General features: G+C 39.4%; 1 protein-coding gene and 1 long non-coding RNA gene across 4 annotated transcripts; one reads left to right on the forward strand and one right to left on the reverse strand.

The window, feature by feature from the left end:
- Positions 1-3,287: 3,287 nt before the first annotated feature.
- LOC130424283 (uncharacterized) lies at positions 3,288-20,670 on the forward strand. Its single transcript, XR_008906923.1, has 3 exons — positions 3,288-4,011; positions 4,542-4,735; positions 20,225-20,670. It is a non-coding gene; the product is annotated as an uncharacterized LOC130424283 (long non-coding RNA).
- Positions 20,671-20,766: 96 nt separating this feature from the next.
- tp63 (tumor protein p63) lies at positions 20,767-89,373 on the reverse strand. 3 transcript variants are annotated; one of them, XM_056749810.1, is made up of 12 exons: positions 89,217-89,373; positions 72,161-72,409; positions 60,023-60,209; positions 59,804-59,919; positions 59,539-59,648; positions 59,326-59,450; positions 58,828-58,910; positions 54,069-54,193; positions 23,476-23,618; positions 23,190-23,340; positions 23,004-23,097; positions 20,767-22,756 (listed from the first exon to the last, which is right to left on the reverse strand). In XM_056749810.1, exons 1-12 carry the CDS (start codon positions 89,256-89,258, stop codon positions 22,454-22,456), a joined length of 1,728 nt encoding a protein of 575 aa, XP_056605788.1. In that variant the 5' UTR covers positions 89,259-89,373; the 3' UTR covers positions 20,767-22,453. The 3 variants fall into 3 exon arrangements, with proteins under 3 accessions (XP_056605788.1, XP_056605786.1, XP_056605789.1); XM_056749808.1 differs by having other exon boundaries at positions 59,314-59,450; XM_056749811.1 differs by having other exon boundaries at positions 22,492-22,745; positions 59,314-59,450.
- Positions 89,374-144,179: the final 54,806 nt, after the last annotated feature.

Here is a 144,179-nt window from a genome sequence, read left to right on the forward strand (position 1 = left end):
TGACGAGGCTTTTTGTGGAAGGTGGGAGTAGGTGGCTGCAGCACACCTCATCTTCCAAACAGCCCCAAAAGAGCTCATGTGACACCCCTTTTCATCTCTCTCCACTGGCTACCGGTTGAAGCCCATATCAGATTCAAGGCACTAATGTTTGCCTACATGACGATCACTGTATGCACCGGCATACTTTCACACACTTCTACATCCCATCAAGAACCCTGCGTTCATCAAACAAGCTGCGTCTTGTATTGCCTTCTCATAAGGGCAGTAAATCGCTTTCTCGCTCTTTCTCCTTACCTCTTCACAAAAAAAACATTCTCTCTTTCTCTAAACAGGAAGGTTGTCTACCTTTTGTTTAAACTAGCAACTTTGTATTTGCAAATGTTGTATTGTTGCTCCTATATGACTTATTGCTCCCTGAACTCTCTGTAAGTAGCTTTGGATAAAAGCGTCTTCTAAATGTAAATGTAATGTGACTCTACTGGATTTACCTGTCGATGGAACGATCTGTTGTCTCCAGTGGGCACGTGGACTAGTGTTCATTAGGTCAGCTATTATTTATTTTAATCTTAGTTTTAGTCCCAAGACGAATACACTTTTTAGTTTATATCTAATTTAGTCATCCTTGTCCTATTTTTGTTTAGTCAAGTTTAGTTGACTAAATATCTATGCATTTTCATGTTGTTTTAGTCAATACAAAATTACCGTCTTGCTATATAATGGTAAAAATGATAAAAATATAAAAATATATATTTTGCTAAAAATTATAATCACCATGATTGTTGTCGTTTGAGAAATTAGTTTTTATTTTATTGATATATTATATCTTAATCTATGAAGTATTTCCAAAGAGGATTAATAAGTGCATTGGCCTATTCATAGACATCCAACCTTTCAAAATCTTGTGCAAATTTCTAGCATCTTCCTGATGCCCGGAAAATATTTACAATTCCCCAGAAACAACGAGACTGACCGCGAAGGAAAACCCTTGTAACGTAGTCGCGAACGGGCTCACAGTTTTCGCAAGGTGGGATGTCTTTATTCAGAAAAAAAACTTTTTTAAATGTATAAATAAATAAATACATTAAAAACTGTTAATTTATGTTTTAAAATGTAGAAAAATAAAACAATAACAAGTTCATTAATAAAACATTTTAAATGCACAGGTTTAAAAAAAGCATTTGCCAAATGCTTTTCACTACCTATTTGTAAATCGAGCTGAAAAATGCCATTGGACAGTACACACGTGGGGGCAACCAATCAGATTTCAGATTCTCTTCCACATTTCATACAAAGTAAATGTAACTTAGTGATAAATTCATTATAACATGACAGGAGGCAACACATTAAAGATAAAAAAAAAAATTCACGTTTATAATATAAGAAAAAAGAGATATATCACTAAGCTGCTTGCCAATTTCCCCGTAGCCCTTTCCAGCCCTCTGGAGGTGTACAATTTTGTCTCTAGTGTCTTTGGACAGCTCTTTGGTCATGGCCATGTTAGTAGTTGGATTCTTACTGATTGTATGGGGTGTCTTCATGCAGCTAACGACCTCAAACAGATGAATCTAATTTAGGATAATAAATGGAGTGGAAACGTTGTTCATTAAAACGTTGTTCATTAAAAAATGTGAACCTGCTTTTGAAACCCAGCAAATGTCCTTCATAAAGTCATCCTACAGAATAGTCTGTGAAAAATAACAATATCTCCAATATTGACTGAATAATACTAAACTCTTATTGAAATTAATGCTCAAAATTAATCTTTGATTCTTGTTAGGTGCCTTGCTCAAGGGCACGTTGGTCGCTATCTGTTGGCCCTGAGAATCAAACCAGTGACCTTCTGGTTTTGAGTTCGACTCTCTAACCACTAGGCCACAACTGCCCACCTGGGGGGGTTCTGACATCAATAAAGTTGAGTTAAGTCAATAATAAGCCAGCAGGATAGTAATTATGATGCTTTGCATTCTTCAATCACCACTAAAAAATAACAAATTCAATTGGTTTCTACGCCTGACCCCTAATAATAGGGAAGAACACTAACAGATATCTTCGAGCTTGATCCCCTAATAAAATTCCTATCGAAAACAAAAGGGTTTCAGGGCTCTGTGCTTGAACCCCTAATAATAATTATAATAATATTACATTTACGCATTTGGCAGACGCTTTTATCCAAAGCGACTTACATTGCATTATCCTATACATTTATACTTGGGTATCTGCAATCCCCTGGGATCGAACCCTCAACCATGCGTTGTTAACGCAGGGCTCTTACAACTGAACAACAGTAAAGCTAAAAATTAGTGGTGGGCATATATATATTTTTTTTGAAATCTAGATTAATCTATATTAATCTTGGAATTAATCTAGATTAAAATTGCTCTTTTGAATTCTGCCGAAGGCATTCAGAATATGTGTGCTACCCAAATAATGACTAAAAGTAAGTATTTGAGAACGGGTTTCTCAAGCCAGGTGGCGCATTAGACCAGGGGCTCATCTCCTGTTTCCAAAATGCATCACAAACTGCTTAAACTGTTCTACTATGGTAATTGGTGATGAAAATAAATTATGTTCAATAAGATGTACTTGTGTTTACTTCCGCATTAGCTAAGGGATACTTTGCGTTTAGGTGGTACTTGAGACTGGAAGAGCTCCAACAGTACATTTACATTTGGTCATTTAGCAGACGCTTTTATCCAAAGCAATTTACAAAGAGTTAGGGAGCAACAAGCGATATGTCATACAGGAGCCATAATACATTAGGTGCCAATACAAATTTACTGGTTTCAACTAAAGCTAGACCACTACCTGTTGAGAGAAAGTTTTTTTTTAAAACCAATTCCGCATTGCACAAGGTGCAAACAACCTTAGTCTTGTCGATGTTTCCATTGGGAAGCTTCTTAAAAATAAATTTTCACTGAAGCAAACCCGCCGGCTTCAAAGCTGCATCCATGTTAGCACGTCACGTTTGATGTTGTAATTTCACAGTAACGTTATGTTGTGTTCAAACCAAACGCAAATGGTGCTTCAAGCACGAGTGATTTACATGTTAATTCAATGCAAAGAGGCGATAACCTACTTGCGGCGCGAATGAAGCCCTGGTTATGAATGACGCAAACGACGCGAATTGCGCGAATGAGGCGAGTTGAAACATCTCGTCCGGTACAGTGCAAGTAAGCTAGGTATACATCCGCGCTAAAATATCAAGGTGAAAGTCATCATAGCTTGCCTAGTTGTCATGAATCTCAGTGACTGGTTGAACCCAATTGCAGATAGAGGTAGGACAAGACGGTAGAGGGTTCAACAGGGTTTTATTTATACAAATAACACTAACAAAACAGGCAAAACAAAAACCCACGAGGGGGAAAACAAGACAGGATAAATAATAAACGTTGATGAGGAAACAGACTGACTAAACTAACAAAACAAACACTGGATTAGAACACTAAACTAAACTAAGGGAATCAGGGAACAGGGATCAGGAACAAGGAACAAGGAACAAGGACTCAGATATAAACAGGATAATTGCAAACAGCAAACAGGCAAGGTAAGACTTACTCGGACGAGGGACATCATACAATGAACGCGCACAGGACAATGAAACATGAGGACTCTTTATAGGGACAAACTAAAGAGGGAACAGGTGCAGTGGATGAACACTCAAGAAAAACTAATTAACACAAACTAGGAAACAGGAGGGTAGGAACGATGACGCAGACCAGAGAGAGATGAAATTGTCTCTCTCCAACATGAAACAGAGGATCCTGTATGATTCCACCTCTAGACCAAGAAATACCTGACAAGGTGAGGTGGAATCATGACAGTAGTATAGACCCATCTCTTATTTAATTTCTTTGTTTTCTTTTCCTGTTTTTTAGATGATGTTGACAGTACATCAGTACCAGATGATGACAGGAAAGAGATTGTCAATATTCAGACTTGGATAAACAAACCAGATGTAAAGCATCACATTCCATGCAACGAGGTTAAGGAGACTGGACACATGTTCCCAAGGTGAGAGTGCTTGTCTAAACACGATACATAAAACTGATGCAGCTTCCCAGCTTTTAATAAATTAAAAATATTAACAAAGTTGATGTTTATGCTTAAAATGTTCTCATTCATTTCAGTTTCAATATTCATTGATATAATATATTGGCAATATAACATGAGAGAAGCATGTTACCAAATATAACAATATGGCCATTATTCTGTTGTATGAATTATAAATGTATATGTTTGCATGTAGAAAGAAGCCCTAAAACAAACCTAAAGTGATATTGTCTGTAATTCACTGCCTCAAAAGAAACGGCTACCCACAAATGACTCATTAGAACAATGTTGTTTAAACATTTTTTTGTTACATACATAAAGCAACCCAGGTAGTCAAAGCATAATCAAATTACGAGTAATAGAGTTACATTTAATTTAAGTGAGAAAAAACATTCTTATGATGTTCTTTTTACCCATTAAGATTTGCTAAAGCTTACATCGGATAGTCGTTTGTATTTTTGTGTGTTAATTAACTGTTCTGTCTTCCACAGTCATCTCCTGATCACTGCAACACACATATACTGTTTGAGAGAGGTTGCGTCCGCAAAGGCTTTGCTTACATTCAGTCCAGACAGGCCTTAAACTCTGTGGTGAAGATCACATCTAAGAAGAAGCACCCAGAACTTATCACGTTTAAGTTTGGCAAAAACAATGCTGCAGGGGTGGGGATAGTGGCTGTGGAGAGGTATGTTTGTAACAACAAAACACCAAGTGACCTTTGTATAAATCAAGTGTATAAAGGGATGCCCAGATAGCAAACTGACGTAGAATCAATGTAAAATCAACATCTCCCATGATATCGAAATGACGTCGATCTCCGTGGTCGATCGGCATTGTTTTGCTCATCGGGGGAATGTTGAAACAACGTCAGTCACGCCATTCAAAAGTAACCGAAAATTTTGGCAAATTGGTTCACTTATCGAACATTGAATTGATGTTGATTTCAGTTGGGTGAAACGATGTCAGAAAATCAACTCATATTCACCACGAAATCAACGTAATTGGTTCACTTGCCTAACATTGATTCGATAATGATTTCAGCACGGTGAACTGACGTTAGAGATCAACACATTTTCAAGATGGATGCAATTGGTTTGCTTACATACCATTGAATAGTTGTTGATTTCAGCTCGGTGAATTACTTAACAATTAACATAATAACAATAAAATTAACATTTAACATCTTAACATAAAACTAATAGATAAATGCTTGTATATGTAATAATTCATTAAACATCACAGTATTTTACATTATATACAGTGTTGGGTGTAACTAGTTACGAAGTAATTAGTTACTGTATTTTCATTACTTTTCCCTTAAAAAGTAAAGTAAGGATTACTCATATGTTTTCTGTAATTTAATTACAGTTACTTTTGATGTACTTAAACTAAATACTTTGTGAAATATATGCGTGTGCAATAGTGTACTTGACATCAAAATTCAAAGTCTTACTGTGCTCACATTTGTAACACTTTGGTCAGTTAATAATATTATTTATTGAATTAATTAATAAGCTATCATGTCTACTCTTGAATCACTCAACTAATCAAGTAGTAATTAATTACTTTTTCAGAGTAACTACGCAACACTGATTATATATTATTATAATTTATACTACATTGACATAGACACACGCAAACACACTCACACACGCACAGTGAAAGCACACATTTGAGATAAAGGAGAGAGAACCACAGGTCAAATATTAAATGGACTATAAATTCTTATATGCAATATTAATATGTCTAACTTCTGAATTCTAAAGCAGCCCACCCAGCCAGGCAAATAGTGCAAAACAGTATGCAAACGGTGGCAAGGAACCCATAACTCCAATCGAGAAAAAAACCTCCAACCAACCAGGGGATTCCAGTTCCCCTCTTGCAAAAGCTGCTGCCTCTGCACAAGCTCAACAGTGCTTGCACAACAAGGCTAAATAAAAAATAAATAAACTTACTAATAAGGTCAATTATAGATTCATGATTATCATTAACAATCTGATAGCATTTGAAATGTTGTAGTGAAATCATGTCAAGTCTTTATCCAGCTCTATCATCTCAGCTCTTGTCAGGTCACCGCTTCCCATTCTCAGCTCTGCCATCAGACCTGAGCATGAACTACATCCTAAGGTAACCTTAGAACAAAGAGACAAGACTGGCTGAGTGTAGAGTACTGTTCTGCACTCTTTGATGCAACAAGTACATCATTTGTTGTTGAATGTGTTCCTGGTTCCGGTTGATCTAAATAATGCAGCCTAAATCCTCTGAGGATTAATATTATGGAAGTGTAGTGTATTCGAGATTAAAAAGATGCGTCTTTAGTCTAGATTTAAACTGACATAGTGTGTCTGCCTCCCGGACAGTGCAGGGAAGAATATTCCAAAGTTTAAGCTCTAGATAAGAAAAGGAGCTACCACCTGCACTTTTGAAATTCTAGGTATTACCAACTGACAGGACGCCTGAGAGCATAATGCACATGGAGGACTGTAATACAATAGAAGTTCACTCAATACTGCGGCGCTAGACCATGTAGGGCTTTATAGGTTATAAGCAAGATCTTAAAGTTAATGCGATGCTTTATAGGTAACCAGTGCAAGGTTGACAGAACCGGGGTTATATGCTCATACTTTTTTGTACGTGTAAGAACTCGAGCTGCCGCGTTTTGAACCAGTTGGAGTTTTTGTAATAGGCCTGCAGGGCAACCAACTAAAAGTGCATTACAGTAATCTAGTCTTGATGTCATGAATCCATGAATTAATTTCTCTGCATCTGACAGTGACAGCATATGACGTAGTTTAGATATATTCTTAAGATGGAAAATACAATTTTACATGTGTTGGGGACAGGGCTCTCAAATGACGGAGTACTATTGAATACAACGCCATGATTCTTAGCTGACGACGAGGATATACAAAAATATATTTGCTAAAATAACAGAATTTATGCTTTTAGGTTAACTTATTCATTTAATATTGCTAATTCAATGTCACTCATGTTTGGATGGCAAACCCTTAAAATAACTGTAAAAAAATTCAAAGGAAAAAAAAGTGTGGTAAATAGATACATGGTCAAATGTTGTAAAAAGTACATGAGGTGATTAAATGATTGTAGCTTTCTCAACTCACCTTAATTTATTCCTCTCTGTATCCCCTTTCAGAAATGCTGAAATCTCTGTTTACGATAAAACATCAAAACACGCTTGAAATAATTGCAGCACATTTATGTGCTCCATGTAAGTTGCAGAAGGTTACATCGCACATAAATACATCCAATAATACATTGACAACATGTACAAAACTATCAAAACCTCTCATCTACAAAATAAAGACGTTATTAGAAGCCCAAACTTTAATAGTCTAGCGCTAGAGCTATAGAGTTAACGTTAGCCTCTTCTTAAAACGCTAACAGACTTTTTCCTTGGAGACATTAAACCCTTTCTAAGTACAAAAATAAGTAAATATTCAAAAGATACGTGTCAATTACAAGTAATTAAAGTGTCAACAATAGTTGTGTGTATTATTTGTGTGATTTTAGTGACTATACTTACCTGAAAACACTGAAGAAAACCATCAGAAACAAAGCTTGCTGCTTGTCAGTTCCTGGTGCCGCCCCGTTTCCATGGTAACTCCCTCCGCTACAGTGTTTGAATGCCACACGAATGTCCAGCTCGCAACGCACACCCATTAATCATGCAGCATTTAGGCTACATACGGTATTAATATACTACATAAACTATTAAATCTCATTAAATTATCAATGTGCAAATTAATAGCCTTTTGATTTAACTGAAAAAAAAAGTTTTTATACTAAAGTTTGCTTTTATTTAATAATTATTAGCCTACTATCATATTAAATTAAACTTTTTAGCTAATATATCCATCCTTAAGATTACTTTGACTGTAAAAATAAATAAATAAAACATGTCTTGAAAGTCTGCCACGGCTGTACCGACAGAGGTCCAATGGCAGCAAGCTGTTTCACCCCAAAAAAGCTATCAGACCGACAGCATTTTTACATTGGTCGGCAGGCCGACAGCATTTTTGCATTGATCGGCTTGTCGACAGTATGTCGACAGTGTGCCGACGGTGGTAAGCTGCTGAATCGGTGTCACCCAAAAAACGCCGTAGACCGCCAGCTCATTGTTTGCTGGATATATTCCATCCTTAAGATTACTTCCTGTAAGAATAAATAAATAAAACATGTCTTGTAATTTGGCCACTGCTGTACCAACAGCATGAATAGTCCCTGTGGTGGCCCGTCTGTGTCAGGGCCGCTTAATCTGTGCCCCCCAGTTTGCCACTGCTGTACCAACATAAGCCGCTGGGGGCATGCCACCCAAGAAAACCTGACAGACCGACAGCATTTTTCCATTGATCGGCGTGTCGACAGTGTGCTGACGGTGGTCAGGTTGTGGTAAGCCGATGAATCTGTGCTGGCCAAAATCCGCTGGTGGAACGCCAGGTCATTGTTAGTGGGAAATGAAGTGCCATATTTTATCAAGAATAATACTGGTCATTTTGTACCAACTGTGTATGTCTAGTATATTCGGTGAGGCAGAAAGGGGGATGTAAGGCAGCACATTAAGAGATTGACATCCTCATACATGGTTCACTATTATTATTGCTTCTTTACTGTAAAATAAACTAAACAAACTGGACTATGTGATGCTCCCTTTCGTTCCACAAAAACAAACTATTTATTTAGGTGACTTTTAGGGGACCAGCACCAGATCAAGTCAAGGACCTGTCAGAGTTGGAGATTAATTTCAAATTTAAAAATTTACAGTCAGATTCTGGAACATAAATTCTTCAAACAGTGTTACAAGTGAAAGTAGTGCTGGTCTCTCTGGAATCACTCTCAACCTATCTGTCTTCCTATTAAAGATCCTGTTAACATGCTTAATACTAATGCACATCGGAATAAAAGGCATGACTTTATACCCGTTACAACTACAAACTCCACAAACTGTCACAGGTGCTTAGTTTTACTTAATAACATGGTAGTAGTCAGTCATTTAGGGAACAGCATTGAAGTCACTGTGGTGTACTGTAGGCCAACATCTGTAGGCCAACATCTGGTAACATACAAAAGCTTTGAATAGTTTGAAATCCAATAGTTACACATTTGTTTTCAGTGGTCATGTTAAAAGATAAGAGTATTTACATGTGAGCAGCTCATGCTCGTGTCGCAGGATCAAAGCCGAAGCAGAAGGCAGCAATCGTTACACTGCTCACACTCAATTAATATGAAAGTGCATTAACTGCCCTGCAAAAATGCATATGGGTTGACAAGAGAAGTTACAATTTATTATAATGTGTTAGTGAATGGGTCTATGCCAGGGTACTGGAGAGGAGAATCCGTCCTGATTCAGATTCAGGATGAACAGTGTGGTTTTCGTCCCGGTCATGGAATGCTGGACCAGCTCTATCCTCTCCAGGGTGCTGGAGGGTTCGTGGGAGTTTGCACATCCAATCCTCATGTGTTTTGTGGATTTGGAGAAGGCATTCGACTGTGTCCCTTGCGGCACCTTGTGGAGGCTACTCCGGGAGTATGGGATTCGGGACCCTTTGCTAAGAGCTATCCGGTCCCTGTACGACCGGAGCAGGAGCTTGGTTCGCATTGCCGGCAGTAAGTCAGACTTGTTTCCGGTGCATGTTGGACTCCGGCAGGGCTGCCCTTTGTCGCCGGTTCCGTTCATAATTTTTATGGACAGAATTTCTAGGCGCAGCCAGGGGCCGGAGGGCGTCGGGTTTGGGACCACATGATTTCATCTCTGCTCTTTGCGGATGATGTCGTCATGCTGGGATGAGAATCAGCACCTCCAAATCTGAGGCCATTGTTCTCAGTCGGAAAAGGGTGGCTTGCACACTTCAGGTAGGTGGAGAGTTCCTGCATCAATTGAAGGAGTTCAAGTATCTGGGGGTCTTGTTCACGAGTGAGGGAAGGACGGAACGGGAGATTGACAGACGGATCGGTGCAGCTTCTTTAGTAATGCGGTCGCTGTACCAGTCTGTCGTGGTGAAGAAGGAGCTGAGCCGCAAGGCGAAGCTCTCGATTTACCGGTCAATCTACGTTCCTACTCTCACCTATGGTCATGAGCTGTGGGTCATGACCAAAAGGACAAGATCCCGGATACAGGCGGCCGAAATGAGCTTTCTCTGCAGGGTGGCTGGGCGATCCCTTAGAGATAGGCTGAGAAGCTCGGTCACTCGGGAGGAGCTCAGAGTAGATCCGCTGCTCCTCCACATTGCTGAGGTGGCTCGGGCATCTTTTCCGGATGCCCCCTGGAAGCCTTCCCGAGAAGGTGTTCCGGGCATGTCCCACCGGGAGGAGACCCCGGGGAAGACCTAGGACACGCTGGAGGGACTATGTCTCCCGGCTGGCCTGGGAACGCCTCGGTGTCCCCCCGGAAGAGCTGGAGGAAGTGTCTAGGGAGAGGGAACTCTGGGCATCCCTGCCTAGAGGGCTTCCCCCCCGACCCGGACCCAGATAAACGGAAGAAAATGGATGGATGGATGGGTGTTAGTGATTTCAAATCTGTTTTAAAAAGTTGCAGGCAAAATGCTTCGAGAATAATTTAATTAATTTAATTAATTTAGTTTGTAAAACATGGATTTACGAAATACATTCATGTGTTTGGAGGAGGCGTGGCTTTGGACGGCGAATTGCAGTGAGGGTTGGATTATAATTCCAGTGCTAGCAGGCTAAAGTTAGCACCTTTCCAAATCAGCCACCCCACCTTAAACTCAATCAGTCTGCGAAGCACCGAATTAATTGCTTGATTACTCTTTTTCAGGTGTGTCTTATTTGGGTCAGGGCTAAATTCGGCAAGAATGTGGATCCCGCAAGTCACATTAGAGTAACACTGCACTAACATTCTAAACATAAAATGAAGTATAACTATAACAATGAACTCTTTAAAAATTCAGATCTAACCGAACTGAGTATTCGATAGATTTTAGTATTACAGTGTTCAAATAATCATGATTTTAAACTGTAAATGCAGCCCAATAAACCTGCTGCATTAAAAAAAAATGTTAGACAAAGTGAAAACCACTCACTTCTTTTGACAGATTATTTGATACTACATTAGTGTATTTTGGTTTGTTTGTCGCACTGCGTTCAGTAATAGAGAATGTAATCACTGCTTCAATTTCAGAGCGTTTTAGAACAGCTCATAGTTGCCTGCCATAGTCACCCCACATCGCTCCCTGTCGCCCTCAACTAATGAACATGCTATGATTAGCTGAAATCATCAAGTGGTATGTGCATGTTTCTGGTCAAAAACATTCACAGCTTCATTTAAACCACAATTCACACCCTTTCAGGTAAATTTTTAATGTTGTCTTGCCTGGATATTTGGAGTAAGATTGCGAATGTCCTTAAAGAACACCTGAATGCCCCCCTTTCAAGAATCTTGCTTCCATCCCCTTGAAGTTATCTGAATGCACGTAACCCCCCCCCCCGTTGATTTGGATATTTTAATAAGTTTAATTAAATCTTTCTGACTTATAGGAGAAATACACTGTAGCTTTTCTTTTTGGGTGATGGTCGATACTAATTCTTTAGATACACTTGGAGGTTTGGTTTTAGCTATGTTGTCTCGTACTTTTTCGATTTTCTCTGCAAAAAAAATCATGAATTCATTGCTACCAAGGTGCGGCGGAATAGCCAGGTCAGGTGAAGTCTGTTTGTTTGTTAATTTAGCAATTGTACTAAATAAAAACCTTGGATTGTTTTTTCTTATTTTCTATGAGGTTACAGAGGTGCTCAGCTTTTGCTGCTTTCCGTGCCTTTTTGTAGCAGTTTGCACTCTCTTTCCATGCAATTTTAAAGACCTCTATTTGGGTTTGATCCATTTGCGCTCCAGTTTACGGGTTTCTCTTTTTAGGGTGCGAGTGGTGCTATTGTACCATGGTGCTATGATCTTTTCATTAATCTTTTTTGACTTCATAGGTGTGACCGCTTCTTAATGTATTAGAGAAAATAGTGCCCATGTTGCTGGTCATGTCATCGAGCTATTCTATATTTGTTGGCAAGGTTATTAAAGGAGTCACATCTGGCAGGTTCCTTATGGCAAGGCAAGGCAAGGCAATTTTATTTATATAGCACATTTCATACACAGTGGCAATTCAAAGTGCTTTACATAGAAGATATTAAAATAATAAAAAGAAATAAGAGTAATTAAAGTTTATAAAAGTAAAATACAGTACAGTACAGACAGTCGGACGAACAATGGCACAGTGCTCATTCATTAAATGCATAGCTAAACAGATGCGTTTTGAGTCTGGATTTGAAAGTGACTATTGTAGGAGCACATCTGATCTCCTCTGGAAGCTGGTTCCAGCTGCGGCTGGCATAATAGCTAAAAGCAGATTCGCCATGCTTTGAGTGAACCCTTGGTATTTCTAGCTGATATGATCCTAGTGATCTGAGTGATCTGTTGGGTTTATATTCATTGAGCATATCTGCAATGTATTGAGGGCCATTGAATGATTTATATACCAGTAATAATACTTTAAAATCAATCCTAAATTTAACTGGGAGCCAGTGTAAAGACCTGAGGACTTGTGTGATATGTTCATATTTTCTAGTTCTGCTCAGAATCCTGGCGGCAGCGTTCTGTATGAGCTGCAACTGTCTAATGGTCTTTTTGGGAAGGCCAGTGAGGAGTCCGTTACAGTAATCCACCCTGCTGGTGATGAAAGCATGAACAAGTTTCTCTAAGTCTTGTCTGGAAACAAAGCATCTAATTCTTGCAATATTTTTCAGATGGTAGTATGCTGATTTGGTTATTGCTTTGACATGACTACTGAAACTAAGCTCTGACTCTAGTGTCACACCAAGATTCCTGACTTGATTTTTAATTGTTTGACCCCTAGAGTGAAGGTATGCGTTCACCTTGAGAACTTCATCTTTGTTTCCAAATGCAATTGCTTCAGTTTTGTCTTTGTTTAATTGAAGAAAGTTTTGACACATCCAATTGTTGACTTCATCGATGCATTGGCACAGGGAGTCAATGGGGCTGTAATCGTTAGGCGATAGAGCTAAGTAGATCTGTGTGTCGTCTGCATAGCTGTGGTAAGCAATTTTGTTCTTTCTCATTATTTGGCTCATTGGGAGCATATACAGGTTGAACAGGATTGGCGCAAGAATTGAGCCTTGAGGGACTCCGCATGTCATGGATGTCCACTCAGACTTATGATCTCCTATACTCACATAATAACCTCTCCCATCTAAGTATGACCTGAACCATTTTAGGACTATCCCAGAAAGCCCCACCCAGTTTTCCAGCCTGTCAAGAAGTATGTTATGATCGACAGTGTCAAATGCAGCACTGAGGTCGAGTAGTATCAGCACTGATAATTTGCCTGAATCAGTATTTAAGCGAATATCGTTTATTATCTTTATGAGCGCTGTCTCTGTGCTGTGATGTGGTCGGAAACCAGATTGAAAATTGTCAAAGTATCCATTCGCGCATAAGAATTTATTCAGCTGATTGAAGACAACTTTTTCAATGATCTTGCCTATGAAAGGAAGATTTGAGATCGGTCTATAGCTGCTTAATATGGTCTTATCCAGATTGTTCTTTTTCAGGAGGGGCTTTACAACTGCAGTTTTCAGGGAGTTTGGAAAACTCCCAGAGAGAAGTGAGGCATTTACCACTTCTAGAAGATCTGCTTCTAAGCTGTTTAACACACTTTTGAAAAATGATGTGGGAAGTGTGTCAAGAGAACAGGTTGATGTTTTAAGGTGTTGTACGGTTTCTTCCAAAATTGTGCCATCAATTTCTTTGAAGTCAGACATAGTAACAACTTTCTCAGGTGGTTTGATTATCTGTCTAACCCCAGGGCAACTCAAGGATGTGCTGATCACCTTTCTGATATTATTGATTTTCTCACAGAAGAAAGAGGCAAACTCACTGCACTTGTTGTCTGAGAGCATTTCACTGGGAATCTGGTTTGGCGGGTTTGTCAGTCTCTCTACAGTAGCAAAAAGAGTGCGTGTGTTGTTTAAATTACTGTTTATAATATTTGAGAAGAAAGTCTGTCTAGCTTTGCCTAGTTCCATATTAAAAGCATGTAGGCTGTCTTTGTAGATGTTATAATGGACTACAAGTTTTGTCTTCCGCCATATGCGTTCTGCTTTTTCTGCATTGTCTTTTCATATTTTGCACTGCTGTTGAGTTTCATCGGCTCATCGGAAGTTTATGAAACTATCTTTAATAGTTTATTAGGTGATTGTTCTACCCTGTCGATAACGAGATATACAACTGATTTCTGCAGTGCGCAGTGTACATGTTATAAGATGGTGATCGGAAACATTGTCGCTTTGAGGTATAATATCGATATTAAGTTTCTATAGAGATACGTTTATGTAAAGGATAAATTGATGGCTAGCACCGAAATTCCATTGCAGCGCATTGTGAGCGCGATTGTCCCGTGTCTTCATTTGAAACAAAATACTTGAGCTTGAGAAAGCCAGTGGCAACTCCGTTTGGAGAAGTAAAGCCCTCAAAATTGTGGCCTTAACAATCACATGAATTGCAAGTGTCCAGTTTCGTCAAGTGATTTGCGTCATCGGATTTTAATCTCGAAAATGTTTCGCAGGGTATTTACACCTAGTCGCATGTGTCTGTAAAGTCTGTGAGTTAATGGTTGGCATGTTTTTCTTTCACCATACAGAAAACTAAAAACGTACAACTTAATAGTTATTTAAAAATAGACTATTACATTATTTTTATTATAAAAAAGATTATTAATATTAAAGCTGCAAGCAGCATTTTCCGGGTTCCAGCACTTAAACGGCTCTTAGGTACGTCAGCTATCGTCGGGTACGCTCGTGGCCGACGAACAGTCATCTACTACCATCTTGTGGTTAGACGTGTTTGAATAAGCCATTTGAATGAGTGATATTTCACCTTTTCGACTGTTACGAAGGCGTACTTCTTCCGATGAGCGTCATATTTCGCATGCTTGTTTTGTGCCATAAGATGTATTATAGTACGTAACGGCAAATTGGTCGGATTATTTATTAAGGAGTAGCGACCTTTAACGTGCACTGTTTCATGTTAATATTATAAAGGACCCTGTTACGTTCACACAACTAAAACACACTCAACATGTTTTTGATAATTATTGATTTATTACCTTCTTTTGTAGGTGACCTCGGAGTGATGGTTTACACATATCATACGAGCCCCATGATGATATGTTAAGCCGCCCATTTTAAGTTTTGGCGTCCCTAAGCAACGGTGAAAGGAAATTTCCACTTTTTTTCAATGATTATTTACATTCACACTCCACAGAAGTCATCTGCATTTGTTTGGTTCCGATCAGTGGAAAAACCAAGGACTAGTTCGCGAAAGAAGGTTTTTGACATCATCAGCTATAACTCACGAACCGTTTGATCGACAGAAGTGTGTCCAGAGGGAAAGTTGTTCAGAATGAGAAGAGCTATCATATGATACCAATAGTTTCTGTATATGTCAAATGTCACGTGATACAGAATTGTATATGCACTTCAAAAGCGTTATTTCACCCCTCGGTGGCCGAATGAGTTCATATTTTGTACAGACCTTCAGGACCACGAGTCGAACAAGCCCCGCGAGTGTCGTTTTGATCGGCCTCAGTTAACCCTGTCTAACGAGTGCTCAAACTTCATTGGCCGATGGCAGACATGTTTTTTGAGAAACGCCAAAGTCCTATACAGTCAAGGTGCATGACACAAAGACACACCATACCAAATAATAAGTCGATCGGGCAAACGGTTGCGTAGTTATAGCCCTTTTCGAGTTCTTTGCTATTATAGCGCCACCTAGTGGTCAAACACCGAATCTTTTTTATTGCGACCCCGTACTGAGGGTCTACACATATGGTCAAAGCCACATGAAGATATCTTAAACCGTTCTCTGGGTATTGCCTTTTAGTGAAATAGGCTACTTCCGGTTTGGTGTTTTGATGCCCCCTAGCAACCCTGAATCGAAATTTCAATTTTTTTTCAATTAATAATTAAATTCACACTCCACAGAATTCATCACGTTGGTTTGGTTCCGATCGGGCAGAAATCCAGGGACTAGTTCATTTTTTTTTTTATAAAATGCTAATTAGCAGGAAAATTATGGGATGACTTCTCCCATAAAAATTATTTAAAATGTTTGAATTTTGTAGTGAAATGTGAAATAGTTAAATCTATCAACTTTTTGATGATATTCTAATGATAGCACCAGCACCTATGGTTTCCGTAAGCCTGCCATCTAGTGGTAGTTCTTATTTTTTGCACGGTTGCGCATGGATCTGCAGTTGCGTGTGTGTGGATTGTCCAATGCAAAACCGCGTAAAGAAAGTCTCAAAATCCAAATGAACCGAACACGATAAATGGACGCAGGATACACAAATGCACAACTTCTCATTGGTATGCGCAAAATCTACATATATACAAATATACATGAACACAAAATAAAAACATTGCAATCACAAATTTGCCTCTATTTGTACAAATCGCTTCGTGTTTATTCAAATCTAAATTTCACAGAATCAAATCATAAGGCATTTGTTTGTGGATCGTAAAATGCAAATGTAACGTGTATCACATTCACGGATGACTGTGCATGCATTTGTTAATCATTTTGAGTCGGAATTCATCCCATAGAAAATTTGCATTCCAGAAATGAAATCGGAGATATACGGTTTTTAAGTTTTGAGCCAATGATGACAATGATATAAAACACTTGGGTGGGCGACAAACAGTTTAGGAGTAAGGAGCGCAAACGCGATTTTCATCGCTGTAGCGCAACCTATGGGCCGATTTGGCTGGGTCACTGTATCTGAGTAACCTGCACAGATACAACCAACTGACCAAGTCTCAAGTTTCTACGACTTACGGTTTGGGCTGGGCGACGCGTTTTAAGGCGGAAAAATAATAAGAAGAAGTAGAATAGAAAATCACTACAAAAACAATAGGTTTTCAGCACTTCGTGCTCGAAACCCTAATAATAATAAGAAGAAGATTAAAAATCACTACAAAAACAATAGGTTTCTAGCCCTTCGGCCTGGAACCTTAAAAAAAAGAAGAAGAAAATCTACAAATACAATAGGTTTCTAGCCCTTTGGGCTCGAACCCTAATTATTAAATTTAAAATAAATATACATTTTAAATAGTTTAACTGACAGTATTAACCGGTCAATTTTTTTACGATCGGTTAACGGTTAAACGGTCAATATGAGCATCCCTAAATTGGACCTGTCACGATAATCAATGTATCGGCTTAAACCGATGATATATAGATATATCAACATAACCTCTGGGATTTGGCTGATGAATATATTGTGTTTTTGATGCATGTTTGCTTTAAAAAACTAAAGCCACATAATGTAAGAATGTACTACTTGTTGATTTCCTGAGTTTTAGCAAAAGTTCAATTAATTATTATTATTTATTTACTTTCAATCCAGTTCTTCTTACAATTAAGTTATTTAAGGCCACTACTGGTCAAGTATGGGGTCACTAGTTTACTCTTACTCTATAGCTTCACCAGCACTTCACTTTTCAAACTGCTATAACTTTTGAACCACTTGATTTACATAAATTCTCGTTGCACTCACCATGCTCATCGTATTTCATGTCTCACATCAAGACTTCTCCCAATACAGTAGTGGCCATTTTGAAAAACTACAGCATTGTGTTTTTTTACTATTCCTCCTAGAAATATGGATCAATTGTTATTAAAATCAGCTAAGGTGACCTTTTGAAGTGAGTGGCACAGAATTTAGATTTTCGCCTTGGTTCAAAGGTTATGATGTTCCAAACTTAACAACGTTGATCCAAAATTGGATCTGAGGCTATATCTTATAGATACGAAACTTTCAATGATTACTTTGCAAAGACAACGCGGTCATGCCGATTTGCCTTATTTAACATTATAAAGGTAAGACCCTATCACTGAGCATGTGGCACAACTCCTTATCAAGGCCCTTATAATCTCAAGGTTGGACTACTGCAATGCTCTCCGAGCTGGTCTTCTGCAAAGGCTATCAAACCCCTCCAGCTGGTTCAGAATACAGCAGAACACCTCACAGATAAGTGAAGAAGTACAACACTCACATTTTAGTAAATATTTTATTATATCTTTTCATGTGACAACACTGAAGAAATTACTCTTTGCTACAATGTAAAGTAGTGAGTGCACAGCTTATATAACAGTGTAAATTTGCTGTGCCCTCATAACTCAACAATCAGCCATTAATGTCTAAACCGTTGGCAACAAAAGTGAGCACACCCCTAAGTGAAATGTCCAAATTGGGGCCAAAGTGTTAATATTTTGTGTTGCCAGGGCTGGACTGCGAAGAGAAATTTAGAAATAGATTTATTTGGGCAACGTTGGCCCTCCACTATTTTTGTTGATGGGGTGCGGTGTGCGCATGGTACTTGTTGACCCGGGAGCGGGGGAGTGTGCATGGTACATTTTGAGCGGGTGAGTAGCGCATGGTACCGTGTCTTTTGCATTCGCCGTTAGCTCCCCAGTGCCGGCAGCCCTCATACAGGCCCAGACCATGACACTCACACCACCATGCTTGACTGTGTTGTCTTTGTACTCCTTACCTGGTTGCCGCCACACACGCTTGACACTATCTGATCCAAATAAGTTTATCTTGGTCTCAACAGACCACAGGACATGGTTCCATTGATCGATGTCCTTAGTCTGCTATTCTTCAGCCAACTGTTTGCAGGCTTTCTTGTGCATCATCTTTAGAAGAGACTTCCTTCTGGGACATCTGAGCACCGATAGGCTTACCCCCAAACCCCCCACCCCTTCAACCTCTGCAGCAATACTGGCAGCACTCATACGTCTATTCCCCAAAGACAACCTCTAGATATGACACTGAGCATGTGCACTCAACTACTTTGGTTGACCATGGTGAGGCCTCTTCTGAGTTGAACCTGTGCTGTTAAACCGCTGTATGGTCTTGACCACCATGCTGTATCTCAGTTTCAGGGTCTTTGCAATCTTCTTATAGCCTAGGCCATCTTTATGTAGAGCAATAATTGTTTTTTCAGATCCTTTGCCATGAGGTGCCATGAGGTGTATGAGAGAGTGAGAGCGATAATACCAAATTTAACACAACTGCTCCCCATTCACACCTGAGACCTTGTAACACTAAAGAATCACATGTCATCGTGGAGGGAAAATGGCTACAATGGGCACAATTTGGACATTTTCACTTAGGGGTCTAATCACTTTTGTTGCCAGTGGTTAAGACATTAATGGCTGTGTGTTGAGTTATTTTGAGGGCACAGCAAATTTAAACTGTTATACAAGCTGTGCACTCACTACTTTACATTGTAGCAAAGTGTTGTCAAATGAAAATATATATGAAAATATTTACAAAAATGTGAGAGGTGTACTCACTTCTGTGAGATACTGTATATTTCCACATTTCTGATTCCCTTGCTATACGCTGTCTTTCTCAACACTGATCTCTTATTTAAACCTGTATTTATTGTAAGTGAACAATCTTTCAACTTCATAGTATGTAAATGCATTGTTTTTATATATTCTCTACATATATTGTCTATATTCTCCTCTAAATGCACGGTCTTTGGAGTATACCAGATTAACATTTCACTGCAAGTTTTAGATAATTACAAAGTGTATGTGACAAATAAAATATTAAACCTTGAATCAATCTTTCAAGCTCCTCCTAGAAAATTTGTGCGATTTGGATAACATTTGGAACAGTATTTTGTAACTGTAGACAGCACTGACAAAAACGTATTAAGCTTTTGATGATGAAATGGTTCTTGTGTACAGCGAAAACAAATTCTAAGGCTAGCATGCCAAAGGGCCACATGGTTGCGGTATGTATCATCACTGGCACATCTTGTTTGCCTCATAAAAATTGTACCGCCACCTAGTGTTCAAACTGTATAAACAATTTTAATGTGCCTTTCCCTTTTTTCTTAATCTGATTATCTGACATTACAAAAATGGCCCAATGGGAAATATTTTGGACGCTATATTTAGATAAAATGTTATTGTTAAGAGAAATCTGAACCATAGTTTTTCGGATCCTTGGGAAGCAACATCACCACATTGTGTAATCAATAATTATTAATAAAATGTATTGATCATTTATTTTGTTTTCCAGTGTTCTGACATTTTCCATCTCTTTTGCAGGTATTTAATCCCCAATGCAGGTGATGCCACTAAGGCCATTAAACAACAAATTATGAAAGTCTTGGATGCTATGGAGAGCTCTTAGTAAGGCAACATCAGAGAGGCTTAAATCTGTTCCTCCTGGCCATAACCACAGCTCTACCAAAATCAACCTGAAAGGAAAGAAGAAAGCAGAGCAATCCAACAACTCCTCCCTGGCTAACCCTTGAGGCCTGTTGCTATGACATTTGACAGGATGACGACTTTGGACTTGAAGATGTCAAAACAAATTTTTGTCTAATTTGCTTTTGTTTTCTCTATTTTGGGAAACTGAACCTAATTTAGATTTATTATTTTTCTGTATCATGCCTTAATGACAAGCTGTAGCTTTTTTATATAAGATTCAGAACTCCTTATCTAATGTCAACTATTATTATTTCTTTAGCCATTAAAAGATGTTATCGATATTGGTGCATTTTTTGTAACTGGATAGAGTTTCTTATTTATCAGAGCAGTTATCCAGCAGAGCTCATTTAAATGGAGACCGATCAGAGGCATCAGAGTAAAAGGAACAAATTATCTTTATTATTGAGACAGAATGCTTTTCTACATGTTGCTTGGAGACTAGATGCAGTACTATTATGACAAATACTTCCAAACAACAGTTGTTGTATGTACAGATTTGTGACTGTCTCTTTTAACATTCTTATTTAACAAATATTTCTACCAAGTCTTCTAAAGAAAGTACAGAGTTGTTAAATGTGTCAGAAGTGTACCAAAAAGGATTGATACTGATGAGACTAGATTCATACACCAGGTTTACATTGAAAACAAAAATGTGTACACAGACCATTTACCATAATAAATGATTACAGTATGAAATGTCAACACATGTCAAATGAATGTCAGGAAAACTATGGGTAACGTTAGGCACATGCTACATACTTTGAGTGCAAGAAATAAATCTTTAATTTTGTCCCACTATGCAAATTCTGAACATTATATTTGAAGGCCAGCACAGTCCCTTATAAAAATGTTTCTAGTAATCTTAGGCCTAATGCTTTTGATACTTAAATGCATATTTTCAAGTGACTATTTGATTTGTCTCTACAAACACAGAAACAATGCAACTTTTTTTGGTTTATATCAAAACAAGCAATATATACAAAATAATCCTTGTCAAATTAATGTGAAATTAAAGAATGTAAAAAAACTGTACAATAATGCCACGATGCTAACAAGTATCATGTGATTTGAAAACGTGGTAAAAACAAATACTGTAGGAATGGCCAATGTAAATAACTTTTAGACTTTGGGCAATAAACAAAATTTATTTTTATTGACACTGTCCTTCCAAACCATCCGATGTCCAAATTTTCAGGAAATTCAAAACAACAGTACTTTTTACATGATTAAATTCATGTAAAAACGTTGGCAATCACTTGTTAATACTTTTAATTGGTTAGATATTTGCAAACCCTATTGATAAACATAAAGGGTGACTAATTGTAATGTTTTATAGCAAGAAATAAAATCACTAAATATAGAGGTTTCTGAAGGACAGCAGCAATATGCATTTTAACAACCATTAGGAGCAATTTAATACACTGCGATTTACTACTAATAGATACAAGAAAGGGTTTACAATATTACATGACCACAGTCTTTCACCACAAATAAAAAGGATGAATAACACTTTCTGTAAGTATAAAGGTCCATGTGCTTTGAAATGTATATAATCAAAACTGACAAATGTCAACGTTTACAGTTGGCTATTGTTAATCTGCCTGAATGATCAAAACAAGATTACAAATATTTAACACTAAAGTTCATACTGGAGGGAAATATTTGAAAAAAAAAACATAAAAAAGCTTTCCCAAAAGCTCAGTGTTTAATTTTGCAAGAAGTAACAGTTATTTCTTAAGTGCTTTGTCTTAAGAAAGAGTAAAAATGAATTAGCAAAGCACCATTTCCCACAGCCACAGCTGCTAACATTTATTATAAAGGCTTGAAACAACAAGAAGAGCTAAATCCACCAGAGGAAAAATGAAACTAAGAATTTTAAGTGCATTTTATCTGCATATTTAATTTTATGTGAACTACAGCACTATAAAGCTCACAGTTTTTTTATCACTTGCAGAGGAAAACTGTGAAACGATTTGGACCAACACCAAAGTGTGTTTAAATGAAAGGAATGTGTAAAATAAGCATTCGCATACAACATAGTATATTGCAATGATTGCGTCACGTTCATTCACCCTCTTCTTTGATGCGCTGTTGCTTGTTACGGCGAGAATCAGGAGCTAGGTCAAAGGAGAAATCTGTCCAGTCATCTCGAGGGGGGAAGGAAATGGTCTGACGGAGGGTGAAACGCACAGCATCAATTACACGCTCACCTCGCGCTTCAGTGGAGCCAACACTGACAGTGGATGTTCCACTAGAGGTGCGCAAGACGTGGGGAGGTGGAGAGAATTCCATGGTCTGTCGGAACTCCATGATGCCTTTCCAGATGATGTGCTGGAATTCTGTGGGAATTTTCAGCCTGCACAAGTCCTGTGGATAGGTATACCACAGAGCTCATTAAAACAGCAGCCACTGTTCTGATCCCTCCATCAACAATGAGAGACAATGCCTAACTGGAATTGTGGTCTACAGAACTGGACAATGACTAACTTTATTTTTATACATTCTTGGTCAGTTTCTTTCAGACAGACATTGGCCTAAAGCTACAAGCTAAACCGGATCTGTAGGTTTTCAAACATGCATTCTATAAGGCTAAGGGAAAAGGCAAATCCCTCACCTCCAAGTTGTAGTTCTCAATCTGGTAGATATTGGTCAGACCCTGAGCAGTGAAATAGTCCAAGCAAGCTGAGCAGCCCAGCCTCAACAAGAAGCTACAAGATTTTAAATATGGGGTAAGAATTATTTTTTTATATTGGACTATTTTACTGTGATTTAAATAAGTGAACATATTACATGCGTTTACCTGGAAATGCTGTTGTCCATTGGGTAGGGTGGCGGAGGTGTACAGTGAGATGAGGGCACCATTTGTAACTGAGGCTGCAAAGGGTTGGTTGGGCTGAGGACACTCATGTCTGTGTTCATAGGAACAGGGCCACCCATCATAGTGGGAGTCACTGAAGGGAGGGGAAAGTGTTGAGACTGTATAACAACCTTCATTTATTTTTTTACAAATCCGCAAAAAAACTAATAGTAATGGTCAAAACATTTATAGGCAGTGGTAAGTATTAATGATTAAAAAGAGCTCTTACTATCACCCAGTCCTCCAGCCATGTTTGATGGGGTGAGTGTGTTACGTTGCTGGGGGTTAATAAGTTGACTGACTGATGGGAGCTTGTTTTTGCAGAGTGTAGGTGAGCTGGAACCGAAAGTAGGTTGAGATGGCAGAGAGCTCCTGAGGGAGAGAGGAAGATACAGATTGTGATACCTAGATACTAAATGATGTTTTATAAACAACGTTCGGGAGGAGAAAGTCAGAAAATCAAACTAATTACAGGGGAGGAGCACATCAATAAACCATCCTTTTAATCTCTGTTGTCTGTTCCTCGACAGCTTTCTAGCATTTCTAATCATTCTTACTCAATCCGGGGGGGATACTTTGGGTTCAGGCCAGGTCCTGAGCTAAGGGAAAAATCCCAGACTCGGAGCCCTCCCCTCAGACAAGCACGCCCAATACACATAAGCTTTTCTCAATTCATTTTATGTTAATGGTAACTCAGGAAAACTTTGTTAAACCATGGATAAGGACCAGAATTTTACTAACATAAATATGGCAGCCAGAGCTCAGGTACAGGTGCTAACCCTGTGCACAGATAATCAACACATAATAGTTGGACATGACATGATATTGAACTATTTAAAAAACTAAACTAAAAGTCTGGGACATTTTGCAAAAGGTGTAACTATGTCTAAGAATGTAAAAAATTGTAACTGTCAGGTAAAATAAAATGAATGGAATAATAATATACCTGTATATGCATATATCTGTAATAACATATCTTTAATTTTCTGCATAGATGTTTAACAGATATGAAAAAAATGGGAGAAGAAAAATATATGGTGTAAAAGTTAACAACAAAAATGAAAAAGAAAACGGCAGCTTTTGTGTTTACAATATCATCAGTAGTTTTAGTTTGTTTAGTTTTAGAATTAATGCATACATGTAATGTAATGTAATGTAAACTGACAATATTAAAATAAAAAAAACAAGCATTGTAAGCTAAATTCCCCTCCTAAAATCTTCTGCTTCTAATGAAATTTCCTGTGCAGTCAAATACTTTTTAGAATTAATTGGTGTCTGAAACAAGGCATGTCCATGTACACATAGCAGTAGAATATATATTTTTTTTTTTTACAATTTTATCTGAATCCTTAATACGCCTGCATTCAATCGCAGTTTGCTTGTTTCAGACACAGATCTGTGTCCTGTATGACGACGTCAGATGGGATATTGCGTCCTCCTCAAAAGGGCGCTAATCGGCTTTATAGTTTATAAATCTAATTATTTTCCTCATTCCAGCTGGATACTGCGTCTACATAAATGTATACAATGTTTGGGTTTTAATACATTTACATTTTAGTCAAACATCATGTTAGAAAACTAATAAATACTGGTAACTTTTTTATCATCAGTTTATGTCTTGTAATATAGGTATATAGTTGCTGATACCTTTTGGGTATCTCTTATCAGAAAAAAAGTTCATTCAAATGTACTATTAGTATATTTATTTTAAACTTAAAATAGAAAAGCAGACTTCCAGTCTACTTCTTATGTATTTCTCAAAAATATACAAATTTCTCAGGTAACACGCGCAGTTTCTGTCAATCTCATATTAATCTTGAGTACCTATAGAGTAGAAGAGGTTGCATGAAGAAGTCAGTTGACATTAATGCTCTGATGCAACATTTAAAGCTTGATGTCGAGTAGTCGATATTTTTACACTGTTCCTTTAACAAGACAGCTGACTGTTCCAAGAGACCTGGGCGTGGGACAGATATCATGCCCACACACTTCAGCAGGGTTCTGTCACTGTCCCAACAATAATATATGTTATCTTGTCACGCTTCTGCACTCATCATTCAGAATGTATCCTCTTTTGGTCCGCAACATTCACGATTTGTTCTGACGGCGCAGGTACATTAAACCGTAACGTTTTAGTAACCAGAACGAACTGCACCGCTCCAAGCGGGCCTCTATCCGGGTTGGTCCAGCATGGGAGTCAGGCGCTCTAACGAGGAGGCTAAAGACCGCAGTCCGCTATGATAAAGCATCTGCTGCATTAGTCTAAATAATATACAGTTGAAAGAAAAAGTATGTGAACCCCTTTGGGCTTACTTGGATTTCTTCATAAATTGGTCATAAAATGTGTTCTGATCTTCATCTAAGTCACAACAATAGAGAAACACAGTCTTCTTAAACTAATACCGCACAAACATTATACGTCTTCATGTTTTTATTGAACACAACATGTAAACATTCATAGTGCAGGGTTGAAAAAGTATGTGAACCTTTGGGTTGAATAACTGGTTGACCCTCCTTTGGCAGCAATTAACCTCAACCAAACGTTTCCTATAGTTGCAGATCAGACCTGCACAACGGTCAGGAGAAATTTTGGACCATTCCTCTTTACATAAGTGTTTCAGTTCAGCAATATTCTTGGGATTTCTGGTGTGAATCGCTCTCTTGAGGTCATGCCAGAGCATCTCAATCGGGTTGAGGTCAGGACTCTGACTGGGCCACTCCAGAAGGCGTATTTTCTTCTGTTGAAGCCATTCTGTTGTTGATTTACTTCTATGCTTTGGGTCGTTGTCCTGTTGCATCGTCCATCCTCTGTTAAGCTTCAGTTGGCAGACAGATGGTCTTAAGTTTTCCTGCAAAACGTCTTGATAAACTTTGGAATTCATTTTTCCATCGATGACAGTAATCCGTCCAGGGCCTGAGGCAGCAAAGCAGCCCCAAACCATGATGCCCCCTCCACCATATTTCACAGTTGGGATGAGGTTTTCATGTTGGTGTGCTGTGCCTTTTGTTCTCCACACATAGCGTTGTGTGTTCTTTCCAAACAACTCAATTTTGGTTTCATCTGTCCACAGAATGTTTTGCCAGTAGTGCTGTGGAACATCCGGGTGCTCTTTTTCAAACTTCAAACGTGCTTTTGGACAGCAGTGGCTTCCTCCGTGGTGTCCTCCCATGAAGTCCATTCTTGTTTAATGTTTTCCTTATTGTAGATTTGTCAACAAAAATGTTAGCATGTGCCAGAGATTTCTGTAAGTGTTTAGCTGACACTCTAGGATTCTTCTTCACCTCATTAAGCATTCTGCGCTGTGCTCTTGCAGTCTTCTTTAAAGGACGACCACGCCTAGGGAGTGTAGCAACAGTGCTGAACTTTCTCCATTTGTAGACAATCTGTCTTACCATGGACACATGTACATCAAGGCTTTTAGATATACTTTTGTAGCCCTTTCCAGCTTTATGTAAGTCAACAATTCTTGATCGTAGGTCTTCTGAGAGCTCTTTTGTGCGAGGCATGGTTCACATCAGACAACGCTTCTTCAGCACAGCAAACTCAAAACTGGTGTGTGTTTTTTATTGGACAGGCCAGCTTTAATCAACACATCCAATCTCATCACATTGATTGGACCCCAGGTTGGCTGACTCCTGGCTCCAATTAGCTCTTGGAGAAGTCATTAGCCTAGGGTTTCACATACTTTTTCCACCCTGCACTATGAATGTTTACATGTTGTGTTCAATAAAAACATGAAAACGTATAATGTTTGTGCGGTATTAGTTTAAGCAGACTGTGTTTCTCTATTGTTGTGACTAAGATGAAGATCAGAACACATTTTATGACCAATTTATGAAGAAATCCATGTAAGCCGAAAGGGTTCACATACTTTTTCTTTCAAATGTATTCACATTTTTTCTAAAGTCATTGGCCGTCACAAACAAATTCAACACATTTTTCTGTTATTTTGTCTGTTTCATGCACATGACACGTTAGTTTACTTGTTGTAAATGCAAGGGAAGCTTGGTCTGTACACACTTAAGGGAATTTTGGGTTGTACACACGCTTCAGATCTGAAGTAATGTTAGGCTGCTGTAGGAACCACCTGCTTCTCTTTTACTGCATAGACCTGCTACCACTGACCTTGCACTTAAAAATATTTTTTATTTTATTTTAATTGTTGTTGCTCTTGCTCAAAAAATGAACTACAGTTTATTTGTATTTAGATACCATATATTTAGTGGCTATTTTGTGGGAGTCCCGCCCAGTGTTCGAATTGTGTCGATGGGGGTCCCCTATCCAGCCCTTAAAAAATGCTATCGATCTTACGACATCAATGAAAAGTTTAGTCTGGCTTCAGACCGCATCATAGCACTGAAACTGCACTTGTTAGAATTACAAATGACCTTCTTATTGCATCAGATAAAGGTAACATCTCACTCTTAGTCCTGACTGACCTTATTGCTTTCGATAGTGTAGACCATAAAATACTATTAGATTGTTTACACAATTATACCGGTATTCAGGGACAGGCACTAGAATGCTTCAGATCTTAATTAACAGACAGATATTAATATGTCCATTTAAATGGGAAATCGTCAAATCTCACGCAAGTAAATTATGGATTACCTCAGTGATTGGTTTTAGGACCCTTGCTTTTCTCCATATACATGCTGCCCCTTGGCAACATTATTAGAAATCATGGAATTAGCTTCCACTGTTATGCAGATGATACTCAGCTATATATCTCATCAAGACCAGATGATTCCTTCAAACTATCCAAACTTGCATCGAGGACATAAAACATTGGATGACTAGTAATTTCCTTCTTTTAAACTCTAGCAAATGGAAATATTACTTATAGCACCAAAAACACGTAAACAGAATATCTCAGATTACAGCATGCAAATTGAAGGCTGTACAGGTACTCCAACAAATACAGTGTAAGACCTAGGTGTTATATTAGACGGCAACCTGTCATTTAAAAATCACATCTCAAATATCACAAAGACAGCCTTCTTCCACCTTGGAAATGTTGCCAAATTACGAAATATTTTATGTGTTGCTGACGCAGAAAAGCTTATTCATGCATTTGTGACCTCAAGACTTGACTATTGTAATGATCTACTTAGTGGTTGTCCTGTATCATCAATAAACAAACTACAGTTTGTTCAGAATGCAGCTGCCAGAGTTCTTACCAGGTCAAGAAAATACGACCAGGTTCGGTTTGGCCTTGTTTTGTGGTCGATGTCGGGCAACAGAGGAATAAAGTTAAAACATGCCATTACTATTTTCCCTGGTTGTTCCTCTGTTTTCTGGTGCCGATCGTGGAGTGGGTCCGTGTTGAACCTATACGGTTTTCGATGAGTGAGACTTCTGGGTTGCAGATGGTGGGCTCTCCCTCTTCCTTGTGGATATTTGCTCGGTGGCTTTTGGTCGGGGTCACTGAGTGCAGCTATGACACGTCAGAGGGGATCTGGCCCTCCCGGCTGAGCCTGGTTTCTCCCAAGGTTTTTTTCTCCATTAATCAATCGTTGGTGTTTGGGTTCCTCGCACAGCAGGGCAGTGTTGGCTTGCTCATCGGGAGACTGCATTTATTTATTTTAGTGGTGGGCCGTTAACTGCGTTTAACGTGCTGCGTTAACGTGAGACTCATATTGCGCGATAAAAAAAAAAGTCGCCGTTAATCTATTCTCAAAGTTGGGTTGGGAGCTGGGTCTATACTACGCAAGCTATGATGACTTTCACCTTGATATTTTAGCGCGGATGTATACCTATCTTAATTGCACTGTACCGGGAATGTACTGTAGGAGCTCTTCCAGTCTTAAGTACCACCTAAACGCAAAGCATCCCTTAGCTAATGCGGAAGTAAACACAAGTACATCTTATTGAACATAATTTATTTTCATCACCAATTATCATAGTAGAACAGCTTTCTGAAGCAGTCTGTGATGCCTTTTGGAAACAGGAGATGAGCCCCTGGTCTAATGCGCCACCTGGCTTGAGAAACCTGTTCTCAAAGACTTACTTTTAATCATTATTTGGGTAGCACACATATTCTGAATGCCTTCGGCAGAATTTAAATGAGCCATTTTAATCTAGATTAATCTAGATTAAAAAAAAAAATCTATGCCAACCACTAATTTATTTATTAATTAGATATTATTTATTAGAATGATCTTGCTTGTTCTATAAACACCATGCACTAGGCTGTGTTTTACCTTTTCTCATTTTCCTGTTTGCCCCTGTAAAGCTGCTTTGAACAATGCACATTGTGAAAAGCGCTATATAAATAAACTTGAATTGAATTGAATTACTGTTATTTTTCTATTTAGCATTGTACGCTTTTTATTCACAAAAACAAATTTCTTAAGATTTAGCCTGTTTAATGTCTGTCTGGCTGAGATTTTGCTTTTTGCAAAATCTCTTAAAGACTAAGAAGCATTAGATCATGAAAATTACATTTCATCCAGTGTGTTATGTTGCCGTGTTTGAAAGTAAGCAGTCTGCCAAGATGTTAGCCCGAAGGTGAATAAATAACAAAGTTATTGGCTTGTAAAAAAGGGACTCGATTTGTATCACGCAAATGAGACGTGAACTAGTACCGCCGCGTATCTACATCACTAGACATAGTACTCGCCTACGTTTCCTGAGACTGCTGCGAAAACTTCACTCTCCTCCCCCAAATCACCGTCGCTCATTCGTGATGCATGTGCCGTCTAAAACCTGTGTTCTACTTTGTGTAACTAAGTGCGTCTTATTTAAACTACCAAAGGAGGAACTTCTCAGGAAACAATGGTTACAATTCATTTTCAAATGACACCAAAGGAGTATAACCCCAGGGTTTTACTGTGCGCCCGTCATTTCACCAGAGATTGCTTCAATAATCTTGGAACATTCACCGCAGGACGTGTTAAAAGACTATCATTGAAACAGGGGGAAATAGCAACGTTATTAGAAATCTCTGCCATCTCTATCTATACACTGTATATAATATATAACCTGTAAACCGTAATCCAGCAATGATGGTAGGAGTTCAATTTGCGACACATGATGAACGCTGTAACAAATTCAAGGAATGGGAATGAGGCGGTCACCAGCGAACGTTCAACAACTTTTAATAAAAATTAAACAAACCACAAAACGAAAGTAAAATTCCTGCATTTTACTCTTTAAATTTATTGATAACAGTAAGATTAACAATATTTTCAAAATGTATGATTTTCCTTTATTTATTTATTTATTTTCTTGTCCTTTGATTCTTGTTCTTTATATTTGTCATGATCCTGCCTCTCCTTGTCATGATTTGCAGGTCTTGTTGCAGGATCATGACAGAGGGCATGGCATTGTTTTGATTTTGTAATGCCATGCTCTCTCTCCGGTGTCGCGTCCTTTAGCCCCACCTCATCCTCCCCCCTGTTAAGGCACCCCTGAACGTACGTGCCAATTGCCAACAAAACAAAGACATTTGATTCAGTTTCATAACCGGTTCATGAGGAGCATCTTCCTGAGACTGCTCCATTTAGCAGTTTCAAACGATCTGCAAATCCAGAGTTATATCCACCGTTTATCACCGAAATGGTATTGGGGGAATGTATCGAGCATGTAATAAAACAGCAATTCTGAATAAAACATCAGTTTTTTTAACTGTTTTGCCATAGTTCATTTTTACATACCTCGGAATCTTCACATTTTCTTCTAGTTATTCCACCTTGTCTTTTAATTTACATCTTCAAGTTTACATAGTCTGATTTGGGTTGGAATAAAATTACTTAATAAAAAATAAATTTCCTTATTTTAACTAAGCAGTGGCAACTCTGAATTATAGAATATGATTAAATGAAAAAAACATATTAATTTATGTTTACTTACTACTTGCAACTGAGACACCTAGCAACTGCTAATTGTTTTGATTTTTAGATGAGTTCATGTTGTTATGTATATAATATAGACTAATATAGAGATTAAAACAAGAAGTCCAAAACTAGTGATTTGCATTGGTAAAGTAAATTAGAGCTGTATTGTAAATGTTCATAAATAGCTTTTAGTGTTAATCCATAACCCATGGATTATAGTGACTAATTCTTTCTTTCATTTGCAGAAGTTTGGTTCTGAAACAAGTGGAAGTATACATAGTAAGGATTGTGTCAGTTTCCTTCTTTCAAGTCAGACAATGCATTAAAGTTACTGTGCCACAAAAAATGATTATAATATAATTTTTCTTACACAACGTTGCAGTGAAAATTAGAAATGATTTATCCATGCACATCATTATTTTTGTAAATTTAATTTGCAGTTTTAATCTTTAATCAAAAACCTTAAGCTCCACTCCCCCTCTAAACAACAACACTTCTCTTCATGATGTAATGCCTGAAAAAGAGGTATATATACTGACTGTCCAATGGGTACCGGTGGTGTATTAGGCCAATTTACAATGATCCAATCAATTAGGGGAGGGTAACATAAAGTCCTGGCCTTCTTTTTTTTAGAAGCCATTTTACTCAGATGTACGTCACGATGTGGACAATCACAACTTCTGTTTCAGAAGATTCTAAGATCATAACAAATTTTATTCATTCTGAGATGTAATGCCTTTCAAATGCTAAAAAGACCCACAGACATTGCTTTGAGAATTCTTCTTTATATAAACCCTATAAATACACAATATTTCCATATAAACCCCTATTTTTCTCTGTTATTTGTACAAAAAGAAGATGCTTCTGATTGTTTAAATGTAATCTAAGTATGATTGTAATATTGTTTGTTCTTCTTACAGAACTGTGATTGTGATAAACCCAATCACCTTTAGAGATTGTTTCTGCGTCAAGCACTGCTAAGTCAGAGATGGTGAAGTGACTGAAGGGTTAAAGCTGAATGTAATGGTCATTTCAGAGCATCTGAGAAATCTAGAAAAGCCAGAGTGAACATGGCGTCGAGCGGATTGCGTGGAGTGGTAGCCTCTGCGGAGGGTAGAAATCCATTTGGTCAATATATCCAAAGTTAGAGGTTTTCTTGTGTCCTGGCGGGCGGGTTGAGCTCTTTGGATTCCTTTGATGAGCATGAAGCTTGAGAACTGGCTATAGCGGGGCAGGTTGAGTTGAACTTTTTTTGGCGAAAAATTGGAATCCGCTTAGGTATCCTTTAATTGAGCTGGTTTGAAGGTTTTTGTTGATATTCAGGAAGGATATGAATGAGGTGATAGTAAGCAGAGAGAAATCGGGAAAGGGAATGTTGTATGTATGGTGGATTGACTTAACTCTTCCACACGGTTAGGTAAGACTGAAGGGTCCTAAGGGAGACGGCTTGGATAATAGAATTGAGGGAAGAGTCTAGGAGAGTTTTAAGTGGGTGATTTACGGGAATATTTGTTCTGAATAACGAGGTACTGGTGTTGGTAGGGGCGCCAGCAGCTTGAACTTCTGCCAGAATTTGTGATCTGATGGTTCCTGAGACGGGAGGCAGTTCCACAGCCGGTGTGTTGACATCGCTGATAGAAGAGATAGAAGTGAGGGAATGGCATCCACTTGAGCAGCTAGCGGAGGCATGTTCGCGCTAGCAGCGGCTTCTAAAGTGGCTATGTAAGGTCTGGGTACCAGCGCCTGAGATGCTAGTGGAGGCTGCCTCACTCAACTCAACTTTATTTATATAGCGCTTTTTACAATTTTCATTGTTACAAAGCAGCTGATCATGAGACACATTGAATACAAGTATGAATTCTAAAGCAACCCCCCGGCCAGGCAGATAGTGCAAAACAATATGCAAACGGTGGTGAGGAACCCAAAACTCCCATCGAGAAAAAAAACCTCAGGGGAACCCAGGCCCAACCAGGGGATTCCAGTTCCCCTCTGACAAAAGCTGCCTCTGCACAAGCTAAACAGTGCTTGCACAACAAGGCTTAGTAAAAATATAAAAATTAAGGATTTAAGATTATCATTAACAATCTAATAACATTTGAAATGTTGTAGGAAAAACAAAGTTATCGCGTCCTTTATCCAGCTCTATCCTCTTAGCTCTTGTCAGGTCACCGCTTCCCATTCTCAGCTCTGCCATCAGGTCTGGGCATGCACTGCATCGTGTGGTAACCTTGGAACAAAGAGACAAGGCTGGCTGAGAGTAGAGTACTGTTCTGCACTCTTTGATGCAACAAGTACATCATTTGTTGTTGGATGTGTTCCTGGTTCCGGTTGATCTAAATAATGCAGCCTAAATCCTCTGAGGATTAACATTATGGAGGTGTAGTGTATGCAAGATTAAAAAGATGAGTCTTTAGTCTAGATTTAAACTGACAGAGTGTGTCTGCTTCCCGGACTGTGCAGGGAAGAATATTCCAAAGTTTAGGTGCTAGATAAGAAAAGGATCTACCACCTGCACTTGATTTTGAAATTCTAGGTATTACCAACTGACAGGACGCCTGAGAGCGTAATGTACGTGGAGGTCTGTAATACAATAGAAGTTCATTCAAATACTGCGGTGCTAGACCATGTAGGGCTTTATAGGTAATAAGCAAGGTCTTAAAGTTAATGCAATGCTTTATAGGTAACCAGTGCAAGGTTGACAGAACCGGGGTTATATGCTCATACTTTTTAGTACGTATAAGAACTCGAGCTGCCGCGTTTTGAACCAGTTGCAGTTTTTGTAATAGGCTCGCAGGGCAACCACCTAGAAGTGCATTACAGTAATCTAGTCTTGATGTCATGAATGCATGAATTAATTTCTCTGCATCTGACAGTGACAGCATATGACGTAATTTGGATATATTCTTAAAATGGAAAAATGCAATTTTACAGGTGTTGGCGACATGGCTTTCAAATGACAGAGTACTGTCGAATACAACGCCAAGATTCTTAGCTGATGACGAGGATTTTATGGGGCATCCTTCAATCGTTAAGCAGTATTCTTGGTTGTTACGCATAGCAGTTTTCGTTCCAGTAAGTAACACTTCTGTTTTGTCCGAGTTTAGTAGTAAAAAATTGTTACTCATCCACATTTTTAAGTCAACTATGCAATCCTTTATTCGATGGAACTGCTGGGTTTCATGAGGCTTCGAGGAAATGTAAAGTTGAGTATCATCAGCATAACAGTGAAAGCTAATTCTGTGTCGCTTTATTATATCTCCTAGAGGTAGCATGTATAATGCGAAGAGCAGAGGCCCCAAGACTGAGCCCTGTGGTACACTGTACTGGACTTGTGATTTGCAGGACACCTCATTGTTTATTGCTACAAATTGAAAACGGTCGGATAAATAAGACTTAAACCATTTCAATGCTATTCCGTTAATGCCGACATAATTTTTGAGTCTATGTAGAAGTATGCTGTGGTCAATGGTGTCAAATGCAGCACTGAGGTCTAGCAGCACCAATAATGAAATACAGCCACGGTCAGACGCTAAAAGCAGATAATTTGTAACTCTGATCAAAACAGTCTCTGTACTGTGACATGCTCGAAATCCAGACTGGAATTCGTCATTAATGTCATTCCTTTGGAGGAAGGAGCATAATTGAGTTGAAACTACTTTTTCCAGAACTTTAGATATAAAAGGTAAATTCGATATAGGCCTGTAATTCCCTAGTTCTTTACGGTTGAGTTTTTTTTTTTTTAAAAGAGGCCTTATAACAGCCACCTTAAATGCTTTAGGCACATGTCCTAATGTCAGAGATGAGTTAATAATACTGAGAAGAGGATCTATAATTTCTGGGAGCATTTCTTTCAGTAGTTTTGTAGGTATAGGGTCTAGCATGCATGTTGTTGATTTAGATGATCTAATGATTTTAGACAGTTCATCGTGATCTACTGTAGAAAATAATTGCAATTTCTCCTTAGGGCTGCTGTAGTTAGTTTGTTCAGCGGATTTCAGTACAGGTTGCATTGTTATAATTTTTTCTCTTATATTTTGGATTTTACTCGTGAAGTAGTTCATAAATTCATCACTGTTATGCTGATAATCAGAATCTTACGTCAATGACGACTTATTTTTTATTAATTTAGCCACGGTGTTAAATAAAAACCTAGGGTTGTGATGGTTTTCCTCTATTAGTGTTGAAAAGTAGGTGGATCGAGACGTTTTTATGGCATTCCTGTAATTTCGAGTACTATACTTCCATGCTGCCTCATGTTAGTGGGCGACGGAAGCACCGCTGGCCAAGAGCCAAGGGTGGGAAAGGGGTATGAATGAGCCCAGGCTCTGGGTGGTAGCAAGCTAGCGTATCTTGGGTGGCTAGATGTGTCAGCTGATGGCAGGGCATTGGCGGGAGACGTGCTCTGGAATGTGGCTGCAGGGATGAGCTGCAGGAATCTCTCGACTGGGTTGTCAATGACATCCTGGGAATCCGTGGTGCTACCCATGCAGGCTGATGGCTTGCTTGCAATGCTGAGGTGGCTTGAGGTGACCTGCTGCTGCAACCTGACGATCTTAGGCTCTTTCTCGTGAGGGCAGGGGTTCGATCCGGACATGTTGTGGTCGATAGTCGTCTAGTGTTGCCGGAAACTGAAAAGTCTGGGGACTTGATCGCTTCTGGCCGGGGACTGCCAGAGAGCCCTGATGTCTGGCAGGTATGCGATGATGTTTAGTTTGTCATGGTGAGATTTTGAGCGAATAATTGTTACTGACACCTGAGTGTCAGTCGGCGTTTAGCAGTGAGCAAGCGTACCGGCAGCAAGTGCACCTGAGAATGAACGAGGTCACAGTCGCGACGTAAATCAGCGGGGATCACTTCCCGAATCTGGGGGGAAAATGTAAGTGGAAATGTTGCTTTACGGATCGGGCCTGCTGCTTGGCTGCAGCACTTTCAAAATCCGTAGGATCCCTTGAATATTTTACGTCTTTTCTGAGTTGATAAAATCATTTTAGAGTTTGTAATTTATGCAAACAAGCTGCTTTTTTGCATGTGCGTCTATGAGCAACGTTGTTGTGAAACGTCCGAAACGTGATTATCCATGGACATAGCATCGAACTGAACTTGAGACTGAAGAGAGAGTGAAGGTGAGAAGTCTTGACTATTTATATAGGCTCTCTCTCTCTTGAACTGATAGGTCAGGTGCTGTGGTTGCTGATAGCGGTCCAGCCGAGATAATTATCTGCTCCTTCTCCTCCCGAACTTTGTTAATAAAACATCATGTATAGTATTCTTATCTGTATAGAGGAAAGTCTGAACTATTTTGTTCCACTGCATTGTTCCTCTAATTCCTTGCCTCATGTGGATTAGAGTAATGCAAACTCCTCACCTTTCTGTGACAATTAACCTTTTTATGAGATTTAAAATGTCAAGAAATCAGACCATTGTGTGTTTTGCCAGTTCTGACTGTCACAGTCTAGCGCGGTCTAGTACTGTTAAGTTTATGTCTAAGTCAAAGTTACCTAGCTGTAGTCTTGTTAGCTTCTGCTATTTGCTACAGTGCCTTTGCCCCTCTGTTATTTTCCTTTGTGCCCTTCAGCACCCACTGTGTGATAAGAGGGACCTTCCCTCTCATCACATCCCGGCATGTCTCCATCAGTGATCACTGCTGTCGTTTTGGAATCAGCCAGCGGGTCTATGCTTCTCCCGCTAAGCATGCACCCCGTGTTGGTCAGGATGTCCTGTTCGGATTCTACAACTGATTCTTGCTGTGAGTACTGTTGAGTTAAGACCTCTCCACACGGACTCACGTGGTTCCTGTGCTCGAGGGTTGGTCTTTTGGTCTTTTGGACTGTACTTTAATAAAGACTAAAAAAGTGATTATACCCGTTTTTGAGTCTTCGAATTCTCTGTATTTTTCAGCGTCATGACAATCATGATAATACAAATAAACATGAGTTTAGAAAATGTCAGAATGTTTTCATGCCTTCCATTTAACTAGAAAATAGTCTGACTGGTCATGACTTCTATGTTTACAGTATTAAGAAAACATATTATCAAGTTTTATACAGGAATTGCAATTATTTTCTACCGTAGATAACGATGAACTGTCTAAAATCATTAGATCATCTAAATCAACAACATGCATGCTAGACCCTATACATACAAACCTACTGAAAGAAACGCTCCCAGAAATTATAGATCCTCTTCTTAGTATTATTAATTATTATTATTATTAGAACATGTGCCTAAAGCATTTAAGGTGGCTATTATAAGGCCCCTTGTCGAAAAAACCCAAACTCAACCCTAGAGAACTAGGGAATTACAAGCCTATATCGAATTTACCTTTTACACCTAAAGTTCTGGAAAAAGTAGTTTCAACTCAATTATGCTCCTTCCTCCAAAGGAATGACATTAATGAAGAATTCCAGTCTGGATTTCGAGCATGTCACAGTATAGAGACTGTTTTGATCAGAGTTACAAATGATCTGCTTTTTGCGTCTGACCGTGGCTGTATTTCGTTATTGGTGCTGCTAGACCTTAGTGTTGCATTTGACACCATTGACCACAGCATACTCCTACACAGACTTGAAAAGTAGGTCGGCATTAATGGAATAGCATTGAAATGGTTTAAGTCTTATTTATCTGACTGTTTTCAATTTGTAGCAATAAACAATGAGGTGTCCTGCAAATCGCAAGTCCAGTATGGTGTACCACAGGGCTCAGTCTTAGGGCCTCTACTCTTCGCATTATATATGCTACCTTTAGGAGATATAATAAAACGACACGGAATTAGCTTTCACTGTTATGCTGATGATACTCAACTTTATATTTCCTCGAAGCCTCATGAAACACAGCAGTTCCATCGAATAATGGAATGCATAGTCGATTTAAAAAACTTGATGAGTAACAATTTTTTACTACTGAACTCGGACAAAACAGAAGTGTTACTTACTGGACCGAAAACCGCCATACGTAACAACCAAGAATACTGCTTAATTATTGACGGATGCTCCATAAAATCCTCGTCGTCAGCTAAGAATCTTGGCGTTGTATTCGATAGTAATTTGAGAGCCATGTCGCCAACACCTGTAAAAGTTTTTCCATCTTAAGAATATATCTAAACTACGTCATATGCTGTCACTGTCAGATGCAGAGAAATTAATTCATGCATTCATGACATCAAGACTAGATTACTGTAATGCACTTTTAGGTGGTTGCCCTGCAGGCCTATTACAAAAACTCCAACTGGTTCAAAATGCGGCAGCTCGAGTTCTTACACGTACTAAAAAGTATGAGCATATAACCCCGGTTCTGTCAACCTTGCACTGGTTACCTATAACGCATCGCATTAACTTTAAGACCTTGCTTATTACCTATAAAGCCCTACATGGTCTAGCGCCGCAGTATTTGAACTTGCAGAGTGAACTTCTATTTTTTTACAGTCCTCCACATGCATTACGCTCTCAGGCGTCTTGTCTGTTGGTAATACCTAGAATTTCAAAATCAAGTGCAGGTGGTAGTTCCTTTTCTTATCTAGCGCAAAAACTTTGGAATATTCTTCCCTAAACTGTCCGGGAGGCAGACACACTCTGTCAGTTTAAATCTAGACTAAAGACGCATCTTTTCAATCTTGCATAAACTACACTCCCATAATATTAATCCTCAGAGGATTTAGGCTGCATTATATTAAGATCAACCGGAACCAGGAATTCATCCAACAACAAATGATGTTCTTGTTGCATCAACAAGTTCAGAACAGTACTCTACTCTCAACCAGTCTTATCTCTTTGTTCAAAGGTTACTGCAGGATGCAGTTCATGCCAAGACCTGATGGCAGAGCTGAGAATGGGCATCGACCTGACAAGAGCTGAAATGATAGTGCTGGATAAAAATTTCAAATGCTATTAGATTGTTAGTGATAATCTTAAATCTATAATTTACCTTATTAGTAAGTTTATTTATTTTTTATTTAGCCTTGTTGTGCAAGCACTGTTGAGCTTGTGCAGAGGCAGCAGCCTTTGCCAGAGGGTAACTGGAATACCCTGGTTGGGCCTGGGTTCTCCTGAGGGTTTTTTTCTCGATTGGAGTTTTGGGTTCCTCGCCACCATTTGCATGCTGTTTTGCACCATTTGCCTGGCCGGGGGGGCTGCCTTAGAATTCAGAAGTTTTACATAATTAATATTGCATATAGGAATTTATAGTCTGTTTAACATTTGACCTGTGGTTCTCTCTGCTTTATCTCAAATGTGTGGTTTCATTGTGCGAGTGTGTTTGCGTGTGTGCGTTGATGTGTGTTAGTATGTATACATATTGTGTGTGTGGAGTATTTGTATGTTTGTCTTTTGTGTTTTCACCATTTTCTTGTTTTTACAGATGTATAACTTAAGTTGTTTTACTTGTAGTCAATGTGTCTCGTGTACAGCTGCTTTTTAACAATGAAAATTGTAAAAAGCGCTATTTAAATAAAGTTGAGTTGAGTTGAGGTGTTGTTAATCCGATGTTTAACTAAAGGAAACATAAATAAACACGTATAAGCACTAATAAGCACAAATAATAAAGAGACATTTTAGTAGTATTAGATGCTTCCTTGTTCAGGACACCCATGTGCGACTCTTGCGCATTTGTGCTGGAGAGTTTGCAGTCAGTTTCCAGAGCTTTTTAGCCACTGTGTGGCCTGCTTGTGTAACTGCAGCGGCTCCAGCAGCGTTATGTAAAACTCAAATCTAATTGGACAGCGTGTTTCATCGCATGGCGGCGGAGGGAAAAAACTGGACAAAAAAAACCCAATTGTTCTCTTGTGGCACAATTGATCACGCGCACTTCAAAAAGACTTCAAAGGGATCTATTTGTGTCATCGCGTCTCACAATCGTGTCACTCTATCGCGTGCACTGAAAAGTCTATTACACCTAAAATGGGGGGCCAAACAGGAAATAATTATAAAAAGCATGAATATATAGTAATAAGTATTAATATATAAATGTTAATCCGAATATATGGTTATAAATCTGAATATATACATGTAAACCTGAATATATAGTTATACGTTTGACTCTGTAAATATAAACGTGTAAATATAAACGTGAATATATAGTTATTATTCTGAATAAATAAATCTGAATATATGATTATAAATCTGAATACATAGTTATACATCCTAAATAGATAAATGTAAATCCCCAAAATATAATTATAAATCCTGAATATATATAAATGTAAATCTGAATATATTGTTGTAAGTCTGAATATATTGTAATAATTCCTAACTGAAAACATGCTATGATCTAAAGAAATCCAAGAACCAATGAAAAACACATTAATTGCCATGTGTCATGGTTGCAAAGCCATTTCTAAGCAATTAACCACAAATAGAGTAAACTTGGAACACTGGTTAACCTTCCAGGAGTGGCCTGCCTTCCAAAATGACTCCAAGAGTGCATCAATGACTCATCCAGGAGGTCAGAATAGAACCCAGAACAACATCTAAAGAAATGCATTTCTCAGATCTAAATTCAGTTAAGGTCAATGTTCATGATTCGATAATAAGAAAGAGCCAAAATGTCATCCATGGTAGAGTTCAAAAACAGTGATGACCAAAAAGAACACAATGGTTCAGCTTAAATTTGCCAAAAAAAACATTTTGATTATCCCCAACAGCTCTGGGCAAATATTTTACTGACTGATGAGACAAAATTTAAAATTTTTGGAATCTTTTTATTAAAGAACACCATAACAACAGTCAAACATAGTGATGGTAGTGTGATCGTCTGTGCATTGTTTGCAGCTCCAGAACCGGGACAACTTGCCATAATTGCGGAATCATAAATTCTACCCTCTACAAGAAAATCCAGCCATAATGTCCAGTGAGTGAGTGAGTGAGTGAGTGAGCGAGGGAGAAAGAGATTATTGAAGGAAGCACGTTGGACGAGAACGGTTCAGCAGATGGCAGCTTACGAGCACCCCGGACATCGTCTTTATGTATTAAGTATTGTTTACTTTATAATAAATTCCCCACTGGGGTTGCTCGAATCAGCGCTGTGTGAGTGTCGTGTCTCTTACCCCGTCACAATGATGAATATGCAAAAAAAGAAAACACCGGAAGGAGAAATTCTTTTTATATTGCTGTGAAAAAGTATTTCCCCCTTGAGGATTTTTTGAATAATTTTCTGACCGCTCATAAAATTATAATTGTATCTTTCCTCTCCCTGTATAAATTATATAATAAAATAGTCTTCCTGACTGTTTTTGGTTGCCTGTGTCTATTTTTTAGCATTTGTTGTGGTTCATTTGCTTGTAATTATTAATTATTTATTGATAAATTACTTATGTTTTATGTGTCTTAACAGAATTTAACATCGAGATGTACCAATCATCATAGAAACATGAGAAACATATGATTGCATGAAAACTGTTACTGTATTACACATTGTGCATTCTTCCTATTCAAATGTAACACACAAAACTGATAAATACAGTACTTTCTCTCTAACACTCATAGAAAATGTCACTATAAATGTATCAACATTTTAATCAGTGCATATAATGTGTTAGTATTTAGCAGGGCTGGATTGGTAATCGGGCATACTCACGGTGGGCCGATGCCCAGTGGGCCAAAAACAGAGGGGGACCCTATGGAACATGAAATGCAGTAGCAAAGGGGCCGTAGAACTGAACGCGAACATGCACAGACGGAATCGAAGGTCCACTTGGCAGAGAATGGAAAATTGCTGACAATGCAGCTGATTCCTACTTAAACTTATTCAAACAAGATGAACTATCACCTAATTTGAAACTATTGAGATTTCATGAGTAGAGCTCATGATGGATGTTAAGCCTAAAGACGAACAATATAATTTTAGAATGAAAATAACTCAGAATTCAGGACATATAATGTTCTTTAATGTTCTCAAAGAACAGCATATTGTTAACTACATAAAGCAATGTTTCCCAATCCTGATCATGGAGTACCCCAACACTGCAAATTTTTTATGTCACTCACTTTAATCTGACAATGTTAAGTGTTCACATTAGTTTCTGTGGACTTTTAGTTTTGTTCCTTTAATGAGTTCCTGTTTTCTGTCCTATCTTGTAGTCCTCTGTAGTTCTCTTTTTCATTGGGCCTTTCTTGATTATCCTCCCGGGTGTTTCTTGATAATTTGTTTACCCCTATGAATTTAAAACCCAGTGTGCCTTTGTCTATTGTCACTTGTTGAATGTTTTGTCATGTTCCCAGTGTTTGCTTGCCGTTTAGTGGATTACCTTTTTTGTTTTCATTAACTTTTAAACTGCATATGGATCCACTTCTTGCCTGGTTTCTCATAAAATCTTAAACTGCATATGGATCTGCGTTTTGCCTTTTTTCTCCTCCCGCTGTTAAAGAACGACTGACCACAAAATGAATCCAGCAGAACACCTCATCCGTCTCTGTCAAGGTAACCTCACCATGGAGGACTTTTTTAAAATTGCACAACTTACTATTGACCCTGATTGTGCCCCACTGACTTCTATTTATATCGCATAAATTAATCACTCAAAGTCACCTGATCCGAAATGGTATTTGAGGGTCGCTCGTACAATTCTTGGACTATGCATTAGCGTGCATTGGGTCGGCCTTCACAGTGGGAGTTGTGGGGGATGAGCCTGCATGCCCCGTGTTTGTGGCGGTAACCATTTCAGAGCCAGTTCCCAAAATGGCTGCCTTACCAGAGCCCGTTGACAAGATGGCCGCCGGCCAAGAGCCTGTTCACATGTTGGCCACCATCCCAGAGACTTTAGTTATCATGGCCACCACGCCAATGGTCCCAAGTCCGATGGTCCAAGATGCGTCGGGAGTTATATCCCCTGTCTACTGTGTTTCCAATGGTGGCTACAGCTCGTGGTTTGTTTGGCTGCATAGTGTAGTCATGCTCCTGAGCTTACTCCAGACCTTGACTACACTCCTGAGCCAAGTCTAATCCACGAATCGGTCACTGAGCCAAATCCAAGAGTCTGCTCCTGAATCTAGTCAAACCGAAGAGTCACTTTCTCAGCCAAGTCGAGTCCACAAGTTTGTTCCTGAGTCAAGTCCATTCATACCAGCCCAAAAACCCCCATGGGCTCCATCTATTCTGCCCAGACCACCATCTGTACCACCTGCTGGTCTTTCAACTCCACTAATTCTGCCTACTCTGCTCTGGCCCCCGCACTTGACTCTGTTGCCACAACCATGGCCGCTGCCTTCAGCTCAGTCTTGGGTACTGCTCTGGTCCCCACCTACTAAGTTGCTGACTCCACCCTGGCCACTTCATCCAGTTGCATCAGCTCTGCCTCTGGCATTGCTCTTGTTCTCGCCTTCAGCTCAGCTGACTGCCCTGTGGCAGCAGTTTTCAACTCTGATGGCTCCGCCCTGGACTCCGCCTTCAGACCATCCGGCTCCACCCCCTGCTCTGCCAGCTCTACCTCCAGTTCCGGCCAGGCCTCCACCGTCAGCTTTGGCAGCTCCGTCGCAAGTTCCACCTTGGACCCCAGGCCAACTGCCACTGCACAGGCCTGGCTCTCTGTCCCCTCTCCGTTAATTTCTGTGTTCCTTTTATGAGTTCATGTCCTGTGTTGTAGACTTTAGTAGTTCCATTGTTGACTATCTTCCCAGGGGTTTCTTGTTACTTCACTTTACCCCAGTGTTTCCTTTGTCTAGTATCTGTCGTTGAATGTTTTATCATGTTCCCTTGACTTAAGCTTGTTTTGTTTTCATTAAATCTTAAACTGCATGTGGATCTGCTTACCTTGTTTCTCCTCCCGCTATTACAGACACGAGTTGTGTCCCAAATAACATACTATACACCATGCACTTAAACTGTGTGCTATGCATTAAATCATGTAGTGTATAATTTTGAGAAGGGTAGTATCGTCCTAAATTGAATACTTAACGCTTTTATATTAACCAGAAGTAAACTAAGCAAAAAAAGAAACGTCCTCTGACTTTCAACTGTTTTTACTTTCAGTAAACTTAATATGTGTAAATATTTGTATGAACACTTAAAGAGTCAACACCATAAGACATAAACTAAAAATGTTTCACAGACATGTGACTAACAGAAATAGAATAATGTGTCCCTGAATGAAGGTAGGCTCAAAATCAAAAGTACCAGTCAGTATCTGGTGTGGCCACCAGCTGCTTGAAGTACTGCAGTGCATCTTCTCCTCATGGACTGGACCAGATTTGTCAGTTCTTGCTGTGAGATGTTACCCCACTCTTCCACCAAGGCACTTGCAAGTTCCTGGACATTTCTGGGGGGAATGGCCCTAGCCTTCACCCTGCGATCCAACAGGTCCCAGACGTGCTCAATGGGATTGAGATCCTGGCTCTTCGCTGGCCATGGCAGAACACTGACATTGCTGTCATGCAGAAACTCACACACAGAACTTACTCTCTGTAAGCTGTCAAGGTCTTAACGACCATTCCACAGGTGCATGTTAATTAATTGATTATGGTTAATTGAACATGCATGGAAAACATTGTTTAAACCCTTTACATTGAAGATCTGTAAAGTTATTTGGATTTTTACAACATTATTGTTGAAATACACAGTCCTGAAAAAGGGACGTTTCTTTTTTTTCAGAGTTTATATGTGGTTTCCCAGACAAGGGCAAATTACGTTAATCGCACAACACGATATGTGTCAATAAAAATGTATTTGTACATTATAAATTGAATGTAATTTCCATCTGTTTTGTCCAACATGACTTCAGTCACTGTGAGATTTAAGGGTATTACAAGTGTCCGAGGGAATATTGGGTTCAATGGAGAAGGTAGGCGAATGTCTGTTTACTTTGCTAGCGGCTGGCTAGTTAATTTTACTTTTTTATAAAGCTGTCATTTGCCTTGCTAGGAGTAAATATTTTGCAATCTTCCTTACATGTCTTTGGATATTTTCGTTTTAACACGAGTTCAACCATCATTTGATTGCTGGATTGTACCATCGTAGGCTAGTTGGTTGGCTTGTTGGAACTGTGTGAGTGTTATGGCTACCAAGGCAGACTGCAGTATCTGCGGTGTCAAAGCTAGGAAAACGAAACCAGAATTCAGTAACTTCACTTACTGCAGTTTGCCTTGGTAATCGCATAGATTTTGTAGTTACTGAAATTTTAACTCTCTCGTTTTTCAGAAACGGGATAAGATTGAACCAGGAGACTTTGTCACAAGACAGAGCAGATGTCACAAAGCCTGTTGTAGACCGTTGTAGACCTTAACGCTTTGCCTTTGGACGGCAGTATTAATTGCCGTCAGTATTAATTGCAGTATTAATTGCATTTGCTAATGGTACACTGAATAAAAAATTATAAAAATAGTGAAGTAAACATTTAATTGAAAACGTTTAGTGTGCATTACTTATACAATTCAACATTATACAGTAGCTGTTCAAATGTTATATACTTTTCTTGTGTATATGCTCAGCTGAAAAGTAAGTAATAGACAAGATGAATTGTTCGTAGTGAGCATGATTTAAAAAAATATCTCAGATCTTCAGGTCCTAAAACGGAGCTGTATAAAATCGAGATTTTATACACCTAAGGCTATAATTTAGATAGAAACCCATTTTAAATTCAACTCTACATAAATAACATTCATCAGTTAGTTATAGTACAACGGGTATCACTTTATAAAACTGTTTCATACTTAATAGCTAATTATGCAGGAACTAATTTAGAACAAATGGTTAGTGCTACATTAACACTGTAGTCATTACCCATTTCTAATATGGAAGAAAGATGAACTAATCAGTAAGTAACAGCATACTGATGTCTAAGGTAAGTAACAATTAGTTACTTATTACTTATTTAATAGTCATTAATAACAACTAAATGCTGTATGTCTCCTACAGATCTGTATAATAACCAAGACCAATTTAAAATAACTATCCATTAACTACTCATTAACGGTTGCAAAAAAAATTGGTCACACTTCCGTATAAGGGGCAATTCTCGCTATTGGATGAATGAAATGATAGAAAGAGTACTGGAAATTTGTACTTAAGTACAAGTACTGTTACATTGCTGAAATTATACTCAATTACAAGTAAAAGTAATGGTGTTAAAAGAGTAATTGAGTAAAAGTGAAATTCACTCATCTCAAAAATTACTCTGATTACTAGTTACTCGTTACTTTTTAGGCGGTATCATTTAATGAATTAAGAATAATTATTAATAATCAAATTTGGAGACTTATATAAAAAATAGCTACTTTTAACAAAACACCTCTTTACCTTACTGATAAAGCATAGAACTGGATACAACTTAACCATTCAATGTTTTGTTCTGTCTGCCTGTCTGTCTATTATGAGCTCAGTTTTCCAGTTAAAACCATTTATGCACTTCCAACACCATTCAATCTACTGTACTTGTGAACGCCGAAATGATTAAATAAGCAACCCAAACACCGCAGGCAAAAATTGCTAAACATTTGTAACCTAAATTGCAGGCAAAAATTGCTAAACATTTGTAACCCAAACACTGCAGGCAAATATTGCTAAACATTTGTAATCTTAATTGCATTGGATTAGCCTTAACAGTCATATCTGTAGAGTATCTTGTCTGATCAATTACTCAATCTCAAGCCATCCAAGATGAGTGACATTATTTCTTAGGAAGGACAATAAAGATTTTTACTGGGAGTTGTGGTCCATGGTTTTTCATGGTTCATGTATTTAAAAGTTTGGAAAGTTCGTTACTTACAACATTATAATCACAGTTTGCGAAACTGCTTCGCATACGCTCCAATTGCATATGTTCCCTACTTACTTTTTAGGGCAGAGAACTTGATGTAGGGACTTCTGAGAGAGATGGACAATTCCATCTCATGATATGCCGTTTTGATGAAACTTGGTGAACGGAGTGATACGGAAACTCAAATTTTCGCCATATCTCGGACGAGCCTTCGTATTGTGTCCCTTTCCCACAGTGACTTTAAAGTGCACAAAACCGCCATTTGATACGCACCCTGCCTGTTGCACACGTTCGTCCTCGTCCATTTTTAAACTAAATAGGCGGCAGATGTCTTGAAATCTGTGTGTCACAAGTATTCTATACGCGATTTGAGTGGAAAGGGGTCACGGGACTGATTTTTCACCTTAGCCAATCACAAACGTTTTCATAAGCAAATTATTATTAAAAAATATTTTAACTCACCACGAACAATTCATCATGTCTAGTATTAACTTTACAGCGGAGCATAAATGCAAGAAAAGTATGAAACTCTTGAACAGCTACTGTAAATGTTGTATTGTATAAATAATGTACACTAAACATTTTCACTTAAACGTTCACTTCACTATTATTTTTATAATAATTTTTAATTCAGTGTACCATATGCAAATGATAACATTAACAACAACCATAGTTAAATATCCAACAAATAATTAGTTTTGCTCCAGAATTTCAGATACAGAAACTGAGTTATAGAGAAAAAAACATTCCTGAACATACTACATCTTTAACAGGCTATAGGCCTAGTAAAATTATTACACACAGGATCTATGCCTTTTTAGGCCATAACATTGCTTCAAGAATAGATTAAAGGATAAGCATACCTTTAAAAGTTGTAAAATAGAACGAACAATTACATTGTTCCAGATCTTCAGTTCCTAAAACGGAGCCGTATAAAATCGCATGAACACATTTATCGTTACCATGGATTTCACTTTATAATACTGTTCTGGATGATAAGTAATTACTCAAAGGGGTTTATGAGTCAGCTAAAACAAATATTATTGTTTATTTATGATGAAACGCATTGTACATAAACGATTTAAGGTTAAAAAACGCTGTATTTTCTATGTAATGTGAATGCTTTATCACCTCTTTGCACCGCCTCTCTGAAACGTGTGCATATTTTACAAAGCTCATCGCTCTGAAAAGCGAGGTGTGCTATGATTGGCCAGTTAACCAGTACGTAGTGATTGGTCGAATACCGCAAGAGTGTGACGAAAATGTAACGCCTCTATTTGGAACACCAGGTTCAAAAGCAATGGTACTGAAATGTACGCCCATCTAACTTGCGTATACATTTGGGTGGTCTTGGTCAAATCATACCACAAACTGACTTGGAACTGATAGAATACATCTTTTGTTCCCATACTTAATTTTTTACAATTTTACGTGTCTTATACATGCATGGGCAACTTCTGACACAACAAAGACAGAAAAACGCGTATTCGTGCAATATGACAACTTTAATACTGATGTGGTAAGACTAGAGTATTTAGAAAAAAGTTACCATGGTTTTCACTTTACAGTACTGTTCCAGATCATAAGTTAATGCTGATGTGGTAAAACCTGAGTAGTTACTAAAAAGTTACTAAGATTTTAACAAAATTGTAACGTCTGCAGCTCCTCAACCGGCCTACATCAGCGCTCACATCACAGAATACCCGATCCCTATCACCGGACTTTTAACGGACTACACTTCCAATTATGCACCACACTCCGTCAGCCATCTTTGATTTCTTTGCCACCTGCACACTATTTAAGCTTGTCGGTTTTCCTTTCTCATTGTCTGGTCTTAACATCACCTGCACTCTGTTTTCCTGTGTCTTGGATCCTGTGGATAATTATTGTTACCTGATCTGTTCTATGTACCGGAGTATACCAGTTTATCGTTTCAGTTTTTGCCTGTATTCACAACTTTACCAGTCTCAATTTTTTTGCATTTTGGACTGATTATTTTTGGATATTGGCTTTATCATTTTTTTGAAATTTTTGCACTAATTATTCTTTGTTTTTTTTCCACCACTCCTTACCTTCACGAGACTCTGGGGTTGTAGGAGTCTGTTAGCCCCCGCATGACAGACGACCAGACCTAAACAACATGATCACCCCACAGAGTCCTCCCACTAAAAGAACCCTTCCCGAACTGGTCAACCTGATCTACTCTCACCTAGCATCATCAGCTTCATCCACTGCCTTCGCCAGTCTCATGGCCATTCCTTCTCGCTACGCCAGGTCAGTTGAGGAGTGCAGCAGGTTCTGTCTCCAATGTCAACTGTACTTCCAGATGCACCCCTCACAATTTCCAACAGATATGTCAAAGATAGCTTTTATCATATCCCTTTTGAATGCCCTCACTTGGGCGCATGCCATCTTGAAAGTGAGCGGTGCCTTGACTATGGAGTTGCACTCGTTTCTGGAACACTTCTGTGGTGTATTTGGCCAGATTGCCGATCTGTTTACCATCCCGATCGCTTACTTCGATTGTGCCAGGGTCAGGCTAGGGTTGCGGAATATGCCTTACAGTTCCAAATCCTTGCTGCTACTAGTGGATGGGATGGCCTCTATCCCCTGTTTGTCACATGCTGATGCAATGAAATCTGTATATAATGTTTCTCTTCCAGCCAAGGCTCTAATTGACTATAGAGCAGCTGTCATTTTTATCTCTTCGGCCCTACTCAAATTCCTGGAGTTGAAGAAAGTGAGAAACAAGAAGAATATGGCTGTCTAGAACACTCTGGGAAACCGCTGGGTCGAAGACTAATTTGTTTCCACTCACCTCTGATCAGAGTATTCATGGAACCAAATCATGAAGAGGAGTTGTCGTTGTGGGTTTTGGAGGGGTCAACCTCCGATCTCGTCCTGGGACGACTGTGGCTCTAACTCCATTAGAGTTGTCTGGAAGTCCTGCAAGGTTCTTCATTGGGCTGAGAACTGTATTAAATCCTGCCTGAAAATCTGTCCTAAGATAGTTGAACCTGTTAATCATTGGGACCTGAGTCTACCTCTCCTCTTCTTTGGAGTGTTCCTGTCCAGATCCCCGGAAGGAAATCCCCTTTGAAGACTGGTTGTTCTAGGACATATTCTCCAAAAAAAAGCTTCTGAACTCCCTCCACACTTGCCATGGGACTGTGCCATTGAGCTGCTGCCTGGGGCAGTCATGCCGAAAGTAAGGATCTATCCACTATCGTTCCCGGAACAGAGAGCTATGGAAGAGTATGTCGAGGAGGTTTTGAAGCAGAAATTCGTCTACCTCTCCTGCCGCTTCAAGCTTTTTTCTTTGTTTCTTTGTCTGCGGCCTTGTACAGATTATCAGACTCTTAACACTCACACCGAATGCTTTGCTTATCCCCTTCCTCTGATCCCTGCCGTTCTCAGCGGCAAGGGAAGCCACCTCGACTCCATCCATGTGCCTTCTTTTCTCGTAAGCTGTCCCCGATGGAGTTAAATTACAGCATAGGAGATCGTGAACTGCATACCATAAAGATTGCACTCCAAGAATGGCGACACTGGCTGCAGGGAGCCAAACATCCCTTCATCATTTTCACTGATCATCACAACTTAGACTACATTAAAGAAGCCAAAAGTCTCAACTCCCGAAAGGACCGTTGGGCACTGTTTTTTCTCCAAGTTTTCATTGAAGTTACCTATCGTTCTGGAGCACTCAATGGCAAAGCCAAGGCTCTATCCCGCCAGTCATCCACCAAATTTGACCGGTCTGATCCGGAACACATACCCCCCCAGTCGTGTTCATTAATCCTTTAATAAATTTACAACATCCCACTCTGCCAGGAGGTCCCAAGGGCCGGGTATTTGTACCTCCTGAACTCCACACAACCCTTGTGGACTTGGCCCACTATGTTTCGGGATCCAGACACCCAGGCAGTAAGCTCGGCCTCTCGCTCCTCTCAGCCCGGTCGTGGTGGCTGGGTATGCCTTAGGATGTCTCCCATTTTGTCAAGGGCTGCTCAGTGTACGCCATCTCCAAAACCCCTCGACGCCTACCTGAAGGGAAACTACTGCCACTTCCCATACCCAACAGACCCGTGGTCACACATAGCTTTGGATTTTATCACTGAACTGCCACTGTCGGAGACGTTTACTTGTATTCTGTTAGCCGTAGATAGACTGTCTAAGTCTTGCATACTCATCCCGTTACAAGGTTCTACCTACTGCTCTAGAATCTACTGAAGCCCCGTTTCGTATTTTGTGTTAATGCAGATTATTTTCCGCACGTCTCATATTGAGAAAATCTCCATCATTTTCATCAGTCTGTTGGTTTTTAGTTTTTACTTTAAGAAACTCATTCTTCAGTCATCAAGAGGCTGCGATGTCTGTCAGTAGATCCAATGTCAACTTGCCGAATAAAAGCTCACTAAAACATTTTAAACTGTGTGCCTTTGAAACTGTGTTTAGCCTATAGGATGTAGTTAGCCTATTAAAATGAACATTATTTGAAAACCATTAAATGCATCATTTAACAATCAGACATATTCAAAGAAAAACTCTAATTCATTACTTGTTTGTTCTTTATTCCTCTAGTTTTCAAAGTTTACAAAATGAGGACTCTGTTCTGTGCTCAAAATTTAAAGAGACCGTAAACCTTAAATTGAAATTGCCAATAATTGTTTTATGTTGTATAACATTTTATCCATGCCTTAATTATGTTGTAGTTGGAATGGACTAAATAACAATTTATTTTTCTGAGCTAAAAAGGATATAAAAATGTTTTCATTACGTTATTTTATAACAGTTTCACACTACCTTTCAATGGTGTCCCACATAAACGTATTACCTGTCCACATTTGGTTAGTTGGGTGGTGGTCAGCCACCCGAGTTAGACTGTGCTTTTTTTGTGTTGTCATTATGACTATTTTGTGATAGATGGAAGTGGGGCACGCATGTCTTTTGCTTTACATCAGATTTGACAAAATACCTTGTTTTTGGTAGCATTGTATGCTATCCAGTGAAATGTTTTTTTCCAGTTTTCTTGATATGTTCGAGAGTTCTGCTTCTGCCTCCCGCCGTTACTTCTGCTGCTGTGATTACTACATGATGTCGATGACAAAGGCTGTTCACTTAAAGAAATAGCAACACAGCTGCTTCATGTAGAGATGCTAGGGTCAATTGAAGTTTTCATTTTAATTATGGACCATTCCATTTATATGCGAAATTTAAAGACGAATTAACATTATCAAAATGATTAACTACGTCCACTGCTGTTTGGAAGGTCAACAACTCTATCTGAATAACGACTCGCAAGATCAAACAATCATAGAGACACCCGAATTTTAAAAGCATTTTTGATTGGTTAAAGTTGATTGAGAAACATGAACCATTTTACTGTGGGAGTTCGAGCCCCGGAGCCCAGGATCGGCGCCTATGGCTGGGCATCCTCCAGAACCAGGATTGGGAAACACTGGCATAAAGCATATTAAGATTTTCTATATATGGAATTTTGCTTCAGATCATCCTTATTTTAATTTCTTTAATTCTCTGTTTATTGTCATTGTGTAGTAATGCCCTGATGAATGTACAAAATGCTAAATGCAATGCGATTGTCGCTGCATCCCAATTTGTCTACTTATACTTTGCACTAAAAGTGTGTACTATTTTTATGGAATAGCATACATTTTTGTGCTCAACAAAACCATGCACACATTAGCTTGTTTTACTTCATGCTGTGTAAACTGATCGCCCAGCATTACAGTACCATGAGAGAGAATAGAAAGCCGACTGCTGATATGTATGCGCGGTGCCACATTAAATCAGACAAGCCTCATAACATTGATAACACCTCATCATCTGTCCAAATAAACACTTCCTTGCTTTTCCTCACCATTACCAGCTGTGGGAGGCATGCATGCGCATAAATAGGGCTACGCTTATCTGCGCATACCCAACATCCCTGAATGGTGACATACGTTTTCTATGGTGTAGTGTAGACGGATATTTTTTTCTGAAACGGGTCTATAGGATTGTTTTATTCTTCAAATGAGATTCAAACAAAACACAATTGTGTAAATGGCCCCTAGGAATAAATAGCTCTCTGTTCATTTACGTAACAACAGGGATTTGTCAGCAAGAAACAAAGAAATTAAGGTAATAAATCGTTATTACTTTTTTTATATTTGTGACACTGGATCACTAAACCAGTCTTAAGTTACGGGCACAATTTTAGTAAAAGCCAAAAAATACATACAAAATACAAAATTATCGATTTTTCTTTTATGCCAAATATTATTAGGATATTAAGTAAGGATCATGGTCCATGAAGATATTTGGTTAATTTCCTACAGTAGGTCTACTGGTTTAATTTTCATTTCTACTATTGTTGCGCAATGTACTCAGGCTGAACACCTTAAGGAAGAACATTCTTTGTTAAAACACTTATGATACATAAATAAAACAATATAAGCTTAATAAAGACCTAAGATATTAAGGTATATAGAAGCAGACGCAGAGACACTTTATTTACCATTGAATAGTAACAGGATAACTGCAAACATAATGAATTAAGCCAACCGACAAACACTAGGTGAACAGAAGGGGTATATATATTGTCCGGGTGATGAGGGGATTACAGGCAGGTACGGGGATAGCTGAAGAGGGACAGGTGAGGGAGAGTGGAGGTTCATGGGAGATGAAGTCCATGGGGAAACGCATGGAAACAGGCAGGAAGAGGAAAACATCGGGAGGCAGACAGGGTCAGACATGACTGTAGGAATGGGTAAAGCATCTTTAACAAATACCTCACAAAGTCCCTAATAGAACCCTTATGAGGAAGCAGAGTAATGTTTCTTTTATTTTAGTTTTATACATATTTTAAACTAGCTTTTAAATATTTTTAGATTAAATGTTAAATTTAATGTGCTTTTGTAATTTGCTTTGTTTATGTTACTAATAAGGTTTAATTTATTTGGTAATACAAACGTTTTAGTTTTAGTTAACAATAAATAACCTGAAGGTAATTTTTTAATTTTAGATAAAATAATACTTTTTTATTATTTAGACAATTTATCTTATTTATTTTTGGATGTGAAAATCATGCTAACATTATAAGTGGAACATAGATAACATCACTCGAGAAATGGTCTGGTAGCAGGTGGTGCTTGCAAGCACAGTTTATATTTGCCTACAACAATGTTAAATCAAAATATTAAACAAATAAGTTATCTTTTCTTTTCTTCTATTCATTTGCAAGTATGGAAAAACATACCTCTTTTTATCATTCACTTACTGGCAAAGATTTTTGCTATACTCACTGTTTTTGCAGAAGGTTCTGTTGCTGCTGTCTGTATGATTCAATAGTATGCTGAGGGAGAAACTGCATGAGTTCCAAAGACTCTTTGATTTTCACCAAAATCTCATATATTTCACGACCCTTAATCTGGAGCACAGAGAGAGAGAGACAAAGACACAGAGAGAGAGACAGAGAAAGAGGTATATCTGGATGTCAGATTCACAGATTCTTAATTTCTTCAGTTGTATTTCTATACAAATGTTATTAATTATGTTTTATTTATGTTTCAGCCATGGAAAAACATTAGAGACCACTCCAACATTTGATTTTAAATATTTGCATCTACTTGCAGTAACAAAAATTGAACAAACTGGTCTAAATAACAAAATAAGATGCATTGATCTTGAATACTGCCAAGGAAACCCTGCAAAGTTCATATGTGCAATCAACATATTACTAATGAATAACGTATGTTTGTACTATAGGATTATTTAATAAAATGGTGTATTTCCCTTCTATCAGTCTCTCACATTGCTGTTGGGTGTCTATAACAGGTTGAAAATGTAGAGATTTCTATTGACATTCAACAGACACTGGACTGGAATTGCCGCAACACATGCAGAAATACTGATTAAAGGCAAAACTGTAGTGGTCTCTTATATTTTTTCTGTGGCTGTATACGTACAGTGGCCAGACAAAGTAACCCAATTTCATTTTCCTAGATTTCTGCTTAAAATTTCCTGGTTTTCTGGTTAAATTGATGATCTTGATCTTCACAACAGAAACAGTCATGATCTTTCATATCATTACTGAGGACATCCATAAACCCTCATGTAAAAATATTTTCTACCAAAAAATACGAATTAACGTTATTGGATTGGACTGAAATTAGTTGACTTGCTTTTTTGTGTTTTTTCCCCTCACCTTGTTATTGTTGTGGTGTTTCCGGGTTAAATTGATCCATCGCTTATAAATCAAAAGTTATTTGGATTCAATCTTTTTGTCAACTTGTTTTCTTTCATTTAGGACTGGTTTTGTGTTTCTTATTCGAACAGATTCATCATAGGCTCAGTTAATCTGATTTTAGGCACCTCTGTTTTTGACTTATAAAAGCATTTTTTTTTTTAAAAGGGCAATATTACATAAAATATGACAAAAAATTGCACTGATGTTAACATTAGCCTACTTTAATCTAGACTAATTTGATTAATCAGAAGTCTGTTTTTTAAATGCTTTAATTGTGTACAAAATGGCACAAAATCAAACTTGTGCTGTTCCCTTGTCAAAAATTACCCGCCCACCAAAGAGTGCTTATAAATCACTATATTTGCTGTATTATCACCAAATATTGGATTCAATCTTTTTGTCAACTTGTTTTCTTTCAGTTAATACTAGTTTTGTGTATCTTTTTTTAACTGATTAATCGTATGCCAAATCCACTGTTTATCAAACTACTGTACTTTAATTAGGAAGTTTAGTCTGAAATGCTTATGTTATCTTTGAAATCGCACAATGTGTTCCGTTCAAAAATGACTGACCCTTAAAATTCAAAGAAAAATTTCACAAAAAAGGACATTTATTTGGAAATGCTTTTATTTTCTGAATAGGAGTCTAAAGTAATACTTGTGCTCTTCCCTTTTAAATTTGACCATTATACTCCAAACATTATGTAAATGGCACAGCCAGGTGGTCATTGATTTTTTAACTTTTTTCTTTTAATTAAAAAATATATCTTAATGGATTGATGTTTATTGTCTATTAAATGTTCCATGAGATCTTCTCCATATTCACAAGGTTCTTTATTACTGTCACCATACATATACAGCAAAATTAGAGCAATCCATACAGTGCCATAATGCATAAATTAGTGCAAGCTACCAACTAATATATATATATATATATTATATATATATATATATATATGAAAAAACAGTAGTAGAAAGAGTCAGATATTGCACAGAAATATTTTACGGTGAGCAAAAAGTGCTGCATGGTATTGCACACAGTAAAAGAGGATAATGCATTGCATATTAGTTAGTGTGTATATTCTGATGTAAATCAACAAAAGGTATGGTTAACCTATGTCGGTTGAGATATAAAAAATGTCCAATCAGATTGGTGCATTTATTATGTGTGTGTGTTGTGTGTGGGGTCCTTTATTTAATGGACCTAAAGCATTTGCCAGAGGGCAGCAATTCAAACAAATGGAAGGGATCCATTAAATATTTGGTGCCCTTCCAATGCTGCGTTCAGTGTAAAGTTTGTTTAGGGAAGGCAGAGGACAGCCAATAATTTTTGTTGTTTATATGATAGCGTTTATGTGTTCTGTCTTGTATGTCACAATGGTCAGATTTGACACAGAAACAGCATAATTGCTAGTTCTCACTTTAATCAGAAAATAAAATTATTTTGAAATAAAGGTCCTGAGTTTTGTGATCTTCCACACTTTCAATGGCCGGTCATTTTTATGTTGCCTTAGCTCCGATCAATGAAGCCTATGATTAATCAGTTTGAAAAAGAAACACAAAACCAGAAATAACTGAAAGAAACAGGTTGACCAATAGATTGAATCAAAAAATTTTGTTATGATATAGAATATCGAGGGATGTTATGCTCTCTGTGGTAGGCGGTCATAATGACCCGTGAACACCACATGTGTGATTCTGTTCCATTTTGTAAACAAATAAAGCATTTCAAAGCAAACTTCCTGGTTAAATTATTTAGTCTAGATTAAAGTATGCTAGTATGAACAACAACCATTTCCCCCTTTAGGCCAAGGCTGGTTGCTCCCTAGAGCTAAGCAGGGTTGAGCCTGGTCACCACCTGGATGGAAAAACTAGGTTGCTGCTGGAAGACGTGTTAGTTAGGCCAGGACTGGTTGCTCACCCTGTGGTCATCGTGGGTCCTAATTCCCAAGTTTAGTGAAGGGGACCCTATACTGTGAAAAAGCACCGTTCTATGTTTGAGACGTTAAACCCAGCTCCTGATTTGGGATTAAAAATCCCAGGATGTCCTTCGAATAAGAGTAGGGGTGTAACCCCGGCATCATGGCCAAAATCGCCCGTTCGCCTCTATATATCACGGCCTCCTAAACATCCCCACATGTACTAATTGGCTTCGTAACATTGTCTCCTCTCTAACAATAAACTGGTGTGTGGTGGGGTGCTGGCATATCATCCAGGTGGATGCTCCACATTGGTATGTTGGTTGTGGTTGAGGAATTCCCCCCTTCGATGTAAAGTACTATATAAATGTAATGAATTATTATTATTTAATATTGCCAAAATTATTCACAGAAAAAAAATGAATGAAAGAAAACAAGTTGACAAAAAGATTGAATGCAATATTTGGTGATAATATGGCATATCAAGTGGTTTAAAGCTATCTTTGGTGGGCAAGTCATTTTGACCCTGGAACACCACAAGTGTTTTCTGTGCCATATTGTATGAAATAAAAGCATTTCAAAACAAACTCTCTGGTTAAACAGTAACGTCGGCTAATGTGAACATTTTCATCATATTTTATTTAATATTGCCAAAATTATTCACAAAATCTGCCTTTTTCAGTCAAAGAATGAGAAGTCTAAACTCAGGATAACTAGGCCTACGATTAAAAAAACCCACTAAACCGGTAAAAATAAAACAAGTTGACAAAAAGACTGAATTCAATATTTGGTCATGATATTGCATACAAAGTGATTTATAATTTATCTTCGGTAGACAGGTCATTTTGACCTAGGAACACCACAAGTGTAATAGGGTTTTGAACACAGCACAAGGGTTAAACATACAACTTGATGGTGGAAAAAGTAATTCAAGTCCAATCAATGAAAGGAGAATAAAGGTGTGGTTTAGATCTAAATGAACTTAAAACACCCAAACAGTGTCAGTGTACAGCTTAAGTAATGGGTAGGTTAACATATCCGTTCATGAGTTAACCAAATGTAAAACATTGAACAGGCATTGTATCTATGGCAGCGCACCATAATGTTGCCAAAAGTTTGCCAAAGACCACATTGACATTCCACATCACTACAAGGAAAATGTCTTGTGGAAAGATGAAACAAAAATAGAACACCAGCAGCGCTAAGTATGCCGTTAAACTAAACAGCATACCAACTAGCAACAGTATAGTATGGTGGAGGTTGCATCGTGATTTCGCCAGCTTTGATGCCTGTGGACTTGGACTGCTTGCCATTGTAGAGGAGAAAATTAATTTCCATATTTATAAGAAAATCCTAGAAGATAATCTTAAAGTGGCTGTACGCAAGGTGAAGCTCAGAAGAAGATGGGTGATGCAGTATGATAATAACCCTAAACATTGAAGCAAAATCTACTACAGAATGGTTTCAGAGACAGAGTCATAAAAGATCATGACTGTTTGTGTTTTTTCAGCTAAGAAATATTTTGTTTGTTGATATCTGTGACTTCGGTGAAGATCAGATAACATTTCATCACCAATTCAAGCAGAAAAGAAGTACATAGCTTTCCTGTAGCTCAGTGGTAAGAGCATTGCTTTAACAACGCATGGTCATGGGTTTGATCCCAGGGTATTGCACATACTTAGAAACAAAATGTACAGGATAATTGCTTTGGCAAATGCATAAATATAATAACCAGAAAATGACAATGGTTAATACACATTTCTTGCCACTGTATATACCGCAACTGTGGATCATTGATCAATATTTATAAGAGGCCTGCTATCAATAGCGATTAATAGATATTTATCAATATGAATTGATAATAGATCTCTGGTGCTATTTTTCTGTAGAAACTCACAGGCAGACAAAAAACTTCCTCATCGGTGGATCTTCTCTTTTTAATGGATGACATCTGGGAGAGGTGAGATGCTTGGCGGAAAGCTATGGAAGAGATACATGGAGGAACTGAAACAGCTGAGAGAGATTTTAACAGCACATGCAGAGCTAAAGCACAGTATAGAAGGAAAAGTTCAGGTGTCGGATAAAAGCTGTGTCTGTGTATATGCATATCACTAATTCTCTATTAATACTTTCTCTCCCATTTTGCATTTATAGTCAAATCAAAAGTAATACAATGTAACCAATGAGATTAAAAAAAATAGCATCTATATCAAATTTGAACTACTGTATCTTCAAAGTAAATAATTTCCCCAAAATTTGTATAAATCGTAAAAAGGGATGAACCAGTTTTATGTTTATGCATGCAAAATGCAAGTGTGTGTGTGTGTGTGTCTGTATGTATAGATTAGTCCAAGCCCAGTCACCAGCCTCCAGCATTACTTACGGCGTTTCGTACCCTCACTGCTCTTTGTTCCATCACTGACATGTTGTTTGCGGATACTATCTTCATCTGCTTTGCGGTCGCGTCCAGGACATGCACAGATACGGGCCTCAAAACATCGTCGCCCCAAAACCTGGCCACTATAAAGAACATTTATTTTTCTACTTTTTTCACTTTGCATGTGTGGAACAATGTTATCTTTTGCATGTATTTTTTAATCCATCTTACTCTCTAGTTTCCAATGTGACGATTATGAGGATTGGCCGTCTGTTCATGCCACCAACACAGCTGGAGTTGCACATGAAATTGTAGAGTATGGTCGTGAACTCTGTGCCCACCTGTTAACAGAACAATATGTGATACACTACTGCGTTTGATTTTATAGAGCTGTGAGTAGTATCTGTTGAGAATAGCTTAAGGTCTAAAGAATGTTAACTAAAAATTTAGGGCAGATTAGGGAGTATTTTTCAGAAAACATGGGTGTGAGACTTACCTGAGGGGGCTCGTAAGGTACCAGCACACTCTGACGCCCAGTAATGGAATCCTCCACATACTGGGCATGACTGTTCCCCTCAACCCTAATCAGGTGACTGGGTGGAGCTATTTGGCCTATTTAAATAGAAAGGTCAGTTAATCATTTCATCACAGATTAGGACACGATCAAGTTTAAACTAGCATTTAATATGAATTACTGAATTATATTTTTACAAACCATCATTGAATTCTCTGCTTAGTTCATGGTTCGGGCACCGTTTGACCACCTCTGTAACATGCTCAGCTTTCTTATAAACAGGCATGGCTCGTATGACTGCACCCTGGGGTGGACTTGTAAGAACCTTGATTTGAATGGGACAGGTTTTGGCGATCTGACAGTACAGCTTCTTTAGTTCTGTGGAATACTTTAGAGAAAAAGACAAGATTTAATGGGATTTTTTTTAAAGCTCATTTGTCCACGTGGTCACAAGACAAGCTAAATTCAAGTTACAAGTTGAGATTCATGGACCCTGCGTGTGGCCATTTTGTGTGAGTACAGTCATGTATTATGCTTACAATCATATTAAGCTATAAAAATAGTCTTTACTCACAAATGGGGTTGTGCGGGTTACTTTTAAGATTTCTAAGAAAGTAAATAATGTACGCCTACAATGGTACGAGGGTAAATAAAGTATGCCATTAATTTCAGTTTTGGGTGAATTATTCCTTTAAAGTTTTAAAAAGCTTGTGACGAATGACAAACATTTTCAATAATTAATGTTTTGCAAAAAAATATATGATGCACATTATAATGGTTGGTTCCACATCACATCTTTCAAAAAAGAGCATACGTAGATTAATAACAAGTGCATGGGAAAATAAGATTTTTCTTCCTGCCACGTTCATTCAAACAGGTTAATATGCTAAAAGCTGTGAATGTTGCCTAAGGCCGTTCTAAAGAACAATGCTACGTTAAATTCCATTTCTATTAACCTGTTGCAAGAAGTGTTCCAATACTCCATCCCAACACCTGCTTTCAAGCACTAACAGTATTACACAATCTTAACAAAAATAAACATATAGACATGTAGAAATCATGGCCATTTCCTGAAGATAGAACAAAGTTTCCTTGGCCAACAAAGAAAGGAAAACGCTCCCTACAAAATATGCGTTTAATGATAGGCTGAGGTCAAAATCTTGAACGTAGGAATTTTTATATCCCTTTGTGAAAAAACCTAGCTGCAACACTCCAGTCTCTCAAATGAAACCAATAAGGAAGTGACTTACACTGCAATTTATCGACTGGCCAACAAAAAGGCAACCAATTACATAGACAACTCATGTTAAAATGCCCAACTTTACAGCAGAAAAAAATACATTACAGCCTGGTCCACAATAAGAATATGTTTAAAGGCCACCGTGTTTGGCCAACCATAAACTGCTTACAAGGAAAACACATACACAGGGTGAGGCAACACAATGATCTATTAAATTGGATGCATTGGCTTTTACACAGGGAGGGGCCCAGTGATGTTAACATGTAATTATTCCCAGTCATGTGCTTCAATGTGTATTGCACAACTTGGAAATGTTACAGAAACTCCTTGGAAATGTTGGCTTGATAGATGTCAAGGAGCATACGGTTGCATGCCTTTCATGATGATAAGAATTTTTCTTCCTGCATACTTCTTTGTCTACCTTAAAATGTTACACTACTGTGCACTTTTACAGCAACAAAATATTTAGGGGAATCGTCTGGGTAACACCTTTTCTGAAAGCTATAAAGTGACTGTTGTGACAGTGACTGATAATAATTATTTATGGCAAACATTAGACTTAATGCCTGCATTATAATGCATAAAGAATATCCTCAAAATGCATTATAATGCAGGCATTAAGTTTTTTAAACAACCTTATAATATTGTATACCTTATTTCAAGATTTTTTGCCAAAAATAAATATTATCTGTCAACCTTAATGTTTATTACTGGGTTTTGCAGTTATCTAACCAATAAAAGCAACACAATATTCAATAATTTAATAAGTACAGCGAAGGGGACTTCGATTGGACTCTCAATAGACAAATTAATTGTTATATTCCAAAAATGTAATATTCTATCCCTTAACCTTACACCCGAACCTAACCATCACAGAAAACTTTCTGCATTTTTTACATTTTCAAATAAATGTATATTTTTGTATGACTTATAAGCTTTCTCATGGGAAGCAAAAATGTCCACATATGTTCAAAAAGTGCTGCTATTATATTACAGCGTATAAGGACCACACACATGCACAGACACACACACACACACACGCACACAAATAGTGCTGCACGTGTTGTGACAACTTTGTAACTGTAGTGTGTGTTTGAGCAGAAGAGGGCTACAGGCTAAGGCTTTATTCTTGTCTCAGCATGGTTGGACGGGTTGGCCCAACACTCTGGCGCCTCTGGTCTTGTCTGACCTCATACCTGACATGTATCATCATGCCCGTTGCTTTTCCTTAAACCTGTTTCATTAGCAGAGAAAATGAAATCTATTTTCTGTTTTTGGTGCAGTTGAAAAGAAAAAAACTAATATTTGCTGTAATTTTCCAGTTTTGCATAAGCTTAAATCTTATATCATAAAAAATCATGGGAAATTGCTCATTGTCTGTGCATATACAGTATATGCCTTGGTAGAAAATAATATAGAGACAGGAGTGGAGCTGGTGCTAAACTTATTGAATCACCATTTAGACTTGATAATAATGAACTCTAAACTGCTCTGGTGCATATATTTACGTCAGCAGTGGGCACAATTGTTTGGCAGGAGAATATTCATTATCATTTGTTTAATTATAAACCAAAGCAACATCGTGGTTTTGATATGCAGTGCATTCCTCTTGCATTTGTACATTGTTAGATGTTGCTGTAAAATTAGCAGCACATCACTGTAAAAATCCACAGCACAATACAACATTTCTACATTACAGTAGAAACCTGCAGTTCATAATGCATTTTGGGTAATTTGGTTTGAAAATGTTACAGAACATTTTGGTGTTGCTCTAACCTTGCTGTAGATTTGCTGTAATATGCCAGACAATAATACTGGATTGCTGTAAACAGTGAAAGTGCCCCACCCATCGTCAAATCACACAGACCACAACTCCTCGCTGTAGCTGAAGGAGGACGTTATAGATTTCTGGTGGTTCGGTAAGTTTGAAAAGTTCCCAGGTGAGTCATCCCAGGTTAAGGATGTCCAGGTACGACTGCAAGTCATGCAGTTTCTTGACTACCCTTTAAACACTTTTTAAAATATCTGAAATGTATTAATGATTTTATATTTCAATGAACTTGATTGACAAATATATATTTTCATGCAAACATTGCTTGGATTGCCTTTTGATTGTTATACTGAAGAATAGTAGTTTTAAAACATGAATTAACTATATATTTATATACTAAGTTATTCATTAAATATATTATTTGTAATTATTGCAATGAGTAAAAAATTGTAGTCAATTAGTAGACAATATTGTGGTATTACAGTTAATTACAGCATAATAAAAATACAAGTACTGTTTTTAGCTATTCAGTAATATTTTGTGTGCCTCAAAATAGGGCTGCACGATTAATCGAAAAGAAACAGCACGCGATTTGCCGTTTTTATGCTCAGCTTGTCAGTGAAGTATTGTTTAATGCGGCTACACCTGAAAGCCAGAAAAGGCAGTGCTCCATATAAGAAGAACCACGCGTATGACCAGGTAATGCTGTCTTCCTATCTGCATCGCATCTGGCATCTTTCTATCACTGTTTTTCAAGCCTCGTCATGTATTTTCATTAAAAAAAGTTTATTTATTATGATTATAAGCGACTCAAATGTGTAGTGCTTTCAGATAGAGCAGCATTTACCACTGATCACAGAGCCATGTTCAACGAACAAGGTACGCATAAAACATAATCACAGTTTTTGTGATTTCACAATCGCAACAGCCACATCGATATAATCACTGAATTTGAATGGGAAATGTAATACAGTACAGGTACTGTAAATTGAAATACAGTAACTTGCTGGCAACCATACTGGCAGTAACTTACAGTGTAGTTCTGCTTTTTTTAAGCATGCAAACTCAACCTTTCTTAAACATTAGTTGACAAACTGATGAGGTCAAGGGTGTATACGGATCTTAATAACAAATTCATACTGGTTTAAAATCAGCAATGCTGTCAACACTGTGTTGGTTAGGACATAGCTTTGCCAATCTGATGTAAACAAATGTCCCAATGCTTACTGGAACTAGGTAATGCCCTGCCATTAAATTATATACTTCGAAATGTGATCTTTCCCAGAGAACAAGTGATACGCTTTGGTGTAATTACACTGGATTTCCCCTCATTTTCCTGAATAGTTGCCCAGAATACTGCCAAATTCTTATTACAGATACCTTATTTCTACTGTTGAAAATAAAGGTATTTGCAACTCAGGTCTCATTAAATTATACTCTGAAGGTGGACATTCCACTGAAGAATGTTCTATAGTGTCTCAACTGAATGAGAAAGATAACGGTTACAACATTGCAAGTGATCTAATGCAGGCATGACTGCTATTCATGAGCTGTCAGACCAATCTTTTAACTCAGTCCCCTTATGTCTCTCATGCATGTTTTTATGGCCCCTAATAGTAAAGTCAGTCCTTTGTTGTTCAAATGAACAAGTAGGAAAACAATGTTATATCTAAACAGAATCTTTCTGAGAAGTGGCCTTTTCCAGAACTTCCAGATTTGTACAAATAACCTCTTTTTGTGTTCTTCTGCTTGCGGTTTTAAAGTTTTACGTGGCAGTGTCTAACAGGTCTTTACAAGCTATTTGACGCAAACAAGTCTCAGCTCCATCTTAAGGGGTGTGGGTTGAGCCTGCAGATGTTCTAAGGACAAGTTGCATCTTGCCAACATTTCTCTGGAACATTCGTTTATGTCTTTGACAGCTTCACCCTCCCCCAACTTACCTATTCTCTCTGCTTGTTCTATCTCTGTGTCCTGCGGCATTATGGGAGATGCAGTCGACAAACATAATTTATTTAGTGTGGCGTAAACCCTTTAGCACTGCAGGATTCATGTGAAACGCATGGAGTATTTACACAAGGATTATTAATCCATTGTTATAATCCATAGCCTTTTTTCTTAGACAGAATATGTGGACTGTTTTTGTGCTTAAGTTAATGTATAAATTTAATGTATAGATTTTCTTTGACATCAACACAAAAAAACAGTATTGCAAAAGAATTTCTGTAAATGAGGATAGATAGTATGCAATGCCAGGAAGTCTGTGTTTGTGTGGTCCTGTTAAACCCTACAGACGGTAGTAATACCAATAGTGGTCCCCATGAGATATCCAGTATATAGATCAAACTAAATTATCTATTTGATAATGTAAAAATGCATTTTTTTGCAAGTTTTCTGTGATGGGAAGTTTTAGGGCATGGAACATACTGTATGCACAGTATAAAAAATATTTACTTTCACTATGAGAAGTCCCCATAAAACATGGAAACCCAAAATCACAGGCTATGTTTAAATGCGTGGATGAGTGTTGTATATAAAGTACATCTGTGTTACACATGTTTTCCAAAAAATTCCCTGGTAGAAAAACAGATAAATATTTGAGGGAAGACCATAAATTCACATAGAGTGTGGCTTTATAAGTGTATTTTATAAAGAAGATACCTCTCATTTTGCTAAATGAAAATAGAATGTACATAGCAAAATTAGAGTGCAATTGTATTTTTAAGCTATTGAGACATGCTTTGAGAAATAAAAATATGAATGAGTAGGGATGTTTTAAATGGGGCTACCGGGGTGTGGTGTTTTTCTCACACCCAGATCTCTTCTCTAAGTACAGTCAGGTGTCTGTCAACTGCTGGGTTTTGGAAATTAATGAGTAAAGATGACAAAGGTTGTTGTGGGAATAGGGTAAATGTCACAGTCCCACACTACACTGCAGCCAATGAACACTAAGGGATTGTCTTGCAAACCAATCTAAGCGTCACTCAACTTGTTTACTCAAAGATGTGAGATAGCATTACAGCAAATTTGATTTTAAGTCCACACTAAAATCCACTAAAATCATTGATGCAAATGTATCCCATAAAAATGTAAACATCTGTGATTTAAAGGGCTTAAAATCAAGACTTATATGCTAATGTTCAGGTTTACCTTACAAATGGATATTGATGGTTTTTATTCCATTTAGAGAAAACCTTAAATAGACTTTAATGGATCCCCTTTTAATAGGACATGTATGCCTTTATATAACACTGCCACTGGCTATATATAACTCTGAAACAGCTGATATAGCAGAATAGCTTTCCTGTAGCTCAGCGGTAAGAGCATTGCGTTAACAACGCAAGCTTGTGGGTTTGATCCCAGGGAATTGCAATTACCTATGTATAAATGTAGAGGATAATGCATTGAAAGACGCTTTGGATAAAAGCGTCTGCTAAATGCATAAATGAAAATGTAAAAGAAAAATGTGGAAAAATTTTAGAAACTTATGATGATTTTATCCATCAGTAGAAGTAAATATTTAAATATAATGACATCAAACTAAGTATGGGAAATTGAAATGCACACAGACAGTAGGTTGCATTACTTGCTTTTGACATAAGCCAGAAATGGAAGAAGAGCACTTCTGTCTGTCAGCAGCTAACCATTTGCATTAAACAACAATTTTAAGATAACACTTAAATTATTGATATTATAATAAGACATTTATCTTCTGTCAGATATATAACACTGAGAAACTAGATGCCTATATTTACAGATATCTCCTGTATCACAGCAAAGGCGATCAGTCAGGCAGATGTTTTACAATAGCTAGTTATGAGTTCTATTCACATGGATTTTACTCTTTTCTTAATCTTTAATGCATGTGTGTATGTATGTGTCATTTCTAAACAACAAGATTAAAATGTTTAAACATAGCTGCAAGGAGCAATTACGTCCTCAAGCCCAACAATGACCCAAAAGGAAATATTTTGGATATATCAGACTATCCGATTTTGAAAACCAAGTTTAAACACATAGGGAAAGACATTTAGAACTTCTCAACACTAGGGGGTGTTATCAGCAATTTTTTTATGAGGTAGACAAGATGTGCCAGTCATTATACATACCAAGTTTCGTGTCAGTAAACAAAAGGGATGCGAAGATACACTTTGATTACCCTTTTGACTCCAAATGCTACAGACCAAATTTTGTGCAAATCTGACAAATTTTTTAAAAGGAGTTTGAAAAGGTAAGTGTGGCGGAATATGACAAGTTTGATATCAAAGTCGCTAAACTAATCTACTAATGAACTAATAAAACAAATCAAAATATAATCTTTTTTATGATACAAGCATTTTCATCAATATCGTTATACATTTTTGCCGCCAGGGCGTATTGCATTTTACGACAAATTTAAAAAAATGGCCGATAACCTCAATGAGCGACCTAGAAACATTGGGTATTGTTCTAATCTGGACGACTCAAGTAATCTAACGAGACCACTCTTATGATTGTAGACTTTATAAAAAGTTATATGCAAAATTAAAATCTCTTGAACACTAGGTGGCTCTGCAACTAGACTAGAAACATAATCTCAAATCAAGACTAACACAAAGTTTCACAAAAGTTCATTATCAGCGTCATATACGTTTTTTGCATGCTCTCTGTTGATTTTCTTGATGTGCTTTACGAAAACGGATAGAACAGCTCATGTGTCGAAACTGTGTGTTACCTCTGTTCATGACTGCGATGACTACATGCACTACATGAAAACCAATTAGATTTCTTTACTAGTAAAGAGAACTAACACCATCAGCAGTCAGTTATCTGTGCCGGCTACTCTTGAACACCCAACTCCTGACACATGCTCACTCCCCTCTTTCTCTCTCCTATCTGAAGCTGACATTTTCAATGTCATTACTTCTAACCACCCGACCATCTACCCACTAGATCCCATTTCCAACCATCTCCTTCAGGCAACAACAACCTCCTGGACAGCAACCAGTCTGGTTTCAAGCGATCATTCCACCAAGACTGCACTGCTCTCAGTCATTGAAGCTCTGAGACTGGCAAGGGCAGCCTCTGGATCTATCTGCTGCGTTTGACACTGTTAACCATCAAATCCTCATGTTGACCCTCAGGGCTATGGGGGTCTCTGGAATGGTGCTACAATGGTTCAGGTCATACCTCTCAGGTAGGTCATTTAGAGTATCCTGGAGAGTTGAGGTCTCAGAGTCCCAACATGCATAACTGTTTGGACTCCCAACTTGCAGATGATCCAGAATGCAGCGGCATGGTCTTCAATGAATCGAAGAGAATACATGTCACTCCTCTCTTCATTGGCTCCTTATAGACGTTCGCATCAAATTCAAAGCTCTGCTCCTGGCTTACAAGACCACCTCTGTTTTTGCACCCCTATATCTTCATGCGCTAATACAGACGTATGCAAAAAAACAACGTATTGTTTTGTTATCCCAAGAAGGGAAAAATCACTCTCAGGTACTTTCTATGGATCTGTTCCACATTAGTGGAATGATCTGCCTGCTGCTTCAAGATCATGGGATTCTGTTGCAATCTTTAATAATCGGCTGAAAACACAATATTTCGTTCAACACCTGACCGATTAGTATTGACTTCAACTTCTTTTCTACTCTTTCTATCAAAGAACCTTAGCTTTGTATCCCATGTTGGGCTATATGAGAACATTTTTTACTGCACTTGTGCATTTTGTTGTCCTTATGTAGTTCCAATTGCTTCTATTATTTACCTTGTTTGCAGGTCGCTTTGGATAAAAACGTCTGCTAAATGAGTAAGTTGAAATGTATTTAGAGACATCCTATTTACTATGGTAACAGTTCAGACTGTCTTTCACAGTGGGTGAGAGAACAGGGACAGCGGACCCAAGTGCAGACAGCAGGTATGAGGTTAACGCAAGACTTTAATAATAACAAAGACAAACCAAAAAACCCAGGAGGGGGTAACGTAACAAAACATGGGGATATAATAACATGACAAGACAGGACTAAGACTAAGACTAACTACACTAAAATTAACTTTGACATGACCTACAAATAACTACACTTGACTAGACTGACAAGGCACAATAACTCACCCAACAGATGACAATAAACCAGCATATGATAGAAAACACAGGGGCATTATAAAGGGATCAAATCAATAGGGGAACAGATGCAGGGCATGAAATAATTAACAAATAAATAATGAGGAAACCAGGGGGCGGGGACAAAGACGAGACCGGAGAGTATGAAAGGCCATAAGTGCCCTAATTGCCTCTCTCCATATAAAACAAAAGGCTCTGTCATGATCCTGCCACTAGATCTAGAGAAACATGACATGATGGGGCAAAATCAAGACACTGTACTCCTGGTATGTGTTAAATTACACAACTTTCCTATGTTTGGTTCTATGTGCTACCATGGACTTCCATGTCAGAAGAAAAGAAACGGCAGAATAATAATAAGAACACTAACGGATTCAAAAGGTGTCTACACCACTTCATGGCTACTATATAATATGTCTAGCTATCTCATGTTTCTAGCTATTTGCTTATATAGGCTGTTTAAGCAGCATAAACAAATGTTCTGTGGCCGAAACTTAACTTCTGGTAGACTGCTGCAAAGAAACAATCACTGTTGAGTAGTTTTAAAGTAATGTAATACAATTAATAAACCTTGATAATATATTAATGTGAATTATAAATATAAATTAGGTATAAAATAAATTGATATATTATAACCAAATAAAGACGGAAGTTAACTTGATGTGTTCTCTGGATAAACCGTATATATTAATTAATGATCTTTTAAGCATTATCTAGTTTAGTTATGTCTCAAATGGCATACTATGCACTATGCACTCAACCATCTAGTGAATGAATTTAAGAAGGTTAGAAACGTCCCAAATGAAACGTCAAACACATAACACAATGTGTGTCATTAAAATCAATCTGTACATTGTACAATTAATTTCATTTCCATTTGTTTTGCCCAGTATGACTTCAGTCGCCATCAGATTTAAGCGTAATCACTCCGCAGGAGAACATTGCTTGAGCAGCATCTGATAGCTAGGCCTCCCTCCCGCAAACTGCGGCCGTTGAGTGCGGTCATATTTTCGGTTGAAAAAGTAGATAATCTGGGTACTTAATTTTCAATGTACCCTCACACTTCTCACACTATTTATACTATGACAGTGATTCACAAACTTTTCAGATCAAGTATCACCTTAACTAAATTAGTTGTTTCAAGTACCACCTAATGACTGCCATAGAAAACACATGAATAAACACTGAAATTAATAGTAGAGATGTGAATCTTTACTTGCCTCATGATAAAATACACCTCATCCTCCAATTCTAGCGTATTATTAATAATATAAAACATGTTTTTGTATACAAGCGGTATAAAACTAAAGCACTTTTTTTCTAGTTAGTCAGTAGTGCTAGATTCCCCGTCCAGGGATCGGGTTGTCGTGGCCCCCGCCTTCGACTGCCGCCCGATCCACTAAGCACCGGTCCCTTACGGTCCCAACTCCAGGTGGTGGGTCCACGGGAGGGTGGCCCCACGTCGCTCCTTAGGGCTGAGCCCGGCGGTCCTCAAATTTTTTGGCATCATAAGGGTTTTTGAAGCGCTTTCAGTCAGACCCGTCACCTAGGACCTGTTTGCCTTGGGAGAGCCTACTATGAAGCGGTAGAAGATGGATGGATGGATGGATGGATAGTCAGTAGTGATGGGGAAAAGGTTGATCTTGCAGTTTAATCTCAGACAAAATCTCAGACAAAGATGGTCCAGCTGTCCAAAGAGTTAACTTTATTTGCTCGAGTCAAACAAAGTGAGATTCTCCATGTCATCTGAAAACCAAGTGTTTTCCAGCCTACATTTATAGTTAAACTTCTGAAAGGTGGTTCCTTCTAAAACCAATATTTTTGACAAAATTGTTATCTTTCTGCCACAAATAAATCCCAGGCAACAAGGTACATGTTCAATGGGGGTGTGCTCGCCATTACCTCATTTTTATTAAAAGTGTGTACAAGGTCACTTGATATGAAATTATTAAACAACAGCTGGACCATGTCTGTATCATAACTGTTTACAAGGTCAGTCGAAAGTACATTGTTTTTTTCATGTCTGAACTTCTTGAACTTAGGCCTCAGGCTTCTATGGCCCAGAGACATTACTGAATTTTATATTGCTGCATAGTGCTCAAATGTGCTCTTTAACATGTTAAAATGGTATAAAGTGCATTTATCATTGATTAGGTATACTGATTGTAACATTTAATCATCAATTCATCTTTATAATTAATTCTTATGTAATAATCTTTTGGTAAATGTCATTACACAATAGTAGTAATAGTGGACACATGGACAATAGTTGGTTCAGAATGCAGCAGCACACCTCGTCTTCATGTCAAACCCCTTTTCATCTCCCTCCACTGGCCACCGGTTGAAGCCCGTATCAGATTCTTCTCACTAATGCTTGCCTACAGGACTATCACTGGGTCTGCACCGGCATACTTTCACACCCTCCTAAAGTCCTAAACCCCACCAAGAACCCTCCGTTCAGCAAATGATCGGTGTCTTGTATTTCCTTCTTGTATATTACTTCTCAAAAGGAAAGTAAATTGATTCTCGCTCATTCTCCTTCACAACTCCTTCCTGGTGGAATATTCTTACTAACTCAGTCCGGTCGACCACATCTTTCACAACATTCAAAAAACGAGTTAAAACCCATCTCTTCTGTGCATACATGACAGACAAATGAGAAAAAAATACTTGTTAAAGACAGTGGAAGGAATATTTAACAAGATAAGTATTTAAAAAAATGCATAACACGCAGAGAACAGAAAACAGAAAACAAACAGATATCTAGAAATCAGATTATAAATGAGACTCTGTCTCATGTTTTACAGTATGTTATTATAGAGTCTGTGTTTGAGCTGCCTGTCACGCCTGAGTTACATCGACCAATAATAAATAAACAAAAAAAAGATATCTATTAAAATTGCACATAGGCTATTTGAGGTGCATTCCGTATTTATCGGTCATGTATAACATTGAAAATGTATTTAGAACACAAAATTAATATATAGAGATTTTAATTGCCTGTCGTGTAACGTGTGCCACAGTTTCAGAGCCACTGTGCTACAAAATGGCATAGAATAGTGCATAAGTGTGTGATTTGTGATGCTCTTATAATATTTGTTACATCTTTATTAATAGATGTTAAGTGTGAAAAATAATCCACATCTTAGAATGTTTTGTTTGCCCATCAGAATAAACGCATTACACAGTCCCATGGTATAACACAGAAACATAGCTGCTGTGTCTTACCGTCCAGGTGGCTGATTTGGCTGTGCTTGATTGCTGGAAAGACACATCAAAAGTGTGTGGGCCAGCATAGTCTGTGTTAGATGGGATTGCAGGTGATGGAGACAGGGCCTCAAAGGTGGAACTGGGCTGAGAATAGGGTGATGGAGCTGTTACATTGTTTTGAGCATGCTCGTTGTTGTAGGGACTAGTGGAGGTGGATCCATTATTTTGATCCATGCTGTTCAGAAGCCCCAGACTTGTATACTGTGGCTAGAAAAAGAGGAAAGAAGTAAAGAAATATACATTTATTTTAGATTTGTATTTATTATAATAATAATAGCATGGCATTAACACTGTTATGTGAATAAAAAAGTAATATTACTTAAAACATGAATCTATATGAATAGCTAAAATTCACCTTATTTTGATATTTATACATCACACTATAATGTAATGGCAGGCGTAGAGGAACATGAATTGGATTTGTTTGTGTGATCACTTTACTTATAGAAGGTTGTAACAGACCCAGATCATTACTGCTGCATATTTGCATTTTTCCATTTACCAAATATATTATTGTAGAGTTTACTTATATTTCTAATTGTTTCTGCATTGTTTTGAAGATGTTAGCGTATCTCTAATAATATAAGTAACAGGCTTAACAGTTACTTCAACAGTACACCGAAATAAGACCTGATGATCAGCTAAAAGTAACATTGGGTGTTTTAAAAAGTACTTTACTGTGACAGTGGCTCCCAAATGACACATTGAAACTCTTTCTATTGGATGGGTCTGATGAACTAAGAATAAATGACCAGGGGGGTTTTCCAGAAACATTTCATGAGACACCATGGAAACGGCTTAACTATGCTTAATGTTTTAACTGTGAAACAACATTATAAATCAGAGTTTATTTCTAAAGAAGATTTAAATCTGCATCATTGTAAAAAACTGCTAGATTGAAAAACATAAATATAATATTATTTAATTTATATGTGTATGAAACTTTAAACTCTATAAACCACTTATTTAAATAAATATAAAAATACTTAAAATATTACATATTTAAAATCTATACTCGTGGCTAACTTTGTTACATGAAGTGGAAATCTGTTAATATGATTTAATTGTTATTTTAACCAGAGCTATTCAGGAAATAGTTTTGATTTTAGATTTATTTAGTTTTATTAATACTTTAAATTGGTTTTAATTTTTAATTTTCAGTTTTTGCTCTAGCAAAAGTTTTAGCATTTTGTTATATGCTTTAGTCATTTTATAATTTGTTGCTTTATAAGATTCCTTCATTTTAATCAATTTATGTATTGTTATAATTTTACTGCTTTAAACTTATTTAATTTTGAGGCAATATTTAATTTTTTCATCAAGGTTTGTTTATCCAAAAATATTTAGTTCAATATTTTATTTTATTTTAATGATCAGGAACGTTTTCAAAGTTTTAATTTTAGTACATTTAAATAACCTTGATTTTTAACCTGTCTATCAGTGTGTTTTACCAAAATTACATATGTATATGTATTTCATTACATTGCTAATTGTGTATGCTGTTTTAACCTTGATTTAAAATTGGTTTTCTGATAACTGACTTTATTTTTAACAGTTGTTGAGGAGACTCTTTTAATTGTAAAGAGTTGTCATAAATTTGGAAAAACTTGTGTAATGATTTTCAGTACACTACACTATGATAATTCATTTGGAGTAGAGGATGAACGTCTGCTGTGAGAAAGGCAGAGATTTAAAATGTTACACCAGTCACAATGTCTTCAAAAAAATACACACACACTTTTTTTGTTTCTTTTGACTTGGTTTCTCTAAAAGGCCATGACTTTCCAAATGTTAAATGAGGTGAATTTTTGAAAGACCAATAACGAAATTGTCATTTGGGGTAAGGCCTTTCAATACTGTAGAGGCTAAGGATGAGAAAAACGTTATGAAGAAATACAGATAAATGTGCGATGAAACGATTAAATGAAATAAAACAAGACATACAACAAACCATTGTGATCCAAACATTGAACGAAGCATAAAACAAAGACCGACACCAAACAAGAAACCACTAGGGTTTAAATACACTGGGTAGCAAAGGAAAAAAAAAAAACCTAGGGAAACTAATTAACATGAAAAGCTGCAAAGGACTACAACCATGGCACGGAACAGGAAATAAAATAAGTCCAAAATAACAGGGGAACACAGACTGGGATCTTGACAGAGCCCACTCCCTCCTTAAGAGCGGCTTACAAATGCTCACAATCGTCCAGGAGGGTGGTTAAAGTGCATATTGCACGTTGGAGACCCCAGAAATTAAATGTATAGCAAAAAAGAATAGGAATTATATGTTCTTTAAAATATACTCATAATTAGGCTTCTGGGGGCGTTTTTTGAGAGAATTTTGTTTTCCGCATCTGAAAACCGCCAAAACTGGAAGTGACATAAGGAGATGGAGTTCGGAGAATATTTTAAATCTTTATTCACATTCGTGTGACGGACCACTGCCATACAATTATGAGCCTGCTATGGGGACAACAGAGTATGAACAAAACGGCTAAAACATGCAGACTCGATTTCCTGACAGGAAGGAGTTTGTGCAACCTTTACAAATACAATCATTTACCATCACGTTGAAAAATTAAATTAAATATCTGGTTAAAACAGACTCACTCACGACCGGTCCTACAGAATACCAATATACACTGCAGTGATCACAGGCAAAGCGCCGCACTCTTCTCCCTCTCTTGACGTCAAAAGACGCGATGTTGAAAAAAAGGATGTTTTTGAAGAAGGTCAAAGAAATGGTCACTTCTACTAAATTTGTCCCCTTAAATTTTGAAAAATATTTTAAATCCGGCACTGACTTTTCATTTGTTATATTTTAAACAAGGTTATATATTCATTAAAAATAATCTACTTGCAATATACACTTAAAGTGGAGGCAGAGAAGGGGGAGGTATGGAGGGCCAAGCGAATCCCTGCACAATTGAATGTGTTGCGTCTTATTAACTCACTGTCATGCATTGTGCGCAACACATTTATTCTCCCTCTTTGGTTTCGTCCATTTTCTCTGCTGCCAAAGGAACTTATAAGGCTCTTCAATGTCATCCTTACTCCTTACAATTTTAGACCATAAAACACTTTGTTAACTAGGATATTCTCTTTAATCTTAACAGGAAAAACTCACATTTCTGTCATGAGGAGCAACTCTTTGCTGTGCAACCAATCAGATTGAACCATTTCAAACAGTTCATGTGTCAAGCATGCAAATCAGCACTTTTAGACATGCTCAACAATAACTCCAACTCGAAACAATACAACATTCTTGTGTTTATGATCTGTATTTGGCAACCTATTTATTGGCTCTAAAGATGGCTAGGACTGTGATGCAGAGGCGGACCTGGGCCTCAGTACAGGGGAACCGTGGAGCAGAGGCAGACCTGGTGGATTCCAAGGCAGAGCAGGAGGCTTGGCGTAACAGGCAGGGCGTGAAACCTGGGAGTGGCAAGCAGTGCTGGAAGCCTGGGCGTGGCAGACAGTGCTGTATGCCATGGAGGTGCAGCAGACCTGGAAGCCTGGATGTGGCAGGAGAAGTCAGGGCGGCCATCTTATCTGAGGCACTTGGCATGGAGGAGTCCAGCGCGTTCATCTTGTCAGCAGCCTCTTGAGTGGGAGAGCAATACAAAGCCCAGACAAACCACAAGGCTCCAACCACAACCGGTAGAGATGACTCCAGGGACAGGGCCTCAGGAACAGATGCCTCCAGTACCACCGGTGTGGCAGCCAGGATGACTGAAGGATCTGGGATGGTGGCCATCTTGTGAGCAGGCTCAGGGTCGGCGGCCACCTTGTGAATGGGCTCAGTGGTGGCGGCCATCTTGTGAACGCCACAAACCCAGGACTCGCCCCTCTCAACGTGGGGCCTACAGGTTGCTATGTAGGGGCTGGGTCCTTGGCAAACGGAGCCTGAGGACAACTGCCCCCTCCCAAAACATATTTAGGTGGAAGGAGGACCCCGCCCATGAAAGGACAAAGTCTAAAAATTCACAAAGCGACCCTCAAGGACCATCACGGAAGAGTTTATTTTGTAAAAATCACTGAGTCCGTAACAAAAGAACTCAATCATCGTAAAATCGTAAAGGTGGACGGTGCTTGCAATGTCCAAAAAAACATAATGTGGTCCTCGAGGTTGAGAGATACTTTGCAAAGGCAGACATGTGCAACTTCTGGATCAATAGAAGTCGGTCTTTCTCTTTTAAGGAGTAACCAGGCAGAGAGTAGATGTGCTTTTATTCAGATGTGCATTATTATTAAGCATGTTGTCGTTAAAAGGAAGACTCCAGAGGGACCAGCACCACTTCTACTTCTAACACGATTTGAAGAATTTATCTTCAAGAATCTGACTGTAAATTTTGGAATTTCAAATTAATCTCAAACTCTGACAGGTATTTGACTTGAACTGGTGCCTCAATGTCACCTAAATACATATTTTCTGTGTGTTTGTTTTTGTGTAACAAAAAAAAGAGTCACATAGTCCAGTTTGGTTAGTTTATTTTATAGTAAAGACGCAAGAATAATAGCGAATCATGCCTGAGGCTGTCAGTCTCTTTATGTCCTAACGAACATCCCCCTTTTTCTTTGATAGTAAATTTATATTAGTCTTGCATAGAAGTATGTTTGTATGCTTTAAATATGTATCTGTCAATGAATATTTTGTATAAATAATATAAGCAATGTAACATAAAGTGACGTTTAATTAATTATATTATACAGATACTTATTTATTTATTAGTTTTAAGTATTTTGAGATGTTAAATGTAAATTTTTAATGTTTATTATGTTAATGGTTAAGTAATTTCACCGAGCTGAAATCAACATCGATTCAATGGTATGTAAGCAAACCAATTGCGTCTATTTCGTTTTGAATATGTGTTGATCTCTAACGTCGTTTCACCGAGCTGTATTCAACATCAGTCAATGTTAGGTAAATGAACCAGTTGCGCTGATTTCGTGTTGAATACGTGTTGATTTTCAAACGTCATTACACCCAACTGAAATCAACATCGATTTAATGTTAAATAAGTGAACCAATTGCTTTGATTTTCGGTTCGTTTTGTATGTCGTGATGCCGTTGATTCAACATTACCCTGATGGGCAAAACAATGCCGGATTGCCGCAGAGATCCTTGTTGTTTCGATGTCGTGAGAGATGTTGATTCTATAATAATTCTACGTTGGTTTGCTATCTGCGAATGAACCGAAAGCTGTTTCTTTTGGACACGTCGGATTTAGAACCGATGATACTGCACATGCGGGTAATTGTTTAAGCAGATAAAAAGCTTGTAAGTCAGACATTTTATCAAACATCAGAGGTGTGATACTATAAAACACATTGGAAATATATTTAGGACTTTTTTAGTATTACTGTCTTATCACTTCATGTACACCGATCTGCAGCGCCGTTTGCGTTCTTGCCACTGCTAGAGCGACTCTCGTTCTCGAGTCAAGAATTGGTTGTAACAGTGTTCGGATCACCAGTACACTTTTTGCATGCTTTATCTCGTATTGCAATTTTTGTTAATCAATGATTAGAACTGTACATTAGTATTTAGCTTTTCAACATATTTAATTAAAGCATAGTTTATAACCCCCCTTTTTAACCTTTAAAAGTTGTTTCAATTTGAGTAGGGCCCCAGCATCAAGTTGCAGGGCGGATGCCTTGAACTGTGGTGGAGTCCTATTGTTTTCGATCAGTTTATTAGGGCCCAAGCCACTTAAAAAAACTGCACACACATCAGAAGGCTAATAGGGTTTTCAAAATTAGGCATGAGAAAATGGGTCCCATAAAATCATACTTTAACAAACTCCTTTTACAGTTTTAATCTGATCAAGATCGTATTTGTTAATACTTTTCTTAAGTCCTTTGTAATGCTAAATTGTGAAGATCTTGACTTCTCGTTGGCGAACGTGATCGTAGCGGCCTCCCAAAATTTGCATTTCTCTATGAAACAGGAAGTTAGACCTACCACAAACTTAACACATTTGAAGGACGTGTCCGTGGTGGCCTGACAAAGTTTGAAGTTTTGGCATGAAAGTGGCATCTACTGGTCTATCATCCTAAAGAAACTAACCTCCTGGACCCATGATCTGCACCCAAAAGTAAGTCATTTATTCTCATTTTCCTTTGCAAGTTCTGTGCAATTTTTGCCTTTTCCAGGTTTTAAACCTTATCAAACCTCCTCCATTCATGAGATTTACATTATATTTGGTAGTTTTTTTTTTTTTTTTCATGCTGTTATATGGCAAAGACCTTGATTTTTAAAAGAATTTAAAGAGCGTGTTTGTGGCGGCCTGCAGTAGTCCAGTGTTTTGCCAGAATTTGGCAAAAAAAAAAGAATTTGCTGTATGATAACCTACAGTCATTGCGCCACAAACTGGCAAGAGATATCTTAATTATTGTTGCCATGGCAATGTGTGAGTCTATGAGCATAAGAATGGTAATATTTTGTTTTGATAACACATTATAATATGGCTTCTTTTTAATAACATTTGTTACATTACTAACATGGAGTAACAATAAACAATATATTGTGTACAGCATTTATTTCGTACAGTGTTTAGTGACTAAATAAAACGATATACAATCTATTTGTATGATATGCCACTCTCGAGACAATCTGTTTATTGTCGTAGCATTCTCAAAATTCATCTGATTTTAACAAGTTTTGTACGGACAATCTCCCCATCAAGATAAAGATTTTGTCCATTCGCTTGACTTAGCTCCACCCAAGAGGATTCTGGCCATTAATAAATTTGTGAAATGTTTGAATATTTTGGCAAACTTTTTGGCTCTCCTCTTTGACAATGCATGGTAATTCATTGTGACTTTGCAGTATTAAACGACAAACAAAATCCCTGATTTTGTGTCTCCAAGTTAACCTAGTATGATTTTGCTAGTGCCCTACATTCCCCTAGGACAGGGGGACAACTCATTATTACAATACACCAATCAGGGCATTTTGTGACCCTTAACATGAACAGCATGGCACATGGGCTTAACGTCTCTACCTGGAACACAAGTCAGAGATCTTGCCACCTATATCATACCTGCGTGAACATACTGTATACACATGAATTTCAGTACACGTAGAGATCTAATTGAGTTGAACAAAATTGATGCAGCATGTCATATGCTCTATCCAACATGAAAAGAGCTATTTACTTTTTTATAAAGTGCATGCTGTGGAATTTGTGATTCTCCTCCTAAGTTTTCATTCGATTTCCACCCAAATTTGTGAACATGATCTAAAGACATTGGGGATGCCAAATTGCAAAGGGATTTTGGATATCTCCAATGGTTTGGCCATAGCGAGGCATCAAAATTTTGGCAAGAAATGATAAACAAAACTTATATTATAAATTCCTCATACATTGTCAGATTTTTATCAAAATTAAGTAGTTCATATTTTATATTAAGTCAATCACATAGATGTGACTATTATGACTCAAGGTTTTAGTGCCACCAACTGGCATCAGGAATGTAGTCATTTTTTAAAAGCTTTAAAATGAGCTTCTCATTTTTACATGATTTGCTAAACACGTCACCTGCATATTGGCAAAACATGACAGATGTGAAACTGAGAAGGGATTCTTGATATCTTAAATATTGCAAATTTATTTATAACTTAAGATTCTAAACCAAAATTCATAGTTAACTTGACGCTGTTAACATAGAATTAGCGTGTAAGCTTGCTTTCTGTTTACACTGTGGAATATCATCTGGCTCTAGTTTGTCTTGTGTGCTAACTGTTTCTCTTTTTAAGTGTATATACTACGATTCATTGAGCATCCTCGGTTAGGCAGAATTACTCTTCAAACCCGGTGAGTAATGGATTCTATTCCTATCATTGTTACTTGCATCTTATGTTATATGTTTAGCTTAGCCTTCTCTGTCACCTGCTCGGGTTTTATATGTGATAAATGCAGGGAAATAGCTATGCTGACAGAGAAGATCTTAGAATTACAGTCTCTAATCTTTATCTGAGGATAGTAAGAGTGTAAGGACCGTATAAAACACTTTGGATAAGAGCAACGTCAGCGCACACCTTGGTTCCGGTTGAAAATTAGATCTATAGCAGATTGTCATCACTAGATGGCTGGTTGTCTTAGTGGTGCCTGCAGAATGATATACTTTTTATAAATTTTTTGAGATTTTTGTGGGCAGTCCTGACCTGTTCAAACGAGATGGTCTCCATCCCTCCCGGGATGGGGCTTCCCTCTTGTCTAGAAATATGGCACAAAGTCTTAAAAATGCTAAAGCTTGACTAACTGTGAGCAGACAGAATGGCTTAACAACTGTCTGCTTGCCGCCTCACGTCGCAGAATCCACAAAATGGAATACCAAGACAAGTCCGAGACCATAAAATAACGTCTAGAGTCTGGACTCAAGTGCTACAGCTCTACTCAATACCTATAAATTTACTGAAAAAGATGCACCCAGAAATTACAGATCCTCGTTTTAGTATTATTAACTCATCTCTGACATTAGGTCATTTGCCTTAATTATATAAGGTGGCTGTTATAAGGCCCTATGTCAAAAAAAACCAACTCGACCCTAGAGAACTAGGGAATTACAGGCCTATATACAATCTACCTTTCATATCTAAAGTTCTGGAAAAGGAGTTTACACTCAATTATGCTCCTTCATTCAAAGGAATGACATCAATGAAGAATTCCAGTTTGGCTGTATGGCATTTCACAGTACAGAGACTGCTTTGATCAGAGTTACAAATCAAATGCTTTTTGCGTCTGACCGAGGTTGTTAACAGCTTTCACTGTTATGCACTTATTGGACCGAAAACCCCTGTACTTAACAACCAAGAATACAGCTTAACTTTTGACGGATGCTCCATAAATCCCTCGTGGTCAGCTAAGAATCTTTTCATTCTATTCGATAGTAATCTTTAATTTGAGAGCCATGTCGCCAACAAATGTAAAATTGCGTTTTTCCAATTTAAGTATATTTCATTCTACTACTACATATGCTGTCACTGTCAGATGCAGATAAGTTAATTAATGCATTCATGACATCAATACTAGATTACTGTAATGCACTGTTTAGGTGATAGTACAAAAACTTCAACTGGTCCAAAACGCGGCAGCTCGAGTTATTACATGTACATTAAAGTATTAGCTTATAAGCCCGGTTCTGTCAACCTTGCACTGGTTACCTATAAGGCGTCACATTAACTTTAAGATCTTGCTTATTACCTATAAAGCCCTACATCATTTAGCTCCGCAGTATTTGAGCAAACCTCTATTTTATCACAGTCCTTCACATGCATTACGCTCTCAGGCGTCCTGTCCGTTGGTAATACCTAGAATTTCAAAATCAAGTGCAGGTGGTAGATCCTTTTCCTATCAAGCACCTAAACTTTGGAATAGTCTTCGCTGCACTGTCCGGGAGGCAGACACATTCTGTCAGTTCATATCTAGACTAAAGACGCATATTTTTAATCTTGCATACACTACACTTCCATAATATAAATCCTCTGATGGTTTAAGCTGCATTAGTTAAATCAACCGGATTCAGGAAGACTTCCAACAACAACTGATGTACTTGTTGCATCAAAGAGTTCAGAACAGTACTCTACTCTCAGCCAGTCTTGTCTCATTGTTTCAAGGTTACCACATCGAGCAGGATGCAGTTAATGGCCAGACCTGATGGTAGACCGAAGAATGGGAAGTGGCATCCTGACAAGAGGTGAGATGATAGAGCTGGAAAAAGAAGGACGTGGCAACTTGACACGTCTTCACTACAAATTTTATATAATTATAACTTTAATTGATTTGCTTATAGTCATTATGTCTCATGTACAGCTGATTTGTTACAATGAAAATTGTAAAAAGCGAATTAATACTTCAGTATTAATGATATTTAGACACTGGCAAAAGCTCTCAAATGGGCATGGAGCAGGAGCTCTATAGCGCCACCTTTGACAAAAGTGGGGAGTTTGTTTTTCCTACAGTCACCAAATTCGGTACAAATATCTCTGAGGAGAATCATAAAATTAACACCAAACTTTGTCTACACTATGACAAAATACTGAAGATGATAAGTTGGAAATGGATTTGGTGTATTTTGAACAGTGTTTCCATGGTGATTTTTTCAATTAAAGTAAAAATGTTGTTATACTAAGGTTATCCACCAGATGGAGTAAGGATAAGAAATCTATAAATCCTAATAAATTGCCACCAAAATCGGCAAACATGATCTCAAGACATTGGGGAATACAAAACTGTGAAGGCATATTTGTTTTTTTCCAACGGTTTGGCTGTGGCAAGGCAATACATTTTTGGCGAGAAATGAGAAACATGAAGTGTATTATAACATCCTCGTACATTGTCTGATTTAGATCAAAATGCAGCAATTTGTATGTTGTCACATAGATATGACAATTATGAGTCAAAGTTGTGGCACCACCAACTAAATGCATGTTGCCCCGTGCACTGTTTTCCTGATGTATTGGGCCCATCATTACTGCTTGCAGCTATACCTCTTCTTATACTTCTCCCTTTTGAATTGGAATTTTGAGGGTATAAACATTTTCGAAAAACTCACAAAACTTAACACACGCATCAGATGTGGCAAGAAATTACGTCTAATAGGGGTTTCAAGATTGGGTGTGGCAAAATAGCTCGATAGCGCCACCTACAAAAGTTAAAAGAAGTGCCCCTTATGCTACGTTTCACATGCATGTACAAAATTTGGTAGGCTTGTGAATCACCACAATACCTATAAAGTCTTATGTGGCGAATCTCTACTTTGAGTTTATTTGGTCAGTCCCAAATAAAGAACTTTGTGATGATAAATAGTAAAGTTCCAGACTTTTTGCTTAGGGTTGTCTTTGTGGCATCGTTGCAATGGTTGCCGTTTCACCACGAAACAATAAGTTCCTGTAGCTCAGTGGTTAGAGCATGTCGCTAAGAATGCCAAGGTTGTGTCTTCGATCCCAGGGGTATAGTGTATAGTGTAATGCAATGTCAGTCGCTTTGGATAAAAGCGTCTGCCAAATGCATAAACACACATAACATACATTATTTTAACTTAGGTATACAATGTCCGATCAGCCTTGTTCACATATTTAATTAGAACCCTAGCCTGAAAACACCTGCCACACTAACCTATTGCCCAAGACTGGTTGCCCGCTGGAGCTAAGCAGAGTTGAGCCTAGTCATTACCTGGATGGGAGACCTCCTGGGAAAACTAGGTTGCTGCTGGAGATGGGGTTAGTGAGGCCAGCATGAGGTGTTCACCCTGTGGTCTGTGTAGGTCCTAATTCCCCAGTATACTGGTGGGGACATTGAACTGTCAAAAAGCACCATACTTCTGATGAGATGTAAAATTGAGGTCCTTACTCTCTGTGGTCATTAAAATCCCAGAATGTCCTTAAAAAAAAAGAGTGGGGGAGAAATGCTGGCATCTTGGACAAATTTCCCCAATTGCCTCTATCCATCATCATGGCCTCCTAGTCATCCCCATGTACTGATTGGCTTCTTCACTCCTCCTCTCCGCCAATAAGCTGGTGTGTGGTGGGCATTCTGGAACAATATGGCTGTCACATCATCCAGGTGGATGCTGTACGTTGGTGGTGGTTAAGGAGATTCCCCTTCCTTGTAAAGTGCTTTGAGAACCCAGAAAAGCGCTATATAAATGTAGCAATTTATCCATATAGCTATACTGAGTTACAGTTATAGTGTGATCTGTAGGCAACAGGAAATGGCATGTATTACACTGTAAATAAATATTCAAAAAATTTTAACCAGATCAACATCATACTTGGGCAGCTTAGATCTTAGACATTTGCAACGCTACATTGAAAAGATCCTGACTCTTCATTGAAGGGCGTGACATTGGCGGCCTCAAAGTTGAATATTATTAATACTCTTGTGAAGGAGAGAAGCACAAACTCAAGAAATTTTTTGTTGTTGTTTCAAAAAAAAATTTTGTTTTGTTGAGGATATTATATTTACTCAACACTAGCCAGCAGCGCTAGCTAGATTCCTAATTCCTATATTTACATACACCTTCATAATGCAGATTTTACTATCTTTTTAGAATAAAACAGTATTTTATAATACTAAATTCTTAATTACAACAATTAACATTATTACGTTATTTCAGCCACTCCTTATTCTAGAAAGTAATTTTACCTCTCCCACCTTCTGTGGATAAAATAAGTATATAAAACAATTATAACCCCCTTTTATGCTTACCTTGAACAAGAAACAAATGTCCTAAAATATAAAATAAGTTCCATAAATACATGTAAATGTAACTTTTTTATATATGTCAACGATTTATTACAAAACTAATTTCACATACATTTTTTGTGTTGCTTAAAAATGTATTGCTTTAAAGAATGTTCTGCAGATAGAATCTTAAAATTATAATCAAAAAGTGTTTTTTCAGAATATATGGTTCCATCTGGTTTTGATCTGTTCCAAAAATCCCCATTTACAAATTTCAGAGGATTTTGATATTGTACATTTAGAATACATTTATGGACTCTGTCTTTTTCATGTATGAAAGAGATTTGTTCCTCATATAATTTTTGCTATATAAGATGCAAAAACTTTGAAGCTCATATCTCAAAACTACTCAGAACGCAGATAGAACCTTATAATTACATGGAGACAACTTATATATTATTATAGAAAAGTTCTGGTTCTTGTATCTAAATGGCTGACAGCCATACAATATTTCTGGTTCTTGAATCTGAGTGGCTGAGAGCCATTCAATATTCCACCAGTATTATCACGGAAACCCCTTTACTGTTTGTATCACTTCCCCACTAAACTAACTATTAAGCTATGAAGCTAAATAAAACTCTTACATTTTGCATACATAATGCCAACTGTTCACTGTTCCTAAAGTTACTTTGCTACCGTGGTACTGGTGCAAGGACCCGATCATCAGTGCTTTAAACTTTGACTCCAACTGAGTTCTAATGTGGTTGAGTGCAAGTAGAACGGACACTCCCCTACACCTCCATAGTGAGATCTGATGCACAGGTTGAATTGTTTGGCCTGACTGTCTTTAAAAGATTCTATTATGTCCTTATTGGTCCATAGTAAACATGTGTTTGAGGAGCTCTGTTCAAGCTGCAGGGCACAGCTCTAGTGTTTAGAACCTCTTTGAGTGTATATATGTGTCTGCACTTACAATATGCTTCCATAGTCCTACCTCCCTGATCTATTGTTCCCTCTGACAGGTGCTTAAAAGTCTGAGACTCAATGTTTCCAGGAGGCTAAGCAGACTTGTGGCAAACACACACGTGCACACATTTGGTTTTCGTGTTTATGGGGAATGTTTTCATACTGTGCAAAATATATATTCTATGCCCTAAAACTGACCATCACAGAAAACCTAACCATCACTTATAAAACTGTCTAAATCATTTCTCACGGGGACCAAAAAATCACAGATTCATAAATTACTGATATCACCATCATTGTGGAAACATTTGGTGTCCTTACTGTATGGTATACCAGTACCACGCACACACACACGCATGTATGCATTCACGCACGCACGCACGCATGCTAATCACAAAAGGCACCCTCCCTGGCTATATGCCTTACGGCTATAACAAGTCCTTCATCTCATACGACCACATTGGTCGTTTTCAACCTTCCCCAAATACGACCCAGTGGAGCGTTTCCTAAGATAGCGCCTCTACCTGCAGCAAGCAAAGCTTTTGTCTACCGTCATTATAAAATGATATAGGATGAACTGTATTTTCTTGAAGAGTTACACCATTAACGCTTTTTAACAAGCAAGTTAACCCATTTATTTATTGTACAACATAAAACACAGCAAATAAAACAATCACAATTGTTTTTTAAAACGTAAAAATATTCAAAGTGTACAGAGGTCAAACGATCGGTATTATGAGAAAAAGACACTGAAATGAGCACCTTCTGCAGTAAATCTTCACGTTTTAAAATTACCGCTAGACAAAGTGACAGGTCATTTGTGATTCTGAGAAATCATTGGTTCTCGTGTATCTTGTGACCGATTGCATCATTACGTCTGCATTGAATGATAAGTCTTATTGGCTCTTGATTGCGACATTACGTCAGTCTGAAAGAGCTCTGCCTAAACGCGTCGATACATAAAAATAAAAAAAATCTTCGTGTAAACTTATTTCTCCCTTCAATTCAGAAGGGTTGCAACCCAATTTGTTTTGGAATAAACTGTTTGTTTGTCAATTTATGTTGAAGAGCCTTGTGTGCTCGAAACGTCACGAGCCATGCGATAGTCTTTTAAATAATAAAGTATTTTTATATTTTTGGAGCTCTGCTGTGTTGTCACTTTTTGGATTTACTCTATTGGTCAGGCACCCTTTTGAGATTGATGTGCATGTTTTTGTCCTCTCTTTGTCAATTTATGCAATAAACACATGTGACATGTGGTTCAGTAGTATTTAGGTTAGGGATTGGGTTAGGGGTTAATATCGTGAAAACTATAAATAATGATGAGATTATTGATACTATAACAAATACGAAGAATTAAATCCATATTTTTTTTTAATTAAATAAAAGTGTGTTATTTTTTTATTTAAAAAAATGTTTTTTTTACATGTTTCTTTAAAGATAAGTATGAATTATTCCAATTTATGGATTACTTGATTATTTCTAGGGACCCAGGCTGTTATATAATGTAGAGACACAAAACCATGGCACCTTATTTATCAATCTCGTCTATATAAATGGAAATTAATGAAAAGGTGACTGACGGAGTGTGGCGGGAATGTGCTGAATGCAGAATGTTCTTTATTTTCTCAAATGACAATAATATTCATATCTCTCTTTGCCTTCATTGGAGCAGGGCAATGGGTGTCGTGGGAATTAAGCTTTTGCCTTCCTTTGTTATTAATGCATCCTCACCCGTTATTTCTAAAGACCACTAGCCTCATCAACATAGCAAAGTCATGAGGGCTACATATTTAATTGATGACAAATTTAAAAGATATGATACATATGCTCTGAAAAAAATCCTAACATTCTAATTTTAACAATATCTGAGAAATCTGAACCTCCCTTGAGAGAATCAAAAATAGTTTATAATTAATTGGAAAGAGTAAAGCAGATTTTCCAAAACACTACCTATGTTTTTTGAACAATTCTATTGACCACAATAGTTGAATAGCAAAATTAGGGCTCTAGACTGAACACTGCTGACAGGAGTTAGTATTGCCAACTCGCTTCGTAGTCGGGGGGATGGTAGCCATTCCTAGGTGTGTCCCAGTGACCTCGCCAGACTGTTACTTGGGCTGGGTGTTGAAAACATCTGTGAGGTCTTGATGAGTGACCACAGGGGTAGAACACATTAAGGTCTAATTCAGGGAGGGTGGAGAGGTGTGAACGCTTCACACTTTATATCCAGTAGGATGGGCAGAGTTGATGATTGTATTTGTATTCACCTCCTTTAAAACAATTCCCAGACTTCTTAGAATCACTTTGATTTAGACATTTTTAAAGTTAACTTTCTTGTATAGTTAATTACAACTAGGTAATTTAACAGTTTATCTTAAAACATTTCTGTCATTTCTGCAGTAAACAAAAAAAAAACTCAAATTATTTTGTTCATGTCTCATTTTACAACACAAAACATGCTTTATTACCGACAACCCATAGAATGAGACCGTTTATAAGCAATCATCAAAACTGTGTGGGTGATGGATTGATTAGCTTTCTAAAATACAAGGAGAATTTTTACCAACATGTAAAACTGCCAACTGCGCAAAAAGTGTTGTGCTGAAAAATAGCTCTAAAGGCTCACACTGAACTACAAACTGCAAGGAAGGAATGGGGGTGGGTGGCTTTTAAAAACAAACAATCCAGCTTGTCTTGTTTACTCAAAGAAAAACACTTTTAAGTGAGCTTAAGGTAGATTTTATTGAAATCTTTGAGGGATGACTGAAAAGGTATCTGGCAAAATATAATTGTAGTTGTGCAAAAACTTTTTTTCTAAGAAATAAAATCAAATTGTATTTTGGGAAATAAGTTACTCTTCATATATAAATATTACAGAACAGACCTACAGACCTATTCGAAATTAGAACAATATGAAAATAAGCGTTGTAACTTTGAAGATTAATTTAATGTTCTTCTGCTATAATATATTTACAAGAATTTACGCACTACGCTGAAGAAAAAATCATTCTCAACAAAAAACAACGTCTAAAACATATAAGCACATTTCATTTTGCCATTCAATTAAAAAAATCTACTTTTTTAGTTGTTCAATTTTTATCTTCACAGCTCTTTTTTCAACCAAAAGACACTTCAGTAATTTATACTTCTAAGATAGTATTGAGAGCAATTTTTTTGCATTTGGTTTTTGTACCAGACTTAAAAACTTAATTTGTATTTATTTTGAAAATAACATAATTATATTTGTTATAAAGATTAATTAAATTTTCTTCTACTTTATGGATATATTTAATACATGTCATTAAATTGTTATTCTAGGCCGTAAGCTGAAGAAAAAATAACTTCAACACATATGAACGGTCAATACTCAAACAGTACAATATTTAAGCATATATTCAAATAAGCAGTCATATTAATACTAGGAAAAGTAGACTCTGTTGGCCATTACTTAGAGCAAACTAAATCACAGCCTATAGTTTAAGGCAAACAAAAATATCAGTCTTGCAGCTACAGACAAATAATTTATTTGCCTCAACCCAACAGCAGTACATTGCAGACAAGACAGCAACTAACCAAACCAATGTACAATATTAGCAATTCATAGATTTTTTTCTGTAGCCGATGCACATCATTCTGAACACTGATTTTTCACACACAAACTCTAAGATTACCTTCCAAAAATTACCCCTTTTTCTCTAAAGACAGTGACATTGATTTGATATATTCAAATTTGGAAGAGCATTTGCAGAACTTTTCACTTTTGCATGCTACAAATGTTTCCCTGAGAACCCCAAATGTTGTATCGGACCAACTTATTCTTCAGATTTGCAGTGGTAGCACAAGGGCCTTACCTCACTGTACGATGTGGGAGGATTGCTCTCCAGGTACAACATATTGGCGCTGAGATTGAGCAGTGCAGCCGCTGTTTGCTCCACAGGCTCCAGGATTCTTACACCTTGTTTTTCTTCTTTTATGCCCAAAAAGTGTGATGTGGGCTACAAAGGTGAACGGGACAGGCTTAAAGTCTCTATAGAAATTCAATGGGAATTCCATATATACCAGGAACGGAGAGGGAGGGCCTGAGAAATTACCTGCCCAATACCTGAGTCTCATACCACACCCTACTTTTAGGAAGGTGTTGCCGGTCTTTTGGCTTTTCCTTTAAGATTTATCCCTAAGGAGTTGTAAAGTGTGCTTCAGACTAAGGCACTGTAAAATTAATGCATTTATTTACTATATTTATTTCAGCTTTTTATTTGTCAATAGAGCAGTTTTGTATTCAATTTACAAAAAAATATGGATGAATAAATCACACAAATCATTGAAAGAACGCTGATTTACCTAAACAAGTTTGATTATTACTGACATTACTGATAATTGATGATTGTTAAAATGTTTAGTTAAGGGCTGAATACATTTTAGAAAATATATTTTAAATATTAAACTGACTTTCAACTTTAAAATTGTTTTATAATGATTAACATAAAATTTATGAAACCATTTTAATTGTATTTTTGAATAATTTCAAATCCAGGGGGGAAAAGTAAATAAAATGAATAATGCTATGTTATATACATGTTATATATATAACTATAAATATCCAAGACCACAGACACACAATTATCTGTAGCTTTGGAATAATTCCTCTTTATAGTTCTGCAATGTCTCTGCACAAATGTTCTTTTGTAGTAAGATCTTTAGCCCCTGTTTGCATAAGAATGAGCCCCTCCCCAGCACCCAAAGAGCCTCTAGCATGAGGGCCTCTAGCAACAAGGACTACAGTTGACAACTTGTATCTAACTGATAACTGGTTAGATAACTGGTGTAGATTTGTTTTGAATACACTAATGTTTCAGATAAGGTAAAACCAGCCCAATCTTTAAAACATGCCATTTATTTGTTAGCATTAAATTACTTTTATAAAAAACATAGCCAACAATCTACAGCAGGGGTTAAAATCTCTAGAAATGGAATCACAGTGGGCTACTGCTTTTATTTAATTAACTTTTAAATTAATTATATTTGTGAATTAGGGGTATTTTATACCCTAATGTAAAATCATGTAAAGGGTAACTGATAAATATCTAAAAAAAATCTTATGTATAAAAAATATAAGAAATTCTAGCAGCAAGTCCTAGAGCTTTTCACTTTATACCTCAAGATTAGTGATGTTTTAATGAGATTTGTTTTTCTCCATTTATATCCTCCAGAATATTTGTGTGGCTTTTCATTTCATATGGCCCTGTGTGCTTTCTGTTAGCTTTATTAATCAGATCACAACATATTTTTATTGCATCATCAAAGAAAGTGACTGTCATCAGTCATAATTGGGGGATATTCCAAGTATAGCATAGTCAGAAGAAATAAGCTCCTAAAAAGATTTGTTTCAAGGAGGCGTCAACTTTCAAGACCATATCAAAATATTTCAAAAATATTTCAAAATTAAATCTATTTACTTTTAGCACAGGATAAAAAGTATTGCCATGGCCTTTCTCTCTACTTAATAGTTCTACAACTACTTCTGAGGTGGACATATACACATGTTTAATTCATATTGCTATTCAAATGGCTAAATTAGGCTTTTAAAAAATAACTAAAATTGCAATTTCTGCAAGAAGGTGGTGAACCTGACTGACACTGTCCGGTGGTTCAGACAAAGGATGCTGCACTTAGATCTGTATGGATACTTAAAGGACTGTTTTGGTTTAGAACTCCAGGATTAGTGAGGTATCATATGTCAGGTGGTTAGTGTTTTAGACGACACCTGTTGTGAGATCTAATGTGCCCTGGATTACCCCCTTTACAGAAGAGTATTTAGCAATACAGGTGAACATGCATTATTAGCAGTATTGTTTTCTGGAACCAATGTTTCAAGTAGGAGGAAACTATATTGTACACAACTTTAGTCCACTTGTTCACACAATATTTTTAAATATCTAACTTTGCTGTTGTCTGCAATAATAATCTTTAAATAAAGTTAAGTAAAAAAACATTGGATTGTCCTTAAATCATACAACATACATAGAAATTTTAATAATGTTAATGTACTTATTGTGAATTGCAACCAAATGCTCACTGCCCCTTCCTTTCAAAGCACTATGGATGCTGCATGGCTGAGATGTCGTCACGTTTTCGCTTCTTTGCCAAAGAAGATAACGTATTTGTGAAATGTGTTCTGAAGAGCAGTTTGTCTATTTAGGGCTACTTTAGAAACAACAAGGAAAATTCCATGCAAGATGACCTGTGGTGTCTGTAGATAGAAATCGCTCATTCTAGGGTAATAACATAATGCTTCATTATGTAAGGTTTTTATACTCTGAAGACATACATTAGCTATAAATATTATATTGCACTTCTGTCAATAGATTCTCTAATAAAATACACACATCAGTTGAGAGTAAAACCTTATTTCTGGAGGACAAAGTTTTTTTTGGAGAGTCAGAGAGTTAAATAAAGGGGAAGAAAATGAGAAAAAACTCAGATGGATTACTCTGTATTTTGGCAGTGCCGTTTCATTTAGCTTGAAGCAAACTGGTGGGGTGAAAACTTAGCAGTGATTTACAAGTTTTATTTTAACTGTGGAGTTAAATCTAAATTTGAGTTGAAGAAAGTGCTGCACGAACTGATGATCTGAATTGGAAACATATCATTTTACAAAACACTATGGGGTGGTTTCCCGGACAGGGATTGTCTTAAACCAGGTCTAGGCCTTGGTCAAATTAGAATATTAAAGTAGTTTTTTAAAACATACTTCACAAACAATGACTGTGAGCATCTTTAGACAAAATAATCACACTGATATATTAACACCTCTAATACTTAAGCTGGTCTGCGACTAGTCTTAAATTGCCCCAATAACTACCAAGCACTTTCGAAAAAACTAAATGTGAAGCTTTCAGGATAAAACATGAGACACACAACAGATCCACACTAGATGTAAGACAACACACCTTAACGACGTGTTCCTGCCTAATGTTGAGTCAGGCTCTACTTGAAAAGAACACTACAAATGACTAATCATGGGCTAGAACAAAACGAAGTCCAAACAAAACATTGCCTCACCACCTTGAATGTATTCAAACAAACTTCTGAAACTAATACATGCTAAATGTATAGAACAATTTCCAGCAGATGACTGCACTAGAAAATAATTACTTATAAGCCAAGAAAACTGGACAACATTAAAATCCATCTTAATCTTCACAGTTGTCATTATTTCCAGAAAGATACATAATCATTATGCTTTCAGGTAATTTAGGTCAAACAGTAAGAACTCCAACACAATAAAGGCATAACAAAAATAACCCAAATATTAAAAATAATTATCTTCCATGGGTATGTCACATCTGCATTCATACTAGCTTTGACTTCACCACTTTTAGCTGTGAAACTGCTCTAACATGTTATTATTTTAATTACATTAATACTTTTTATTTGCGGTTGATGTTAGGACACAAACATTATATCTCTCCTTGATACCTGACTTGGTATTTCTTACATCCTTTTCTTTTCACATTCCACATAACCAAGCTGAAAAACCACAATCAAAAACTGAAGGTTTTCCTGTGCTTTTTAGAAAAGTTTCACGTACACACGACAGCGTTATCAAATTGATCTGCATTTAAACGTATCAGGGAAAATGAATAAAAAAGCTGTATTATGCCAGGCCAGTGGATTGCGATGTTATACTGTAAAGAAACACTACATGCCTGTGCACATACGCATACCCTGTTTTAAACTAAAAGTGCTTTTAATACACTTTGTCGGTGTGTGTGTTTATAGTTTGTTTATTTGAATACTATGTCTCCACTGGTCGTAGTGGTGCAGTAAATCTACTTTTTGTTGGAGAATTGATGATAAGTATGTCACGCGGCACAAATTTATGGCATGGACGCTTTATCGTTTTGGGAATAACCATGCATTCCTGCAATAATTTTTTAAGTTTACACGGAGACGATAATGCCGTTTTTAGTCATGTAAATAAACAGCCAAATCAAATAAAATGTTTTCAGTTTTTAGTTGAAAACGGTCTCATATAAACAGCCTCTTGGTTGGTCAGAACAGCAGGTGCTAAATTGTTGCTTTAATGCAATTTTTCAATAAAAAAACTAAAATTCAGATTAAAGCGTTGAAAATATTTAACCCAAGTAATGCAGCATCAGTGTGTTTTGTCATCCTTTGTCTAGGGTTAGAGTATAAAATCACACTCTTAGGCATGTAAAGGCTTTTAAGCCACTTAAGTGTGCTTTGAAACCGCTGCTTTGACGTGTTCATTGTAGATAAACAGCTTCTAGCTGTGGGACACAACAAAATGCAATAGCGGTCCAGTCTGGTATATAGAGTCACGGGCTAATGGCTGCATAATTGAATCTCTGTCAGAATATGTTAGACTGCACACCATTATTAAGTTCTCTTTATTGTGAATTCTTCTATATTTAATTTAAAATTTAGCATTAAAGAGTGTACAGTGTTTGAAAACTTAAATACATTTCTGCATACTTCCTACCTGTTAGACATGATTTCTGTCAGTTATACTATTGAATGGCTATAAGTAATGGTACAATAAATAAATAATTATCAATTTTATAGAGACATCAGTTGCAGTAATAATATCAGAATGTTGGCTTTCATTCATAATATGATTCTGTTAAAGAAATCTGTTGTTTCCACATTAAATTGGAGATTAAATGTGAATTTACTGGAATGTAAATGTATATTTAAGCACATTAATGTAATTTGTGATTAATCAGATAATTTCTTTATCGATTGACATCACTAGAAAATACACCTTCCCAAGAAAAAAATTCACATCAAAAAATTAAAAAGTAGTGATACAAATACTGAAAACTATAATGGCACCTAACACCACACATATAGTCCAGTGAATAATAAAGATACAGCTCTTCCTTCCTACAGTGTGCTTTTTTAACATATTATTTAGAATACAGTTGTTATAAGGAATGGGCAACTGGACCTACCATTTTCTATCATTAAAATGATCTATTCTGATTTTAATGAGGATCATAGCATAGTGATTGGCAGGTTGCCATTGTTATTAGCTTTCTGATCAACAAAAATAATAGCTGGCAAGGGACGGCATGTTAGCGTGCCATGCAGTGCACCACGCCCGATCTTTACTGTGAAGATGATGGGGGTGGGTGGTGTAGTAAGTGTAGGGGGTATTAATCACCAGATCAAGAGAAAAGATAATCCCTCAGGCCAGAGAGACACTGCTTTACTCAGTATTTCTCCTTTTTTCTTCTTTACAGCTGGACAACTGCATTCCTTTGTTGGGAGGGGAGGCACCACCTGACCTAATTCTCCTGCATGCCCAAAAGACAATCTACAAGGCCTCAGCTATAGCTACTTTCCACTACTGTTCTGTTGTGTATAAACAATGTGAAAACTATGTGTTGATGGAATTTGAAGAGGAAAGGAATACATAGATTGTGCTTGTTACATTGAATTGAAGAAAAGAAACCGTTGCTATTTTAGCTAAGTTCCCTAACTACTCTAAAGTTTAACTAAACTCTAGAAAAGAAGGGATTTATTAATTTGAGTAGAAACACATTTTGTAAACTGACAAAAATCTAATTTACACCAAATTCTGATTTGTAGATTTCTTACAATTCTTTGATCCACATTCAGACCCACATATTTTTTTCTATTGTTTTATACAATAGGTATTTTAAATCTATAACACAAATGTACAAGTTATATGTAGATCTCAAGCAATTCAGATTTTCTGTGCCACTGTAACTAAGCAAAGCAAGCTAGGCAATTATCACGAAAATTTTAATTAAATGCAGTGTATCTGGACCAGAACATAAAGATATTGTTTTAATTTGTTGCCATCAAAACTTTTTAGAATGACCTGGGAAAACACATCAACACCCCCACATTTTAGTGTCTCTGCTAAGGCGTATCATCAAAATCACCACTGAAATCATTCACCTGACTGATCACAATAAACAAAATATGTTAAATATATTTTCTTATACAATAATGACATGCTTTAGATAAATATATATGTGCATTTAATTAATTTAAATGATGTATAAGCAGCAGAAGCCTATGCAGAACAACCTGGATTCTCTAAAATCTATGAACACTTTTGTCATTCACAATTCACCTGCAAATCAGTGCTAACACACTACTTTTGAAGAAACAGTTCATTGCAATTTGTGTTGAAAGCCCAATAGGTGTCCTGTTTTTGTCTCATAACTATATTTTACACAGTGACTTACAGTTTTTACGATTGCTAATACAATGTTTTTAAATAATTTTACTAAACTCTTAACACAACAACACACCTAAATCACACAATTAGACAAACAGTACATTTTCTATCCAAAACGACATTTGTTAAATAAATACAAATTCTACATTTTAAATGCTGAATGATGTTTTCTACATTTACAAACTCTATCAAGACACAGCAAAACCGATTCATCAGCACTAGCTTTTTATCCAACAGGAGAATATAGTCATAGTGGATACTGTCAAAATGCTAACAAATAATGGCATTACAAAAACTGCATTACTTGTCATGTTGCAATTTGACCTGTATAGGAATAAACAATATTAACCCTCCTGTTACCCTTTACTCATTCGCCGCCAGCCTCTTTAAGAAAAAGTTGCCAGCCTACGCCAGCGTTTTTTAACATTTTCACCCAAATTTAATGGCTCACAGTACATTTTCTGTAAAGAATATATGGAGAAACAATATGTCAAATGAAAGAACAGAGTCTCAGCTTTCAAACAAAAGAAACCGTATTCTTCCATCTTCATTTGTTCGTTTTTTATCACGGACAGGCAGGATAGGTTTCTTCAAAGATGCACGATTTTGAATAAACAGCTGAGATAATTAACGTTTTTTGTCAAATATTCTTGCCAGATTACACTCAGAACAATCATTAAAAACCACTAAAACATATACTTTTTTTTAGATTTTAGATTCAACTTTATTGTCATTACACATATACAAGTACAGTGTAACGAAATGTAGTTTAGGTCTAACCAGAAGTGCAATTAGCAAGTGCAGGATATACAGTGTTAATAAATACAGAATACAATATTAGGAAAATACTATATAGTGGGCCTGTACTATGAAAATAAAACTTTACAGAAGGAATGTTCTATGAAAATATGACAGTCGGTATGTACTATGAACAATATATACAGAAGGCTATATACTGTGAACATTAATGTACAGGTGGTTATGAACAGATATCAATTAGACTATACAATAGTGCAATTATAGACATAGCTATTAAAGTTGCAGTGCAATAGATGAGTTAATGCGGTTATTAAAGGTACGGTGCAGTTTATGAGTTAATGCGGTTATTAAGGTTACAGTAGAGTAGATGAGTTAATGCAGTTATTGAAGTTACAGTGCAGTAGATGAGTAGATGCAGTTAATAGAGTTACAGTGGAGTAGATGAGTAGATTCAGTTATTGAAGTTACAGCGCAGTAGATGAATAGATGCAGTTAATAGAGTTACAGTGCAGTAGATAAGTTAGTGCAGTTATTGAAGTTACAGTGCAGTAGATGAGTTAATGCAGTTATGAAAGTAGTCCATTAGTGCAAATGAGCATTCAGTATAACATGCCTGGTGTGCAAGTGAGCAGTATAGTGTGCAAATGATGGTATGTGTGTCCGGTAGAGCAGATACACAAAGTACTGGTGTGTACAGTTCAGTCATGCATGCCAGCCCTGTAGTGCAATGTAAACAATGTAAAGCAGCGTTAAAGTTAAAGTTATGAAGGGTAGTGGAATTAGTGGGGGGCAGAGTTCAATAATGAAACAGCTCTGGGAAAAAAGCTGTTTCCTAGTCTGTTGGTTCTTGTCCAGAGGCACCTGAAGCGCCTACCGGAAGGCAGTAGTGTAAACAGTCTATGAGCGGGGTGAGAGGAGTCCTTGAGAATACTGCGAGCTCGACGCAGACAGCGTTTCTTCTGGATGTCCTCAATGGAAGAGAGTGTAGTCCCTGTGATGCGCTGGGCTGTTTTCACCACCCGTTGCAGTGCCTGGCGCTCAGCAACAGAACAGTTCCCGTACCACTGTGACACAGTTGGTCAGGATGCTCTCTATCATGCAGCGATAGAAGTTCACCAGGATGTTGAAGACAGTTGGTTCTTCTTCAGTGTCCTCAGAAAGAAGAGACGCTGGTGAGCCTTCTTAACCAGGCATGAGGTGTTGGTGGTCCAGGACAGGTCCTCCGAAATGTGGGTCCCCAGGAACTTAAAACTGGAAGTTGCCTCCTTTTGCCTTCCTGAAGTCCACGATGATCTCCTTGGAGGTGTTAAGGAGCAGGTTATTGTCTGAGCACCATGTGGCCAGGTGCCGGACCTCCTCCCTGTAAGCAGTCTCATCGTTGTTGCTGATGAGACCAATCACTGTTGTATCGTCTGCAAACTTGATGAAGGAGTTAGATCCGTTCACAGGCCTGCAGTCGAGTGTGAAAAGGGAGTAGAGAAAGGGGCTTAGTACGCAGCCCTGTGGTACACCAGTGTTGAGGGTGATGGTGGTGGAGCAGATGTGGCCTAACGTAACAAGCTGAGGCCTGTTTGTCAAGAAATCCATAATCCAATTGCAGGTTGAGTTGTTAATGCCTAGGTTTCCAAGTTTGATGATTAGCTTGGAAGGGATGACGGTATTGAATGCAGAGCTTAAGTCTACAAATATACTGTAAACAAGGTTCTTTGTAAGGAAAGAAGGAGATGAGGTCGGATTGGCTGAATCAGGCTTTTATTCAGCTCTTCAACAAAACATAAAGCAAAAGTAAATAATATGTAATTTATGGCCTCCTGGCACATAAGTAATTCACGTCTCGACTCTTGTCTCTCTCTCGAACGTGTCTGCTGCTCGTCCATTCGTGTCTCTCCCTCGAACGTCTTTTGTTGGCTTTTATACTCTTCTCGCCAATCACTGGAATTACAGACAGGTGTTTACAATTTGTCTCTGACCTACTTACCTCCCGTCGATTTCCTCTCTCTCTCTCTCTAGATTCCGCTAGGCCAAGCCCCCCTTGCCACATACCCCCACCGCCCGACTCAGGCCGGGGCCCCATCCAGCCTGCAGCTTCCACCCCCCCCTCCTGGAGAGGAAGTCTGCCACCACCATCTGGGTCCCCGGTCTGTGGACCACCCGGAATTTGAAGGGTTGTAATGCCAGGTACCAACGGGTGATCCGCGCGTTGGTATCTTTCATGCGGTGGAGCCATTGGAGGGGTGCGTGGTCCGAACAGAGGGTGAACTCTCGTCCCAGGAGGTAATAGCGGAGGGTAAGGACGGCCCACCGGATCGCCAAGCATTCCTTCTCAATGGTGCTTTACATCGTCTCTCTTCTCGAGAGTTTACGACTGATATACAGCACCGGCCGCTCCGCCCCCTCCACCTCCTGAGACAGGACCGCTCCTAGCCCCCTGTCCGATGTGTCTGTCTGTACAAGAAAAGGGAGAGAGAAATCAGGAGAGTGTAATAACGGGACACCACACAGAGCCACCTTAACCTGGGTGAAAGCCTGCTGGCACAGCTCCGACCATTGGACGGGATCTGGTGCTTCCTTTTTAGTGAGGTCCGTCAGGGGGCTGGTGAGGGTTGAATAGTCCGGAACAAACCTTCTGTAATAACCTGCCAGCCCCAGGAATTGCCTCACCTCCTTTTTGGTCTTGGGACTCGGAGAGGTTGCAATTGCTGCTGTTTTATCAATTTGGGGACGCACCTGTCCGTGACCCAAGTGGAAGCCCAGATACCTAACCTCCACTCGCCGAATTGCACACTTCTTCGGGTTAGCCGTGAGCCCCGCTCCTCTCAGCGAACCCAACACCGCACCTAGGTGCTGCTTATTTCGCTGCCTGTCATCGAACTTCGACACAGCATTCACCTTGCGATAGTCCACACAGAACCGGATCTACTGTCGCCAGCATCACCGTGTCCGCCTCACTCCATTTTTTAAGGAGGTTGAGGTGATATAATTGATGTGTGTCGCCTCTGTCTGATCTCACCACCTCATAATTGAGATCCCCCACTCGTCGTGTAACCACAAAGGGTCCTTGCCACTTGGCGAGTAATTTTGAGCTGGACGTTGGGAGTAATACAAGAACTTTCTCTCCCGGTGTAAATTTACGTAATCTGGTACCCTTATTATATTGCCGGCTTTGTCTGTCCTGGGCCTGTAACAAATTATCCATAGAGAGCCGCCCCAAGGTGTGGAGTTTTGTTCTCAGGTCCATTACATACTGGATTTCGTTTTTACTAGCGGTAGGTCCGTCCTCCCAAGTTTCTCTTAGTACATCCAGCACCCCACGGGGCTGACGTCCATAGAGCAACTCGAAAGGGGAAAACCCTGTGGAGGCTTGGGGGACCTTGCGCAAGGCAAACAACAAGGGTTCCAGCCATTTATCCCAATTTTTGGCGTCCTTGTGAACGAACTTTCGGATCATGGTTTTTAAAGTGCGGTTAAAACGTTCGACCAGTCCGTCTGTTTGTGGGTGATAGACGCTGGTCCGAATCGTTTTCACCCCTAACAACCCGTATAGTTCGCGGATTGTCCGTGACATGAACGTCGTGCCTTGATCCGTGAGAATCTCTTTCGGGATTCCCACGCGGGAGATCAATGAGAACAGTGCGTCCGCCACGCTTTTAGCGGAAATATTACGGAGCGCCACTGCCTCGGGGTATCGGGTTGCATAGTCCACAATGACCAATGCAAATCGATGCCCTCGTGCAGAACGCTCTAATGGCCCGACCAGGTCCATACCAATTCGTTCGAAGGGGACCTGGATTAAGGGAAGCGGGCACAATGGTGCTTTTGGAGTGGCCGGTGGGTTTACCAACTGACATTCACGACATGCGGCACACCATCTGCGCACATTCTCGTGGATGCCCGGCCAAAAGAAACGGGCCATTAAGCGATTCAGTGTCGCCGTATGTCCTAAGTGCCCTGCCATCGGATTAGCATGAGCCGCCTGAAAAAGCATTTCCCGGCGGCTCTTTGGAATGACCAATTGTGTTGTATTCTTCTTTGACTGAGTGTCTTGGGCCACTCGATACAACCTGTCTTTTATTATGGCAAAATATGGATAGGTAAGCGGCTGTGTTGGTTGGAGAGACTGTCCGTCAATCATGCGGACCTGCTCAAACGCATTTTTGAGTGATTCATCTCGCGACTGATCCAGGGGAAAATCATCGCAGGATGAGAGAATTCGTCTCTCGATCGTGCTTCGTTCCCCTGAATCTGTCGTTGAGGGTCCCGGCTCTGCCTCTCCAAACTGCGCAACCGCTCCCATCCGCCCATGTTTATCCCCAGAGACATCCGCACATAAATACCCTAATAACACACTAAAATCCGGCCAATTCGTCCCCAAAATTAGCGGATGTCGGAGGTGTGATTTAACAGCTACCTCAACTGTATGCTTTTTCCCCCTAAATTTAATTACCAGGGCGACTAAGGGATAACTCACCACCTCCCCGTGCACACACCTTACCTTAACCTCGCGGCCCGTATCCAATGCCGTAGTTTGAATCACGCCTGGGTGGATCAAGGTTTGGTTAGAGCCTGAATCCACCAAGGCCTGATAAGTACCCCCCTCAATACTCACAGGTATTTGGTACCACCCAGCCTGATGGGGGGCAGTCCGCGGGGCGTCGGGGATCCGGATCATCGCTCCAATCTCCATAACCGGGCATGACCGGATGAAATGATCCGGGTCCCCGCTCCGCCAACAGACCGGCCCAGGCCGACCCACTGCTCCGGTGGTCGGAAGTAGACCAGGGGATTGGCGAGAAGAGGAGGGTGTAGACAACCGGGAGAGCTCTCTCCCGCCGGTCATTCCCCCACGCTGGAGGTTGGCCCCGATGTCAGGCAAGAATCGGGGCGACAGGCTGCCTCGACCCTGGGCAGCTGTCTGCGGTACCAGACGGGACCTGGGAGAGGAAACAGAAAGGGAAGGGGGAAGAACCGATACCTTGGATCCTCCGACCCCACAGCACGACGCCATGTGATCCTCCGCCAACTGGATGGCCTGGGTCAGGGATTTGGCCGGTGACAGTGGACCCACTGAGCAGTTCCTGCGGGCAGTCTTCCCACAAACTGTTCCAGCGTCACCTTCTCCACCGTATTGTCGACATCACTGTCCTTGTCAACTAGCCATTTGCGGCAGGCGTCCCGGAGCTGTTGGGCAAACACGAAGGGGTGACCACCGTCCCCAAATTCCAGCGACCGGAAACGCAATTGCTGCTGCTCCGGGGTTCGTCCAACCCGCTGGAGGACTGCCTTTCGAAGGTCCGCATAATCCAGGAGATTCTGGACTGGCAGCTGTTGAGCCGCGAGTTGGGCCTCTCCCGACAACAATGGAATAAGTCGGGCCGCCCAACTGGTACGGGGCCAGCCAGATACCTCCGCGGACCTTTCAAAAAGGTCTAAAAAAGCCTCCGGGTCGTCTTGGGGCCCCATTTTATGGAGCAGCACGGGAGTCTGAGGGCCGGTAGCCTCTGGTATCTCTCCTCGAGCAAGCCAGCCCCGGAACAACTCGCGGTCATCCGTCTGCGCCTGGAAGAGCCTCTGAAACCTTTTTTCCTGCTCTCCCTGTAGCGACAGCAGAGCCTGATGTTGCTCTTGGTGGAGACCCGCGAGTGCCTGGATCACTTCCGCAAATGGCGAGGTTGGTGGGTTCTGCATAGCGGCGGCTTTCTCCTTCAATCCCGGGTTTCGGCACCAGTGTAAACAAGGTTCTTTGTGAGGAAAGAAGGAGATGAGGTCGGATTGGCTGAATCAGGCTTTTATTCAGCTCTTCAACAAAACATAAAGCAAAAGTAAATAATATGTAATTTATGGCCTCCTGGCACATAAGTAATTCACGTCTCGACTCTTGTCTCTCTCTCGAACGTGTCTGCTGCTCGTCCATTCGTGTCTCTCCCTCGAACGTCTTTTGTTGGGTTTTATACTCTTCTCGCCAATCACTGGAATTACAGACAGGTGTTTACAATTTGTCTCTGACCTACTTACCTCCCGTCGATTTCCTCTCTCTCTCTCTCTAGATTCCGCTAGGCCACGCCCCCCTCGCCACATATACGTTCTAGGTTCTGGGATTCTGTACTTTTTCCCAAAGGTGTGTAATACCGCCACCTGCTGTAAAACAGTATTAACACTAAGTGCCGTAAAAACTCGTCTTTGGCGGGGAACCGTTTTTTTTAAATGACGAGTTAATTCGTCAATGGCGGTGAAAGAGTTAAATTTGATAACACTTTTTCCCCAACAATTTAAACCTCCAGAATAAGATTGTTTTTTTAACTAATAGGTTTGTGTAAGGTAATTTATATCTTTGTTGAGTTCTTAAATATATCTTTTTTTATATATCTTTTTTATTTTCATCACACAAGTAAAACATAATTTACATGTACAGTGCCTTTTGCTGTTACAAACATAAAATAATATTACACTTTAACGCCTGTTCCTGGTTAACAAACAATGATATTAACCTTTTACCGTATAACATTACATTCCCGTCCCCCACCCACATTCCTACAATTTTGGTAAAAGGTCTATTCAGCTCACGTAATAGAGTACATTAACAAGCAATAAGGTAAGAGTACAGAATAATCACCTTTCCTGGTGAGCGGCCGCAGATTTTAATTGAAATGAAGAAATAGGGAGAAAACAAACAACAAACAAACTCTGCGCATCATTTCAGTCTTCTTGTAAGTGCACTTTAAATTGTTCCCATATCTTATTGTAGGTTGATCTTTTGTTGCTTAAAGTAAATCTCAGCTCCTCTAACTGCAACATATTTCCCAAATCTCTTATCCACATCTCAAAAGTGGGAACAGAATCTAATTTCCACATCAGTAGTAGAAGTCTCTTTGCAAGCAACATACAAAACGATATGGCCTGTGATTGGTGACGTTCACTACAGCCGTTCTCTGCTCCTAATATACCAATGTAAGGGTCTGGTTCCATGTTTGTGGAATATACCTTTGAGAGAAATTTGAAAATACGATCCTAGAATGGCTGTATTCTACTGCAAGCCCACAAAGAATGAAACAATGTGCCGTCCGTCATTTTACATTTGTTACATACAGGAGAAATTGTTGGATAAATTCTGTGAAGTTTTGTCTTGGAGTAGTGAAGCCTGTGTATTATCTTATATTGGATTAAATGATGTCTTGCATTTACAGAACATTTATGAACGTTCTGCAAGCAATCATTCCACACATCGTCAGGAATGTTGCTACCAAATTCCTTTTCCCATTCACCCTTTATTGCATCCGTATTACTCTCTATTTCCCCCAATAATAAATTATAAAACAGAGACACATTCCCCTTCTCCCCTGGTGTAACATTAACAATTACCTCCAAAATGGGATTTGCACTAAGCGTTTCGAAGTTAGCAATGTTTTTCCTGACATAATCTCTGACCTGTAAGTAGCGAAAGAAACTTGTAGGAGTGAGAGAGAACTGTTGTTTAAGCTGTTCGAAGGAGCAGAAGATACCTTCTTTATAAAGAACTCTAATCGTTGCTAACCCTTTATGCTTCCAATGATTAAAAAGCACGTCCGATAATCCAGGGGGGAAAGTATGATTGTTACATATTGGGGTATCTAGATATATATCTGGGATTTTCAGATGTGTCTTAATCTGTTTCCATATTTTAATTGAATTAGAAATTATTATATTTCCATTAAAGTTAGTGCTATTTATTTTGTCTTTACTATTGAGCAAGGCTGGGAGGGATGTCTTATTACAAAAGGCTTCTTCGATTTTCAGCCATTCTGGCTTCTTTTCTGGGTCAATAGACCCAACTTTCCTCCACCACATCAGAACATTTAAATTAGCTGCCCAATAATACAATTTAAAGTTGGATAGACTAAATCCTCCTTCACCTTTTGTTTTATTTAAATGTTTTCTGCTAATCCTAGCAGTTTTGTTGGCCCAAATAAAACTAGATATGATAGATTCAAGTTGCTTAAAAAAAGAGAACGGGAATAAAGGAAGGAATCGCCTGGAAGACATATAAAAATCTTGGAAGTGCTACCATTTTAATCGCATTGATTCTGCCAATCATAGACATAGGGAGAGTTTTCCAATAAATAATGTTGTCTTTAAGTTGTTCAATCTTCTTTTTCCAATTTAATTTTAATAGCATGTCAGGGTTCTTAGTTATAATTATACCTAAGTATTTAAAAGAGTGATTTGCAACTTTAAATTTGACATTTTGTAGGAACTTTTTGTCTATATCATCAGAGACGGGCATTAATTCACTTTTTTCCCAATTTATTGTAAATCCAGAAAGCCTTCCGAATTGGTCGAGAACCTTAAGTAATGGAGGGATAGATAGTTCAGGATTCTTAATGTATAAAAGAACATCATCCGCATAAAGCGAAATATGTTGAGGTCTGCCTTGCACTGTGATTGGAGTAATAGTAGGATGTTGCCTGATAAAAGTGGCTAATGGTTCCATAGAAATTGCAAATAAAAAGGGGGATAAGGGGCATTCCTGCCGTGTACCGCGGAAAAGTTTAAATGAGTTTGAGACATCCTGGTTGGTAATTATGGAGGCTGTTGGAAATGCATAAATTATTTCAATCCACTTAATAAATCCTGCACCGAATCCAAATTTACTTAATGTGGCCATCATATATTTCCATTCTATTTGGTCAAAAGCTCTCTGAGCGCCAAGTGATATTACACAGGTTTTAGGGTTTTTCTTGCTATACAAGATATTAAAAAGCCTTCTTAGATTGAAATATATATGTCTGTTGGGCATGAAACCTGTCTGATCTTTGTGAATAATGGAGCAAATGTGTTTTTTTAATCTATTAGCAAGAATTTTGCTTATAATCTTGGATTCCAACGGAATGAGCGAGATTGGACGATAAGATGACATCTTTAATTTGTCTCTACCCGGTTTTGGGATTAATACTATATTAGCTTTATACATTGTTGGAGGGAATTTGCCTTCCATTTTAACATTTTTAATCAAACGGTGTATCATCGGTATCAACAGATTTTAAAATTTCTTGTAGAACTCAGCGCTAAAGCCATCAGGATCAGGAGCTTTGTTGTTAGGTAATTTTGATATTACTTCATGTAATTCTCCGAGTGTAACCTCTTTATCCAGAACCTGCTTCGCTTCAGTGCTAATGCTAGGAAGGTTCAACTGGGAAAAGAATTCGTCTATGGCTGATTGGTCTGCTTCACACCTTGATTTATAGACATCTTTGTAATATCTTGCAAAGCAATGGTTGATCTTCTTGGGATCAACAACGATGTTTCCGTTAGTTGTTCGAATTTTATGTATTGCTCGTGTTGCCTGATCCTGTTTCAGCTGGCGGGCAAGCAGTTTTTGGGGTTTTTCACCTATTTCGAATATTCTTTGTTTCATGCGAGAAAGTTTCTGAAATATGTTTTTTGAAAGTATTGAATTATACTCGCTTCGTAGGACTATTATTTTTTTGAGAGTGGCTTCGCTACTTGTTGATCTATAGTCCCTTTCCAGTTCGTCTATTCGCTCCTCGATTTCAGTCAGTTTAACTCTTTCTTGCCTGTTCTTTTTGGACTGGTACGCTATGATATCGCCCCTAATTACTACTTTCATTGTCTCCCATAAAACCGAATCAGATACATCCCCTTTATCATTATTTTCTAAGAAATTTATTAATTTACTTGATAAATATTCACAAAATTTGTCGTAGTTTAACAGTGTGTTGTCGAACTTCCAGGTGTAGGTTCCCCTGCACTCTTTTATTTTTAAATGAAGAGACACTGGGGCATGGTCTGATATTAACTTGGTGTGATATTGTGTCGAAACTACATATTGCAATAACCTAGAGTCTATAAGGAAAAAATCAATCCTTGAATATGTTTTGTGAACAGATGAATAAAATGAAAAATCCTGATCTGCAGGATGCATAGCCCTCCAGCTGTCTATTAAATTGAGCTTTTTCATGTAGTTATTTATTATACTTGAGGATTTACTCATTGTGGTCCGAGGGGGACGAGTATCTGATTTAGCATTTAGCACACAATTATAATCACCGGCCATAATGACTTGTCAATGCAAAAAATCTGGTATGATTTTGAAGACTTTCTGAAAAAAAGGAGGATCGTCATAATTAGGGCCATATATATTCACCAAGGTGAGTGGTAAGGAGTTTATCTCCCCACATACAATCAGTCATCTGCCATTTATATCTTTAATTGTTTGCTTATGTATAAAAGGAATTGTTTTTTTAATCAAAATCGCCACACCCCTTGCCTTGGTAGAGAAATTCGATTGGTACACGTGTGACATCCACGGAGCCTTAATACTAAATTTTGCGGTAGACTTAATATGCGTTTCTTGAAGAAACACAATATCCGCTTGCAGTTTCTTGAGATGCGAGTACACTTTCCTTCTTTTCACTGGATTATTTAGACCCCTTACATTCCAACTTAAAAGTTTCAATTGGCCGTCACCCTTACTATTTGTACTGTTACTCATTTTTTAATGTAAGGTGTGTTTTACGTGACATTTTTAAACACAGACTGTATTTTAAACCTTTTACCTTTAACTCAAATGCACTCCTACACCCCTGAACTCGAACTTTGTTAATTAAGAACAAAAACCTATTTGCATTAGTAGCCCCTCCCCCTCCCACTTTGTAGCATCCCGTTGTACAAACATAGATGCCCTCCCCCATACTATTAACATTTGCATTTGTCAACTCACCCTCGATGCAATCTGGCATACTGTCTACTAGACAGCTCACCATTGATCTACTGACATCACTATAGAAACCCTGTAGTCTACCACTAACTCAAATATAATTTTTTTTGTTAACGCTTATTGTCCACAGTGTCAAAGCAGCAACTCCTCAATTATACCAGTTTTCCACAGCGCCTCTAAGGTAAACCTCTGCCAATTCCGGTGATTCAAAGACCCTTGTTTCCTTGCTCTTACAGTCACCATAAACTTTGATGGAAAACGAAAGCCACATCTCACTTCGTGCTCCCTGGATTTCTTCCGTATGTTGTCAAACTTTTGTCTCTGTTTTAAGACATCCGCTGCTAGATCCGGGAACACGTGAATTTTACGACCCTCATATTCCAAGGGTTTCGACCTCGCCAAGCGCAAGATGTTTTCTTTCACTTGATAGTGATGGAGTCTGACAATAAATGCCCGTGAACGGCCTTCTCTTGGAGGCTGTGGTGATCTGTGCGCCCTATCGATTTTGACTAGATTATCCGGGTTCTCCTCACCCAGTACCCGTGTCAGAAGTTTTGTCACGAACTCTGTAGGTCTACCATTTTCCACTCCTTCTTTAATGCCGACAATCCGAATATTTTCCCGTCGAGATCGTGATTCTAAATCGCTGGTCTTTTCCCTGAGCCGTTCACAGTCATTCTCCAGTCGTGCGCACAGCCTCTCCAGCGACTCGATGCGAATTTCTTGCGCTTTTGTTGCCTCTTCCGTCTGGGACACCCTGTTTGATAGGCTGGCGAGAGACACGTTTACCTCTAACAAAGTTGTAGAAATGGCCTCAAGTTTTTTATCAAAAGAGCCACTCAAGTTCGCTATAGCCTCCATGATGTCCAGATTTGTCGGCGCCGTAGCCTTCACGCTAATTAGGTTAGCATTAGCTGACTGCTCCTCTGAGTTCTTCATTACACTTTCATCTTCCATATCCGCCTTTTCTGCCTTCTTGTGTCTTGTCAGCATTACGAAAGGAGGTTACTCAAAATAAATGTTCAGTTTCAGTCGACTCCAAGGTTTTTAATTGTATCAATTTTTTGATCAGTGAAGAGCTGTTAAAAACGCGTCTACTCCATTTAACACCTCAACAGCGCCCCCCCCTTAAATATATCTTTAAATGAACTCTCATCTGAGGAGGATGACTCATAATCAGGTTCCTTCCATACATTATCGTCTGTCCCAGACATATTCTCCTCTATGTCACTTTCACTGTCAAAACACTGTGACAAAACCTATTTTACAGGAAACCTTTGCTTAGAGGCCATTTCAATAGCGGGAGCATAAAGAGAGAGCCAAAAGAGAGAGCCCACAGAGCACCCAAGAGAAATGGTTTAGAATGCTTCTGTGCAAGATTTTATATGTTTGCTCCTTCCCTGTAAACCCTGGTATAAAAGGAAGATGGCGAGCAGCATTCGTTTACCTTTTGTTCTTCAGAGCCATCGCTTATGACTATGAACAAAAACAATACTTCAAGAATACATTGCTGGATCTACGACATAGACCAGCGGATCGTCCAACCTGCAGCGACCTTCCCCTAGGCGTCTCGGCGGTTCCAGAGGTGTTAAAGATTTAGAGAGTTAGAGAGTCCTTTTCAGGACTGAGCATTCTCTAGCGCGGCATGTCCCGCTTTTCTCTTGGGTGCGTATTGTCATTTATTGTCAGTATTGTCATTCAGAAGTTGTGGTCATGGGTGGCTGTCTTCCTCCGGAAACGAGCCACCATTTCGTCTGCTACCCAGGCTGTGACATCGGTGGCTAAGGCCTCGACGTCCGCCAGTGCCAGCAGCATTAGTGATGTGGGGACCTCTGCGTGCGTAAACCCGCCAGCCAATAGCTCAGGGCCCGCTCGCACCCGACTCGCTCTTCTGACCGTTCCCCAATCGGCGGTGGCAAACAGTCCGGATCCTCAGGCACGCATTCGGAAATGATGCGTGACGAAGATGAGATGTCGCTCGCAGCATCGGAGGGAGACTTGCTGGCATCCGACCCTGAAGACACCGAGGAGGGTCGAGCTCAGGAGGAAGCAGAGGTTGAGATGTCAGCCATGCTAACCCGGGCAGCCGCGAGTATTGGGTTGCAGTGTACGCCACTGCCTCCGCCCGAACGCTCGCGGTTGGATACGTGGTTCCTGGGGTACGCCAAACCGCGCCCACACCCGGTGGCACACCCGGTGCCACCCGGTGGACCTCCGGTTAATTACTCAGTCCGCACGTGCCATGCGATCTCCCCCAAGGGCGAGACCATATCTATATCCACTGTATTCCTCCCCCCAGGTAGGAAGTGGCCTCTGCAGCGCATCCCTAATTAAGGAAGTCACGCTCACCCGGTGTTAACCCGATCCGGACGGCCTCTCGCCAGCAGAGAACTAAGGCCTCTGTCCGTGAAAGGATACCGGTCAGGGCTATACCCATCTTTCTCCAAGAAAGCACTGGGACCCCCCGACCATCAAACTGGAAGGTTACAGTGTCGCGAAAGCCCCTTCTGACACGCACGGGCATGTTTCCGTCGCTTCGCTAGAGATTGTGACACGATACAGCGTTGTGGCGTTTTCCATAGGAACCCCATCTGTCGGCCTCCATCAGGGAACTGAGGTTACAGACGTAACCAAGATGTTTTACTTTATAGTATTTTATACTGATCCGGCAAGTGCTCACGTGACAAAAGAACGAATGACTCAAACCCGAAGGCTCGGGACATGAACTAATTGATTCTCTTTCCAGCTCTGACTGCATTGGACTGCAACGTGTCAAACCCGAAGACTTGTTGTCAGATGAGGTGGGCTAATCATAGACTAAAGACCCAGGTAAACAAAGAATTCATCTTTTCTGTTTCTTATAGCATTAAAGTTTTGTATTGTTTGTAATGTGATAAACGTTTGCATAAGTAGTAGATGTGTTAGGAAAGTAACCTGTAATATTTGAATTATATTTTGCTAAAATGAACGATTAGACTCAAAAAAAGATTTGTTCATTTTGTTGAACGAGACTCAAAGTTCTGAGTCAGTAAAATGATTCGAACTTCCCATCAATAGTCATGATAAGCATTAATTCCTGTATCTCAGTTTTAAAGCTTTTATAGAGTTTCAATTCAATTCAATTTTATTTATATAGCGATTCCCACAATGTGCATTGTTCCAAAGCAGCTTTACAGGGGCAAACAGGAAAAACAGAAAAGGTAAAACACAGCACAGTGCATGGTGTTTATAGAACGAGCAAGATCAATCTGATAAATAATATCAGCATTTATTTATTTATTAATTAGTCTCCCGGTGAGCAAGCCAACACTGCCCTGCTGTGGCGAGGAACCCAAACTCCAATGATTGATTAATGGAGAAAAAAACCTCTGACATGTCATAGCTGCACTCAGTGACCCCGACTAAAAGCCACCGAGCAAATATCCAAGTGGAAGTGGATGTACTCCAGACTTGGATTTCTGCAGTGGTGGCTGCATTATCCGTTTCCAAAACAAATTAACTTTGTCTTTTCTAAATATGTTGGCTTGACAAGGCGAACATACTGTTCTTTGTTATATGCTTATTATTATTCTTATGATCCCAAAAATTTCTGACTGCTACTCCTCCTAGAGCTTTCAAGCTACATGCACCAAACTTTCCACAAACCTTCAAACTGGTCTGACTTGAGTTGCTATATCTTTTTAAACTGATCCAGGTTCTGGTTTTCGAAAACCAGTCTCAAACCACCTCATTTCCCATAGACTTAACATTGCGACAAACTTTGACGGTTCAAAACTCAAAGCGAGCATACAAACTTGCATGTTAACACATTTAAAGAGTCTGGCAGGCTCTATAAGAACATATATCACAATAGGGTGTCAGTTGCACCCCTGGGGAGTAAGAGCCCCCAAAAATTTCCCCCTATACTTATAAAGGAAGAGGAAATATGCACATATAAGGTGTCATAACGGTCCCGTGTTGAATATCTTCTCAGTACAACTACTTAGAGACAAGGGTGTGGGCTCATTTTACTTAGGCAACCAATCAGTATCCCAGAAACATTATTAAGTTACGAAGCCACGCCCATAGCAACCATTTAAAGCAACCTAGCAACCGCTCCCATAGACTCCCATTATACAAAGTCCAGATGGATATCTTTGCAGCACTGTGTCGTTGAGAAGAGGGAGTGGGCTCCAAAGGCAACCAATCAGTATCCCTGAAACTTAATTTAGCAAGTTGGACAACTCTGGCAAAACCGTTTCACGTCTCCATCCAGGCCTGGCCAATGGAAACGGTCCCGAATTCTCTGAGCGGTGTGTCTGTGCCAACTCTAGGATGGGGTCAACCTTGGACTTAGGTACAACAAGTAGGTACTTTTCCTCCCCCCTCCGTTGTGCGACACATTAGAGCAGACCATTCTGTACAGCAAAATAGGGGAGCGGGAGGGTGGGTTCTGGCGCACTTCTCCGTCGACCACTCAAACCTGGGACCAGCAGTTTCTTAGCCGGTGTGTGAATGACCCCCCTGTGACAACCTGTTGATACAAATCGGAGAACAGGTAATTTACCCCGTTCCCCAACTCACCCTCGGTGGCTAACATCACGGTCCGTCTGGGTCGAGTCCTGGTCGGTCCCTGTGGATGGCGGTTGCGGCCCTCCTCCCTCAATGGACGTACTGCTTGGGACAATAGCTGCTCGAACCCCGGCCAATCTCTCCCAAGGAGCACTGGGACGGCCAGGTCCGGTAGAATCCCGACTTTCAGGGGCCATGATCCAGGTCCAGCCGTTATGGTAACCCGTTGGGCTGGGACACTGCGGGCATCTCCGTGGACACAGGTGATGGGGATAGTCATCTTCCCCATGGGCTGGACTACCGAGGTCTGGACCAGGGTCACGGAGCTTCCGGAGTCCAACACTGCCGTAACTTTCCTTCCATCGAGAGACACCGTCCTTTTGGTGCCCCGAGAGGTGGGTTCCGATGTCCTACACATCCCGCCAACAACGCTCTAGGTCCTTGAGTGGCGGGTTTTGTCGGTGCGAGCTCATCTCGAGGGGAGGAGGCCGCTGGTCTGGCGGTGAGGTACCCTCCGGGCGCCGCCATGGTGTCGTCACCCCCGGGGTGGGTCCGTTACTCTCTCTCCCACATTCCGAGCTGCCGTTGCCTCTGCCAGCTCCACCGCTTGCACCACCTCCCGATACGTTCCGGGATTCCACATGCTCACCGTCTGGGAAGAGCACCGTATCATCCGTCTGGGAAGGGCACGCAGCAACCGGTCAATTACCACCTTCTCAGCAACCTGTGAGATAGACGGATTCCCCTGGAGAAGCCAGAGGTGTGCCACGCGTGTGAGTTGGGCTGTTTGGGCGCGAGGGGGCACCGTCTCCTGGAATTTCCACTCCCAAAACTGTTGGGCTGCCGAGTTCGGGGAAATGCCAACACGGGCGAGGATTTCTTCCTTCAGAGGGTCATAATCTTCATTTAAGGGAGCCGGTATGGAAAAATAGGCCCGCTGAGCTTCCCCGGCCAAAAACGGCGTCATGATTTTGATCCCAGGCTTCCCGGGCTGCCGTTACCTCGAACGTGTGGATAAAAGCCTCGATGTCATCTGCTTCTCCCAGTTTAGTAAGGCAGCGTTGGGCGGAGGCGCGAGAATCCGCGGGAGGTGATCTGCCGGCGGCGGTTTCTGCCATATTGGTGAAAGCTTTCTTCAGTCTCTCTTGTCGAACTGCTATTTGTTCGTTGAAGGTCTGTTGGCGGATGTTCAAATCCGTCAAGCGTCGTACGATCTCTTCCATCTTCCGCAAATCTGGAAGTCAGCAAAACGGCTGGGAGAGAGAGCGAACGGGACCCTACGAAACAAAGGAAAACAAACAAAAGAAAGAAAAATGAAAGACACGAGACTGGCACAGTTGTTGGTGAAAACAATCCCCGGAGGCAGATTTATTTCAAATGACACGTGCAGGTGAAAGTGAATTCTCAGTGTACTGGGGTTTTCCCGTAATGACCCGTGAAGAGGTTTGTTTCCCGCGCAGGCAATCCAAGTGAGTGGGTGCTCGTGCGTGTAAGGGCAATGTCCGTCTGTATAAAAATCCTGCCAATCTTCAGGGGCTCGAATCCTTAAAAAAGAGAGAGAGAGACAAAGCATCAGTGTCTTGGAAGTTCTGGAGTTGTAGCTCACCCTTCCTTGTGGCTCTCTCCTTTTTATCTCCCCTGAAGATTGGCCACAGATGCTGGTGATCTGCTGATTTCCTCTGTAACCATGGCGACGCTGATTGGGTGCTGCCTGACTCGCCACAAATTGTACAAAAAATTAATATTTGAACATGTCCTTGAATATAGCGTAAAACACAGATGCACACCCTCATTCACACACAACACACAAAGTATACAGTGAACACACACTCACATGAGGCAGAGGTATACACACGCAAGCAAGCACACACACACACAAACGCACTGCGGACTATTCATGATTCTGACGTTGTGTCACGGGCGGATGTGCTCCCGTTCCGTGACAGCAGTGGCTACCGCCCTTCCGTCTGCTACGGCGAGCAGCGAGGGTGATGTGAGGATTACCGTGAGCGCTAATCCGTCAGCCACTGGCTCGCGGACCGTTCGCACCTCGTCTCGTCTGAACGTTCCCCAAGACCCGTTCCTCAAACACGTATCGGAAACGGTACGTGATGATGAGATGTCCCTTGCAGCATCGGGGGGTGACTTACTTGCATCTGACTCCTACGATTCCTTGCAGCTCCCTCCTCCGGGAACGAGCTCAGGAAGAAACAGATGTCGGAATGTCAGCCATGTTTTTCTGGGCCGCTGCAAGCAGTACTTGCAGTGCACTGCACTGCTAGCCATCGAAACCACCTCCCGCGGGGGGGATGAACAAGATCATACCCCTAGTCCCCCTGTCACGGTCCCTGGCACTTGGCTCGAGCTTCCCACATGTCACAGTGGCTACGGCAAACGATCCGTCTCGGCTACTCGATCCAATTCGCCAGACCTCCGTCCAAGTTTCGAGGCATCCTCGAAATACCTGACATGGTGAGGCGGAATCATGACAAACCCCCGCCTTAGGGAGCAGCAACCTGATGCTCCTCAAGGTCAAACAAGACAGACTATGACAAGGCAAAAAAATCAGGAACAAGATGAAACAATACCCATAGAAACATTGGGGGAGGAAACAAGAGTCCAAGAGAGGGAAGCACAAGACTGGAATGGCCGGCTGCACCGAACTGGGATGGCCGGCTGACACAAGGATTGGATTGCCGGCTGACAACCGGATAGGCAGGCCTGGTAGTCGACTAGACAGGGTAGGATGTCGGTGGCTGGGTAGCGCTCTACAACAGCGGAGCTGCGCTCTCTGGCAGCTGGACAGCAGACAAGAACATGAACAACAAAACAAGACGGGGTGTTGATTCGATGGCCTGGGTACCGGTTGGGATGCCAGCAAGGATCTGTGGCGGGAATAGAACGCCGCTGGTCTCGACCCTAGAGATGGTAGTACGCTGATTTACTTATTGCTTTGACATGACTGCTGAAACTAAGGTCAGACTCAAGATTATGACAGCAAGATTTTTTACCTTTGTCAGTACCTTGGTGAGCACTTGTCTGTGTTGTCTTTGTGGTGGGTTTGTGTATGCCGGTGCCCCATCACTCCTCGCTTCCATTGTTCTCTCGTCAGCTCCAGTTGGTCCCGTACTGTACGTTATCGCAGATCTTTCTTAGTATATCCAGTCTAGAAGGACTTTGACTCTGGGCAGGCTCGGCCTTAGGATCTCTCAAGTGACTATCCGTCCACCCTTTACTAATACATTCTTGTTCCCCGCTATTGAATCCGTGTTTTTCTACCCTGACAGAACGAGAGCACCAAAGAATGGATTCAGCAGGGTCAAATCCTCTGCACACGGCAGTCCCACAGCAAGGAGTATTGCTGGGTCAACAAGAGACCCATCTCAACGCGGCGACGCAGGAGATAGTAATTCTTCATGTTCAGCTCTCTGATCTCACGAACCCGAACCTCACGACAATAATCCTCCTGTCTACAATGGTGACATCAACTCCTGTTGGGCTTTTCTTTCCCAATGCTCCCTGGCGTTTAACCTCCAACCTCGTCGTTTCCCTTCCGAGGCATCCAAAGTAAGCTTCGTCCTCACTCTGCTCTCTTTGGTCTGCCAGGGAATGGGAATGGCCGTTTGGGACTCCGGGGCTCCGTGTTGTGCATCATTTGAGGAACAACACCATTGCAGATGAGTTACCGGGCATGGACGTTCCTGTTACGCCTCCCGTGGACCCCGAACCTATGCAGCTTGGACGGCTTTGACTCTCCAGAAGCACCAACGACTCTTCCTCTGCCTCTACTGTGGGAAACTGGGCCACCTTGCCATCAAGTGCCCACTAAACGCCAACGCCCACTGGTAGAGTGGAGGATACTGGTGGGCAAGATCTTCTGTCCTCTTCCTGGTGCATCCTGAACCCAGCTGTGCTTTGTCTTTGAGTTCCAGGAGATCACACACTCTGGCCTGGCTTTATTGGACTCTAGGGCAGAGGGTAATTTTATAGATTGGGATATGGCTCGACGATGCCAAATCCCTTCTATTCCCCTTTCCACTTCAGTTTCGGCGCGGTCGCTTGGAGGTGCTCTCCTCTTCACGATCACTCACTACACCCCTTGCGTAAGTTTGTTCATTTCTGGGAATCATTGTGAGAACATTGTGCGGTCTTCAGCAAGTCTCGGGTGGCCTCGCTTCCTCCTCATCACCCTTACGACTGCGTCATTGAACTCCTCTCCGGCACTTCTCACCGACCACCCCACGTCTAGTCGATGGGGTTCCGTCCTACTCGGTTCGGAGACTCCTCGACATACGGTGGCGGGGCAGGGGGTTTCATTACCTTGTGGACTGGGAGGGCAATGGAGCAGAGGAGAGAAGCTGGGTGCCGTCTCAGAAATTCTGGACCACTCTTTGATCGTGGATCTCCATCGGAGACGAGGTGAGCCCCCTCCCTGACTGCCTGGGGGCGATCGTGGGGGGGTAATGTCAGTACCTTGGTGAGCACTTGTCTGTGTTGTCTTTGTGGTGTGTTCGTGTATGCCGGTGCGTGCGAGGATTAGATTATCTACCTCTTGTGTTCAGTTACGTGTTGGTGCCAGCCAGCTAGACTCATCACTCCCTCGTTTCCCTCAGTGTTTTCACCTGGTGTCCTTTAATTTTCGCCCTTATTTAAACTCCTCACTTCCATTGTGCTCTTGTCAGCTCCAGTTGATCCGTACCGTACGTTATCGCAGATATTTCTTAGTATACCCAGTCTAGTCTAGTCAAACCTTGTACTTTAGTCTTGTCTTTTCCAATCTTGTTTGGTCGTGTCATGTGGATTTACCTTGTTAGCAGATCACCTTCACCCTGTGGATTATTGTTCCTTCCAGTTATCGCCAACCCGTTTCCCTACGAGGAGTCTGCAATTTTTCGTGCTTCACCACAGCCGACCGCGCCACCTTTCACTCCTTCGGAGCCAAGGAAGCCGCGATCTCTGCAGACCGTTGGACACCTCTCTAGCTGTCTGTTGGTCCTCTTGTGGACGTCCGTCTCCTTGCCACCACTGAGCCTGTCTGCAGCGGAGCTGATCTCGGTTTTGTCCTGTCGCTGGCACTGCCATACGCTGGGTTTACAGTTGGCCTCATTGCCAGCGCGAAGGACTTTGACTCTAGGCAGGCTCTGCCTTACAATCTCTCAAGTGACTTTCTATCCACCCTTTACTAATAAATTCTTGTTACCCCACTTTTGAATCCTCGTATTTCCACCCTTACAACCTTACTTTGTGTCTTTAGACCTCCAAAGTCAAGGTATGTGTTTACAAGGTATAGTTTTGACACATCCAGCAGTTAATTCCCATCAATGCACTGTCAAAGAGAGTCAATAGGCCTGTAGTCATTGGGTGAGAGGGTTAGGTAGATCTGAGTGTTGAATGTTGAAACTGTTCTGTTCTTTGAATTTTCTTTTTTGAAAATGAAGCAAATTTGTCATAGTTGTTGAAATCCCTACTATATTGTTCCAGTTGAGTTAGTAGCTGCATAACTACAAGTTAAAACTGCAATGATTTTTTCTACCCTTTTCAGAACAACGCAAAAAGGACACACAGAGTGAAGATGACAAGGTAGAGGGATATACTCATTAATATTGGCAAGTTTTGCCAGTGGCTGACAGGACAGTCTCATATTCCATTAAGTCATGCAGACCGTGACTATTTTAAAATTGTCATGGAATTTGATCATGATTGCAGTGTGCGCTATGGTAAATACAGTATCTGTTTCCCTATAGTTAACGCATGTTCCCACTCTGTCACATTCCCAGTTGCACACTTGGGTACATATGAAGAATTCAGGAATATTATTTCACAGGCCATTACCCATGGCTATAAATTTAGAGCTATAAATGAGATTGTTATAGCTAAGGAGGTTAGTTTTGTGTCCCCAGTCCATGTATAGCTGTTCATCAGTTATGCTAGGGTAAGTTGGATCAACCAAAGTCTGTGGTTCATTGCTCATTTCCTCAGTCAGAGGGCATTCATATTCAGGCACTACAATACCAATTTATGAGTCAAGATGCTCAAAGTCTACAGCAATCTCCCAGATCTGTGTCGGAGTATTGTTTCCCTCAGTGGATGGTGGTTCCAGCCTTCAGTACATATTTCCAAGCCTCTTTTGAGTCTTGGAAGAATGCATAATGTTCACAAATTATGTCATCTGTACATGAAATGTCCAGGAGCCCATCTTCCTCAAGATAGTGTAGAAGGTTGTAGTACTTTTAAGATAAAGAGATCCACACATTACGGCATAACCGATCTATCCTATTGGGTGTTAAAATAAATAATCTCCATTACAGTGTAAGAAATTATGACATTGTATACATTTTTGTTTATAAACAAAACTCACAAATATGTGGTATAATTGTGTTCTGCAATGTCCTACATTATACCCAAAGCTTAAACTGCTAGTACATACTACATGTAGAACTTGATATTATGGAAATGTAATGTTACTAATATAGTTTTAGTAATGGAAAATCAAAGTCATCACTAGGAAAGTGGAGAGAGAAATATGATTAGTACCTTTGGTTGTGCACGCTATTTCCTGAGATGAAAATTTCAGGCGTTGTCCCTCAACCAAAATTTGTGGTCGTCCTGTGGTGCCAGCAACTTCCACTCTGACATAGTGGGCTGGAGAATATCCACTTGTGCCCTCTAAAGGTCAAAGAGCTTGTGCAAAGCCTGGGTGATGAAAGGGGGTACTTGTATGTACTGGTTCAAAATGCAGCAGCTCAAGTTCTTACACGTACAAAAAAGTATGAGCATATAACCCCGGTTTTGTCAACCTTTCACTGGTTACCTATAAAGCATTGCATTAACTTTAAGATCTTGCTATTACCTATAAAGCCCTACATGGTCTAGTGCCGCAGTATTTGAGAGAACTTCTATTGCATTACAGTCCTCCACGTGCATTACGCTCTCAGCAGCCTGTCAGTTGGTATTACCTAGAATTTCAAAATCAAGTGCAGGTGGTAGATCCTTTTCTTATCTAGCGCCTAAACTTTGGAATTTTCTTCCCTGCACTGTCCGGGAGGCAGACACACTCTGTCAGTTTAAATCTAGATTTAAGACATATCTTGCATACACTACACTTCCATAATATTAATCCTCAGAGGATTTAGGCTGCATTATTTAGATCAACCGGAACCAGGAACACATCCAACAACATATGATGTACTTGTTGCATCAAAGAGTGCAGAACAGTACTCTACTCTCAGCCAGTCTTGTCTCTTTGTTCCAAGGTTACCACAGGATGCAGTTCATGACCAGACCTGATGGCAGAGCTGAGAATGGGAAGCGGTGACCTGACAAGAGCTGAGATGATAGAGCTGGATAAAGGAAGCGGCGACTTGACACGATTTCACTACAAAATTTCAAATGCTATTAGATTGTTAATGATAATCTTAAATCTATTATTGACCTTATTAGTAAGTTTATTTATTTTTTCATTTAGCCTTGCTGTGCAAGCACTTTTGAGCTTGTGCCTAGGCAGCAGCTTTTTCCAGAGGGGAACTGTAATCCACTGGTTGGTTCTGGGTTCTCTTGAGTTTTTTTTTCTCGATTGGAGTTTTGGGTTCCTCGCCACCGTTTGAATACTGTTTTGCACTATTTGCCTGGCCGGGGGGGGCTGGTTTAGAATTCAGAAGTTTTACATTATTAATATTGCATATAGGAATTTAAAGTCTCCTTAATATTTGATCTGTGGTTCTCTCTCCTTTATCCCAAATGTGTGCTTTCACTGTATCACTAAATATGTGATTTGCCACTTCGCTAAAACGCTCCCACACAGTATTCAATTCAAGTTTATTTATATAGCGCTTTTCACAATGTGTATTGTTTCAAAGCAGCTTTACAGGGGCAAACAGGAAAAACAGAAAAGTTAAAACACAGCACAGTGCATGGTATTTATACAACGAGTAAGTTCATTCTAATAAATAACATCTAATTTCTAAATAAATAAATAAATAAATGAATGAATGCAGTCTCCCGGTGAGCAGGCCAACACTGCCCTGCTGTGGCGAGGAACCCAAACTCCAATGATTGATTAATGGAGAAAAAAACCTCGGGAGAAACCAGGCTCAACCGGGAGGGCCAGATCCCCTCTGACGTGTCATAGCTGCACTCAGACTGCTGACGTGTGGTTTAGGTTTAGCATTTAATACCAAATATTGTAACTTCAGCATTAATAAGACAAATAGTCCGTCTTTGCTCTTGGTTGGGGATGTAGTGGTCTGAGCTGGGATGGTCCGATGGTCATATTTCTCTTAGCAGCTGGTGGAATTGCCTTAGATGGAGCTGGGATGGTCAGTCAGTCTGCAGCTGTATCTGGTGTAATCTCAAATTGGGGATGGGCATCTGTAAGTCGAGGCAGAGGCGGAAAGAGAATAAAGAGAATAATTAGCGTAGCTGCTGTTCATTAACTATGCATTAAGTGAAAGCTTGGCTGAAAAGATGTGTCTTTAATCTAGATTTAAATTGGGAGAGTGTGTCTGACCCTCGAATAGTATCAGGAAGGCTATTCCAGAGTTTAGGTGCTACGTATGAGAAAGCTCGTCCACCTTTGGTGGATTTTGTTATTCTAGGTGTTGTCAAAAGTCCTAAGTTTTGAGATCTCAGCGAGCGTGATGGGTTGTAACGTGATAAAAGCTCGGTTAAGTAAGTAGGTGCTAAACCGTTCAGGGCTTTGTAAGTAATTAAAATAATTTTAAAATCAATGCGATACTTAATGGGTAGCCAGTGAAGCGATGATAAAACTGGGGTTATGTGATCGTATTTTCTTGACCTAGTAAGAACTCTGGCAGCTGCATTCTGAGCTAACTGTAGTTTGTTTATCGATGATACAGGACAACCACTAAGTAGAGCATTACAATAGTCAAGCCGTGAGGTCACAAATGCATGAATACGCTTTTCTGCGTCTGCAACACATAAACTATTTCGTAATTTGGCAACATTTCTAAGGTGGAAGAAGGCTGTTTTTGTGATATTTGAGATGTGATTTTTAAATGACAGGTTGCCGTCTAATATAACGCCTAGGTCTTTAACTGTATTTGTTGGAGTAACAGTGCAGCTTTCAATTTGCAGGCTGTAATCGGAGATATTCTGTTTACTTAATTTTGGTGCTATAAGTAATATTTCTGTTTTGCTAGAGTTTAAAAGGAGGAAATTACTAGTCATCCAATGTTTTATGTCCTCGATGCACTCTTCCAGTTTGGATAGCTTAAAGGAATCATCTGGTCTTGATGAGATATATAGCTGAGTATCATCTGCATAACAGTGGAAGCTAATTCCATGTTTTCTAATAATGTTGCCGAGGGGCAGCATGTATATGGAGAAAAGCAAGGGTCCTAGTACTTTTCTTTCCTACCTTTTGATTGTTTTTAATTCTCCCTTTTTAAATTTCTCCCTGATCTGTTTTGCCTCCATTTCTGCTTTAAGAAATAGACCGCCCTCTACCGCCGCCACCCGCGCATTATTTTTGCATTACTGCAAATTAGCGCCTGATGAAAAATGCATTTAAAACACATTCGTATTTTTAGAGAAATGTTATTGATATTGTATATGATATCATACACCCGCGACCCTACCGCAGTTACTCTGAATGTATTTTTTATAACAATGCACATTGTGATAAGCGCTATATAAATAAACTTGAAATAAACATAACATACTTGAGGCCAAAGAGACTAACTTAACCGTTAATAGTTTGAGGGTCAAAGGTTAACGTTGTAGCGATTTTAGCAGCATGTTAAAATAAGGATGAGTTAAACTCACCAAAATAAGATTCTCCACCAGATCTATTAAGATCACATACATGAAATTAGTTATTTAAAACGTCAATTTCAGTCAAGTAATTAGTGTAGCTCAAAGGAAAATACATATAATATTCGTCATTACACATACATATTTTACAATTCTGATTAGCAGTATAGTGATAAAAATCCTATATGCATTCGTCCAGCAAATGCATTGATGATTTATACACTAACGTTATCTCATGACCATAAGTCAAACAAATACTTGAAACACAAACGCGCTAGGAAGCGCAGAGAGAGAGAGAGGGAGGGCATGGCCGTGAGGCAAGTAAAACATGTCTTGAAACCAATAAAATCATCTTTAACAAAGAGGCACGCTCTTAACGCAGCTACTCTATATTTAGAGACGGATACTTGCAATCTCGGTGTTGGACCAATATCCGTATGCGTGTGGCTGGAAATCTTGAATGGTTTCAGAATGCAGTCCTGTTGAAACGCCGAGTTTAGGTTCTGAGTCCGAAGTTCAATATTCTAATCGGACTCCCCAGAGGGGAGCCCCAAGCCGGGTTGTCTGTTGGATTGTCCTCCACGTCCTCTTTCTTTCCCTTCCAATTCCTTATTCCAAAAAACTATAATCCTAAATGGATCGGTGATGGTGTTTTAAATGCATACCTGCCCTGCCCCCAGATGGTCTGCGGGCCAATGCCATGAAAGTGATAAGTTTGCAAGAGAAAGTTCCTTTGTTTCTCGTGGCGCCTCATTTGCATAGATCTGACAGGAAGGTCAGTTTGCATTTAATACCTAAACTTAGTTATGGACATAGCATGATGCATCCTATGTTTTTATAACATCGCTGATCATACAGGGAATTCAAAGCGGAGTAGTAAAATATGGAACATACCAGGCATTGAACTGTGAATCATCCTAACGTATGAATACATCAGATGAACCCTAAATCAAAACTTGTATATCTACCAGTTACAGACTATTTAAAATGGCACGAGCGCCAACACACAACCTAGACATTTAGATAGATTTACAGAAAAGGATAGTTAAAATCACATAAGTTCCTATTTGTCAGAGAAGTTTCTCTGGTTAGCCTCAGATGTTAAGTTAGAGATGAGACAGAAACTTATCACCAATGCTTTGAAGCCAATGAGTCGTAAATATCCTACAGAGAAACCAAATGGTTATCACACTCTTGGTGAGAATTCAAAACTTAAAACCAGACCCATTATAGCCAGGCTTGCTGTCGTCTTTTGATGATGATATCTAGAAACCAGGACAAAAGGGAGTAAGGGGGTTTATACTCAATGATCCAGTCACTACAACGTTGTCAGCTAAATTAGCTTTAGCAAATTTTAAAATGGCCCTGTGGAAACCTTTGCAAGGTGATTTTATCCTGACTAAACTTTTCTATTTAGTATATTAAGCAGTTTATAAAAGACTATTGATTTAACATAAATTAATTAAGAAAAAAGTTTTTTACAGTTATTTATAACTTTATTTGAATTTCCCATTTTAGTTGCATTCAGGCCAGGTTTTTTAACAAATGTGTGAAGTCTGGGGACTGTCGGTCATTCTATATCTGATTAACAACAACTTCCTGTCCATGGCGAAGGATAAACTTTGGCAGGCCGCCAGGGTCACGTTTCCCGACGAAAAGTCAAAAGCTCCGCAATTTAGCTTCGCAGAGGCCTTAAGATGAAAATGACACGAATATGATGTTGATCGGATAAAATCTCCGGCAGGAGTTCGTTCAAATACGACGCGTGGAAATTGACACAAATGACAAAATTCATCAGGAAATCAAAAATGACGGACTTCCTGTTTAGTTTAGAGATATGCCCCAAGAGACTTTTCTTAATGATTCAGGGTGTTGTATAAGTCTACCAATTTTGGTGCATGTACGTATTACGTAGCGGTCTGGGCAGTTCTAGGTGGCGCTAGCGAGCCAATTTGCCACGCCTAATTTTAAAACCCCTATCAGATGGCAATTTCTGCACCGTCTGATAAGCGTGCAATTTATTGTGAGTTTTCGAGCATGTTTAGGCCGTCTAAATTGCGATCTTGGCGCCATCGGAATAATAATAATAATAATAATAATCAACACAGAAACAAGAGGGCTCTGCACTGCAGAGCAAGCCGGTGGCTTGCTTTATCGTGCTCGGGCCCTAATTAAAGCTGCAAGCAGCGATGTGCGGGCCCTCGCGGAAGTGGCAACCGCAACCCTGTGCCACCACGAACCAGTCGGCCTCAGGAACAGCAAACGGTGAGCATTCTGAATAAAGGGAGTTAGTTACATTATGGAAACACCGTCGCTTATGTACACGTACCAGATTTCCTGCTGCCAGTTCGTGGTCCAATACAGTTGGTTAATAGACACATATTTAACAAGTCTTTCGGGTCATGACTCTAATCAAACATGCTACGTTTGGAGCAGAGTGGACAATGGTCTCATTCATTAAGCATGCGTACACACAAATGTGTGTGTGAAACCGGAACATGAACATTCAAGGTTAAGTTTACACCATTTAGCATCGGAATTTTTTTCACAAGAGACTAATCAAATGTATAGGATAAAGCAAAGTAAGTCGCTTTGGATAAAAACGTGTTCCAAATGCAAAAATGTAAAGGTAATTGCAAATATGATGTTAACCTTATTAAGGCTCTAGTGGGAGTTTGTTAAGTATGACACCTGGAACGAGCAAAGATAAACAGAACGTGCAGTGGACATTGAAAATAATTGACTTCCCAGTGGGTTTAAGGCAGGATCAAAATGGTTTCTTTCTATGTATTGGGTAGATAGACAAGTAATGACCACCGCAACCTGATTGATTAAGGAAAACAGTAAATGAGAGGTGATAAAATAATCCTGGCGAAATATTATAGGAATCGTTATTTATTCATATGTGCAACATTCCCTTTTGCCAGCTGGTGGCGCTATTACTAAAAGTCCAACTGACATGGATATTTGCACACGCCAAATATGATGCTGACCGCTTTGAATCTCTATGAGCAGTTAAAACAGTTTGAAACATGCCATTTCCTGTTGCCGGCGGATGGCGCTATGACGCTATCTGAATATTTCCATGTATAGACAAAGTAAATTATAGGTGATAAAATGAATGCAGACGAATTATAGTAGAATTTGTTATTCATTTATAACTGCAATATGTACTGTTGCAAGCTGGTGGCGCTATGAGTCTATCTGAATATTACCATGTAAATATAAAAATAAAAGATAGTTTATAATTAATGCATGCAAATTATAGCAGGATTTGTAATACATTTAAACGTGACATATTTCCTGTTGCCAGCAGGTGGCGCCATGTCTCTATCTGAATATACCACGTAAAGATGAAGTAAATGATAGTTGATTAAATTAATGCAGGTGAATTATAGAAAAAAATGTTATTTATTTATACCTGCAATATTTCCTGTTGCCACCTGCTGGCGCTATGACTCTATCTGAATATACCACGTAAAGATAAAGTAAATGATAGTTGATTAAATTAATGCAGGTGAATTCTAGAAAAAAATGTTATTTATTCATACCTGCAATATTTCCTGTTGCCACCTGGTGGCGCTATGACTCTATCTGAATATACCATGTAAAGATAAAGTAAATGATAGTTGATTCAATTAATGCAGGTGAATTCTAGAAAAAAAAATGTATACCTGCAATATTTCCTGTTACCACATGGTGGCGCTATGATTCTATCTGAATATACCATGTAAAGATAAGGTAAATGATAGTTGATTAAATTAATTCAGGTGAAAAAAATGTTATTTATTTATACCTGCAATATTTCCTGTTGCCACCTGGTGGCGCTATGACTCTATCTGAATATACCACGTAAAGATAAAGTAAATGATAGTTGATTAAATTAATGCCGGTGAATTATAGATTTTATTTATTTATTTATACCTGCAATATTTCCTGTTGCCAGCGGGTGGCACTATGGCTGTAAGTGAACACTGACATGGATATGTTTTCAGCCCAGGAGTCTCATGAAACATATGAAGTGTGAGGCTGGTCGGACATTGAGTGCCTGAGTTACAGTAGCTCACTCTTCCATGGCTTAACATCAAACTTGTCAGGCCACCATGAACACGACTCTCTATGAAAAGTGAGGATCTTTCATTGTATCATCACAAAGGTCTGAATATCATACTGTATGTAATGACCATATATGATCTTGACAATAATAATCAACACAGAAACAAGAGGGCTCTGCACTGCAGAGCAAGCCGGTGGCTTGATCTTTCGTGTTCGGGCCCTAATAATAATCAACACAGAAACAAGAGGGCTCTGCACTGCAGAGCAAGCCGGTGGCTTGCTCTTTCGTGCTCGGGCCCTAATAATAATAATAATAATCAACACAGAAACAAGAGGGCTCTGCACTGCAGAGCAAGCCGTTGGCTTGCTCTTTCGTGCTCGGGCCCTAATAATAATAATAATAATAAACACAGAAACAAGAGGGCACTGCAGAGCAAGCCGGTGGCTTGCTCTTTCGTGCTCGGGCCCTAATAACAATAATATTAATCAACACAGAAACAAGAGGGCTCTGCACTGCAGAGCAAGCCGGTGGCTTGCTCTTTCGTGTTCGGGCCCTAATAATAATCAACACAGAAAAAAGAGAGCTCTGCACTGCAGAGCAAGCCGGTGGCTTGCTCTTTCGTACTCGGGCCCTAATAATAATAATAATAATAATGAACACAGAAACAAGAGGGCTCTGCACTGCTCTTTCGTACTCGGGCCTTAATTTAAGCTGCAAGCAGCGAAGTGCGGGCCCTCGCGGAAGTGGCAACCGCAACCCCGTGCCACCACAAACCAGTCGGCCACAGGAACAGCAAACGGTGAGCATTCTACTAAAAGTCCAACTGACATGGATATTTGCACACGCCAAATATGATGCTGACCGCTTTGAATCTCTATGAGCAGTTAAAACAGTTTGAAACATGCCATTTCCTGTTGCCGGCGGATGGCGCTATGACGCTATCTGAATATTTCCATGTATAGACAAAGTAAATTATAGGTGATAAAATGAATGCAGACGAATTATAGTAGAATTTGTTATTCATTTATAACTGCAATATGTACTGTTGCAAGCTGGTGGCGCTATGAGTCTATCTGAATATTACCATGTAAATATAAAAATAAAAGATAGTTTATAATTAATGCATGCAAATTATAGCAGGATTTGTAATACATTTAAACGTGACATATTTCCTGTTGCCAGCAGGTGGCGCCATGTCTCTATCTGAATATACCACGTAAAGATGAAGTAAATGATAGTTGATTAAATTAATGCAGGTGAATTATAGAAAAAAATGTTATTTATTTATACCTGCAATATTTCCTGTTGCCACCTGCTGGCGCTATGACTCTATCTGAATATACCACGTAAAGATAAAGTAAATGATAGTTGATTAAATTAATGCAGGTGAATTCTAGAAAAAAATGTTATTTATTCATACCTGCAATATTTCCTGTTGCCACCTGGTGGCGCTATGACTCTATCTGAATATACCATGTAAAGATAAAGTAAATGATAGTTGATTCAATTAATGCAGGTGAATTCTAGAAAAAAAAATGTATACCTGCAATATTTCCTGTTACCACATGGTGGCGCTATGATTCTATCTGAATATACCATGTAAAGATAAGGTAAATGATAGTTGATTAAATTAATTCAGGTGAAAAAAATGTTATTTATTTATACCTGCAATATTTCCTGTTGCCACCTGGTGGCGCTATGACTCTATCTGAATATACCACGTAAAGATAAAGTAAATGATAGTTGATTAAATTAATGCCGGTGAATTATAGATTTTATTTATTTATTTATACCTGCAATATTTCCTGTTGCCAGCGGGTGGCACTATGGCTGTAAGTGAACACTGACATGGATATGTTTTCAGCCCAGGAGTCTCATGAAACATATGAAGTGTGAGGCTGGTCGGACATTGAGTGCCTGAGTTACAGTAGCTCACTCTTCCATGGCTTAACATCAAACTTGTCAGGCCACCATGAACACGACTCTCTATGAAAAGTGAGGATCTTTCATTGTATCATCACAAAGGTCTGAATATCATACTGTATGTAATGACCATATATGAGCTTGACAATAATAATCAACACAGAAACAAGAGGGCTCTGCACTGCAGAGCAAGCCGGTGGCTTGATCTTTCGTGTTCGGGCCCTAATAATAATCAACACAGAAACAAGAGGGCTCTGCACTGCAGAGCAAGCCGGTGGCTTGCTCTTTCGTGCTCGGGCCCTAATAATAATAATAATAATCAACACAGAAACAAGAGGGCTCTGCACTGCAGAGCAAGCCGTTGGCTTGCTCTTTCGTGCTCGGGCCCTAATAATAATAATAATAATAAACACAGAAACAAGAGGGCACTGCAGAGCAAGCCGGTGGCTTGCTCTTTCGTGCTCGGGCCCTAATAACAATAATATTAATCAACACAGAAACAAGAGGGCTCTGCACTGCAGAGCAAGCCGGTGGCTTGCTCTTTCGTGTTCGGGCCCTAATAATAATCAACACAGAAAAAAGAGAGCTCTGCACTGCAGAGCAAGCCGGTGGCTTGCTCTTTCGTACTCGGGCCCTAATAATAATAATAATAATAATGAACACAGAAACAAGAGGGCTCTGCACTGCTCTTTCGTACTCGGGCCTTAATTTAAGCTGCAAGCAGCGAAGTGCGGGCCCTCGCGGAAGTGGCAACCGCAACCCCGTGCCACCACAAACCAGTCGGCCACAGGAACAGCAAACGGTGAGCATTCTGCATACAGGGAGTTAGTTACTTTATAGAAACACCGTTGCTTATGTACACGTACCAGATTTCCTGCTGCCAGTTCGTGGTCAAATACAGTAGGTTATTATTGACATATTTAACAAGTCTTTCGGGTCATGACTCTAATCAAACATGCTACGTTTGGAGCAGAGTGGACAATGGTCTCATTCACTAAGCATGCGTACACATAAATGTGTGTGTGAAACCGGCACATGAACATTCAAGGTTAAGTTTACACCATTTAGCGTCGCAATTTTTTTCACAAGAGACTTATCAAATATGATGTTCACGGGTCCACGGGTCAAAATGCTTTCTTTCTTGGTATTGAGTAGATAGACATGTAAGTGCTACCGCAACCTGATCGCGTAAGGAAAGCAGTAAATGGTAGATGATAAAATTAATGCTGGCGAATTATAATAGGAATCGTTAATTATTTATATGTGCCACATTCCCTTTTGCCAGCTGGTGGCGCTATTACTATAAGTCCAACTGACATGGATATGTGCACACGCCTAATATGATGCTGACCCGTTTGAAATTCTATGAGCAGTTAGGCAAGGCAAGGCAAGGCAAGGCAATTTTATTTATATAGCACATTTCATACACAGTGGCAATTCAAAGTGCTTTACATAGAAGAAATTAAAATAATAAAAAGAAATAAGAGTAATTAAAACAGTTTATAAAAGTAAAATACAGCACAGTACAGACAGTCGGACGAACATTGGCACAGTGCTCATTCATTAAATGCATAGCTAAACAGATGCGTTTTAAGTCTGGATTTGAAAGTGACTATTGTAGGAGCACATCTGATCTCCTCTGGAAGCTGGTTCCAGCTGCGGCTGGCATAATAGCTAAAAGCAGATTCGCCATGCTTTGAGTGAACCCTTGGTATTTCTAGCTGATATGATCCTAGTGATCTGAGTGATCTGTTGGGTTTATATTCATTGAGCATATCTGCAATGTATTGAGGTCCTAGGCCATTGAATGATTTATATACCAGTAATAATACTTTAAAATCAATCCTAAATTTAACTGGGAGCCAGTGTAAAGACCTGAGGACTGGTGTGATATGTTCATATTTTCTAGTTCTGCTCAGAATCCTGGCGGCAGCGTTCTGTATGAGCTGCAACTGTCTAATGGTCTTTTTGGGAAGGCCAGTGAGGAGTCCGTTACAGTAATCCACCCTGCTGGTGATGAAAGCATGAACAAGTTTCTCCAAGTCTTGTCTGGAAACAAAGCATCTAATTCTTGCAATTTTTTCAGATGGTAGTATGCTGATTTGGTTATTGCTTTGACATGACTACTGAAACTAAGGTCTGACTCTAGTGTCACACCAAGATTCCTGACTTGATTTTTAATTGTTTGACCCCTAGAGTGAAGGTATGCGTTCACCTTGAGAACTTCATCTTTGTTTCCAAATGCAATTGCTTCAGTTTTGTCTTTGTTTAATTGAAGAAAGTTTTGACACATCCAATTGTTGACTTCATCGATGCATTGGCACAGGGAGTCAATGGGGCTGTAATCGTTAGGCGATAGAGCTAAGTAGATCTGTGTGTCGTCTGCATAGCTGTGGTAAGCAATTTTGTTCTTTCTCATTATTTGGCTCATTGGGAGCATATACAGGTTGAACAGGATTGGCGCAAGAATTGAGCCTTGAGGGACTCCGCATGTCATGGATGTCCACTCAGACTTATGATCTCCTATACTCACATAATAACCTCTCCCATCTAAGTATGACCTGAACCATTTTAGGACTATCCCAGAAAGCCCCACCCAGTTTTCCAGCCTGTCAAGAAGTATGTTATGATCGACAGTGTCAAATGCAGCACTGAGGTCGAGTAGTATCAGCACTGATAATTTGCCTGAATCAGTATTTAAGCGAATATCGTTTATTATCTTTATGAGCGCTGTCTCTGTGCTGTGATGTGGTCGGAAACCAGATTGAAAATTGTCAAAGTATCCATTCGCGCATAAGAATTTATTCAGCTGATTGAAGACAACTTTTTCAATGATCTTGCCTATGAAAGGAAGATTTGAGATCGGTCTATAGCTGCTTAATATGGTCTTATCCAGATTGTTCTTTTTCAGGAGGGGCTTTACAACTGCAGTTTTCAGGGAGTTTGGAAAACTCCCAGAGAGAAGTGAGGCATTTACCACTTCTAGAAGATCTGCTTCTAAGCTGTTTAACACACTTTTGAAAAATGATGTGGGAAGTGTGTCAAGAGAACAGGTTGATGTTTTAAGGTGTTGTACGGTTTCTTCCAAGATTGTGCCATCAATTTCTTTGAAGTCAGACATAGTAACAACTTTCTCAGGTGGTTTGATTATCTGTCTAACCCCAGGGCAACTCAAGGATGTGCTGATCACCTTTCTGATATTATTGATTTTCTCACAGAAGAAAGAGGCAAACTCACTGCACTTGTTGTCTGAGAGCATTTCACTGGGAATCTGGTTTGGCGGGTTTGTCAGTCTCTCTACAGTAGCAAAAAGAGTGCGTGTGTTGTTTAAATTACTGTTTATAATATTTGAGAAGAAAGTCTGTCTAGCTTTGCCTAGTTCCATATTAAAAGCATGTAGACTGTCTTTGTAGATGTTATAATGGACTACAAGTTTTGTCTTCCGCCATATGCGTTCTGCTTTTCTGCATTGTCTTTTCATATTTTGCACTGCTGTTGAGTTTCTCCAAGGTGCTTTTTGTCTGCCACTCTTCTTCCTGACTTTCACAGGAGCAATATCATCAATTACAGTTTTAACTTTTGAGTTAAAGGAATCAAGGAGAAAATCAACAGAGTCTGCAGATATGCTTGGTGTTAAGGATATAGCCTTCATAAATAGTACACTAGTGTTCTCATTTAAGCATCTCTTCTTGACAGACACAGACCTAGCTTCAGTGGCAGGAGAGATCAATATATCAAAGAAAATACAGAAATGATCAGACAGTGCTAAATCCTTGATAACAATCGATGAAATGTTTAGACCCTTACTGATAAGTAAATCTAGAGTGTGCCCACGATTGTGTGTGGGTGCATGTACATGCTGAGTAAGATCAAAAGTTTTTAAAACAGTATTGATTTCTTTTGCCATATTGGTTTCTGCATTATCTATGTGGATGTTAAAATCTCCAGCAATGGCAAAACAGTTAAACTCTGAGGTAATTCTCGATAACAGTTCTGTAAAGTCCTCAGCAAAGGCTGGAGAGTATTTTGGAGGCCTGTAAATAATGATAAGTAAAATGCGTGGAGCACCTTTTAACACAATACCCATATATTCGAAAGACAAATAATTCCCAAATGATTTTTGCTTACATTGATAGATATCTTTAAAAAGAGCAGCTAGACCCCCACCTCTCTTAACAGCTCTGCAAACACTCATAAAAGTAAAGTTAGGGAGGGCTGCTTCATTTACGATTGTTGCACTGCAGCTGTCTTCTAGCCAGGTTTCATTCAGAAGCATAAAATCCAGATTGTTTGTGGTTATTAAGTCGTTGACTAGAAGTGATTTATTTTTAAGTGAGCGGATGTTAAGGAGTGCTAACTTAACAGTCTTCCCCACAGCAATATTAGTTCGACGTGTAATAGGCACCAGATTAGTTAGGTTTGCAGTACGGCTATTGAAGGCCTTAGACTTTCTATCTTGTAATAGAACAGCAATAGAGGAAGATGCAGGCACACTGGGTTCCCGCTTGTTCTGTAAACATTTGAGAAAGTTACTGTTATCAAAACGGGGACCCGACACACATCACTGAGAGCTGGTATCAGTTGTTTTCGGTTCACCTCGAGCAGATGAAGGAAGGTGTGGGGCCTGCCGTTGTGGCAGAGGCCGAAGAATTCTCACAGGAGCGGTAGGGCGAGCTGGGCCCGCAAGCTTTGCTGCAGGCTTCGAAGTCGGTGGTAATGGAGCCTGTCTTTTTTTGGTTGTTATCTGGGGGCTTGCAGCAAAAGAGTGGGATAGTCTGGTTCCAGCATACACCAGTTCTTCCATTTTCTGTGAGAAGCACAGAAGGGGCGAGGCTGGTGAGAGGGAAAAGGTGTCTGGTGAAAGGTCCCGTTGCTCTGCTGTTATCGGAGGTTGTGATATGCTGTCCTGGCTTCCCTGGCTGTTTTCCAGGAAGTCGTCCTTGGGTGCTGAATCTTCAAGCAGTTCTGATATGTCTGTCTGTGATGAGCTCTGTGGGCAGGGCTCAGCTGAGATTGTGTCCATGAGCAGAGGTTGTTGTGGCGGAGTGGTGTTATCATGTCCATTTTGCTGCTGAAGTGAAGTCCCATGGTCATTCATACTGTGTCCAGATGTGTGTGTGCCGTTCAGATTGAGTGGATTGGCACAAACTGCAGAAGGATGATTGAGGGAGAAGTAAATATTATCCTTTAACACTATTGAACCAAGTTTGTTTGGGTGATGCCCATCCCGATGAAAGAGTTGTCTCTGACTCCAGAAAAGATTGAAATTGTCAATGAAGTTCACTCCTTTTATATTGCAGGTTTTTTGCAGCCACGTATTTAGCCCAAGTAACCGTGAAAACCTGTTTGTTCCTCTTGCTGGGAGAGGTCCACTGATGAATGTTTGAAATTTCAGTCTTTCAAGTGTTTCAAAAAGTTCATTGAAATCCTTCTTAAGGAGTTCTGACTGCTCTTTATGAATATCATTCTTCCCCACATGAATGATGAGTTGATTTGCAGTCTTATGTTTCATCAGAATATTCTGAAGTTCCCTGTTAACATCAGAAGTTGTTGCTTGTGGAAGGCAGCACGTAGTTGTATCCCCTGTTGTATTGATTATGTATTTCTGATTATGGAGTCCCCCACTATCAGAGTCCTGGGCTCTGCTGCTCTCTGAGCGGAGTGCCGGTGTCTGCTCAACCTTGAGCGCCAGTTAGCATCAGTGTTAGCTACTGGCCCATTCAGTCTGTGTTCGATCACATTCATCACGTTTGGGGATTCCTCATTTACATTCATTAGCACTTCAAATCTGTTCTGAAGATGTATAGGCGGTGGTAGGAGACTAGTGTTTGCAATCCTTGTCAGAGCTGTATCTGGGGTAGAGGATGCTACTGCAGTAATATGTGATGCTCGTGACAGTCTGATGTCTCGAGTGCCTTTGGGTCTCGCTCCCTGTTTGTGCCATCGATTAGTAAGTCGATCGGCTTGTTTCTCTACCTGTCGAGGAGCACTAGTTTTATGGGACTCACCGGTATGCTGAGGGTGTCCATGACGAAGCTCCGTTGTGTGCTCCGTCTGGTTTGGTGGTCTCGTAAGTAACTTTGTTCTAAGAACTGCAATCCTTTGTAAAAGTCTGTGGCAGTTTGTGCAGCAAGTAGATTCCAGAAGAGGCATATTCTCTTATCCTTTGGGCAGTTGGGTTTTCCTTTCCCGGAATGTAAGCTGGTCGGGTAAAAGAATTCTCAGTTTTTGTAGTAATCCAAACTTTGTCGTATGAGCACTGTGCTGATTTGCTAAAGTTAAAATTAGGTGATAAAAGGAAATAAAATAAAAGAAGAAATAGGGGATAAAATGTCAAAGCGATAGAGCAAAGCGCGGAGCAGTAAGCGTGAGCGTCCGAACAGTAGCTGAGCAGGAAGCAGGAAGTAAGTTAAAAACAGTTTAAAACAGGCCATTTCCTGTTTCATGCAGGTGGCGCTATAACTGTATCTGAATATTGCCATGGAGAGGAAAAGGTATGTGATAGGTGATAAAATGAATGCAGGTGACAAAAAGAAGGATTTTTTATTTATTTATAAGTGCAATGTTTCCTGTTGCCAGCTGGTGGCGCTATGACTCTATCTGAATATTACAATGAAAAGAAAAAATAAATGATAGTTTTTTTAAAAGAAGGTAGGTGAATTATAGTAAGATTTTGTATTTATTTATACTTGCCATATTATACTTGCCAGCTGGTGGCGGAATATTGCCATGGAAGTTGAAAACAGTGATAGGTGATGAAATGAACTCATGCAAATTATTGTAGGATTTGTAATATATTTATCGGTGCCATATTTCCTGTTGCCAGCTTGTGGCGCTATGACTATAAAGATAAAGTAAATGATAGTTGATTCAATTAATGCAGGTGAATTATATAATTTCTTTTATTTATTTATACCTGCAATAGTTCCTGTTGCCACCTGGTGGCGCTATGACTCTATCTGAATATATCACGTAAAGATAAAGTAAATGATAGTTGATTAAATTAATGCAGATGAATTATAGAAAAAAATATTATTTATTTATACTTGCAATATTTCCTGTTGCCACCTGGTGGCGCTATTACTCTTATTGAACACGGACAAGGATATGTGTTCAGCCCAGGAGTCTCATGAAACATATGAAGTGTGAGGCTGGTCAGACATTGTCTGCCTGAGTTACTTTAGCTCACTGTTCCAGGCTTAACATCAAACTTTGTCAGGCCGCCATGAACGTGCCTCTCTATGAAAAATGAGGATCTTTCTTTGTATCATCACAAAGGTGTGAATATCACACTGTATGTAATGACCATATATGATGTTGACCTGTTTGAATCTCGATGAGCAGTATATAACAGTTTAAAACATGTTACTTCCTGTTTCCTGCAGGTGGCGCTATAACTTTATCTGAGTTTCACCATGTAGTTGTATTCAGGCCAGATCTTTTAACAAATGTGTGAAGTCTGGGTCCTGCTGGACATTCTATGCCTGAGTAACAACAACTTCCTGTCCATGGCTAAGGCTAAACTTTGGCAGGCCGCCAGGGTCACGTTTCGCGACGAAAAGTCAAAAGCTCCGCAATTTAGCTTTGCAGAGGCCTTAAGATGAAAATGAAACGAGTATGATGTTGATCGGATAAAATTTTCGGGATGAGTTCGTTCAAATACGACGCGTGGATATTGTAACAAATCACCAAATTTCACAGGAAATCAAAAATAACGGACTTCCTGTTTGGTTAAGAGATATGCCCTAAACAGAACGTACAGTAGACATTGAAAATAATTGACTACCCAGTCCGTTTTGACCACGGGTCAAAATGGTTTCTTTCTTCGTATTGAGTAGATAGACAAATAAGTGCTACCGCAACCCGATTGTGTAAGGAAAGCAGTAAATGGTAGATGATCTAATTAATGGTGGCGAATTATAATAGGAATCGATATTTATTTATATGTGCCACATTCGATTTTCCCAGCTGGTGGCGCTATTAAAAGCAGTTAAAAACAGTTTAAAACAGGCCATATCCTGTTTCATGCAGGTGGCGCTATAACTGTATCTGAATATTGCTATGGAGAGGAAAAAGTATGTGATAGGTGATGAAATGAATGCATGCAAATTATTGAAGGATTTGTAATATATTTATACGTGCCATATTTCCTGTTGCCAGCTGGTGGCAATAATCAACACAGAAACAATAGGGCTCTGTACTCCAGAGCAAGCCAGTAATAATCAACTTGTCATTACACACACATATTTTACAATCTCTGATTAGCAGTATAATGATAAAGATCCTAAATGTATTCATCCAGCAAATGCATCAATGATTTATACACAAACATTATCTCTTGACCATAAGTAACGTGACTTTACCAAACAGAATTAAGAGTAGAGGTAGCATAGATCTCATCCCAAATGCCTTAAATCTCATCCCAAATGCCTTTATGGAATTTTATTAAACTCTACTCTACATGGTAAACTTGATGACCATCCTATTAACACAAACAAATAAATGAAACACAGACGCGCTAGGAAGGGCAGAGAGAGAGAGTGAGAGTGAGAGAGAAAGAGAGAGAGAGAGAGAGAGAGAGGGAGGGCATGGCTGCGAGGCAGGAAAAACATGATTGGAAACCAATAAAATCATCTTTATTAAAGAGGCACGCGTTCTCTTTCTTTTTCCTTCCAATTCCTAAATTCCCCGAAGTGGATCGGTTATCCATCCATCCATTTTCTACCGCTTATCGGAACTACCTCGGGTCACGGGGAGCCTGTGCCTATCTCAGGAGTCATCGGGCATCAAGGCAGGATACACCCTGGATGGAGTGCCAACCCATCGCAGGGCACAAACACTCACTCATTCACTCACGCACTCACACCATACGGACAATTTTTCCAGAGATGCCAATCAACCTACCATGCATGTCTTTGGACGAGGGGAGGAAACTGGAGTACCCGGAGGAAACCCCCGAGGCACGGGGAGAACATGCAAACTCCACACACACAAGTCGGAAGCGGGAATCGAACCCCCAACCCTGGAGGTGTGAGGCGAACGTGCTAACCACTAAGCCACCGTGCCCCCCCTGGATCAGTTATGGTGTTTTTAAATGCATACCTGCCCTGCCCCCAGGTGGCCTGCGGGCCAATGCCATGAAAGTGATAAGTGGGCCAGAGAAAGTTGTTTTGTTTCTCATGGCGCCTCATTTGCATAGCTCTGACAGTATGGTCAGTTTGCATTTAATACCTAGACTTAGTTATGGACATAGTGTGATGCATGCTATGTTTTTATAACATAGCTCATCATAAAGGGAATGAAGAGAGGAGTAGTAACATAGGAAACATGCCAAGCTTTGAGCTGTGAATCATCCCAACGTATGAATACATCAAATGAACCCTAAATCAAAACTTGTACATCTAACAGTAACTGACGCATGAGCGCCAACACATAGATAGAAAAGGATAGTTTAAATCACATACAGTAAGTTCCTGTTTGTCAAGGTAGTTTCTCTGGTTAGCCTCAGATGTTAGTTAGAGATGATACAGAGACTTCTCACCAATGCTTTGAAGCTTTGGAGTCGTAAATGTCCTACATAGAAACCAAACGGTTATCGCACTCTCAGTGAGAGTTCAAAACCTAAAACCAGACCCATTGAGCCAGGTTTGCTATCGTCTTTTGATGACGGTATCTAGAAACCAGGACAAACGGGAGTGAGGGGGTTTATGGCTTTCCTCTCAATGATCCAGTCACTACATCCCCCCTTTCGGAAGGGGAAGTGCGAATGTAAACTTCAGCTGAAGATGGAGACAGCGTCTCCACGTAGATGCACAGCAGTAGTCCTCACGTCTCACGTAGCTGGGCAAAGTTATGATACCCCATCTTGTCACTCACATCATGTTCCACTTGTGAATCTTGCCGGGTGCAGAATGCTATCTGGCCTTCACATTTTCTGCATTGATTGCTGGGCAAAGGCAGGTGTCACAACGGTGTCTTTCATTGAAGTACTGGTGAGCAGTGTAGTGCGTGCAAGGTTTGGGTCTCTTGGGTGGCCCTGGCAATGTTGTGATGGTACTGTCTGACCTCAGGCTGTGGATAGAGCCATGTTCTGCTGGTGCTTGGCTACCCCCCTTTCGTTCTGGTCATGCTGTCAGTGTAGACCAGTGTTAAGGCAGTGTTTGGCAAGTCTAGCTTTCAGTTGGACCTCCGTTCAGCAAGGGAAAATCAGGCATGTGATGAAGAGCAGGTGCCATTTGGTGTGTACATGGCACCGTCTTGAGCACTCATTTCCATGAGTGGGCAGTTCTTTTTAACAGTTTACGGACCTTGCAGGTGGTGTTCTGTGTAGCCCAGGATGTAGCTAGCTTGGGATGTAATGTCATGTGGTTCTGTGAGTGCGGCCAAATAGTTGACAATAGTTCAGCATCATTGTCTTTTGTGACAAGCAGCTCTAGTACTGGCAGTTGATGGCAGGTGCAGGGCGTGGTCCATCTCCTTGGAGTGGTAATCCGCAGTCATTCTCTTCATAAAGACATTGTTCAAAATCTTTTGTCAATGTACTCACTTGTACAGTATGCACGCTGCAAAAGATGACTTATTCAGTAAAGAGTGGGTGTGGCTTCAAGAGTTGGCCATGCTCCACGTATTCCATTGAATATGTGTGGTTGAAGGCTTGATCATGATGTGTGTTGAGCTGAACAGATACCCCTTTTGGAGAATGCAGCTGTTCTAATAGGTCTAGTAGAATGTTGTCGTACTTGAGAGGGCCCCGCATGGGCTGTGAGATTCGAGAGAACCAGGAAGTAGCAGGTTCAGCTTTGGTTATTGCCTTTCAAGTTCAAAGCACAGGTGTCCTGGGCCGTTGCTGTTCTAGTGACTGGATCATTGAGAGGAAAGCCATAAACCCCCTCACTACCTTTTGTCCTGGTTTCTAGATACTATCATCAAAAGACCATAGCAGACCTGGCTCCAGAGTTCTGGTTTTTAGTTTTTGAACTATCACTATGAGCTATGTTATAAAAACATAGCATGCATCATACCATGTCCATAACTAAGTTTAGGTATTAAATGCAAACTGACCATACTGTCAGAGCTATGCAAATGAGGCGCCATGAGAAACAAAGGAACTTTCCCTGGTCCATTTATCACTTTCATCGCATTTGCCCGCAGACCACATATGGGCAAGGCAGGTATGCAGTTAAAAAACCATCACCGATCCACTTCGTATATTTTGGAATTAGGAATTGGAAGAAAAAAGAAAGAGGACAATCCAACGGACACCCCGGCTTGGGGCTCCCCTCTGGGGACCATTCAAGATTTCCATCCACGCACATACGGTTATTGGTCCATCAGCGAGATAGCAAGTATCTGATTCTATATTAGAATAGCTGCATTAAGAGTGTCTCTCTTTGTTTAAGATGATTTTATTGGTTTTCAGACATATGTTTTACCTGCCTCGCGGCCATGCCCTCTCTCTCTCTCTCTCACTCTCACTCTCTCTGCGCTTCCTAGGGCGTGTGTGTTTCCTGTATTTGTTTGTTTTTATGCAATCATCATTATGTTTACCAAGTAGAGTAGAGTTTTATAAAAAACTATGAATGCATTTGTGCTGGGTTTTCTGTGCTCATGCTCACAAACTGGTCACTTAAACTGTATTTCGATCTATTCTACCTCTGCTCTTAATTCTGTTTGGTAAAGTCACGTTACTTATGGTCATGAGATAACGTTAGTGTATAAAATCATTGATGCATTTGCTGGGCGAATACATAAAGGATTTTTAACACTATACTGCTAATCAGAATTTGTAAGATATGTATGTGTGATGACGATTATTATACACATTTTCCTTTGAGCTAGACTAATTCCTTGACTGAATTTGACGTTTTAAATAACTTATTTCATGGATGTGATCTTGATAGATCTGGTGGAGAATCACATTTGGTGAGTTAAACTCATCCTTATTTTAACATGCAGCTAAAATCGCTACACTGGGGTTGACAGGCATGAGTCCAATGGAAACTGCGCGCACTTGAGAGAAGAAGAAATGTCTGAAGCTGATGTTTTGTTGGAAAGCGTGTGAACAGTATAAAGCTGATGTCTGAGATATCTGCCCATAGTTCCTGTAGGGTGCCTGCTATCATCATGTCACTTGGTGATGTGCCTTTGGCATGGGCAGGAAACGTTTGGGTTGTAGTTGCATTGTTCTTTCACTTTCTGGACAGGTGTCATCCATGATGTTGAGATGAATTCCTCAATGACTGTTGGTCAAGAACGGGTCAGTCCTAGGTTGCTAGCTGGGTTTCCACGGGGCGCCTTCTTTCGAGTCCGATGAAAGTGGTCACACTGTGTTGTCTCAGGGCATCCTGTCTGGTGCTTGGCTGTTCTCGGCATGCTGTAACATCTGTTGAGTCTCTGCTGAAGATCTGCTACTGTGGTGCACCCTCCATAGTCACTTCTTTGTGATGTGTAGAGATAGGCAGGATTTACAGAGTCTTTATGGAGGCAGCACTATGTTCTCTGTAGGCCTTAAGGGCTGAATTCCTCAGATATCAAGTGATCGTGGCGGAAAAAGGCTGTAGCGCTCAGGTTATGACTCAAAGTGTGATGCGGATTTCTGAGGGAGAAGAGTTTTGCTTTGAAGTCTTCTTCCCTTTCGGCCTGTTCTGTCGTCTGACGTAGGCTCGTATGCTGGCTGTAGCATATTTGTTGAACCTGCTGTAATCCGCTTTGACAGTTTCTGACTGCTGGCATAGGATGCTGTGCTCCTCTTGGCTGGAGGTGATCCTAAGCAGGTGATCTGTCTCTTGTGGTGACACTGGGCTGTGTTAATGCCTGAGAGTCAATGTTTTGTAGGTAGACATTTGTTGTGGCCTCCTGCTGTGTTCAGGGTGACAGCATTTAGTGGTGACAGCTGTCATGTTTCTGGCAAGCTTGCTTGGGTCTGTGTGGCCATGCAGCGTATGTGTCTGCAGGTTCTTCTGGATGGTTCCTGCCTCACCCCTCTGTGTTTGCTGGCTAGTAAGTTGTGAACATTGGGCAATCAAGCCTCCCCCCTTTCACTGCTTTGGGCTTTCAGCTGGGGGACTGGACAGGAGAGATTCTGTTGCATTCTCCTGTCTGTTCACATTGTAGTCTGCAAGCTAAGTTCAGTTCATTTGATTCCATTGCGGAGTCATGGCTTGGACTTTAGCATGGACTGCTTGCAGAGGGCCTTTATAGTCCTTGGCCATGGCATTGTGTTGCTGTCTGCCAGGCCATTATAGAGAGCTTCTGCATCTTGTAGTTTTCCTACCAGCTCCTCTCTTGAGTCTGCTCCAATTGCTCTCTTCGCTTAGTCTGTGTTGTAAATGACTCTTGCAGCTTTTCATCTCCTCCTGTAACTCTTGGTCCTCTTCATCCGCTGTCGTTTGCAGGTCAACCTGGTCTTGGCGGTTCTGCACGTGCTACTGGCTCCTCCTAGTTTCCTTCGCTCTGGATCTAGTAGGGCGGTCTGGGCGTGGTCACCGATGATCCTGGCCAGCTCCTTGTGGGTGTAGCTCTGTGTTGGATCGGGGGCCAGCAGCTGGTTTAAGTCGCCATCCAGCTGCTCACGGCTCAGGTCCTGTAGGTCCCTGGTCGCCTCAGGCAGGAGGGCCTCCGTCATTGAGGTCAGCCAGGCCTCTAGCTGGTCCCAGTGGGTGTTATGCCAGGATGATCTGGACATGCTGGCACACTTGGTCGAGTGAGAAGAGCACAAAAGGCCAATGCAAGTCCCTATAAGTTCAGTGAGCTTTATAACACTTATATGCTATGTGTTGTGAAACTCAAACAGTTACAATTCTCAGCCCAACCTGACCGTACCAAGTGGTTGACCGACTGGTGGGCACCGAGAAAATTACCATTACAATTAGCTTGCAGATTTTGCCCAATTTTGCCTCAATTTCTTAACTTCTACCAATTCGTATAAGAAATAATCTTTATTTTATTCTGTCAGTGACTTAACGCCTGCTAAGTCCCTATAAAATGATTCTTTCCAGAAATGATCACTAATTCCCTTAGTCTGAGTTCATATTATGGTTATTTTTATTCTCTCTAAATATGAGTGTAAACTTTGCCCATCCTTAAAGCCTACATTTTTTCCTGGGCTACTTATACAAAATTTATATTCTAGAAATGATCTCACAACTTTTTAAAACATATTTATTATCAGTAAAATATATCTTCTATCTCACTTTTGATAATACTCTCCGTGTTTCATTAAATGCAGCTCTTCCTTTCGGCTGCCGTTCAGTCTCATGCGCTATCATTGAGAAAAAAAAATCACACCCTATGTCCTTCAGATCTTTCTATGACTCCACAAATCACATCTCTTCTGTTTCTTCTACAAAGAAACAGAGTCTCACAGACTGAGGTTTTTTCTCTCTCTCTCTCCCTCACTCCTGGAACTCACCACTGTATATAGCAAAAACTTAAAATATATAACAACACACGCTACTTAGTGTCTTCCTATACCTTTACGGCACGGCCTGTTTTTTCCCGAAAACAGTATTTTATGCCCTCATGGCCCTCACAACACTCTCATGTTGTGGCAAACTTGCCTTCAGTGGGACCTCTAGCCTGGATCACGTCGAGGTCAACACATATGTTGTGGCGAAATCGATCATCAAATGTTGAGAGATAAGAACAAATTGTTATATATTTAGAAACTTTAAGTATAGTCTTCTATATAAGAAAAACAATATGAGTGATGCTTTATGTGCCATTGGGCAGAATAGTATTTCATCTGTCAACTACGGTCATCATGAATCACATGTCAGTATAGTGATGCTTAATGTGCCATTTGGCAAAATAGTGGTCCTTTTGACTGCTGGTTTAATGTGCCAACACCAGAATAGTGTTTCAATGGCCATCTATGCTCATAACGTATTACATGTCAGCAAAGCGGTGCCCTGACAAGAGCTGAGATGATAGAGCTGGATAAAGTACGCAGCGACTTGACACGATATCACTACAAAATTTCAAATGCTATTACATTGTTAATGATAATCTTAAATCTATAATTTATCTTATTGGTAAGTTATTATTTTATTTTTTATTTAGCCTTGTTGTACAAGCACTGTTGAGCTTGTGCAGAGGCAGCAGCTTTTGCCAGAGGGGAACCGGAATCCCCTGGTTAGGCCTGGGTTCTCCTGAGGGTTTTTTTTCTCGATTGGAGTCTTGGGTTCCTCGCCACCGTTTGCATACTGTTTTGCACTATTTAACTGGCCGGGGGGGCTGCTTTAGAATTCAGAAGTTTTACATAATTAATATTGTATAAAGGAATTTATAGTCTGTTTAATATTTGACCTGTGGTCCTCCTCTTTATCTCAAATGTGTGCTTTCACTGTACGTGTGTGCAAGTGTGTTTATGTCGATTTGTGTAAGCATGTATGCATATTGTGTGTGTGGTGCATTTGTATGTTTGTCTTTTGTGTTTTCACCTTTTTCTTGTTTTTACAGGTGTATGACTTTAGTTGTTTTACTTGTAGTCAATGTGTATCATGTACAGTGAAGGATTTAATCATTTAATCAGTTACGTAATTACATTTAATCATTTAATTAGTTTTGTCTTATATAGAGGTGAAGTCATAATATTGTGAGTGTTTTAATACATGCATTTGATACCCAAGCTATGTGCTGATAATGAAGTGCTTGCAGCAGAGGAATGTGAGTTTGTGGGGGAGAAGGCTGCAGTCGGCTGCAGTTGTTTAGAGGGTTGGGGGAGATATTTGGAATGTTGTTTCAGAAGTGTTTTGCAGGAACTTGGAAGGACAGAGGAAGGACAGAGGAGTGTTGTGTATGAAAAAAAATATAATGTGCATTAGAGTTTAACAGAAAAACTATTTGAGCACATGAGAGAAGTGTGTGTGTAGAAGATAGGAATGGAGTCAGATAAAGATTTGAAGGACGTAGAATATTTGTGAGTATGGCTCATAGTGCGCGCAAAAGACTTGATGGCAGCCGAAAAAATAGAGCTGCTTTGATTAAAGCACGAAAAAATACGGAAAAAATAGAAGATATATTTTGCTGATTATAAATACGTTTTAAAAATTTAGACCATAAGGCCTGAGTGTGTATGTGCTGGAATTTGTGAGAAGTGATTTATTCGACAGCAGAAGTGCCTCTGGAGTGTGTGGGTATTCTGTGTGCTGTAAGCGTATGAGACCAGAGTGCTGTTGTGGGAAAAACCGTTTTGCATTGAGTGAAAAGTGAAAAGCATTGCTGGATTGTGAAATGTGAATTATTTTAATTATTCTATTGATGTTTTAAAGGCGTATGGCTGGAATTGCACTGCTAGATGAGGAAAGCTTACACTCATATTTTGAGAGAGAAAGAATAGCAAAATATGAAAGGGAATGTGAAAACTATGGAGGTATGCTGATTTTAGACCAGTGGCAAAGTGTAGTGGATATGTTACTAGCTCAGGTGGAGCCTAAGTGTCATAAAAAGGAGAAGAAAATATGGGAGAATAAATGGAGTAAGATATGTATAGAGAATGGATGGGATATGCCCGACACAATGTCAATGCCACTGTCACCAAAAATTAGGGATATGGAAAGAAGAGCTCATGAAAGATTAAAGAGGCATGTAGAGGAGAAAGGCAAAGTAAAATGGATTAAAAGGGGTAAACATTCAAACCAAGAAGAAGAGTATAGAACAGATCTGAGGTTGTGGACGCGAATTGCACTTACTGCAACGGCCCTCAGTCCTGCTAAAACCAAGAGTTCAGGGGACCGTGCAAAGATATTGAAGGCAGACAAAGATATAACAAAGAAGTCAGGAAGTGCAAAGGGGAAAACCTC

Source organism: Triplophysa dalaica, chromosome 6 (genome assembly GCF_015846415.1).
Source record: "Triplophysa dalaica isolate WHDGS20190420 chromosome 6, ASM1584641v1, whole genome shotgun sequence".
In the NCBI taxonomy this organism is placed as follows: domain Eukaryota; kingdom Metazoa; phylum Chordata; class Actinopteri; order Cypriniformes; family Nemacheilidae; genus Triplophysa; species Triplophysa dalaica.

Excerpts from the sequence above, each read along its gene's own strand:
- tp63 (XM_056749808.1), bottom strand. The coding sequence starts at position 89,258 with ATGTTGTACCTGGAGAGCAATCCTCCCACATCGTACAGTGAG. Across the intron at positions 72,410-89,216 it reads CTCCCACATCGTACAGTGAG|CCACAGTATACAAGTCTGGG; the intron begins GTAAGGCCCTTG and ends CTCTTTTTCTAG. Across the intron at positions 22,757-23,003 it reads TTGAGAACTACAACTTGGAG|GACTTGTGCAGGCTGAAAAT; the intron begins GTGAGGGATTTG and ends ACCTATCCACAG.